Below are 138,956 nucleotides of genomic sequence, written 5' to 3'. Positions count from 1 at the left end.
TGTATCCATCTGGCTAAGGTTGGCCTCTCCCAGTGTAAAATAGTTCTGTAGACTGTTCTTGTTCATCCACCACCACAACAGGGAAGTTGTATTGCCGGTTCTTTCGAGGTGTCTGGATTATGGGCATGGGTGCTCTTTGGTGCTAGCCTCCCCCAGTATACTACACTGTGCAGATGCTTCCCTTGGGTATGAGAGAAGCTCTTTTCTGCAAGGGGTGCTATGGGCCTCACTGACAATGACTTTCTCCCTTATTAACAGATAATTCCATGAAGAACCCCCTGGTCATTCACCCAGGTAGCAGCAGCAGCACCATTTTGGACCTTTCCTTTGGCTCTCCCCAAATATACTGGACTTTCCTTTCTGTCTCTGGATATTGGTCTTCTTGTTTCATTTTCCATGGTGCTTGTTTGATAATGTTTTCCTTTACTTTTGGGAAAAGTGACATATATATTTGGAGAACCCAGGGAGTGATGGATCCAATGCTAATATATGGAGACAAGATAACCTTTATAGGTAACCTTTATAGGCTTTCCTCTGCAGTCTAAAACATTTAGTGTGGTGCGCTATCCCCTTTGGACATACAGTACAAGTTTCTTAGCACCTTAAAGAAACCTTTATACTGTATATTTGAATACACTATTTATGATGTGAGTCACGGTACGTTGCTTACCTTTGGTGGCGAGCTTATCACAGAAGAGTAAAGAAACCTTTTGACACCTGTCACGACTCCCTAACGTGTTAGTGGGGTACGTGTTAATTCACACCTTTTAAAAGAACACTTTGATAAGGGTTTTTTTTTTTTTTTTACTGTTTTATTATTTACAATTTGAAACAATACTACACATTGTCGCTTTATATTTTATGTTTTATTTCAAACCACATAAGAAATTTTGGACAAATATTCACATTTGAAGAATCGTTTAAAAAAGCCATATTCAATCTCAATTCAATATGGGACTACCGAACCAGTAGACTAAGGAGAGTATAATATTTGTGTCTCACGATGTTTATCCTGTTTTATATGCAAAGAATTATGAAATATTTTTCAGTTCTATATGTTTAGCACCTATAGCACCGTTGATTGTTTTTAATTAAAAATTGTGTCATCTGTAATGTATTTGCAGTTGTTTGCGAACTTAATTAGTGGTTATGCTGTAAGGATCAGCAGCCGCCACTGCAGCACAGGACACATGCTCAGCCACACACTTCGTTTTGCTTTAGATTCGATGTAAGATTCAATTTTCTATAAGATCTGGCATTAGATCTTTCCATTCGATATCGATGTACTTTTGCATTGGATATGGAATTGATACAAAAACCATTCGATTTTGTTTAGGATGCGATTCAATTTTGCTTCTATAAGCAAAATCGAATCGAAAATCGGGAAAAATCGATGCATGTGTATAGGGCTTATGATCAGCCTATTGTCAATAACCCCTCCCCCTGACTCCCTTTGGCTAGTTTTACAGGAGTAGGGGGTGGGTTTATTGACAATAGACAGGCTAAGCATTGTAAGCCTGTATCATGTACTGCTGCAGTGGTGGCGGCTTATCCCAGGTAAAGCAGCCAGCACATATCTCACATACATGTAAGTTGATATGGGCTGACTGGCTCCGCCTCCAGTCTTTGGTCAGTGCTGCAGTCCAGGGGCAGAGGCCGCTGTTTATTTGTTTTTCTCAGTGATCTTAAGGTGTTTAAGCTTGGTTTGGTTGATAATACTGCAGCACAAAATTTTGAGTTTAGATTACAAATGATTTATATAGCTGAAATGTAGCAATGGGAGCAGAATGAATACGCACATATTCAGAAATTAGAGGACCCTATCCTCCCGTACATTCCACATTCACAAATGATTTTGTAATCTGTAGGAAATTGTGTCTTGAAATATTTTTGTCTCATGTAATGCTGCCCGTGCAATGTGCATATATTTACACAATACTTGTACGTTATACATCCACGTGTTCTATAGGGTAAATCAACGGCGGCTCTTACCTCTGTGGAGGAGGGGGCCTGCAGCTATGTGGGCCCTCCTCCGCTGCCTCTGTGCTTGTGGTCCCCGCTGCACCACGGGGCAGGCACATGCGCAGTAGCATCATTGGTACTGTGCATGCGCTGGCCCCAGACTCTGGGCCAGATTCTCTAAGCTTCAAAAGTGATCAAATGGAGAGTGATAAACAGCCAGCCAATCAGCTCCTGCCTGACATTTTTCAAACACAGTCTGTGACATGGCAGGTAGGAGCTGATTGGCTGGCTGTTTATCACTCTCCATTTTATCACTTTTGAAGCTTAGAGAATCTGGCCCTCTATATGGGTTGCTTTTGCAGGAGTCCCCAGAGGCAGATTCAGGGTCCTGGGACCAATGCATGTGCAGTATCGTCCTCTTTCTGCGCATGCGCGGAACCTGGGTTTTATGGGCTGTCACTCAGCAGCCCATGTAGAGGCATCCTGCAGGGAGGTTACACCTCCTTGGGACTGCCTTGGTTGACTGGCAGTTCAGACTTCCAATAGAAAGTCTCACAGACTGCATCTGAGTTCACTTAGGCAGGGAACAGGGGCAGATTTTACCTGGGGGGGGGGGGGGGGGGTGTAAAATAGGTAAGAACCGCCACTGGTGTAAATGCTGCAGCAGCCATAGGAGTGTAATGTCATTGCTATCCATCTGCCTCTACATGCAGCCATTGTTTTTAACTAAGATACACACCTACAGATTTATCACAGGAAACAGACAGTAGTCATTCAGGTAAATTGGTTAAATTCATATGATTTAACATAATTATCTGAACAATTTTTCCAGTGTTTGGGAGCAAATGGTTCATTGTCATTTGCTCCCATAAATTACCAGATTTTAGTTCCCACCAGACAGATTGGATAGATAAATCTTTCGGTGTGCACCTATCTTAAATATTATACTGTATAGAGGGTCGGATAAAGAGATGTATACAAATCCATTTTTTGCAATCGAATGATTATTGTTTGACTGCACATGTGTTTAAGTTGCACTGCAATTTATGCATTGATGGCATTGCAATAGTGTTTGCAGAAAGGATTTATTTGCAAGGTGATTGACAGTGGGGTGGATAGATGGAGTAAATACATAGCCATAGTCACATTTTGAAGTTGGATAATCAACTAATCTGCAACCAATCCTGAATGCTTGCACAAAACCAGGTGGCTCTGGCAGCTCTGACAAGAGCCAAAAAATATCTATAAATACACACCTGGCCATCAGACAGAGACCCCTATTATGCAATTTTCCCCATATGCAAAATTGATGATCTCTCACAAATGCTGGTTTCTAGTTACTGTGAATGTCTTATAGAGGCTTGTGAATGGGCTCAGATTATAAAAATGTAACCTCACTTTACTAGATAGGTGGTGATAGTAATGCCTCCACCCAAGCTACTCAATAGTATGGGTCATATTCCTTGCTCCTGAAGAAGCCGGATGTACAAATCTTCCGGGGAAACGCGTTGAGCTGCACAATACCTGGCCGACTGACTCCATCCCTGACCATTTGGTGACCTGTCCGAATTACCCACAGATTCTCCTCAATCAATACTGGACCTTCATATTGGGAAAACAGCACGATCCCTAATTTCATCCAGCAAAATAAGAGGCAATCAGCACCAGTGGGAACCGTGAGTCCTTGAAATTATAGGACACCTAAGGACAAAATCGATCACCCGTCTGGATTCATCCACCAACCAGACCACCCAGGATGGTAACATACTTGTCAGTCAATAAGTGCCTATACATTCAAATATCCCGGTGATATTCTTTTTAAAGAAAAAAATTGGACATCCAGTCTATTTGATTCACACCTTTTAAACATTTTTTATGCTTTATATTATTGTATATTTTTGTATTATTAAATTGTCATACTTTTGAGAACCGTCTGCTCCATTCATTTGGTATAGCCAGCGCTGACACTTTTTGCTTTTTATTCTTTAACCCCTTGGGGTCTGACAACCCCGTGTCAGCTGCTGATTGGTTGCGCACCACGCACACACCACTTTTTTCCATTTAGACGCTAAAGCGCCTGAATTTAGTAGGGTCTAGGGGTACACTATTAAACCTGTTCACAATGACACTAGTCGACGTAACAGTTGTCGACCTTGTTAATTCCGCTATCCATGCCAACCCGAAGCGTGTCGAGCGCAGCGAGCCCGCGAGGGGCGGCGGTACGCGTCCTACGACCTTTTAATACCCCCACTATCCACGTCGGTGTGGAGTTGATTTTATAAAGTGTGGGGAGCGCAGCGAACCACCGAGCCCGAAGCGTGGCGAGCGCAGCGAGCCCCGCGAGGGGACGCGGATACCTTCACAGGTATCCGCGTCCCCTCGCGGGCTTCACAGGTATCCGCGTCCCCTCGCCACGCTTCGGCTCGGTGGCTCGCTGCGCTCGCCACACTTTATAAAATCAACTCCATGCCGACGTGGATAGTGGGGGTATAAAAAGGTCGTAGGACGCGTACCGCCGCCCCTCGCGGGCTTGCTGTGCTCGCCACTCTTCGGGTTGGCATGGATAGCGGAATTAACAAGGTCGACAGCTGTTACGTCGACTAGTGTCATTGTAAACAGGTTTAATAGTGTACCCCTAGACCCTACTAAATTCAGGCGCTTTAGCGTCTAAATTTAGATGCCCCCATCTTAGCGGTATGCAGGGAGTCTGGATTTAGACGCTTTAGCGTCTAAATTGCCGGGGTGTCCAGTATACGTGCCCCCGTTGTCAGCGATGCGCAGGACTGCCTATTTCATTGTGGAACTACAAGTACCACAGTGACCTGGCAGGGCTGGGCAGCGCTGATAACGTAGCTTACATAAGGAAAGCAGCCACGCGCTGCGCTGAGAACAGCTAGAGCGGCACGCGCACAGTAAACACAGAGCGTCTGGCAGGCTGCCAAGTTTCAGACACAGACTGTGCGCGCGGTGGCGCAGTTTGTTATAATCTGCTGGGCATTGAAGGTTTTTCCTCAGTTCTAAAGGCCTCCCACTGGGATTTGGTATTGGAGCTGTATCTGCTCTTTTTCTGCCCTCTAACAGCCTCCTCACAGCCTTCGCTGCATTACGTCACCTCTGTCTGGGAAGAGGTAATAAAGGCTGGACTATCTCCTGTCAGGCCCCTGGAACCTCTCTCATAACACTGCTGTCATTCATGGATCCTCCCCTGACTCAGTGACAGCATGACTGGCTCCATCTCTCACCAAAAGAATCTAGGGACTAGGGAGGATCAATGACCATCGATGATTAGAAATCATTGATGGTTTATGGCCGATGTTGAAAAGTTTCGACATCAATTAGGGATAACCAGATGGTTTCCCACCATCGATGGCAAGCTTCAACAAATAGTTTTGTTCCACTTTTTTCCCCCAGGGGCTGGGACATGGAGCACGCCCCTGACACCTGTGAAGCCCCGTCCCCATATTTTGATTGGCTCACAGGCCAATCAATCAAAGAAAATGGATGACCATAGATATGTAAAACATCGATGGTCATCTATTGCATAGTTATACACTATCGATGGCCAGTTCTACTTTTGCCATCAATGGCTAAGGCAATGATGGCCATCCCTACTAAGGACTTCTGTCCCTCTGTCTCACTCTCCCCTGTTTTCTGACAGGACAAATCACTCTCCTCTGTATCACTCCGCCTCTCTTCACAACTTTCACCAATGTCTGAACTATACATGTATATGTCCTAATTTCCACCTAAATTCCACTGTCGCCAATGCAATTAAAATAAAGCACAGTGTACATGCATTTCTCTACATTAAAAATAAAATTTTCTTACCAGTGATGTGCAGTCAGGGGAGGCAGGGGAGTCAGTGCTTCCCCTGTCATTTTGTTTAAAATAATACAAAAAATATACCTACAGTATGACACAAATTCTATATAATAAGTGTTTTCTTTAGATTATTTTAGTAATTTTTACCATTTAAATTAGTTTGGGAGGCACCAATAAGTGTGCCTCCCAAACAAGCATAAGGGGATGCAAGACCTGGAGGCGGGGCTAAACTGTGGGCTAAAAAAGCCTATTACATTTTTTTAAAAAGAGGCAATTCTAGAAGTGCTTCATTGATTGGGGCTTCTGTGACTGAGCTGCTGTCCAATCACAGCAGCTCCATGTCAAATAAGTTTCTAGAAGTGCCTCTTTGATCCCACTCTTCTCTCCTGCCCCAGTGAGTATTTATTTTTTATCATGAGGGGGGTGTCGGCGGCGGCATTGGGGGTCTGAGGTGAGAGAAGATCATCAGCTGGGGCAAAAGCAGCAAGTGGGTGTGACAGTGCCTCTCTGCACACAGCCACCACCGCACATCACTGTTTCTTACAAATACATGTCAGCACATAGCTTTTTTTTACATAACATATGTCTTTTTACATTTTAACCATAGGTTACATAGATATCACTAACCGGACTTGGAGAACAACACTGGAGACGGACTTGGAGAACAACACTGGAGACGGACTTGGAGATCAACACTGGAGACGGACTTGAAGAACAATATTGGAGACGGACATGAAGAACAACACTGGAGACGGACATGAAGAACAACACTGGAGACGGACATGAAGAACAACACTGGAGACGGACTTGGAGAAGAACACCGGAGACGGACTTGGAGAATAACACTGGAACCGGACTTGGAGAATAACACTGAAACCAGACTTGGAGAATAACACTGAAACCAGACTTGGAGAATAACACTGGAACTGGACTTGAATAATACAGCAGAATGTAAGATGAAGCAGGTAACGGAGTATGGGTGACATGTACCAGACAATGACCAGTGGACTGGACCAAAGACACTGGAGCAATAAAGCAGACTGTGGAATAAAGCAGGTAGTGGGGTATGGGTGACTTGAACTGGAGAATTACCAGAGGACTGAACCGGAGTGGAGACAATGGTATGAACCGCAGAATGAACCGCAGACTGTAGAATGAAGCAGGTAATGGAGTCTGGACACAGCTGGGAGCAGGAACAGGTGAGACTTGCAGGCTGGTGTTAATTATTAGCAATGCACAGTCTCTTAGGAAATATGACTGCAGTCTAGCTGGCTGGAATACATAAAACTGAAGAGCAATCATGACAAGACAGGTATACAGGATTTACGCAGGATTGTGACTCCAGGTTAGGTCTAAATTCAAGCTAAAGCACCTTTCACGTGACAGGGGAGGAGATGAGTCGGAAGAAGGGACCCAAGCGGACCCACGCAGGCTCACTTCGCTTGCCACACTTCGGGAACGGTGGCTCGATTTGCATCAATAATGACCTGTATACTACCGTATTCAATATAAAACACTTCTACTTGCTTATAAAGCTATTAACCATACTGCACCAGCATATATCTCTGCACTTATCACAAAATATCTCCCATCTCGACCACTACGCTCTACACAAGATCTGCGTCTCTCTTCTGCACGGATCACTAGCTCCCATTCATTATTACAGGACTTTTATCGGGCTGCTCCCATCCTATGGAATGCCCTTCCACGCACATTAAGACTCTCCACCAGTCTCCAAACTTTCAAGTGTTCCCTGAAAACTCACCTCTTCAGGCAAGCCTATCATATTTAAGTTCTACATGCATAACCCTCCGAGGCACTTATGTATTATATAGCTTCCCTTCTGGACTTGTAACTGCTATGCTATTACTGGTGCCTGTCCTTATGTTTCCCCCCTATATCCCTATAGATTGTAAGCTTGCAGCAGGGCCCTCCTACCTCCAAGTCTGTCTGTTGTTACCCAGTTTGTCTTATCACTGTCTACTATTGTAAAGCGCAACGGAATCTGCTGCGCTATATAAGAAACTGTAAATAAATAAATAAATAAATAAAGGCGATAGTAAATGCAGATGGGGATATAAAACTCTGTGCAGGTGTCGCGGCAGGGATGGATTATCAACAAAGGGTGTTCTCCAACACTCTTAAAACAAAAAAAAACACACATTGCAGGATTCTTGATAAAGACCAGTTCCTGGTTGAAACGCGTCAGATTTCCCCTGCCTGTGGCGACACCTGTAAGCTGTTTTACCCGCTGAAGTGGAAACAGACCCTCATGCATTTGAACTGCTTCTTTTATTAGACAGTTCCAACATCTCTGGTCAAAAGCATTACAGCTGCCTTCCAGGGGGGGATACTTTTATGTTTGTGTGCTACCTCATTTGTTTGATCTGCCTATATCTGTAATATTGGGGCAGATGTATTAAGCCTGGAGAAGAGATAAACTAGAGATAAAGTGGAGATAACTTGGAAGAGTTAACGCACCAGCCAATCAGCTGTGTTTGAAATATGACAGTTTGGATCTGATTGGCTTGTGCGTTATCTCCTTCCAATTTATCTCCAGTTTATCTCTTCACCAGGCTTAATACATCTGCCCCATTGTTCTGTAAATTTTGTGTGCAATAGAGATTTGTATACATCATTAAAACTGTAATACACTATGATGTTCATCTCTTTTGCATATGGACCCCTGATGTGGATAAATGTCTGATATTCTTAAAGTGGAATCACTGTAATAAAAGTGTTACTATGGAAACACCTGAAAACTCACCTATAATATAAACAGGGAAGTACACCTGACAAGGAATGCGCTGGCGAAGGGTTTGATCAGTCTTTCTGTTTACTAAAGGCAACTGGTGGTGGTGTGATTAGTCTTCAAGGCCCCTGGCCTTGTTCCTCCCCCTGGGCGTGAAAGGTCCTTTAGCCCATTTGAATGTAGCAACTACCGCCACTGCTAACATGCAGTAACAGTGAAGAGTGGAGGGACAGATAGAGGCAAAGTCAGGCTGATTGAGGATTACAGTGCAGGCAGGTACTGTAAACCAACTATATGTATTATGCATAATGATGATTGTGAGGAGTGGACATGCCTGCCTAATATTTCAAGTATATTTTAATATGCGTCATGATCATAATATTGTAGAATACATCATGATTCATTTACCAATTATTACTACATCATTTCAGGGTGATAGTTAATGTTCCAGTTATTTAGCAACAATTTTACAAAGTGAACGAGTTCAGCTTCTACGCCATTGCAACAGAAACTTTTATCCCTCACATCTAATTAAATTGAGGTTAAGGGGTAAATGTAATAGGGTGTTAGTCACTGGAAGTCTGGAATTTCACCTGAGTATGGCCATATATTTTAACGATAATCATTTACAAGGCAAAACCAACCTGGTCATGCCTTATAAATGATTGCGTGTTTAAAAGTACATTATTCTCAGATGAATCTCTGGACTATTTGCACCTTATTAAATTTACCCTAAGGGATAAATTCAATTAGATGAGGGTGACAAGTTTCTGTTGCATTGGTGTAGAAAGTACAGAAATGGCAGCTGAAATTGCCCTACTTGTAGGCCAGTCTTGCCCCAGACTAATGGATTTTGATTTGCAGCCCTATGGGACGGCAAGCCAAAATCTGCAAACCAGACTGGCAGCCCCAGAACTGTAAACACCTGCCAATGGGACTGCCTGTCATACGGATGACTGGCAGGTAGTACTTCCAATAGGAAGTTACTGCCAGTCAAAGTGAAGCCAGTAAAGTCTCTTGGATTAACACTGAGAGGGTTGGCAGATTTTACTGGTGCTGCATACATAGTTCAAATCCACCACTGTGACTAAGTCAAATTGAATTGACCATATTCTTGTAGTCAATGCGGGATCCTCATTACATTTTAAGGTGATTAACATCATTTCAGCTAAACCAGTGTTTCCCAACTCCAGTCCTTAAGGACATCTGAAAATGCATGTTTTACGGATCTCCTCTGTATCACTTGTGATGTACAGTAATAAGAACTACATGATAATCTTTTAAAATGCCAATCATTAATGAATATCCCTGTGCACTAACTAGATAAAGGACATTATAGACCTGCCACCCACTTAGCAATGCTATGAATCAATTTGCATAGAGTGGTGCATTGCCACAATGATGTCACCACTGCTCCATGCCCCAGTCCTCCCGTCTGGGTACCTCCTCCCAAAGTAGACCATTTAAATGCAGGAATACATGTATAAGCGCTATTACCACAGCACAATATCTGTTGTACTGTATGATATTGTATCTAGCCGGTACATGTTTTGCAATTCCTTAAAAAGTTTTTTCTTTTTCATTTCCGGTTGACATTTGTCACTGTATCTTGGAGATTAATTAGCGCTAACACTCCTCTTACTTTATATCAACAATGTTCTAAGCCTTCATCCACTTTGTGATGTGTTTATAGAGGAAATAAACATAGTGTGGACTGTACATAGAAACATGACCCAGCACTTAATCTGTTTCTAAAATCTTTGACCGACGTAACTTGGTTCATTCACCAGGAATGCTGCAGAAAATAGAAAACTAGGTTTCAACCTTCTTAGTACACAGTACTTGGATTGTGGATTTACGGTATCTTCATAAATAATACAAGGAAATAGCATACTTACTAATGCTTTGTTTTCAAGTCCAAATGCAGCACATGCTGTAAACAGGACTTCCACATTTGTGAGTCAAAATCCACCAAGCTCTCGTAGGACCCCCAATAATTATTTTTACAATGAGTGTTACACAAATTTTTCCGTTAGTGCCCAGCTAAACTGGCAGCCTGTCCTATAAGAAAATTAGAATTTCCAGATAAAGATTTTGGGTGTGGAAAGGGGGGGGGGGGGGGGGGCTGATATTTAAAAACACGATCACATGGAATCACCATGGTATTTCAAGGTATCGCATGCTTAGAACAGTTAACACTAGCTGAGTAGTTAATGACAGTCTTTAAATTCTGCAACACAGTATTACTTCATAAGCTTATGTATCTATGTCCTATTATCCCTAGACCAGTTACTAAACCTTTATTTAATGGTTTTACTCAATTCTCATGCAGTACATATGGCAAGGGACCAAACCTAAATTAGCTATATCAGCCCTTTCTTTTCCTATATCTTTGGGTGGCGTGGCTCTACCTGACTTTGATAGCATTTATTCAGCTTGTCTACTTAGTCAGGTTAGAGAATGGTTTGTCCGAGAGACCCATAAGCCTTCAGTGATTGATCGCTATTTTATGCTCCCTTTGAGCCTCCCAGATCTACTCTGGTTGCCCAGCTGTTTGTACTGATCAGGATTGGGTAAAGTGGTCCAAGGTACTCTGGTAGTATGGCACAGGCTTTTTTCTTCTACCGAGGAGGTTTTTCTCCCCTCACCTATTTGTCACTGCTAGCTATTGCACACTTAACCCCATACTGTAGTTGGGTTTGAGCTTTGGAAAGAACTAGGTATCTCCTTTTTAAAAAAAAGATGTTTACCTGTCAGATAGATTAGTGCCTTTTTCTCATCTTCAATTGCATCATAGCGTTCCTAAACAGGACTTCTACACATATTTACAACTTTGTCATTGGTTAGATGGCCACACTTCTGGTTCTCCTGGTGGGGTGCCCTTCCCTACGGGGATTATTACTCAGTTATGCTGTTACTCTAGCCAGGGAAACATACAGTTGTGCTCATAAGTTTACATACCCTAGCAGAATTTGTGATTTTCTGTCCATATGTCAGAGAATATGAATTATACTTCACAAACTTTTCTCTTTTCTTTTACTCATGGTGAGTGGTTGGGTGAAGCCATTTATTGTCAACCAACTGTGTTTACTCTTTTTGGTACTTGTGTAGTATCACGGCTCCCACGATGGGCATCATATAGGAAAAAATCGCATCGCATCGTATGCCATCGCATGGCATCGCATGCGATGCCATTTTTCACAGAAGCCATTGACATGTATTAAAATCATGTTAAATGCACCCAAAAGGGCATTTGTTACTGTACCACCCCTACTATGAACGCCAACCCGAAGCGTGGCGAGCGCAGCGAGCCCGCGAGGGGCGGCGGTACGCGTCCTACGACCTTTTCATACCCCCACTATCCACGTCGGCGTGGAGTTGAGAATAGAAAGTGTGGCGAGCGCAGACAGCCACCGAGCCCGAAGCGTGGCGAGCGGACACGGATACCTGCTCGCCACACTTTCTATTCTCAACTCCACGCCGACGTGGATAGTGGGGGTATGAAAAGGTCATAGGACGCGTACCGCCGCCCCTCGCGGGCTCGCTGCGCTCGCCACGCTTCGGGTTGTCGTTGAGAGTGGGGGTGGTAAAGTGTGAAAAAAGACATTTGGGGTGCATTTAACATGTTTGCTACTAATTTAAATGCATTTGGATGCATTTGTGATCAAAATCGCATGCCATGGCATGCGATGCGTTGGCATGCGATTTTTACAACAAATGCATAAAAACCCCCAGAAAAATCGCATCGCATGCCATTGCATGCCACTACATATGGCATGCGATGGGAGCCGTGATAGTATACAAGTACCCTCTTTTTAAATCATAATGACAACAGAAACTACCCAATGTAATCTTATGAGCACAACTGTATTCTGGAGGTACCAATATGTTATCTTCGGGACCAAGGAGTGTAAATGACCACCTTAGCTCAAATGGGAGAGGGACCTTTCCAGGACCCTTACAGTGAAGGAATGGGATTCAATCTCCTCCTGCTTTAAAATATCTAAGTGTATAAGTCATTCAGAAATGTTTTATAAACTATGGCAAAGTGCTTACTTCACTCCAGAATGGCTTCTGTGTCAAGCTTCTGCTTACAAAATTGTGGATATGTCAGTTATATGTTTCATATCATTTGGACTTGTCCACTGTTGCTGCCATTGTGGATTGAAATATTCATTTTAATGAGCAATAGGGGTTGATATTTCTGCATTTCCCCTTATTGCACTAATCCATTTTTGTGAGATCCATATCACGCAAAATACTCTTTTTTATTGTGGGATACACTCGTTGGGTCGACTTATATTCGGTTGACATGCATTGGGTTGACACCCTTAGGTCACCGGATCATTGGTCAACACCTATAAAAGATTGACATGGACTATAGGTCGATGGGGACTTTAGGTTGACATGCCAAAGGTCAACATGGTTTTTAAAAGGATTTATTCCAAGGGAATTTTCATACCTTAACATCCATTATGGCGTGAAGGCAGAACACAATAGTGCGTGGAGGGCAGGGAGGCACTGTGCCCGCAGCATGGCAAATGAAGCAAGTCATGAGAGGGGACACTATACAGTTATGCAGTGTTTATTTTAACATAAATCAACATAGTCAAGTAGGCAATTTCTACTTTTAGACCAGGGGTGGGGAACCTTTTGTGTGCCAAGGGCCATTTGTATGGGGGGAAAATCCTTCGAGGGCCATATGTAAAAAATTTCTCTTACAAATTGTCCTGCTGCAGCCGTCCCACGCTCCAGCGGCTGCCGCTGAATAGGACTGACAGTCTCCTGCTGCTGTTGATTAAAAGGAATCTTGCGAGAACTACGACCTCTTGGGTGAATTCCCCTGTACTTGACTCCCGGCAAAGCCGCTGGGTGGGTAGGAGGGCCACTCAGGCCAGCTATGGGGGCCGCATACCCCCCCAGGCCTGAGGTTCCCCACCCCTTTTTTAGATATACAGTAAGGAAATCCCAAAATGATGTGCATCCCGTAGATAGATGCTTGTCTACAAGGGTGATAACTGGCCTGGCAAGAATTAAACTTTACTTCTGGCCTTGGAAAATAAACATAAAACATTATATTTAAAAATATATTAATCACTGTGCCCGGTGTGAGTAATATATTTATTTGTTTGTCTTCTACTTGGCAATCCTATATAATAAAAATCCAATGCAGTTCTTCATCGCTATGGTGGGATTTCAAGTGGTTAGCATGCTAGCAGCCACTAGATGGCAACCGATGGAGCAATTAAAGTGTTGGTCTGTTTGGGTGCACACAGCCGCTGGCTCATTATTCTGTGAATTTGATGGACTGGTAACTAGTAAAATATAATTATGTTTATACTGTCAATATTAGCATAGCATGTTTAGATATCAGACACCATAAAATAAAATAAAAATTGATATAAATAGCAAAAAATATAAAATAATAATAATAATAATAATAATAATAGTTAATAAAAAGATACTGCAAGTACAAGCAATGAATGAATACATGGTTAGATGTGCAGTAAAAGAATATTTTCAAATACTGCAACTATTATAGTAGCAAAAAGTTGCAGTTTAGCAACAGTGGAAACAAGTGAGCAAACAGTAATCATTGCAACCTCATGAATTTAGCTCATCTTGAATAGACAGTATTGTATACATACAGGCCAGATGACGGAACTTTCAGTATAGATTACAATGTAGTTCTCCAGTAATGTGCGGAATGTCACAGAGAAAGAATTAGCTTTTTGAATGCATAAGACCAAAGCAATCAAGCGGTTTGCTAATGAATCCGTTTGTAAATTCATCACAGGTTCTTATAAAACAGGGATTAATCCATTGGCATATTTTTAATGCAGTGCAAATGAGCCCTTGAGTCCAGGGGGGGGGGGGGGGTTGTTTCACACTGCACACGCTGTCCCATTTCTTGACTATTTACCCCTTCGATACCAACTGCAGAGATCACAGAAAAATGGTGCGGCTGTCATTTTCCCACAGTTTTGCGCATATATACATAGTAGTAAAATGGCTGAGAAAATGGTGCCATTGTCCCTGAGATCTATGCATGAGCATAAGAGTCTGAGCCCTCTGAGGGACACCAGTACACCTACCGAATCTGACACCGGACCCGTCCTGTAGTGGCATAAAAATACCACAGATCAAGCGCCGGCAGGGGGGGGGGGGGGGGGGGGGGGGGGGCAGGTGCTCCCAGTCTCTGCAGATTCGTACGGTCTGGCTGTCCGCATTGAATCTGCTTAAAAACTGCACGAAATTGGCCACCCCGGGAAGTACGGATTCCGGTAGCACTGTGTTCATGAAACCCCTGGCAAAGAGCAAGAAACACCCTGGCAATGAGCATGTATGTATACCCTCGCAATGAGAATGTAACCCTTGGCAATAAGCATGTAACCCTCTGGTAATGAGCATGTAACCCTCTGGTAATGAGCATGTAACCCTCTGGTAATGAGCATGTACCCCTCTGGCAAGGAGCATGTTACCCCTGGCAATGGGCATGTAAACCCCTGGCAATGAAGCATGCAACCCCTGGCAACCAGCATGAAATTGCAGCCAATGAGCATGTAGCCCCTAACAACAAGCAAGAAACCCTTGGTGACGAGCAAGACACCCCTCGCAACCAGCATGTAATCCCTGGTGACATGAAGAAACCCCTGGCAACCAGTATCTAGGAAAACAATTTTAATCAATGTTAGGTAGGGGGAACACCTCTATGTTTCTAGCTACACACTTCCCCCTGGAAAGCATACATGGAAGCTTTGCAGCTGCCCATAAGTTCTGTTTTTGTTATATTTTCTAAGGAGGGGGTCTGACCACACTTCCCAGTATTGAGAGTGCCCCTGTGTGTAGTAACTGTCCACAACCCTTACTCATGGGCCCATATCCCTGCAATCCCTTGGTGGGTCCTTCATGCCCCAGTCTTACACTGGAGAAGCAAATATGGAAACAGTAGCTGGAACTTGTATGCTGATCCTTATAGTGCCATATTGCAGGTTCTTGGGGGCCTCCAGGTGAGTTGGCTATCAATTAGGAATATATGAGACAAAGTGGCTAGTGGCTTATCATGCTGCATGAATGTTTGCAAATGTAAGGTATGTAACTCATACTTCCCTACTGTGTAACTCTCCTCACCAGGAGAAGGCCAGAGAGGAGACACTGCACAGCAATTCAGTGGGCAGGCTAATTGGCCTTGTCATTAGGAAGTGAGCAGGATGCAGGAGAGCCCTGTACTGTTCCAGAGCTGTGGGGGACTATCCCAAAAATGTAATTGAGTCCTCTTTATCTTATTATCACTGCATACCTCCTAACATTTGAAAGTGTGTGATATCGGGTCCTAAAAAGGGTGGGGCTACTGGGCAGTGGGTGTTTCCTTGGGTCCAGCACCACAACCCCTGTTTTTGTCATTTTTGAGGGCATACCCAGTGCTCCCCTAGCAGCTGGGCAGTCCCCTCCCTCCCTCACTGAAAAGATCCTCTCTGGATGGATGAGCGCTCGGTATGTAAAACACAGATAGAGAATATAGAGACGTTTAGCATCAGATAGTTTTGCTTGGATAAGCAGAGCTCAGTGTGTGGCCCAATTAGTGGTTATCCCTGATCCTGGCCTGCAGTGTATCTCCAGCCAAAATATGCAGAGAAATGTTGTCCTTGGATCTCCATCCATTCAGCAACATTCCCAATAACTAAACTCTGATGCTAAATGCAGGAACATGGACTTCTCCAGTTCGGCAATTTTTTTCTTCTTTTCAAATAAACAATCAGGGATTACACAGGGGTTGTGTGAAGACGTGTTTATTCTCAGGTCTCTTTTGCCCAGGCATCTCATTATAAACCTGAGAGGAAGAGATATGGGGGAGCCACAGTCCTCTGTGGGCATTTCATCTGTAATTAATACAAGTCCTGCATTCCACAGTATGGAGAGTTTATTACATGTGGACTGGTAAGAGGCTTCTAATCTGTCTGATGATATTTTTTTTTCCTTTATAGATGATTCATTCCTGGCTAAAAATGTACCTGGTAAACATTATAGACATCATCTACACATGACAATCTAAAATAAGGAGCACTTGACACCAGTACATCATGGATAATGCCAGATATCCGTTCATCAACATATCTGCTTGTTTGCTTTCTTTTGCCAATGCTACAGGCACTTTATGCAAATGAGGAAGGGGGAAGCATAAGGACCGAAAAGTTGACATTGGATTAATGGGTGTAAAGGTGCGTACACACATACAGATTTTCCTGTCCAATCTATCTGGTGGGACCAAAAACCTGGAAATGTATGGGAGCAAATGACAATCAAAAAATTATTCCCAAACACTTGAAAGCAGACAGTGATCAATCAGACAAATTGTTTAAATTATTCTGATATAACAAATTTATCAAAAGCGTATGTTTTTTCCTGTTTTCCTGCATTTGCAGGTTTTTGTTCCCACCAGACAGATTGGACAGAAAAATCTGTACGTGTATACGCACCTTAATATGATTAAAACTTACTCATACTATGTTCACACTGCTAGTGTGAACTACCCAGCTTTTACGCAGCATTTAAATGCTGGGGACTGCAGCACAGTACATCGTTCTCACTGCAAATTGCTGGGTGAAGCAGTTCCACCCAGTAATTTGCCATTTAACACAGGTTTTTGCAGTGTGAATGTGTCAGCCCAGGTCGGCATACCCGGGTCTCCACCCCGGGTAAAAATCAGGTTGGTACTTTAGAATTTCGACCTAGGTTGTTCCGTTCACACTGAAAATAAACCCCGTCTTAAAAGGCAAATTACCAGGTCAACATGCTTGACCCGGGAATTTGCCTAGCAGTGAGAACAGGGTATTATTTGAGAAGTCTGTAAAGTGCACCTTTATTAACTGTTGTATATGAGGCATGATCATGTCATGACAGGAGTGTGGGGATAATGGACCAGGTTTTAGGTATGGCTAATACCTAGAATAAAAGATTTCTATTCAGGATATTACTGCATGTTTTGAATGTTCTTTGTTATGTTTTATTAAGGTTTTCATTTTTATGATTTTGTTTATTAAAAAGTTGTCATTCCTGCACATTTACATAAACTGAAATACTAGGGTTCCGTATTGGGCCTGAATAAAGTGTGGTTTGAGCTGCAATCATTACTGCTTCCTTGGAAGAAGCAGTGATAGCACTGTATGGTGATGCAGCAGCAGGCATCTAGTACAAGCAGGCGCCTCCTGCTGCAGAAGTGATCTGCCTCCTATGGCCAGGGCTGGCAATAGAAATCTTGGGGCCCTGTACAATTATATTTCTGGGGCCCCCACCTAATCCCAAATCCACACAACCCTCTTCTGTACGAGCCTCATTTAACCTTTCGCTGCTCCAGATCCTGCTTTCAGGTGCAGACTTCTCTTGTTCTCAGTCCTGTTGGCCTGGCTCCTGGCTGCTGCCTTCTGCTGGCCTGTCACTTTCACAAAAGACGGCGAGCACTACAAGCAGGCACGGAACAGACAACCCGTGCATGTGCTATAAAGTACAGGAGCCAGAGACTGAGGCTACAGTGCCAGCGGCCTATGATGGGGCATGGAAGCTCTGGGGCCCTTGAGATTGCTGGGGCCCGTCACACTTGTCCCCCTTGACCCCCCCTGTCGCCTGCCCTGCCTATGGCACAGCATTGGATCACTGGTCTCACCTTTGGCTGGCTTGCCCCACTTATGGTGATGCACAAGTCACCCATCGCCGAGGCCAGAAAATATCTGTGCAACCACAAAAACAGTGAATGGCTGTCAGCATACTGACTGGAGGATGCCTGGAGAAATGCGCCAAACAGTGCCGACAGCCATTTAATGTATAAATCAAGTGGAGAGATGGCACAGGACCACAGGAGGGGCATGTTATGATTTTATTTTGTTTCTTGTGCCCCGGACCTACAATGCTTCTAAGATGGCCCTGACTTAGGGCCTTATTCTGGTTCACTCTCAGAGGCAAATTCCTTCTCAAATGGACAAAACCATGTGTACTGCAGGCGGGGCAGATACATACCTCCCAACTTCTGATGAAATAGGGACACTCGCGAGCGCCCGAAAAGGGGCGTATGCAAATGAGGGTGTGGTTTATGCTAATTAGCCGCGACCTCATTTTCATACGAGAATAGACGCTGTGCGCATGCACACAGCGTCTATTCTATTAGATTGGGGGGTCTCCCAACTGCCACCCCCCGCAGCGGGACAATGCCTGCCTCGGGTGGGACAGGACTCGAAAATTGGGACTGTCCCGCTGTAATCGTGACAGTTGGGAGGTATGCAGATATACAGGGCCGCCGAGAGGGGTGGGAACAGAACGGATACTAATTACCCAGTCCTAGGCTTGTTGGAGGGGTCCAGTGGGGGCCCTGGTACTACCCCCCATACCTTCCCCTTCCGTTCCTCACGGGAAGCAGCACACACCTACAGCATGTGCTGTGCTGACAGCAGGCTCAACATGAGCTTCTCACTGACAGTGTGAGAGCTCATGCTCAGCCTGCTGTCAGCACAGCAAATGCTGTAGGTGTGTGCTGCTGCTGAGGTGGGAGGGAGGGTTTCACCCACCGTAAACATTTTGGGGGCATGGTCTAATCAAGGGAGGTGGTCACGCCTCCCGTGATTAGGCCACACCCCCAAAATTTTACCGGGACCCAGCATACCTCTCGGCTGCCCTGCAGATATAACACGTGCATATAGAATTAGATTTGGGTGGGGTTTTTCTTTGCAGTGGGATATATATTGCAGTGTTGAAATAAAGCAGTCAGTATTTTCCCTGCACAGAAGAAAAATAACTCACCCAAATCTAACTCTCTCTGCACAGGTTACATCTGCCCCCCTGCAGTGCACATGGTTTTGTCCATTTGAGAAGGAATTTGCCTCTGAGAGTGAACCAGAATACGGCCCTAAAGTCCAAGGCCTTAATGTAATAGCCTGCAAGAAGCAGGGTTGTGCGGGATTTTGTTTGTCGAACAATAACCTATCCATAAGGGGTGGAGCTTTAAGTTCAGTGGGCATGGGCTCTGGTAGAGGTGGCACGGCCTAGGGCCGCGACCCTTGCTTTGGTCAATTTAGGCGTGTTCCTAGTACTCTCCCAGCAGCTGGGCAGCCCCTGGCTCCCATCCTGCAATGCAGAGATGCTGTGCGCATGCGCACGGCATCTATACACAAATCAGCTGCTGCTCTATAGAGCAGAGCTCCCCCATCCGCTGGTCACTGGGACCCATGGGAGGGACAACTATCGGGACTGTCTTACTGTAATTGCTGTTATTGGGACAGTTGGGTATGCTATACACAGTAGAACCTAAGTGAAGCTGCATCTAACAGATTTTTGGGGGGAGAAAATTGCAAAATGTAGTAATTAAAGGAAGATGATGTCAGACATGACTTGAGTTTTATTGTACCTTTAGTTAATGGACTATAAACCTACAATATGTCCACATAAAATCAAATAACAGATTGACAGCCCTGGTTTATAGTTACATGGTGAGCTTCACATTTTAATGTGTTACAAGCTGTTGAACTTAAAATGAACTTCACTTGCCTGGTGTGGTCACATCTAATGCTTTCAGTCAAAAATGCCCACTGGGTGGCTGTTGGCAATTATCTCCCAGTTACCAGTCTCAGTGGGACATCCTTGCCCCTCTGGAGAAGATGCCATGGGTGCAGTGTGTGCCGATCACGTAGATCAGGTAGCCCGATGACAGCCCACACTGCAGAGTGAGGCAGCCGCCAGGAAAATGCATTAAAAATAGATGCTGTGATGGCTCTGTATATAACTTGCATCTGAGAGCAGCAGATACTGGGTAATCAAAGCAGCTCTCTGCTCCAGTGTATGTCCGGGGGTATCCAATTAGCCCAGAAGAATATAGTTTATTTTGGGCAATACAATTAGGTCGCTAAAAAAAAACACCATTTACTCCTGAAAACTCACAGGTGCAGTGAAGCCTGTGTGTTTTTGGCTGTCGCAGCCCCATTTTCACAGGAAAACTGAGCTGCTCTCATGGATTTGGTTTTGCCCACTGTGGCACATGCCATCATTGTAAGGAAATATGGAAGGAGTTGGTTATCTTCAGATAGTGAGGTAATTTGACTTTGTAAGCAACAGGGTTCATTTTCTGAATGACTGAATACGGGCCAATGAATCTTGGAGCGAACTTCATGGAGGGAGCTCGCAACCTCAAGTTGCGGGTGGACAGCCAGACTTTGTCACTTTGGGGGTTATTCTAGTCCATTCTTTCTGACAAAATCCTTCTTAGATGGACAAAACCATGTGCACTGCGGGTGGGGCAGATGTAACTTGTGCAGAGAGAATTAGATTTGGGTGGGGATTTCTTCAAAGTGAGATCTATATTGAAGTGTAAAATCATGCAGTCAGTATTTTCCCTGCACAGAAACAAAATAACTCACCCAAATCTAATTCTCTCTGCACATGTTACATCTGCCCCCCTGCAGAGCACATGGTTTTGTCCATCTAAGAAGGATTTTGTCAGAAAGAATGAACTAGAATAAACCCCTTGGTTTGAACTCGGTACCATTCTCCTCTTGCGATCTGCAAAGAATTTGTACCTCTTGGGACGCTTTCTTGAGAGAAAAATGTACATTCTTCCAGATTTGAGAGAAATGAGTATATGCAGACTTGGCAGCAGGAGGCAATTCTTCAAAGACTGGAGGACGGGGATGTTGTCCATACACTATGAAGAATGGAGTGTGACCTGTAGAAGTGTGATACCTGAAATTGTGAGCAAATACTGCTCAGGGCAGCAGGGCAACCCAGTCATCTTGGGAGGACAAGACATATAAGCGGAGGAAGTTTTCAAGGTCTTGGTTAACCATCTCCATTTCACTGTGGGTGGTATGCTGACTAGAATTTGAGCTCTATTTTGATCACCTTACCCAGTGTTCTCCAGAATCTGGCGAAGAATTGAACACCCTGGTCAGACACTATCTTCTTGGGAAGGCCATGTAGCCTAAAGATGTGCTGGACAAACAATTGTGCCAATTGTGGTGCTGAAGGTAGACCTTTCAATGGGATGAAATGTGCCATCTTTGAAAACCGATCCACCTCGACCCATATTGTATTGAACTCCTGGGACTTGGATAGTTCAGATGAAGTCCATTGATGTATGGGTCCATGGATGATTAGGGATCGAGAGTGGCATTATCGTGCCAGCAGCAGCCTGATGGAAGGTTTTATGTTGCGCACATATTGGAGAGGAAGCAACAAAGTCTTTGACGTCCAAAGCTGTGGCCACCAATAGGACCGATGGATGATCTCCCAGGTTTTTTGGATACCCAAATGTCAAAAGGATTGGGACGAGTGTGACCAGGAGAGTAGCTTGGGACGAAGCTCAGGAGGCATAAAGACTTTTCCTCTGGGTGGCACAGGGGACAAGACGGTCGTGGCAAAGGCTGTGGGACTAATAATCGGATTGGACTCAGGGAGACTGATGTCCTCATCCATGGAACGAGACAAGACTTTGGCATTCTGGGAACCAGGGCGAAACAGAATATTGAAATTGAATCTTGAGAAAAACAGGGACCAACGGTACTGGTGAGGATTAACACACTGTGCAGTCTGAATATACAGGAGATTTTCCTTCCAGGAGGTAATGCTGGATAATTAGTAGCAGTTCTTGATCTCCGATTGCATAATTCTTCTTCGCCGGTAGGAACTTGCGAGAGAAGAATCCACAGGGATACAACTTCCCATCTTCGGCTGCCTGTAAGAGAACTGCTCCTATGCAGACATGGGAGGCGTCGACCTCCAGCACGAATGGTCTATTAAGGTCTGGCTGCTGAAGGATTGGAGTAGTCACGAAGGCTTGTTTTAGAAGCTGGAGAGCTCTGGAAGCTACTTCAGGCCATTGAGCCGGATTTGCACCTTTCATGGGTTAGTGCTGTGGAGCAATGAGTGTAGAGAACCCTTTGATAAACTTTCAATAGTAGTTTGCGAACCCGATGAAGCGCTGGATGGATCTGAGAGTGGAAGGCTGATTCCAACCAGTGATGGCTTCCAATTTTTCTGGGTCCATTCGGAGTTCTGTATCAGAGATTATGTACCCCAGGAAAGGGATAGATGGGATTTCGAAGGTACACTTGGAGATTTTGGCATATAACTTGTTTAGACAGAGGCGAGATAAGAACTCCCTCACGTGATCACGATGGGACTGGAGACTCTGGTAGAATATGAGGATATCATCCAGGTAGACTACTAGGTACTCATATAAGACATCACGCAAAATCTCATTGACAAAGTTCTGGAACACCGTGGGAGCATTGCTGAGACCGAAAGGCATTACCAGATACTCATAATGCCCGTCTCTGGTGTTAAATGCGGTCTTCTACTCATCCCCCTTCCAGATCCTAATGAGGTTGTAATCTCCTTTGAGGTCCAACTTGGTGAAGACTTTGGCACATCTGACCTGGTCGAAGAGTTCCGTTATGAGTGGAAGCGGATAACTATTTTTTACCATGATCTCATTTAAGCCTCTTTAGTCTATGCAAGGGCGCAGACTGCCATTTTTCGTTTTGACGAAGAAGAATTCAGCACCTGCCGGGAGCATATGAACCCCTTCTGGAGGTTTTCCTGGATGTACTTGGACATGGCCATACATATCCACTGTCGGGAACAGACAGTGGATATGTATGGCCCCTGGGAGGGGTCTTACCGGGAAGTAAGTCTATGGGACAGTCCCACTAACAATGAGGGGGTAACTGATCGGCAGCTTTCTCACTGAAGACATCCAGAAAAGTCTTTATATTGCTGTGGTAACCCTGGAAGGGTTAGAACTTTGGAAGAATGGAGTGGAACCACCTTGGTCACACAATGGTCTTGGCATAAGTCACTCCATTCCTCAATCTGGAGTGTTACCCAGTTGAACCTTGGATTATGTACACGGAGCCAAGGCATACCCAATACAATGCTGTAGGTCTTGGGCACAACCAGGAACTCCAAAAGTTCTTTGTGAAGAACCCCAACATGAAGGGACAGGGGACAGGTACGGGGAGTCACATCACTGCCGATCATTTTATTTCCATCCACCACTGTTAATTGGAAATGAGAGTCCAGGGGAACCATGGGTAACTTGAATTTTTTTATCGCCTCCAGGGCGATAAAGTTACCAGCTGCTCCTTAGTCTATCAGAGCAGAGAAGACCTGGGGATCGGACTGGATGGTCACGGACAGGACCAAACCATGTACTGGAGAAGATTTGACAAATTTACCTAACCTGACTCCTCCTTGACAGGTTAGGCTTTGGTGTTTCCCGGCCTCTCGGGACAGGACTGACGGTAATGGCTAGGAGTGGCACAGTAGAGACAGAGATTATTTTGTTGTCTCCTGGCACATTCTTTGGGTGTTAGTCGGAATCTACTTACATTCTGTCACAATTCTGTTGAACTGCCTGCCTACCAGCTCGGGAATTGGCTTGACCTAACACAGAGGCGCGGAGTCTAACCGTGCCGAGGGTTTTCTGCCAGTGACCCCTCCAATTGGGATTTGGGCTTCTGCGGCACTCGACACGTCGGTCGCGGTCCTCTGGTTAGGTTTCCCTTTAGAGCTGGTGACAGGGGTAAGGTATATGGAGGAGCGGTCGTCTAGCCGGGTCGGTATCAGTGCGGTCAGTTAGGTACCCAGGGAAGAGGCAAAGAGAATCCAAGAGCAGGCCGGGTCATACACGGGAGACACAGTTCGCGGGACACTAGGATGAGACGGAGGGATGGTCAGAGAGCACGCTGAGGTCATACACGGAGAGATCAATGAAGTACAGAAGGGTCAAGCGGAATAGTCGTCAGGAACTAGCCGGGTCAAATAACATCAATGAGTAATACAGTACTGGAAGCACGAGGACGCTGGAGTAGGTGTGAGCCTATACTCTGGCAGGGATTGCCTGCCAGAGACCTCCTTTTATGCTGCAGGCTGACTACGTCAGATCCTGCCTTTTCCCTTTAAATCTCTGAGCGTGCAGCGCGCGCGCCCCTAGTGAGCGCGCGCCCGCATACCCGGAAGCCGCGCACCACGCTGTCGGAGCTCCGACAGGGAACACGCCGCCCAGCCTGCCCTCGCCCAGCCTGCTGCCCAGCCTGCTGCCCAGCCTGCCGCCCGCACCAGCCTGCCGCCCGCACCAGCCATGTCCCCGGACCCGGTAAGAGACTCCCGTGGTCCGGGAGACTGACACATGCATAGGTTCTTCCAGGGCAGGTTACATCGGACATGGCAGGGACTGGGGCATGGGGGGCGAAGAGACATTCGGAGGCCCTTTTTTAGTCTTTTCTAGGTTACAGTATGTTCTTGGAGACGCAGATCCATTTTGATACACAGAGAGATCAAGTCTTCCAGCTTGTCAGGTAAGTCGCGAGTTACTAGGGCATCCTTAATGGAATCGATGGAACCAGAAGCTGCTGATAATGCTTCATTTTTCCACTGGAGGTCAGATGCCAGGGTCTGGAACTGAATATAGCTTTATATGGAGGATTTCCGTAGCGGCAGAAGCAGGACGCCCTGGTTCATCAAAATTTTTTCGGAAGTAAGCAATGAAGAGGAGATCATAATTGTCCAGAAGTGTATCAGACCTCCCCCACAAGAGAAACCCATTCTAGGGCAGGACCGGTCAGCAACGAGATGATGTATGCCCCCTTGGTTTGGGATGTAGGAAAGTTCAAAGACAGTAACTCAAACTGGACTTCACACTGGTTGATGAAACCCCAGCAATACTTAGGATTTCCATCGTACTTCTGGAGAGTAGCTGAAGATGGGAGTGGATGGGTGGCAGAATGGGAGGTACTGCCACTGCAGGAGCAGATTGGATCAGAGCAGAGCCAGATTAAGGTCTAAATGGGCCTGGAGCAGTGTTCCCTCTAAGCTGTGCGCACGTGCGCGCGCACACAACTCGACAAGCGTGCGCACAGACATTACAACAGAGCGCACAAAGTTGCACAGCCAAAATCTTTTGCCGCACACAGCCTTAATAAAATTAGAGGGAACATTGGCCTGGAGCTGAATGATCAAGGGCCTACTATGTGCAATAATAGGGGTTGTGGCCAGCACCTAAGAATGTGGGGGGAGTGACCAGTGTTCTGTTTAGGTGGTCTCCTCATGGGTGTGTCTCTATTTGTGTAAATACTTTCAACTAATTATATATGCCTGGAAAAGGCAGGGGGCTGGCATAAGAAAAATGCAGGGAGATATATTGGCGGGTGCACTCCAAAGGTGCACCCGCAGGACACCGATGTCCTAAGATACTTGCGGGGTGAGGCGGCACTCCAGTCATAAAAAAAATACTGAAAGCTGAAACTTGGTAGACAACATTTCAGCACCTTTTATGCGGTCACCTAAGTTACCACACCATATACCCCTTATACAAATCATGCAACACAATAGTAACCCCCTTATACTGCACTTGCCTCTTACACTTAATGCCACATGGAATGAGCCAAAATTCACACCGAGTGAGCCAAAATTCACACTATGGCACACAGATTGAGTTATGCCACACAGATTAAGGCAAAATTCACATTGTGCCACATGGATTGAGCCAAAATACACACTACACCAGGCATATCCAAAGTGTGGCCCTTCAGCTGTTGTGAAACTACACATCCCAGCATGCCTTGACATAGTTTTAGCATTCCCTAATAGCAAAACTGTGGCAATGCATGATGGGACTTGTAGTTTCACAACAGCTAGAGGGCCATAGTTTGGACATGCCTGCACTATACCAAACAGATTGAGCAATAATGCACAATATGCTTCATATATAGGGGCATTGGCATGCATTAAAAATTTACACCATAATGCCCATTATATGTTAAGACACACACCATAATCTCCATATCAGGTATCAGATTAAAGGCCCAGCGATTTGAGCTCGACTGAGATCAACCTCAAGCTTCTGTGATGCCGGAGGGAGAACTGGCAGCCGTTGGAATTAGCGGGTCCCATGTTATCCTATGGGGAAAACGTTCCAGTTTTGCCTGGCGGTATCTCCAGTTTCCTGGGGGTTAGCGACACGAGGCTGGGCTCATTGGAAAGCCCTGGCCCTCAGCTACAAAATGGGCCTATTTGGAGAGTGGGCCTGGAGCTATAGCTCCATCAGGCCCATTGTTAATCCGTCTCTGGATCAGAGACTGCTGTAGACTGTCCAGGCAGGTTGACACTTTCTAGAGATAAGTAATCACCCATTGTTGTGTAGCCTCTTGGGTCTCCATCCGGGACGTGACATCTTGTAAAGCCGCTGACCCCACATTCTGATCACGTGCTGGGTCCATGAGCCTTGAACAAACTGTCAGGGCTCGGGTCTCTGGTGTTCCCAGCTGTGGCAGCAGTGTCCAAGTCGTAGATGCTGGAATGCGGGAGGCAGGGCCGGAGCCACCACTAGGCAGCTTTAGGCATTTGCCTAGGGTGCGGAGCAGGTGTTCCCCCTCCTTGATGATATGGAGGTGAGCGGTCACTCTCTCCCCCGCCACTGCATCGCCCATCCCCCCCCGCCCCCAGTGGAGTGACTCATCACTCACCAGGCTGGTGTGGCACCCGCACACCACGTGCCCTGTCTCCCTCCCTGCTTATCTCACCACGAACCTGTTCCAGAAGCCTCCTTTCTGTAAGGTAATGGCTCCCATGTCACAGCAGCAGCTGCAGTAGCAGAGACTCTCCAAGGCGCCGCATCGCCCAGTCCCCGCCCCCCCCCCCAGCCGAGCCACTAACTCTCTCCCCCCACCTCCCGAGACGCGCCGCTTCCTCTCCTCCCCGCCTGGGACGCTCTGACGCCTTGCACCGGCCCTGGCGGGAGGCTTTAGATATGGACAGTTCATATGAGTAACACTGCGAGCACAGCTAGGTTGGGGGGGAGTTGATGAGACTCTGGTCAGAAGTGAGGAGTCTAACACCACCAATGGTTTTCACCAGGGACCCCCGCAAGGAGGTTTGGACTCCGCTGCATTCGTTGGTGAGGAAGTGGCTCTCTCACCTGAGTTCCCCACAGCTAACTGGCCAGCCATGGGAGATGGACGGTGACTAGTGGCAGTGAGCTTGGAGCTTGGAACTGAGGAACTTGGTACTGGATACTTGGTCTGCGCTGACCTGGGAGGCCGGAGAGATAATGGTGGCTTGGGAGCTGATCGGTAGTTGACGGCCTGGGAGCTGACTTGGAGGGTTGACAGTCTGGGAGCTGACACGGCACTGTAGACGGCCTGGGAGCCGGAGGGAGTGTTAACAACCTGGGAGTTCACACGGTACTGTAGACAGCCTGGGAGCCGGAGGGAAGTCGACAGCCTGGGCGCCGGAGGGAAGTTGACAACCTGGGAGTCGACACGGGAGTTGATGGCCTGGAAGCCGACACGGGAGTTGATGGCCTGGGAGCCGACACGGGAGTTGATGGCCTGGGAGCCGACACAGGAGTTAACAGGAAACTGGAGAGTTGACGCTTGTGTTGACTTGGGAGTCAAAAGGTGGTATGGCCCTTTTAGGGCAATAGCAAACTCTGCTGGAAGATGCTGGAGTGCTCTATCTTCTTCCCTTGGGAGCTGGTGATGGGAGACAGCAAGAAAGGTAACCTGGCAGGTGAGAAGAGCCAGGAAGATTTAAATACCAGCAGCAGGTTGCTCAGGGTTCTGCACAGGGTCTCTGGACAGGATCCTGGAGCCTTTGAATGCTGAGGACTGGATACACACAGGGATCAGACAAGTTGTTCAAGGCAGGGAAAATGGGCCAGAGGCCTCAGCTACATGCCCCCTGCTGGTCTGTGATTGGCTGCAAGCTGCAGCAGCAATTAAGTCAAGGAAGTACCTGTGCACACCTTTGGCCACATGGGTCTGTGCAAAGGTCAGAGTACCAAGGTCACAGGGAAACCATTGGACAACAGAGTCATGTGATTGCAGGTGTCATGGCGGTGCCCATGTGGCGTGGGCCCGGCCCATGACCAGAGTGGGACGCTGGCAAGAATTAAGGGTAATGACACTCAGATCCTGCAGTGGAGAGTACCCGGGGATGACACAGGACAGAAGCCTGCGCCACAAGACACACCAGCGAGCGGGTAAGGAACACAGATGTGTGTGCAGATGCAAACATTCACCCCGGTTTCTGACATAGATCTATTAAAAAACCCAACAGTTGGGTAAAATAAACCTGACAGTTGGGAGGGCGGAGTAGTGGGATAATTATATTTGTGTGATTGACAGTTGGGAGCTACTGTATGTTATAATGGGGCAGATGTATTAAGCCTGGAGAATAGATAAAGTGGAGATAAAGTGGAGATAACTTCGAAGAGTTAACGCGCCAGCCAATCAGCTGTGTTTGAAATATGACAGTTGGGATCTGATTGGCTGGTGCGTTATCTCCTTCCACTTTATCTCCAGTTTATCTCTTCACCAGGCTTAATACATTTGCCCCAATGCCCCTTTTCCAGGCTTATGCACCCAGTGTTTATGCAGACACCAAAGACACCCGAGGCCTCTTCATTACGCTCAACAGAGCACAAGCAGTATTCCGTCTCCAACTTAACCTCCGTACTGAGTCAGGTTTAACATCTGGAACTTATTGTGAATTCTTCCTCTAATGGCCAATAAAACTTTTCTTTAAAAACATTGTAGTGAAATATTTATGATTTATAAAATAATCTCCAAGTGTTCTAGTGTTGTTGGTGTAAAATGTCAAGAAACACTTATACATGTATTTACTTTATAGGAAGAATTTGCAAGAAGGCAGTAGCGTAACCCCTCCAATGATCACAATGTGCACTGCTGAGCGCCCTTTTCAGGATCACTATGGTTGGCAATAGCCTCCTTGGTTGCACCCTGATGATGGAATAGGAGCTATTTCAAGGGAAGTATTCACAGCAGAAGAACAGCTGTAATGTAGGTGGATGGCTATTCCAGTTTACTAAGGCTGCTTGTAGTGTAGTTTACCTGTTTTTCTAAATTTCTTGTCAGAAATAAACCTGTTTCTTCTACATTCTTGAATGTCCTGTGAGCGCTGCGGTTTTCTGCATTGTCAGTAATTGTAAACAATGCACATAATACAGAGGATGTTGGTAGTACATTAACAGACAAGTCACAGACAAAAGAAACCCTTGAGCACACAGTAAGCATAATGCACCATTTTGGATAACTTCCATGGGTTGTGTACTCCACCCTGACAAGGTGTGGCAGCCATTTTAGGCGCTCTGCATAGGATTACCCTGGGTGGAATAGATTACCCCAAAAAGAAATTACCCAAAATGGGTGATTTCAGTGTATACTCAGGTCCATGTATTCATCCCATGCACAAGTGCACTAGATGAGGCAGCCATGGTGGGTGCACTATAAAGGTTACACAGTAGGAGGCGAGCCATACAAGGACCCAATGCATATAATGGAAAGCAAATACTTGTGTGGTAGTATGATAAACCCTGCACAGAAACAATCCATGTGACCCACATCCTGCCCGCATCTGAGGCAACCATCTGGGTGCACTGCATAGGTCTGCACTGGCAATCTGCGGAGGTACACATTACATGAATGGCACATGGTGGGGTAGATGTATGCTGCAGGGGGGCACAAACTACATAAACACACCTTTGCAGGGGACTGACGAAAGGGAAATATTTAGAAATCAATTTCATAGAATCATCAATGTCCTGGTCTCATGAGAGCAGTACAGTGCTCTCGCACTGCTGAGCGCTTCTGGAAGAAATCACGCTCCCTTGCGGATTATCTCCATTTCAAATTCATTCTTTCCTCCTTCAGCTCTGCCCTTGCTCTGGCCAAGGAATCCTACTTTAAGTCCCTCATCCTTTCCCAATCATCCAATCCCCGCAGGCTCTTCGCCACCTTCAACTCCTTGCTCTCCCCCCCTCCTCCAGCTCTTCCGTCCTCCATCGTAGCCGCTGATTTTGCTACCTACTTTTCAACCAAAATCTCCTCTCTCAGGACTGCCATCACTGCTGCCATGACCTCACCCTCTCCCTCCTCCCCTCCTACATCTCCACTCCCCTCCTTCCAACCCCTGTCCTCATTTTACCCCACCACTGCTGCTGAAGTCCACTCTATCCTTCAATCCGCTTCTCCCTCCACCTGCCCGCTTGATCCTATCCCCTCCAATATTATCCGTCGTCTCAGTCCATCAGTCTGCTCTCACCTGGCTCACCTCTTTAATCTTTCCCTATCCTCTGGGATCTTCCCTTCCTCCTTCAAACACGCTCTTGTCTCCCCAATTCTCAAAAAAACAAATCTGGACCCCAACTCTCCATCCAACTACAGGCCCATCTCCCTCCTCCCTTTTGCCTCCAAACTCCTAGAACGTCTGACCTATAATCGTCTCCTAAGCCACCTTACTGCTAACTCCATTCTAGACCCCCTCCAATCCGGGTTCCGCCCTTTACATTCCACTGAAACTGCCCTGACCAAAGTCACTAACGATCTACTATCGGCTAAATCCAAAGGCCTCTTCTCTATCCTCATCCAGCTTGATCTGTCGGCTGCCTTTGACACTGTTGACCACCCTCTCCTGCTCAACACCCTCCGCTCCTTTGGCATCACTGGCACGGTCTTCTCCTGGTTCACCTCATACCTCTCCGATCGCTCCTTCTCCGTCTCCACTCCGAGCTCCTCCTCTCCTACTACCCCCCAGCCAGTCGGTGTTCCCCAAGGGTCAGTCCTTGGCCCTCTCCTCTTCTCCCTCTACACCACCTCTCTGGGCACCCTCATCAGCTCCTATGGTTTTCATTACCACCTTTATGCTGATGATACCCTAATCTATCTCTCCTCCCCCGACTTATCCCCATCACTTCTGTCCAAGGTCTCCGAATGCCTCACGGCCATCTCAGCCTGGATGACCCAACGCTTCCTGAAACTAAACATGGCTAAAACTGAACTTCTAATCTTCCATCCCCCGAACATCCCCTCTTCTCCCACTATCTCCATCAGCATTGGTGAAACCGAGATCACGTCCACCGACCAAACGCGCTGCCTCGGTGTCATCATTGACTCCTCCCTCTCTTTCACCCCCCACATTCGTGCTCTCTCACAGTCTTGCCGCTTTCACCTACGCAACATCTCACGCATCAGACCATTCCTCTCCACTGACGCGACCAAAATTCTCATTCACTCCCGCCTTGACTACTGCAACATCCTTCTCTCTGGGCTACCTCTCACCCGCCTCGCACCTCTCCAATCCATTCTTAACGCTGCTGCTAGGCTCATCTTCCTCTCCCGCCGCTCTACCTCCGCCTCCCCCCTCTGTTTATCTCTTCACTGGCTCCCCATTCCTTTCCGAGTTCTCTTTAAACTCCTCACCACCACCTACAAGGCTCTCTCCTCCTCCACAGCTCCCTACCTCTCTTCACTGATCTCTATCCACACTCCCTCCCGTCCTCTTCGCTCCATCGCTGACCGCCGACTGACCTCTCACCTAATCACCTCCTCCCACTCCCGTGTCCAAGATTTCTCTCGCGCTGCCCCCCTGCACTGGAACAACCTCCCGCCACCCATCAGGCTATCTGATTCCCTTACCTCCTTCAAGCGCTCCCTCAAAACCCACTTTTTTCGACTAGCCTATCCCTCCTCCTAACCTCTTTTGATCCTCCTATCCTGCCTCCGTTCCCCTCCGTTCCTACTTATCCTATTGTATTTCGTTCATCCACCCACCTATTTTTAGTATGTTAACTCTTATGAGCAGGGCCCTCCTTCCTCACGTACTCACCCTACCTCATTACCTCACCTGTGCTCCTGTCCTGTTCTTCCCTTCCTCTACTTCATCTTCGGTCTCCTTGACTATTTTGACACCTACTTCTGAACTGATGCTGATTTTAGTTCTACCAGCTATACCCCTATTTATACTGTATTTTTCAACACACCCTGTACGTTACCTTGTAATTAGTTTTTTTTGTTTGCTATGTACGGCGCTGCGGACACTTTGCAGCGCCTTATAAATAAACGTACTACTACTACTACTACAGGTGGTTATGAGAAAGTGGGGAGCACATTCAAGTATGGGGGAAGTGCTACACACAGATGTGTCCACATACATCTTGGTTTTATTGTGCCATGTATGGCATAATTTGGCACACCTTGGACTCTGCAAAAGTCATGAGTTGTGATTTTTCTAAAAAAAATTATTCTCTAAACCACGGGTGTCAAACACAAGGCCCGCGGGCCAAATCCGGCCCGCCAGACCTCGTCATGTGGCCCGCGCGAGGAGATAGCACGCAGGGGCAGTGTGTCCCAGATCCTGCCTAGGCCATCTCCTCTCACCCACCCCCCTCCCAGCGCGCACTCGCTCGCTCGCCGGAGCTGCGGGGTTGGTTGCTGGGACTGGGACGTCACGCAGCTGGCGATCCGTGCTGGACTGCTGGTAGTAGCGGTAACCGTGTGTGCGAGGCGGCTGACTAAAATAGGTTAGTAGTGTATAGCTCGGGCTGGTCGCTGTACGTGGGGATCTCTGTCACTGAGGGTGACATTTACACACCAGGCCATGCACTCCTCTAGTCACTGCGTGTCTATCTTGCTAGCCCACATTAAAATGTCTTTCCCAAAATGGTGTCACCTCCTCTAGCATCCCTAAGAACGGTCTTCATAAGGTGGTGACCATTTCAAGAGAGACACTTTTAATGGACGGGTGCAACGGGACTGCAGACCAGTATCTGCAGGACCAGGCAGTGGAATGGCTGTTGGCAATGTCCTAGTTCAGGATGCTGAAGCCATGCCTCAGCTGGGGGTGCACATACTGTACACAAGCCCCCTGAATAGTTGAGCAGTGTTCAGCTAATTGTCAGTGTTAATGTGTGACTGGCCAGCTCATTTAAATCCTCTCCCCTGCAGCTCTCTACCTTCTGTCCCTGTCTACCACTGAACCCTGCACCTCAATATAATTAGTACTGGATGTGGAATTAAATTTCTGCAGCATAGCTCTGTGTTTGATTTCCCACCATTTTTGTTATCGCATTATTGTTATATGCATGTCCTGTTTCATACTGCTTTAAAGTACACCTTGTACAAGTTTTCTGTCATTTGTACTTTTTGGGGGACCGGCCCTTTGAGGGTGACCAAACTGCTGATGCGGCCCCCGATGAATTTGAGTTTGACACCCCTGCTCTAAACTATTATTTTAGACAAATTCTACTGCTGCTAAATTTGTAGGCTGGCCCTGGTGCTTCCCCTCACAGCTGCATGCTCACCATAAGGGGTAGGCCTGAGGGCAATCCTGGTGTTCTCAGCCATAGGGGTGGAAGTCTGGTCCAGGTAAGTTGAGGCCACATGATGTTCCTGAGTTCTGTTGTTTAAATGCAGTCGTTCAGAAGTAATGTTGGTGTGTTGTTTGCCTTCTGGTTTCCTTCGGTTTAACGCCGGTATAACGCTGCTATTGATTTAAAGCTGACCCTTTATATCTAGACCCCTAACGTCCTAAAGGACAGATGTTCCAAGTTATACTGAATAAATCAGCCTACGTAAACATGTGTACATCCTGAATTAACTGCCCCTCCCAACAGGGTGCCGGACGGGGTCCCGACAGTCGGGATCCCGACAGTCATTTACCCGACGTCGGGATCCCAATGGTTAAAACACTGACAGCCAGGCTCCCGACAGCCACCGGCTATTCTCCCTCGTGGGGGTCCACGGCCCCCATAGAGGGAGAATAGAATAGGTGGCGAGCGTGCCTGCAAGGGGCTTTGTTGCGCTCGCTATGCTGGCTGAGTCCAGCCAGTTGGGATCCCGACGTCGGGCTAATGACTGTCGGGATCCCGACTGTCGGAACCATATACCACACCCTCCCTACACACCTCCCTCACCAGCAAAAGGTGCTAAGGTCAGTAACACTATCCCAATATAAGTTCTTGACATAGCACAGATAAAACCACAATAACAGCTTTTTACAGTTTTAAAGCGATATTCTGCAGTACAATTACCCAGTTTTAAATCGGTGCAAGCAGCTGCGATATTCTGCAGTACAATTACCCAGTTTTAAATCAGTGCAAGCAGCTGCGATATTCTGCAGTACAATTACCTGTTGATGAAATGAGAGAGGAGTCAATTCACAATCGATATCTAATGAAATTATAAGTTATGACTAATTGAACACCGATATAACGCTGCTATTGATTTAAAGCTGACTCTAACTAGACCCTTCATATACTAGACCCTTTAACTTGTTTGATACTTATGTCAGAAGGCACTCAGGCATTTTGTATCACCACCTAGGGAGTGCTGCTAGTTTCGTAGCATAGGGTGACATGCCTTGATGGTGGGACATTTTAATGTGTCATAATCTCTATTGGGGGATGCGTACTGTGATACATGTTACACTAGCGGTGTTCCCGGCTTCTTCTTATACCTGCCTGGCTCCACCTCCTGCAATATGATGTGAGTTAGAGAGACTATGGGCCAGATGCACTAAGCTTTCAAAGTGGAGAGTGATGAACAGCCAGCCAATCAGCTCCTACCTGCCATGTCACAGAATATGTTTGAAAAATGTCAAATGCCAGGAGCTTATTGGTTGGTTGTTTATCACTCTCTATGGTGGAGTGCCCTGGGAGCAGCACTCATGCTGCCTGTGTATAACTACTGCTATTGCAGTGCCGGCCAGCCTAGCAGTGATTCAGACATGTCATACAGTAAGTCTGGGTGCAGGTTTAGGAGGGGGGGGGGGGTTGGTGGCACATGCGGATTGGCACCAATACAGTATGTGGTGCTTTTTGGGGACAATACCTGAGAGCCACCCAAAACATTTAAAAATTTCAGCTGACAGTGACATGTGATAGAAAATGTCTGGTGCAGCTAGGGATGGCCATCGGAGGGTTGCCCATCGATGGCCACCATCAATGGTACCATTAATATGTAATCTCAATGGTGTGAAACCATCTGCAATGGAACCATCAATGGTTTCACCCATCGATGGTCACCCCTGCGTTATCATTTGGTAGGCTGTGGACTGAGGCGAGTTTGGGGGCAGGGCTTCATGGGAGAATTGGGTGCGGATCTAACCTCTAAGTCCCAGCCAAGCGAGCAGCAGTGGGGAGCAGGGGAGAGCCACAGCATTGTTTGGAAAGCACTGAGGTAGCTCATTCTTGCAGTCAATGGCCCACAGATGGGCCAGGGATATCCCAGAAGATTCAGCATGGCCACGCTTTCTCCCAGCACCAGTGAGGAGAGACGGAACCAGCCAGGAAAGCAGATGCGCTTGTAGTGCAGTAGCACACTGCATAGAAACAGAACCCACTCACTGGGAATAGGTTTGCTGATTAACTGTGAGCAGGGTGAGGGCTAGGCCCTGAATTTGGCCCCGGACTTATAGCACCCCCACCCCTGCAATAACTGTAGCTTCACCTACAGTATGAGTCAATGATTATAAGCGACCCGGGAGTTATTCAGACCGGATCGCATGACTGCAACTTCACAGGCCGGGCAGTTATCAAAAGACTATGTATACGTACAGATCCTATCCTGCAAATTTTCTTATTGCTTTCTGTAAGCTAATTGATTGACAGGAAGTTAGCTTTTGTGATTGGTAACTGCCCATTATCTGGGAGTCTCGGGAAATGCAGATGTGCACAGGCGTTTAAGGGGAAGGCGTGTGACGTCAGGCCCATTTGTAGCTGCCTAGTAAGTCCTGGGCTACGCACAAGCTGCACACACTGAAAAAAAACATGACCTCAGTGCTGTGAAGCAGTAATGCTAACCATTACAACATCCATAATGCCCATATATAGGGCTATAGTGTTTGAGATAGAAAATTGTGTGTGTCTTTTGACATGTAACATGTATAATGTATGATGTTATATGTGTTATTTTGACTATTTTATAGTCCAATCATTATCCAATGTCTTTCTGCTGCTGGAAAACTGGGATGAGAATACAGACAATATTTCCCCTCCCCCTTGTTATGGAGCCCCCTCTCCCTGCACCTGGGAATAGTCTCTGTCAGTCTTATCTGCTGTTATCTTCTCTATGAGTTATGAGCTCCTCTACCTTCTGCTAATTTATAGATTCTGCAAAACCATTATAGATAAACCTCCCGTGCTGCAAGGCATTCTGTAAAGTGCACAGTATATACATTCCCGTGAAGCACTTTGTTGTGAGTGTGACCATTCTATTGGTGGGTAAGCCTCTTGCATTGCCGACGGTCTCCCACAACCCCCTGGGTCCTTGGGGATCAAATGATGGAGATCACATCATCGTAGCCCCGCCCCCTGCTGTGCAATGCCTGTAATACTGTTGTACCTCATTCTTTTGTGCAAATGTTTTCTTCTTTTTTTTATACGTTTACACTGTAATTTACATTTATGTATTGCTTCATTATGTAAACAAGCTAAGCAGCCTAAATGTGTGTACACACGGAATGATCCGGTGGCCGCCGATATAGCAGACGCTGGGGCCAAGTGGAGTGCTCGCATCGGCAGGCAGGAAGGGATGCACGGCGGAGAGGCATGCTGCAATGAGCAGCATGGCCCTCATTCAGAGGTAGTAGAAATAGACTGTGCTGCACTGCCTATTTCTACTTTAGATTCTGTTGCCGCATGGCTGCGCATGGGGATCGAATCAGGTGTGGGCAAACACGATGCTATTTGCACTAAATTGCTATCAACTTTGTCAAACGCGATAGCTCAAATTGCACCATGTGTACACACCAATAGAATAATAGTAATATCACCTGTTCTAATAACTACTGTGGGGCCATAGAGTCTTCTCATACTTCCTGTGCGGTTTGTACCACTTAATTTGTAATGAATGATTAGGGGTACATTTACTAATTTTATTTACTATGTTTCAGCCTAATTCAGGGTTATCAAACTTCAAAAAGTGATAAAATGGAGAGTGATAAACAACCAGCCAATCAGCTCCTACCTGTCATTTTTCAAACCCAGCCTGTAACATGGCAATTAGAAGCTGATTGGCTGGCTGTTTATCACTCTCCATTTTATCACCTTTAAAGCTTGATACATCTGACATGGAGAGAAAAGAGTTTGTCCTTGATGTGGTGCACCTAATGGCTTAAAAATTAACTTTCATTATTACAAGGCTGCAAAATATACCTAAAACAAGCTTGCCTACCCTCTCGGAATGGCTGGGAGCCTCCTGGAAATCAGGTCCTTCTCCCAGCCCTCCCGGAAGGTGGGCAAGTCTCCTGCATTCTACTAATTGCCCTCGATCCCCACTTGCACGCTGGTGTCATTCCTGAAATCGCGAGTCTGCAGAGAGGGGGAAGGGCCAAAATGATGTGATCGCTGCATTTCACGTCATTTAGGCCCCGCCCCCGCTCCACGGCTCCCAAATCACTGATTTTTCTGGCATGGGGGGCGGGGCCAAGTGATGTCAGACTTGCTCCCGCCCCCCTGACGTGTTGCCTCTCCGGGCTTCTCCCGGAGAGAGTTGAAATTAAAAGTAGGCAAGTATGACCCAAAAGAACACATATACCATATAGTGATATTAGGCAAAACAGAGACAATGATAGTGTTTAAAAGGGTGAGGTTGCAAGCAGGTGGCACACTTTAATTACACTTTATTTTTACAATGTCCGTTGTGAATCTTGGACCAGCATCTTTGCGGTTCATTGTCAAATGTTTAGTGTTTGAGTACTTTAATGTATTTGTCCCATAATCTCAGCTACTGTAGATAGCATAAGGTAAGTTTCTACAATTCAAAATACAATGTATCACATTTAGGGGGAAATTTACTAATATGAAAAACCTAGTTTTTCGTATTAGTATTTTCCCTACGACTGCATACGACTGTTTCAGTGTCGTGTTCCGGAGGGGGATTTACAAAGCAGTCATATACGACTGCTTTGTAACCCTCCGATGTCGTAGTAATTCATATTAGCTGGCCATATATACGGCCGCTAATACGAATTAGTACAGGCAGTCTGCACGGATCAGTCGGATCCGTGCAGACTGCAAGGTGTAAAAAAAAGGAAAAATAAATAAATAAATTAAAAAAAAACGGCGTGGGGTCCCCCCCACAGCCATAACCAGCACCAGGCTGAAGGAGCCGGGGCCGGTAATTAAAAATCAGGGAACCCGACAAATAGGGGTTCCCCGATTTTTAACAACCAGCCCCAGGCTCCAGGCCCGGGTCTGGTTCCCAAAATACGGGGGACAAAATGACTAGGGGTCCCCCGTATTTTAAGAACCAGCCCCAGGCCAAACCAGCCAGCAGGGTAATGCCACAGCCGGGGGGAGACTTTTTATACAAGTCCCCCCGGCCAAAGCATTAACCCTCTGACCAGTCAGCCTGGCCAGGGGCCCTGGGGGAGTGGGGACCCCCCCCCAATAAAGAGGTTCCCCCCCCCTCCAGGACTTACCTGACCAGGCTGAAGCCTGGTGCTGTCCTCGATGCCCCTGGGCATCGAGCTGATAGTGGTGTAAAAAAATAGATGAATAAACTATTGTTTTAAACTGTGGAACTATGAGTCCCAGCAAGCCTCCCCCGCAAGCTGGGACTTGGAGAACCACAAGTCCCAGCCTGCGGGGAATTAAAGGGCCCGCTGGGTCTTGTAGTTCCACAGTAAAAAAAATAGTTAAATAAATACACACTGACAATGAAAAATAAAAGTTTAATACATACATTACACACACACTGATACTTACCTATCTTGATCCCGTAGGTAGGTACCAGGGTCTTGATCCGGTGCCTTGTCCTGGTTCTGGATCCATGTTGTCATTCTTCAGCATGTCGATCTTCATGTCGGTGTCCGGTCCGGGTCCGAAGAAATCCATGGTGGACCTGTGGAAGGAAATCCAACTCACTCAGGTCCTCCATGGAAGTTCTTCAGGCTTGATCCGCAGTAGAAATCATACTGAGAAGAGGCGCCGAACATGAAACATCTCTGCCGCCTCTTCTCAGTATGATTTTTATTGGCCGCCTAGCGGCCAATCAGGAGCCAAGAAAGTCGGCTCCTGATTGGCCAGAAATCATTCTGAGTAGAGGCGCAGAGGAGGAAACATCTCTGCGCCTCTCAGTCCGCAGCGGGGAGATGCCGGAGTCGCCGGCAGCTTGAAGAAGATGGAAGAAAATGGAAGAAGCCCTGGATCACTGCGGATCAAGCCTGAAGAACTTCCATGGAGGACCTGGGTGAGTTGGATTTCCTTCCACAGGTCCACCATGGATTTCTTCAGACCCGGACCGGACGCCGACATGAAGATCGACATGCTGAAGAATGACGACATGGATCCGGAACCAGGACAAGGCACCTGTTCAAGACCCTGGGACCTACCTACGGGATCAAGATAGGTAAGTATCAGTGTGTGTGTGTAATGTATGTATTAAACTTATTTTTCATTGTGTCAGTGTGTATTTATTTAACTATTTTTTTTACTGTGGAACTACAAGACCCAGCGGGCCCTTTAATTCCCCGCAGGCTGGGACTTGTGGTTCTCTAAGTCCCAGCTTGCGGGGGAGGCTTGCTGGGACTCATAGTTCCACAGTTTAAAACAATAGTTTATTCATCTATTTTTTAACACCACTATCAGCTCGATGCCCACCGCCCAGGGGCATCGAGGACAGCACCAGGCTTCAGCCTGGCCAGGTAAGTCCTGGAGGGGGGGACCACTTTATTGGGGAGTCCCCACTCCCCCAGGGCCCCTGGCCAGGACGCGAGGCAGAGATCACCTTCGCTGCAGCAACTGCCGGGTATCGGGTAAGTGTCCAGGTGCACCACTGGAGGGTTAGGGTCGCCAGCCCCCGGTACCACCCAGCACTTTCCTTGACCACCAGGAACTCAAACTTGTACATCTGCACGGACTGAACTCCAGCCGGTGGACCCCTAGTCCCAGCGCCCCTCCCCACACCCACAAGTGTGCAAAAACCCCCACCACCCACCAGCAGGACCCCGGTTCTCACACCCCCACTGGTCCCCCAGCCCACCCAGGTCGACACAGGGAGGCCGACACACACACCAGAGCCTGTGGAAGACACATCAGTGAGATCCACAGTGCACCACTGGTCCAGAGACGCCCACCCCCAGGGTCACCACCCCCACCCTACCCCAACCCTTTGTTGATAGACATTTTACCTTAGTTGTACCAGCTATAATAAAGAGAACTTTTTTCACCACCGTCAGTCTCACAGTACATTTATACCCTGGTACAAATGATCACCACACACACTTTAGAAGCCACAGAGTGCGCATTTCTATCCCCAGTACAATACCCCTGGCCAGGCTGACTGGTCGGTAGGGTTAATGCTTTGGCCAGGGGGGACTTGTATAAAAAGTCTCCCCCCGACTGTGGCATTACCCTGCTGGCTGGTTTGGCCTGGGGCTGGTTCTTAAAATACGGGGGACCCCTAGTCATTTTGTCCCCCGTATTTTGGGAACCAGCCCCGGACCTGGAGCTGGTTGTTAAAAATCGGGGAACCCCTATGTGTCGGGTTCCCTGATTTTTAATTACCAGTCCCGGCTCTTTCAGCCTGGTGCTGGTTACAGCTGTGGTGGGGGGACCCCACGCCGTTTTTTTTTTTTATATTTATTTTTCTATTTTTTTACACTAAAGCCTGCACGGATCTGACTGATCCGTGCAGGCTTAAAGCAAATACGACAGGACAATCAAGGTGTATTTTCCTGTCGTATTTTCGTGCCTGTTTTACACCAATTAGCAGCAGTATTATCAGTACGGCTGCTTAGTACATCAGGAACCACCATTCTTTTGAATGGTGATTCCTGTCGTATTCTATCGATGGTGTAGACATTCGTATTTGTAAATACAAATACGAATGTCCCATCTTTAGGAATACGAATTGCTGTATTTTTGGGATAGTAAATCCCGAAAATACAAATGTGTAAAAAATAGGTGTATTTCTCCCTACGAATACACCTATTTTTTTACGAATTCATATTAGTCAATTTCCCCCTTAGTTTCAGAGGAAGGTTGAACCGAACAGGCTGCACGTCTGCATGCGCTATTACTCTTACAAATTGTTTTACGATGTGAGTAAACACACCTAATCCTATAGACAGTAAATATTTACTTTGCTATGAATAATCATGCTTGTTATAGCTAGTACTGGAAGTAACAATGTATTGTTAATGGCTACAGACAGAATACCCATATACAGTATGAGACTACAGGGTGTTTTATATTTACCATGATAGTACTTCTGATTAACTTTATTTTATTGCTATGGCAGTGAGCGAGTAATGGAAAGAATATTGAGAAGGATAACATTCACATATTTATCTGGAGCCCAGTGCTGCTGTGTTGTAAGTATGATTGGGGAACAAGGGTGGAACTGAAAGTCTCATTTGTGCAGCTACAGTATAACACAAAAACATGAATTACTGAAATGAAGAAAAGCTTCTAATTAAAAGAATAGCAGGAGATATATAACTAAACACATACCTTACATGCTCCCCAATGCCTCCCCACATGACAATAACCGTGTGCTACTTAGTAAATAAGTTTACCCTTTAGAGGAGAGGTTCCCTTCCATACCCCTTGATTTTCATGTATAAGTACCCCTCCTCTCAATTTGAAATATCCACAGTACTTATGAGTGGAGTAGAAGTAAGCGGTATGCGTATCCTTATGCGTGTCCTTATATTAAGTATTAGCGGAGGAGTAGTGTTCGGTCAGAAATCTGGTCCCGCTGTATCAGGGGTTACCGCTAATGCCTGTCGGAATAATGATGCTTCTTCCTCCACCCGCAGGGCAAATGATTGCTAATGTCTGAGGGCAACACAGGTAGCTCACAATGGTTTGCTGGTTGGGTAAAAGCGTGAGAAGATGCTGCAGACGGCTGTGTTATCGCAGATCCATGGCCTGCTTTTCAGGGATTATGTTTCAGGCGCCCGAGGCACCAAATGCATAATCCATAAGAAGTGCTGGATAATAAGTAAGTAATACGACTCCATTAGCAATGGGAAACTACTGCAGTTAATTGGCTATTGCCTATTATATGAACAATGGCATGACTATGGTTCATAAAATACAGGGGCCCCATCAAAATGTTGCTATGGGACCTACAAAATTCAGCTATGCCCCTGTATAGGGATCAATGACCCCCACCCCAATGCATATAACACTATATATCAACCTCGTTTCCCTGTAAGAATAATGCTATATACCCACCCCCCCTTCTCTCCAAAGGAGCCGGGTGAATGGTTAGTGCTCAGAAATAGGGTGTTTGCTGCAGTGAATGAGCAGAATTGGTTCTGCCCCAGGATATCCTATTTTCGGACACACCACCGGTCATCAACATACAACAGAGCTTCAGACAGACTCATACATCTTGAATCCCCTCCAAACTCTTTACGTCATGTTGAACAGAAATTATTATTAAAGTCATGTATGAGTGATCTAGTAAATATGTTGATATAATTAGTAATCAGATGATTTGCACTAGTTTAATCTCTAGAGTCATTCTGTCCATGCTTGTGACTTCCAGAAATTGGACTATGTGATACAGCATCTCTATCCTTATCTATTGGGTAAATTCAAATGTCAGTCACAAACATGCAATTAATCTGTGGAAAGCTTCCTGTGTTCTAGAACAGGGCAGGTTTCCTAACATTGTACTCTCCTGGCCTTTGCTAAGCTATCAGTCCGGGAACTGACTCTGTGATCTGAGATATGACTGGAAAGTTGCTGACTTGCTCTTTAACCATGGTACTGACAGCTATGTGCATTCCACTTGCTTTGAAGTAAACAGGTTACATTAATCTCTGTTGGTTTAGGAATGCAGATTTCTGCTAGCACCCTCCTTCAACAAGACCTTTTTTTTTTTGTGCTGTATTGTATTTTCCTTGAAATCTAGAAAAAAAATCTAAAATTGTTCACATATATATATATTGGTGATAAGTGCTCATTCCACATCCCTAGCCACTGCAAAAAATAAAAAAAATAAAAAATAAGCTGCCATCTAAAAAGGTAAAGATGCGCACCAGACATTTTTCATGTTTTGTGTTTTGGATCTGGATTTCCATTTGTGTTTTGGATCTGGATTGGTTTTGATTTTGGATCTGTATTTTATTGGAAAAAATCCTAAAAATTGCTAAAAACAGTAGTACTATTACCTAATAACATTAATTTTAAGTAAGTTCTAGGGGGAAGGGGGGTGGGGCGGGTTTGTGAGCTGGGAATTGGCATTCAGTATTACTTGTTAATAAAAAAAATACTAATAAAGTTTAAAATAACTAGAGAGGCACACAGGTTCGACCAGCATTTGGAGAGCATGCTGGTTCTTGTAGTGCTATTTAGAGGACCTAGGGTTGACTCCAGGTGTGTTGGCTCTCAATGTATTATCATTGATAAGAACAATAAGCAATTATATGACCCAAAATGGGTTCTGTTATCATGCAGCGACCACTAGTATCAGGTAAGCCTTGCCGTGGCTTGACCACATCAACTAAGATCTTTGAATGTTCTATTATGATGCAGTGTTTACAGTGGTGTAGCTAGGTGCCACGGTGCCCGGAGCAAGGGCATGTTTCGCGCCCTCCCCCCCAATTTGTAGTAGGTGAGGCTCCTGCACAGTGAAAAGTGGGCACGGACCAACATTATACCACACACCGTAATGCCCATTGCACATTTTAGTAAACTTTGTAATTCCAATTACACATAAGCCCACACATGATGCCCATTGCATACTATATAACACTGTGCAATGCCCATGACATACTATATAACACTCCGCAATGCCCATGACACTATAAAACACTCCGCAATGCCCGTGACATACTATATAACACACCGCAATGCCCATGACATACTACAGTATAGAACACTCCGCAATGCCCATTACACACTATATAACACTCCGCAATGCCCATGACATACTATAAAACACTCCGCAATGCCCATGACATACTATAAAACACTCCGCAATGCCCATGACATACTATATAACACACCGTAATGCCCATAACATACTATATAACACACCGTAATGCCCATGACATACTCTGGGGGAGATTCTCTAAACAAGAAATGCAGTAAAAACCCCGTTATCGGGGTTTTTATCGCATTTTGGGATGCTGTAAGCATCCCCCGCCGGGTTAACGCGGCGGGGGGCATCACCAGAAAAATCTGGCGATGCTCCATGGAAGCCAATGGGCTTCTACCGCATCCCACCGCCGCCCCGCAACGACCCCCCGCCGCCGCGCACGGACCCCCTGCCGCCCCGCATCGCCCCCTCACCTGTGTCCGGGCAGCACAGAGCAGTGCTGCCCGGACCTGTGACCTCCTCCCTGCACTGATCCTCTTCCGGGTGCAGGGAGGAGGAGAGCCCGGGTGTGTGAGGGAGGGGGGAGCTGCCGGGACCTCCTGGGACCCGGTGACTCTCACCGCAAAGGACAGCTGTCCTTTGCTATAATTATCGCATATGTTAGAAGATATGCGATAATTATAAATGCGATGGGCGGCGAAGGGGGGGGGCGGAGATTCTTAGAGAATCTCCCCCTCTATAACACTCCGCAATGCCCATGACATACTATATAACACACCGTAATGCCCATGACATACTATATAACACTCCGCAATGCCCATGACCTACAATAAAACACTCCGCAATGCCCATGACATACTATATAACACTCCGCAATGCCCATGACATACTATATAACACACCGTAATGCCCATGACATACTATATAACACACCGTAATGCCCATGGACATACTATATAACACACCGTAATGCCCATGACATACTATATAACACTCCACAATGCCCATGACCTACAATAAAACACTCCACAATGCCCATGACATACTATATAACACTCCGCAATGCCCATGACATACTATATAACACTCCGCAATGCCCATGACATACTATATAACACACCGCAATGCCCATGACATACTATATAACACTCCGCAATGCCCATGACATACTATATAACACCGTAATGCCCATGACATACTATATAACACCGTAATGCCCATGACATACTATATAACACCGTAATGCCCATGACATACTATATAACACCGTAATGCCCATGACATACTATATAACACCGTAATGCCCATGACATACTATATAACACCGTAATGCCCATGACATACTATATAACACCGTAATGCCCATGACATACTATATAACACCGTAATGCCCATGACATAACACCGTAATGCCCATGACATACTATATAACACACCGCAATGCCCATGACATACTATAAAACACTCCGCAATGCCCATGACCTACAATAAAACACTCCGCAATGCCCATGACATACTATAAAACACTCTGCAATGCCCATGACATACTATAAAACACTCTGCAATGCCCATTACATACAACACACCATAATGCCCATTAAACATTTGACACATAAGTGCCACTTACCTACATGCTCAATGCCAGGGGCTTCATGCTCGATGCCAAGGGGCTTCATGCTCGATGCCAAGGGGCTTCATGCTCGATGCCAAGGGGCTTCATGCTCGATGCCAAGGGGCTTCATGCTCGATGCCAAGGGGCTTCATGCTCGATGCCAAGGGGCTTCATGCTCGATGCCAAGGGGGCAGTAGGGTGCAGCAGGGTGGGTGGGTGCAGTAGGGTGCAGCAGGGTGGGTGAGTGCAGTAGGGTGCAGCAGGGTGGGTGAGTGCATTAGGATGCAGCAGGGTGGGTGGGTGGGTGCAGCAGAGTGGGTGGGTTATGTGGTTAGGAGGGTGAGTGCAGTAGTGTGCAGGAGGGTGGATTGCATTGCAGTAGTGTGCAGCAGGGTGGGCGGGTGCAGCAGGGTTGGTTCAGCAGGGTGGGTGGAGGGTGGGAGTACAGCCATCCGCCCCCCCTGCCTGTGCTGACAGTGACAGTGGAGGCAGCAGGTGTGCTGTGCACCCCTTCCCTCCCGCCTGCCAGTGTACACCGCCCGCCCGCTCACAGCTCCCCGCTGTGTCCGGGAGAGAGATGCGGCTATGTAAAATTCATATCTCCCGCTGGACCGCTAGCCAATAGGCGCTTGCGGTCCAGCAGCCATCAGTTGATTGGCTGCTGGACCGCAAGCGCCCATTGGCTAGCGGTCCAGCGGGAGCCGTGAATTTTACATAGCAGCAGTGCAGCATGTCTCTCTCCCGGACGGAGTGGGGGAGCCTGCTGGCGGCAAGCGGGAGAGCTGGCTGGCGAGCTGGCGGTGCCAGCACCGATCTGGTGCCATGCAATCTTCCAGCACCCGGAGCGTGTGCTCCGCCGGCTCCGCCCTCGCTACACCTCTGAGTGTTCATATCCAGAGCCGGATTTCCCATTAGGCATGTGCCTAGGGGCGGCACATGTTTGGGGGCGGCACTTGGATGCCTGTGATAGTACTGTCAGCCCAAAATGTACCAATAACTGCAAAATATCCACTGTACTGTACTATATTCCATCTTAAATAGAGTGTAAATGGATAGGACATGCAGATACTGCCCCTGTAAACTGTCCTACTTAGTAAATATGTATCCATAATAAAAGAACATGTCACAGTTAATGGCTTTTTTTTTTATAAATCCATTATATTGGCTATTATCAAATGAGGGCTAAGTACTCAATAAAAATAATACAATTAGGTGGGGGGGTGAACATTATTGTTTTGCCTAGGGGTGCCCTCATCCCTAAATCCGCCCCTGTTCATATCCTATTGCTGATACCCCTTGCTGGGGGAGAAACCTTTTTATTCATTTTTATTAGCATCTTAAACACTGCCATATACAGTAATACAGAGAACATCTCAGGAACTGCTATGTAATACATACAGAGAGCATCACACTGACTGCCATATAATACAGAGAGCATCACACTGACTGCCATATAATACAGAGAGCATCACACTGACTGCCATATAATACAGAGAGCATCACAGTGACTACTATAAAATACAGAGAGGTCATTACGGTGATTGGCATAAAATATAGAGAGCATCTCAGTGACTGCCATATAATGCAGAGATCATTCTAGTGACCACCACAGAACACAGAGAATATCAGTGACCACCATATAATACAGAGAATATCAGTGACCACCATATAATACAGAGAGCATTACAGTGACTACCATATAGAACAGAGAGTACTGATTTGACTGCCATTATATAACACAGAGTGTACCACAGTGACCACTATATAATACTAGTACTGCATTGACTCCCAGATTAACAGTATACACACACAGGGGCGGATCCAGAATAAAATGACAGGGGGGGCACCATGATAAAAGAGGGTTTAGGTGGGGGAGGGACGGTGTTAGTGGGGCCAGTGTACATGCTAAGAGAGCGGCAGAGAGGGTGGGAATGGGATTAAAAATAGGCCCTGGCATTTGAAGTACGCAGGCCCACCATGGCGACAAAAGTGAAGGATGTAGAAGGCGCGCTCCGGAAAATGGGGTGTGGCCACTCAACAGGGGGCGTGTCCTTGAGTGTAGTGTACCACACCATATACAACGTCTACACATTATGCAAAAAACTAGACCCCATTATACTTGCCCCTTACACATGATGCCAAATGGTATGAGCCAAAATTCACATAATGCCACATGGATTGAGCCAAAATTCACATAATGCCAAATGGATTGAGCCAAAATTCACATAATGCCACACGGATTAAGCCAAAATTCACAATACGCTTCATAAAACAGGGACATTGTCTGCCAAAGGCACATATTAAACATTTACACCATAATGTCCATTACACGTTAAGTTACATGCCATTATGTCCATTATGTATTATGCCAAACACCATAATGCCTATTAAAATTATGCTACATAAGAGCTGCTTATCTACATGCTCATTGCCAAGGGTTCCATGCTCATTGCCATGTGGGATTACATGCTCATTGCCAAGTGGGAATACATGCTCGTGGTAAATGGGGGACAGCCGCCGCCAGGCAGAAGTGATAGCCACTGACAGTGGCAGAGCCTGGCTGTATTTAGGTCCTGGCTATTTGAAATAATAACCCTTTCACACCAGAAAATGCATTCCCAGGTTGGCCCCTTTTACAACAGCCTAGTCCCTGCATTTTCTGGTGTTAGGGGTAGATAAAACCACCCCTCCCCCCTTTAACCAGTTCTCATTTAACCGGTTATATCTTCGGAACCAACTGACCCATTTACATGAGACAAGTATCATATTGAAGAACTTTTGAGTGGGCTTTGAATGATGTTGGTCCAGTGAAACTGAAACGTTTGGTTCCAGAGTAATCTGCCCTCAAAGGACATGAACAGCCATGAAATTACATTTAAAAAAAAAAAAAATCAGTTTATCCGCAATATCTCTGGAACCGATTGACCGATATGAACCAGTTTGGTATCATTTTGAAGGCCCAGCGATTTGGAATTGAATGAGATCAACCACAAGCCAGGTTGATGCCAGAGGAGGAACTGGCAGCCATCGGAACCGGGTGTGGGGGTGGAATTAACTGGTCCCATATTATCCTATGGGGAAAAATGTTACAGCTTTGCCAGGCGATATCACCGGTTCCCAGGGGGCTAGAGACACGGGCCTGGGCTCGTTGGAAAGCCCTGGTCCTCAGCTACAATAAAATGTGCCTGGGTGCCCCCCCCCCTGAATCCAATGTAACAGGAAACAAGGCAGTGCAGACAGTATTGACAGAAAATAAATGGTTAAGATGCAATTCATGCCTAATGTTACTACTCAATGCCTGGGTATCCGGACTATTTGTCTACAACAAGAAGATAGACAGCCATTAGGTCGACAGTCAAAAGGTCGACATTTTTTTTTTTCACGGTTTTTTGAGCCGACAGGCGGTATTTCATGCCCTACCATCCACTACGGCGTGGAGTTAGATTATAATAGTGTGCCGAGCTCAGCGAGGCACCGCGCCCGAAGCATTGCGAGCGAAGCGAGTGATGCGGTTCACTTCAAACTGTGTCCATGTTGACTGTGTCGACATTTGGGTAAAAAAAAAAGTGAAAAAAACCATGACTGTCGACCTAGACATTGTCGACCTAATGGCACGTCGACCTTCTTGTTGTAGACAAATGGCCCCGCATCCGAAATATATGTGTTCTTTCTCACGCACATGAGGAGAGAGGGCCCTGCTCGTGAGAGCTTACATTCTAAAGGGGAGGGTTAGACAGACAGGGGTGACACAGAAGGGAAAGAAGTGGGCATAAACAGTAGGTTAGGATAAGCGATGGTCAGGTTTTATGCAGGAGGGTGGGAAGATGACAGCTTAGTCTTTGATATTTTAAGTCTAAAAATGCGCTGGGTCATCCAAGAGTAGACAGCAGAGACACAGTTGGAGATATGAGTGAGGATAGAGGGAGAGAGATCAGGAGAGGAGAGGTAGATTTCAGTGTTATCAGCATAGATGTGATAGTGGAAGTGAGTGAGCACATAAGCTCACCCAGAGAGGATGTATAGAGAAAGAGGACACCTACTATCAATGGAAGAGCAGGAGAGGTGAGGTCATTAGAGGTACAGCTGGTAATTTTCAAAACAGACAGTGCAAGTCAGGGCCGGCAACAGAAATCTTGGGGCCCCATACACTGACATTTCTGGGGGCCCTCACCCCCTCAAGCACTAGTAGTTGTGTGGAGCAGGGAGGAATGGTGGGCATATTGGTGGCAAGGAGTCCCGTATAATTGCTGCCCCCAGCGCAGATAGTCTCACTTCTGAATTGACAACTAATACACATTATGCCACAAATCGTGATGCCTACTACATATTATACCACACACCTTAATGCCCATTAGACAATTGATGTTACGCACCATGGCAACCGCCGCACGATGATGATGCTAACCAGGGTTGCATCACCTTTCAAGTGGCGTGAGTTAAGGTGCTTGGTGTTACACGCGTTTTCATAGTAACTGACAGGGTAGGATGACGTCATCAGCGGGCGCATCCACTCTGTACGGATGATGCGGGGGCGGTGTTCTCACTGGTGCTGGTATGATAAAGGTATGTGATTTTCACCCGTGTATTATCCTGATGACGATGTGGTAAAATACATCGAAAACATTTGAACTTCAACTGCATGATTTCCTTCTTTCTTTCTTATCCATGTGCGGCCTTTGTGGAGAGTGTGTGTGTGTATATATATATATATATACACATACACACACACGTGTGTGACCAAATTCAGATATTTACTGCCAGTTTGAAGCCATACGTCCTTAGAGACCAATTCAAGTGCAGTATGTTATTAAATCAAAGCATTGACAAGAGACTGCTATCCAGACCTGAGCTAACACTAGACACGGCCCCGAGAAGCAGCAGTAGAGACCCAAAGTGCACCCCACATATAAAGATTTCTCACCTTAGATGCTGATGTTTATAATGAGCACCCACAATGGTCTGGGGACATTCGCCGGGACACGCAGCTCTTGGCTGCCGCGCAAACAGCCTGTGGACGGTCCGCCGGGACACGCAGCTTCCGGCCGCTGCTTAGATACACTGACAGCACCGGCTCATGTCAGTGTGTGTAAGCGCTGGCGGCCGGAAGCTGCGTGTCCCGGCGGACCCTCCACAGGCTGTTTGCGCGGCAGCCAAGAGCTGCGTGTCCTGGCGAATGTCCCCAGGCAGCCCCCATGTACTGCAGGCTCAATTGTCTCAGCGGCACCACGGCCACGCTAACAGTCAGAGGATGAGTGGCCCGGCGGCCAAGCGGGGGCTGAACTTGGGGCCCCTCTGATACTCAGGGCCCGTAACAGCTGTACCCTTTGACCCCCCCTGTCGCCGGGCCTGGTGCAAGTACAAGCTTTAACAGTGATAGTAAAAGTTGTTTGCAGATGCAAAATGCTGATGTTATGGTTGAATTGCCAGATTAAGCAGCCAGGAGTAGTATGTTGTGTGAATGAATTTAACTCACTCAAAGCAGACTTTGGTTTTCTCCGTTGTTGTTTTGTCCTTCAGTTTCACTTCGGTGTAACGCTGTAGTTATGAATCAGTTTTCCCACTTTAATAACGGCCCACTTCAATCTAGGCCCACAGATAAACTCTGGCCACAGCCGTATGCAATGACTACTTAAGTATACAATGCATGAGTTCCCAATTCCCAATAATTGGAATCCACTCACTCAGTCCCCACCCCTTACAACACATAGCAATAAAAGTGGCTTAGAAAAACAAAACTAGCATTCCAGGATACTATATATCACCTAGAATAAAAATAAATTCCTCCCTACACACAGGCTAGGTACTGTTGTAAAGTACACAGAGGAGATGTTCAGTGTTTTACCTAGTAGTACAAATCAATCCCACACAATAGATGTAATGCTCTGCAGTACAGAAGAGATGTTCAGTGTTTTACCTAGTAGTACAAATCAATCCCACAGAATAGATGTAATGCTCTGCAGTACAGAGGAGATGTTCAGTGTTTTACCTAGTAGTACAAATCAATCCCACACAATAGATGTAATGCTCTGCAGTACAGAAGAGATGTTCAGTGTTTTACCTAGTAGTACAAATCAATCCCACACAATAGATGTAATGCTCTGCAGTACAGAGGAGATGTTCAGTGTTTTACCTAGTAGTACAAATCAATCCCACAGAATAGATGTAATGCTCTGCAGTACAGAGGAGATGTTCAGTGTTTTACCTAGTAGTACAAATCAATCCCACAGAATAGATGTAATGCTCTGCAGTACAGAGGAGATGTTCAGTGTTTTACCTAGTAGTACAAATCAAAGGTTCTTTGTGTATGTGGGGGGGCACCAATATTTATCTTGCCTCCGGACAACTGGGACGAACTTGTGCCACTGTCTCATGCTTACCTTTTTTCCTCTCCAAGAGCTAGGAGGTTTAGGAAGGACAGGCATTGGGATGCGGGACCAGAGTGAGAAAGAACACTTATATTTCATTGCCACAGAAGCAACATCATTTTAACTGATTTAAACTCACAGGTGAGGAGAGGTGCCCCCTTGGGATCAGGAGCCCGGCAGTAGGTGACTCCATTGCCTCCCAGAGTTCTGCCTCTGGTATGAGAAGCAGAGCAGCCTACAGCTATAGTTACGCTCTTGCACCATACTTGCAATTTGTAGTACTAATGAGCTGGTTTAAGGGGCAAATGAATCACATTATGAAGGGGCCTACACACAGGGAGATGCTGAGCGGCTTACTGAGCGTTGTTACTGTAGATCACTCAGAACACTCGGCAAGATTGCTCAGCACGCAGCGATGTGCGAGTGCTGTGTGCTGAGCAATCTGTCAGCGGTATACGGTCACTAGGTCAATAAGAGGAAGGTCGACATGAATTGGGTTGACCACTGAAGGTCGACACATGCATTATGGGAGGTTGACAGTCAGACGCAGTGTCATCTAGAGAAAAAGGGCTCTTACACCAATCACATACAGTTCATGACCATACAGTACGTCACTACGGCTGCGAATAAAATACAAAAACTCTGTCCGTAAAGTAAGGACAAAATCTGTAGTGTAAAGTACAGTATGATACTGTAGGTCCTCAAATAATGTTTTAAGTAGTCATCCAGCAATAGCAAAGGTTAGCATGGCTTCTGTACCAATTACATAAATGACCGTACGTAGCTGCTTCTGCGAATAAATACAAACACTCTGTCCGTAAAGTAAGGACAAGATCCGTAGTGAAAAGTGGCTGTTTAGCAAAAATCCGTAGCGTAAAGTCTTAACGTGGAGCATTAGTCACCCAGTGGTTAAACTATGTATTACATGGCGTGGTACATAACGCAGGACATAACGCAATCTGCAACTCGGGAGTCAGAGCCCTCAAAAGCGCGTTGTAAACCACGATGTACCTGGCCATAACTGTATGTTAGAATTTTATTTGTGGGTTTTAGTTCTTGCTTCAATACCATCATACCGGTGTCATTGGTTTCTAAACTTTTTAATTTAGGCTTAAATGGGTACTTGTGCAACTGGATTTAAAAAAATTTGATTGATAGACCACAAGTAGTAAAACTTGGTAAACTCATGTCTGGTGAGGCTATGGTTAGTACAGGCATGCCACAGGGGTGTGTTTTGAGTCTGCTGATATACTCTATACTCTACTCTATACTATCATACTTGCCTACCCTCCTGCATTCTGCAGGAGACTCTCTGAAATCGCAGCAATCTTCCTCTCTCACTCATTAGTCTAGCAATCTCCCTCATTTCACCTAGCCCACATTACACTGTTACATTTTTGGAGTAAAAACAGAATTAGAGACAGATATTTACATTGAATCATCAGCACCATTTCCCAGAAGCTCTTACTAACTGCTTTGGGGCTCATCTACATTTGGATATAAGTCATTTTTAAAGATTCCTCTCAGATGTAGCAGTACACACACACACGCTTCTAGGTGCCACGTTCACAATCTCTCCTTATATGGAACTAGACACACCCTTTGGGTGGAGCCTGACACGCCCCCTCAATGGGGCGCTGTGCAAAATTCTCCTGCCAACTATAATCTCCCTCAAATTAGTTTTCAAGAGTAGGCAAGTATGATCCTACACTATATGAGGGGTTAAAAGGAATGGTGTGTAATTTTTTCAAAAGTGCCCCTCCCAGCAGCCAGGCTCCAGAACTGCCTTAAGGTTCAATCAGCCAGTCAAAAATATAGTGATACAGAAAAGAATTAGGAGTCTAGAATAATAGGCGCTAAGTCCTTTTCTTATAGATAAAAATGCGCAAACACTTTATTCATCCATATACAGCAATTTCCATAAAATCGATTTGCGGCAATTTTCAGTAAAAATATAAAAAATAAAAAAAGGATTATAATCCCAACGTCAGTCTATATGCTCGAACAGACACTTCACACTAAGAGAGCGGGGCAGGAATAAGAGAATTTTATGAAATACCTCTACTCCTGTCTCTGGGGTTTTCCACTTTGTCTTGAGCTAACATGTGCCGACAGGCCGTACAGATTTAGCGCCTCTCATCCTTGGCCGGCGCTCGCCAGATCCCTTTCACTGGTGAGCGCCGGCGATAGAGACTGGGCCCGCGCGTCCCAGTATCATGGCGGCAGGGCAGCGTCTCCCTTCCCGTCTCCGCTTCAGGGAGATGCTGCCCAGTTCTGGGGGGGGGGGTGTGTCGGGTCGGCGAGGGGGACCGGTGGCGAATGGCAGGGGAAGCAGCGGGGACCCCCGCCAAGCTCCATTGCCAGGGGAGCATGGGGAGCATGGTGAGCGCAGCGAGGCAATGTAAGGGGATGCAGTGCTACGTTACGTTGCCACGTTTCGGTTCCCATGTCGACTGTGCTGACATTCGGGTCATAAAAAGGGAAAAACTCCATGTCGACTTTCCCAATGTCGATCTAATGCTTGTGTCGACTAATGGCCCTGTCGGCCTAACCCCATGTCAACCTTCAGACATGTCGATCTTGATGCATTTCGACCTTCAGGGCTCGCCCTAATGCATGTCGACATTCCTTTTGTCGAACCTATGACCCAAACCCCTGTCAGGGTCAGTATTCTCCACTGAGAACACTGGCCCTGACCCCGCCAACCAACTGATCGTGTAACTTGCCGACGGTCTGCACATGCGGAAATAGGCGCCTGTGCAGGCCCCATCCGAACATTGTAGACTCACTCCCCCAAGAGTGATAAGTGGAGAGAGATAAAGGGGTTTATTCTAGTTCATTCTTTCTGACAAAATCCTTCTTAGATGGACAAAACCATGTGCACTGCAGGGGGGCAGATGTAACATGTGCAGAGAGAATTAGATTTGGGTGAGTTATTTTGTTTCTGTGCAGGGAAAATACTGACTGCATGATTTTACACTGCAATATAGATCTCACTTTGAAGAAAAACCCCACCCAAATCTAATTCTCTCTGCACAAGTAACACCTGCCCCACCCGCAGTGCACATGGTTTTGTCCATCTAAGAAGGATTTTGTCAGAAAGAATGAACTAGAATAACCCCCAAAGTACCAGCCAATAGTTCCCAAAATGCCATGTTATATGCTGTGTTTGAAATATAGATGCTTTCCTCTCTCCACTTTATCTCTCTTTAAGGCTTAAAACATCGGCAACACTGGGGCAGATGTATCAACGGTCGGTATGGGGGAGAAGGGGTATTAGCGCACGTTATGTGCGCTAATACCGCTTCTCCCCCATGTATGAAGCAGCCAGCGTGCGGTAATGGACAGGGGCGCTATGCGCCCCTGTCCATATCGGCGCTGCTATCAAAATGATAGCAGGCCGAATGTATGAACGGTCAGCATCGCTGACCGTTCCGCACGAAGCCGGCTTTGGCTTCGCCAGCATCAGGCTGGCGAAGCCCTATCTAAACAGCAGGGACAGCGCTGTCCCTGCTGTCAGCTGTGGGCTGCGCTGGGGATCTCGCGTGAACAGCGAGATCCCGCGCATGCCCAGTGCGGCCGGCCGGGGGACAGGAGATAGTGCATCAGTATTAACTGATGCGCTATCTCCAGAAAGGGACATCGCCGAAGGGGGGAGTTAGCGCTCCCCCGCTTCGGCAGACAAGATGTTAATACATCTTGTCGATGTCCCTTCCTGCTTCGCCTCGCTATTGAGGCGAAGCAGGAAGTATCATAGCGGCGCGATAAGCGCTGCTATGATACATCTGCCCCACTGTTACATACAGAGATTTATGCATAGTTTCAAACTTTTGTACAACTTATATACCTAGAAGGTCACAGACATAATTACATGCAGCATTACAAACATGCCTACACATACACAGATCTACATCAGCGTTGCCGACTTTTGGGCTGCCCTCTCCGGGAGAGGGCAGCCAGCAGCAGGAGGTAGGGGCGGGGCCGAGCGCTATGACGAAAAAGGGGGCGGAGCCAGAGGCGGATCTCATCAACAACAACAAAAAAAAAACATGTCATTTTAGCAAAATACGCTCACCGCTGCTTGCGCCACTTCTCGCGCTGCCGCTGCTCCTGCTCTCCATACTTCAGGCCACTGTGTAATAAATAGCTGCTGTGTAATGAGTATCCAGCGCTACTCACAGAGCCCGCTGTGGCTTTCATTTACATAATCGGGCAGGACATCGCGCTAGTAGGACCCAGCGCATCATGACTTGCGCATGCGCAGTCCGACTTTCAGCTTGCAGGCTGAATACCCGGGAGGATCCTGGGTATTTCCGTGAGACCGGGGGAATGGGGCAAAAACCGGGAGACTCCCGCAAATTCCGGGAGGGTAGGCAACCATGATCTACATACAGTATATTGTTACATACTCAGGGTTCTATGTGTATGGAGATAAAGTATCTGCCCCTAACTGCCATGTTACAGGGTGTTTTTGAGGAGAACAAATACAGTTGGGGGCTAGCTGGTTGGTACTTTATATCCATACACTTTATCTCTCTCCAACGTTTAGTACATAGACCTTATAATCACATCTGTATGTACTAAAATATATAAAATAAATATAGATTTATACAGGGGTAATACGTACAATTATACAGTATACAGTACAGTTATATATACTTACATGTGTAACTACATGCAACATAACATATACGCTACATAGACGCTACGTCTCTCATTGCCTGTTGTGTTTGCTGATACGGAGAAACAATGTTTAAAACATCTGGCTGGTTGATTTGTAGACATTTTCATTAAAACCTACGCAGTAAATCAATATTTGTCTTACTGTAAACTGGCAAATCTTGTCACAGGAAAACTATTCAGTTTCCTGAACAGTGGGAAAATAGTGAGTTTAAGCTGGCCATACACTTATGCTATTTGGGCCCTTTTGACATGATATTGATGGATTGGGCCAGGAAATTGGGTCAAAAGTGTCAAATCGCATGTGTTTTGACTCTCTGATTCCGATTTGATTCACGGTCCCAAGGGTATCGGACCGGAGCTGGAGATCTCAAGTGTCGCACTAAAGATTTTTCAAATTCAGCAGCCTTGACTGGGATCACTTGCGATATATCATATGCAACAGGCCAACATATGATACAGTATATCGCATGTGATCCAGGAGCTGGGGAGCTGCCGGGTCACTTGCCTGGGTATCGCATGTGATGCTAGCATGCAATGCCTCGGTCTAGTGTAGGGGGCCTTAAGATGTATTAGATTTACTAATATGGTAATAGCTTTGGTGCCTCCTAGTGCTGGTTACATTGATAATGTCCATGTACCCTCTCACTGGGAAAAGGATCTCATTACTGTTCTCGCAACCAGAGACTATAAGGCCAAGAAGACACTAGGCGATATATTGGCCATTTAGCAAATGGCCGATATATCAGGAGCACAACGACAGGTGTGTACCCCTGATATGTCAGTGAACAATGTTGTTCAAAGGCATATTACGTTGGCTGCGCAATGGAATATGCTGCACTATATAAGAAACTGTAAATAAATAATAATACATGGACTGTCTGACATGCCTACTTGGATGTTGTCACTGAAATACTCCTCCTTTCTTTCAATGTTGACAGCTTCATATGCAGTGACAGTAAACATGTGAGTACTTGCAGCAGGTGTGTTTGGAAAATCTAGTTTTCTCCGGCAGTTGCCAGAGAAGATAAAGAAGGAGATGTTGCCATGTCACGTTCCGCTTAAGCTGACAATTTTCTCACCAACAGCTCTTTGCACCTTTGCAGATTTGTGTCCAACCATAATCACCCACTAAGTACGGTGGCCAAAATATATTGATCTGATTTCAACAAATTGACCACCCTTTTTGGGTCACCAACAGCATCTCCTGCACATCCCTTAAATTGTATCAGAAAAATATGGGACTTGTTGGAATTTGCCCAGATGTAATTTTCTCACAACACTGGTGGCATTGTCAGATAGGGCAGCAAGGACTGTGTAATGGTTAGCATTACTGCCTCAGAGCACTGGGGTCATGGGTTCGATTCCCACCATGGCCGTCACTGTGCAGAGTTTTTATATTCTCTCCGGCTTGCGAGGGGTTTCCTCCTGGTACTCTGGTTTTCTCCACTGAAAAAAAAGTGGTGAATGGTGCTGGGATCAATGTTCTAAATTTGCCTACAACCAGGTGCAAGGACTTGTATGGATTGTTTTTCTTTCCTCCAGCGAAGTAGATCTCCAGTTTTCTCCCACAATCCAAAAATATACTGGGCAGTTACAAAAATTAGTGACTGATGTGAATGTATAACTTTTCTTTGTAAAGCGCTGCGGAATATGTGCGCGCTATATAAATAACTGGTGATGAATAAAAATAAATAAATATCACATATCCTCAGGAAAGTCCAAGTGGTGTAAGCCATTGTGCAATGAAGTCCCTCTGTTTTTCTAAGAGTTTGTCAGCTTTCTCCTCTTACTGAAACTGGTGAAACCCAGAGCAGCCTGTCTAGGAATGAGTTGGTGTTTTTGAGATGTTGCTGCTGTTGGGCCATCACAGTCATGTAGTCCTTAGTTTTTCCTGTTCCACTTGTCCACGTGTCGGTGGTTAAGTGGACAGTGGGTACAAGGGCATTTCTGAATGATAATTTATGACACTTTTTAAAATGTCCTTGTACAGTCTGGAAATTACTTGTCTAATGAAGTGGAATCTACAGTGGGGACATAGTATGTCAATCAACTGTGTAAATCCCACTGGACTAATTGCGTATTTTGGCTGCATGTCTAACACCAGCATAGTTATTATGGCCTCACTAATCTGCTTAAACTGGGTGACTGCTGTCACCTCTTTGGGCCTTATTCTAGTTCACTCTTTCTGACAAAATCCTTCTTAGATGGACAAAACCATGTGCACTGCAGGTGGGGCAGATGTTACTTGTGCAGAGAGAATTAGATTTGGGTGGGGTTTTACTTCAAAGTGAGATCTATATTGCAGTGTAAAAATAAAGCAGTCAGTATTTACCCTGCACAGAAACAAAATAACTCACCCAAATCTAATTCTCTCTGCACATTTTACATCCCCCCCCCCTGCAGTGCACATGGTTTTGTCCATCTACAGTAAGAAGGATTTTGTCAGAAAGAGTGAACTAGAATAAGGCCCTATGTCACTATGAGTCAGTCATGCATGTGACATTGCCTACACAACTACTTCCAATCCTGATTAAGGAGACAATTGATGATGAGGGTGTTGGTGGTCTGGATAGCAGGTGCTTGGATACAACAGAGAAAAGTGAGCTAGGTGTCGCTTGCCGCCGGGTCTGTGCTGGGAGTCTGTGCTCACCCCTCCACTTGGCGCCGGGGGTCTGCGGGGGCTATCGCTGCAGGAATTTTCAGATCTACTTGTTTGCAGTCCCGGCGCTCCTCCTGCTGCTAATGAAAAATGCCCCATACAAAATGGGGCATTTTTGCCCCTAACAGCAGACAGTTTTTAAAGTTGCTAGAGGAGTCCTTCTTCCTCCTCTAGCATCCTCAAAAACTGTCTGCTGTAAGGCAGCGGTAATTTTTTGAGGGCCATTCTTCATTAGCAGCAGGAGGAGCCCGAGGACCACAGACAAGTAGATCTGCAGGTCCCGGCAGCGATAGTCCCCACAGACCCCACACTTCTGCAGGGGCTATTGTTATGTCACCGGCTTTATGCCAAAGTTTCTGACTTTGACAATAACTTTTGAGTTTTGATGTACTTCTACAGTGACATCCTCAATCTCAATGTCAGCACGTTGACTGGCGCTGCTCCTCCCATCAATTGTGCAAATGGTGGAAGGGGACTTCTCGTCCCATACAGCATTGGTAAGGTCAGGCCTAGACATCGCAACACTTTGGACTCTCCTTGGGGACTGTGATATCTCTGAACACACAGTGGGTCCTGTGGATTAACTAGCTTTACTTTTTACCTTTTTCGAGAGGGAGGAGGGCTTTCATCTTCATTCAAAACTGAACCACCAGTCATGAACATAGGCCTTTCCTTGTCACTTTGTGTCGTAAATGACATATTGCAATTTTTGTTTTTTCTCAAATAATGTTATTTTTTGTTTATTAATGTAAAATGTAGATTTTTGTTTTTTTTTATGCCCTCTACGACATTGGGCATCGCCCCTAGCAGACAACGATAATGGACTTGCCTCGTCAGTGTCATGATCTTTTAATTGTTTGTCCTTCATTTCTATCAATACAAAGCACCCCTAGACTTATACAGCAGACTTAGCAGAAACCCTGGACTTACTGTATGCAGCAGACAGAGCACCTCTTTTTTGTGGGGCCCAAACGAGCCAATCACTGAAATGATTGGTTTTGTCAAACTGCATTTCCTGTTAATACAACATAAGGGTGGGTGGGAGTACAATTCCATCTTGCACCTCTTTTCTTTGCATTACTGTATGTGTTCTTTGGGGCCTTGTTTTTAATGCTGCCATCGTGTCTGCCACTTCAGTGCCAGTCCTAGATGTGCCACTTGTTTGTGCCGCCCACTTGTGTCGCTTAGCTGAGTCATCGAGCTAGCTCGGTGCAACCTTTTGGCCTAAAAACAATATTTTGAGGTGTAAGGTGTTCAATAAACATAAAAATAACTAAATAAAGAAAAAACAATCCAGATCCAAAACAGGAACTGAGATCCATATTCAAAGCCAAAACACGAAAAGTGTCAGGTAGATATATATTTTACATTTGCATAAATCTTTGGAAAATTAACTAATAAAATTCTAAAAGTGGACATGTAGTCTAGTGTGGTTAGGGGCCCCTGTGCTGGATCATGCTCTCATGTTATATAAAAATTGTCAGACAGAGCTAAAATTATTATCCGTATCAAACTTAGCATATTAGGGTTCAATAGTAACAACCCGCGTGCAGCTCTGCATCAATTATCAGTTATTACACATGCCAGACTGTGCTTGACAAATAGACAACCACGTTCAAGACTTAACAGATATAAGGTCTATTATTAGTTACCGTATTCCTGCCTACTGTGGTGTGGTGCCTAAGTGCCCATTCCCTTAAGTATTATTACATAAATGTGTAACTGCACCAGTTAACTGAGACAGCCAATGATTACTTTACAAAAAGGCAACATTGAAGCCATATTGCCTTACTTCAGTATTGTCACACAAGACCAAAAGTGAGTTTTGTGTCATGAATTGTCAAGCTACATAGCTACTACTGTTAAAATCACACACACACATTTAAACTGAAAAAAAGTCCACTTTTAATAAATTCATCAAGACGATGTTTCAAACTCTTTATTAATTATTTAAAGTGTAACCGAATGTGCCACCTGCTCGCCATCTCATTATTTAAAAAAACACTGTCATTGTCTTGGTTTATATCACTACATGTTGTGTGTTTCTTATAAAATATTTCGCAGGATTGTATATATTTTTCAATAAAAGTTCATTTTTAACTAATCTCAGGTGCACATCAATTAGGACAGACCTTTTTTTCTCTCCAGCTTGTGTTCATATTTTGTGTGGTAGCACACCCTCATTCAATATGCCTTTTCTAGGTATGTCAACTATGCCTTGAGGGTCCACAATTTTGAAATATGTCCTGTGCGATTGGCACCATATTTCTCTGTAATCCTAACACCCTGACCCCATGTATCCTGACCCTAAATCTCCCAATGAGTGCCCAAACCTAACAGCTGAACCTTGCCACCTAACTCTAACCCCCCTCCCCACATATGTCAGCTATCCGTATTCCAGCATTGGCATCCTGAATCTTTCGAAGTTCCAGCACCTGTGTTTTGAAAGCAGTTTGGATCCTGGCATCGGTATACTGAACACCGGCATCCAGAACACTGGCAACCTGACTGCAAGCTGAGCCAACCAATTAGAAGAACACCTTGCCTCAGGCTACAATTAGGGAAGCCAAGGGTGGCCACTGGTCTGGGTACCGAGGGGAGCGTGGGCAATTCATGGTAGACATGGCCACACAAGGAGTGTATCTATATATTTCTAGGCCACATAGGTAAATTTTGTAAGGACCCCCATGTACTAACCAATGGTAATAATTATATAACAAATGTAACTTACTGTACAAAGTGAAGATGGGCCCTCATCAGCTCTGGGCCCCACAGCAGTTGCACCCTCCACACCTAATTATGCCCTTGGGCGACACCACCTGAAAACAAATGTAGAAATATTCATGCCAATACTGCGAAGTAGCTCCGGCAACCGCAAAAGCTGCGCTGGCGAATGCACAGAGGGTATTGTACCCTTTAGCAGATTATCCAAGCCCCTGTCAGGGCCCTTCAACAAGTCTGGTTCCCAGTAAGTATTCCTACACCTTCCTACACAAACTATCTGTATTAGGACTCAAGGTATAACTGTACTCCTTTACAGCAATTTCTGCTATCACCAGCTCATTCCGTTCACTGGCATAAGACCAGGAAGAGTACAGGAGCCCATGCACTACCTGAGGTCACAAATCCCAGTAACTCTTCTGTCCAGCAGATATATGTTCCACTGTCAGTAATATATATAAAAAAAGAGAAACTACATTATATCATACTTACCTACTTTTGAAAACTAGTTTCAGGGAGATTATAGTTGGAAATATAATTTTTCAAAGCTCCCCATTGAGGGGGCATGTCATGCTCCACCCAAAGGGCGTGTCTAGTTCCATATATCGAGAGATTGAGAAAAGAGATTGTGAATGTGGCACCTAGAAGTGTGGGTGTGTACTGCTACATCTGAGAGTAATCTATGCATTATATACTTGTCTGGTTTCCATGTGTATGATATCAAAAGAAGGGAGGTAGACAGCTTTAGATAACAGAAACTTCCTTAGCAAGATCAGATACAGTAATACAATACTAACCAATCAGCTCTCAACTGTCATTTTTCAAACACAGCTAGACAAAAACACACACTAGACGATGTGTTCAGTGAAAGATATTGTTGAATATTTTTCCTTGAACTTTCCAGTGTCCAAGACGAAAGATATTGCGCATAAATCCTGATCGATATAATGAACGACGAACAATCTGTTTAGTGTTTACCAAACTTGGGGTCAAAGCATCCTAATAATACAGATTTTAATAATATCCATGGTTATATAGAAAAACGTTGCAAAACTGCCGGCGCTAGGCTTAAGGAAACTAAGACTTCCACCCAGCAGAAGTTTTTGTGTACATAACTGTAGATTCAAAATCTGAACCATTAATCTGAATAGGAGGAAAAAAAAGTAAGATTCCCCACTTCACTTGTGACCAGGGTTGCCAACCCTCCCGGAATGGCCCCCCACAGTGCAATGACTGAAATACCGACATTGCACTGCGGGGGGCGGGGCTACAATGACGTGTTTGCTATAGCCACGCCCCCGATAGAGCAGCCCGCACGTGGCTCCACCCCCGAACCGCCCTTTCCCCTACCGGTGATGACCCCACCCCCCTACTTCAGTGAGCTGACTGGCTGCCCTCTCCCGGAGAGGCAGCGTAAAAGTCGGCAACTATGCTTGTGACCGCAGGGTGCATTCATCATAAGTAGTACAGGTTGAGTATCCCTTATCCAAAATGCTCGGGACCAGGAGAATTTTGGATAACGGATTATTCCGTATTTCGGAATATTTTAATATTTCAATGATGTATTTTGAAGTATCTTGCATTTATGCTGTATAAACACATAATATACACACAAATTTATTTTATTACCACATAAAATACACACAAATATATTTTATTTGTTCAAAAAACAAGGTTTCAAAACATGAAACAAAATGTGTGTACTATCTCAGCACTGAATTTGAATGCCAAGCAATCATTGTCTTGCACATATATAGTGCCAGTTACATATCATGTCACCAGTAGTGCTGTTACAAATGTCCCCAGTGAGTTTTTAGCAAAAAAAATATTTTTTTTCACTTTCTGGAATGTCCGTATTTTGGAATAATTCGGATAACGGATATTCGGATACGGGATACTCGACCTGTATTGTGAAACAACAATTGTAAAGACCCTAATTCATATTTGTACACGCTGCTGCGATTTTCTAGTTTATGGATCTGTGAATCATCGAAAGTGAAGCTGCCGCCCGCCCAGGAAAGAAGACAGACACCCACCAGATCGCAAAGTACAGTACTCCGCAATTGTGTAGTCATATGCAGCACTGATGCAATAGTGAGGAACATTAACACTTAAGCTGGCTAAACATTTAAAGATTTATCTGTTTAATCGGTCTGGCAGGAACAAAAATCTGGAAATGTATGCAAGTGACGATCAACCATTTGAATCCAAACTGTGGAAATGGTCAAAAACGATTGTTTGGCTTATCAAAGTTTTAACCATAGTTGCCTACCCTCCTGCATTCTGCAGGAGACTCCCTGAAATAGCAGCAATCTCCCTCTCTCCCTCATTAGTCTAGCACAGGGTTCCTCAAACTATTTTGCCCTGGGACCCCATTAGACAATAAAAATAATTACGGGACCCCAGCAAGTTACTGCAGAAGGTCATCAAATCACATGTGTATGTAAGCAGACAGCACATGTATGGCAGCATTGTGGTGGCACAAAATGATGGGAGGAGTCTAAAATAACAGACAATTCAACAGATGTTTCAGACTCCTTGAATCAGTGACTGAGATTAGAAAAGTCATCAACCTGATGGTCAGCAACATGGAGTCGCGACCCCATGCTGAGAAGGTCGGGACCACTTTGGGGTCAAGACCCACAGTTTGAGAACAGCTGGTCTAGCAATCTCCCTCATTTCACCTAGCCCACATTACACTGTTGTTTTTTTTTTTAGGGAAACTACTCGTCTACTGTACATTTGGATATAAGTCATTTTAAAAGATCCCTCTCAGATGTAGCAGTACAAACCCACGCTTCTAGGTGCCACGTTTCCAATCTTTTTTCACAATCTCTCCATATATGGAACTAGACACGCCCTTTGGGTGGAGCATGATGGGCGCTGTGCAAAATTCTACTATCAACTATAATCTCCCTGAAACTAGTTTTTAAAAGTAGGCAAGTATGGTTTTAACCAATTTGTCAACTACACTACCATTTCCTGTTTTCCAGTGTTTGGGAGCAGGTGTGGATCGTTTGGTCTACAACAACTTGGTTGACAAGCATTGGGTCGACACCAATAGGTCGACATGGGTCAAGGTCGACATGGGTCTAGGTCGACATGACATTAAGTTGACACAAGCATTAGGTCGACATGGGCTAGGCTGACAGTGAAAAGGTCGACATGGGGTTTTTCACTGTTTTTTTTACCCCGAATGTCAACACCGTCGACATGGACAGAGTTTGAAGTGCACCGCATCCCCTCGCTTCGCTCGCAAAGCTTCGGGCACGGTGCCTCACTATGCTCGGCACACTATTTTATTCTCCCACAGCGCCCTAGTGGATGGTAGGGCCTGAAATACTGCCTGTCGGCACATGTTGGCTCCAAAAACAGTGAAAAACCCCATGTCGACCTTTTGACTTTTGACCTAGCCTATGTCGCCCTAATGCTTGTGTCGACCTAATGTCATGTCGACCAAGACCCATGTCGACCAAGACCCATGTCGACCTTGCTGCATGTCGACCTAGTGGTGTCGACCTAATGCTTGTCACCTTACTTGTTGTAGACCTAATGACCGTATCCCTTGGGAGCAAATGGTTAATTGTCATTAGCAATACTTTCGCCATGTTTCCCTGTGTTCATGATCGCAGCTGAAGACAAATACTTGCCTTGTAAACTGATCCCTTCTTTTCAATCTCTGTGCAAATAATCAGTGGGAGTGCAACTGCAAAGGTAACTTGGCACATGCTCAGTCTGCATTTGGTACAAAAATGAATTCGACACAAAGTCCTGTAACAACAGCCAAGAATTAATTTTGTGTATGTAATACCCCTTTTACACCGCCAAAAAATCCGGGTCAGCGGCGGGTCAGACACGGATCTTTGGCGGTGTAAAAGGGGTATATCCGTGTTACTTTACACGGGTCCTCTACCCAGGTCAGGACCTGGGTAGAACCCGCTGCGGACCCGTGTAAAGTTTGGTGTAAATGGGGAGCTGCGGGTTGGGACATCGGCACCCGTTAATCCAGGAAGTCGGCGGCAGCGGGGAGCGATTTTAGCCGCACACCCAGGAAGTCTGCAGCGGAAGTCAGCAGCAGCGGGGACAGAAAAGCGTGCCGGACAGAGCACTCCTCCATGCTTTCTGGGGCGGCAGCGCACACATCACTGGCGTGCTACAAGCGTCCCCGCCGCCCGACTCAACAGGAGGAGGCACACATCACTGGCGTGCTACAAGCGCCACGCCGCCCGATATCCTCCGATCTCTCATGCTGCTCAGTCTCATAATGGATGTGACGCTGGATGTTATCAGCGCCCTTCTTCTGCGCAAATATTGGTGTAGAGATCTGTTCCTCTCAGCCAAGAACTGGGATCTCCTCCTTGCACTACTGAGAAGGTGACACAGCATGAGGTGCTGTGTCAAGCTCTCCATAGCTGTATAAAACAGCAAAAAGTTTAAAACAAAAATGAAATCAGGATCACACACATGTGCTCTCTCTGCCATCATTGCTGCAATGCTGAGAGCTGTCCCCACCCCTCCCTTTTGTTAACTTTTGTGACCTCATCTTTATCAGACCTTAAATGGCCTTTTTTAATGACATCCACAAGGAAAGGCAGGGTTGACCCAGGTCCAATGTAAATGGTGCAGACCCAGGTCCATTTGCTGTATAAATGGGGTATAAAGCAGGGTAACATCCTGGAAACTCCAGGATTCAAAGATCAGTGTCCGACCAGGGTTTTTGGTGTAAAAGGGGTATAAGTTTCCTTTGGTACCTTTCACAGATTATATTACATAAGGAGTTTTTGAATTAATTCACAATGAAGTAATCAGCTCTAGAATTCTGAGGGTTGCAGGGCCGCCAATAGGGGGGGGGGGGGGGGGTTCTGTGGGTACAACTGCCCTGGGCCTCTGGAAGGGCCCGGGCAGCTCATTTTGACCACTGCAACCCCCCTGCATGCTTCCGCTGTGCAGAGCTCAGTGCACTGAACAAAGCAGATCCAGTAGCGCAGGCTTATTCAACCCAGGATGCCGCACCAGCTTTTGAGCCAATCAGAGCTTGTGTACTGGCAGCCAATCAGAGCAGCTGCCGGTATGTGAGCTCTGATTGGCTCACCAACCGGTGCTGAATTTTAATTGGCCGCTGGCATCCTGAGTTGAAGAAGCCTGTGCTCCTGGACCTCCGGGCTGCAGCACAGCAGTAGAGGAGATGGGGGAGCAGGAGCCGGGTTACGGTAAGTCAAGTAAGGAGGGGGAGGGGGCAGGGCCTCGACTGGAAATAAGTCCTGGGCCCCAAAATTCCTGATGGAAGCCCTGGAGTGTTGTGTCATTCCTAAACCTTTTATAACAGATTTAGGTGGTGATTCTGGTTGACACGCTCCAGGACCTCCAGGCTGCAGCTCAGTGGAAGAGGAGATGGGGGAACAGGAGCCGGGTTACGGTAAGTCAAGTGAGGAGGGAGGGGCCTGGAGCCTGGACTGGAAATGAGTCCGGGTCCCAAAATTCCTGATGGAAGCCTGGAGGGTTATGTCATTCTTAAACCTCTAGAACAGATATAAGGGGAGATTTTGGTTGACACGCAGCGCTGCGAACATCGCAGCACTGCATGTCTTTTAAATCCGCCCCTCGCACGCAGGTATCCCCACGCTGTTGCGTATGTATGTTTTGCATAAACATCCATTCGCAGCCTAGGGGGCCAAACCTACATCATTCGATGGTCACGACCATTGAATGGTGAGAAGGTACACGCAAAACTAAGATACTCTCAGGTGTCTTAGCTTTGTTGTGTTCTGGAGGGAACATGGTGGGCAGCTGACATCCGGTGATGGGAACGCCCAGTGATTTCATGGGAACGCCCAGGAAACGCTGGGTGTTAGCCATGGCCGCATCTCGACCATACGCATACAGCGCATGTGCAAATTCGCATGGGTGCACGTGGACCAGAATAAGGTCCTTAATTTGTAGAGATCAAAGGGTCCTGCAAACTTTTTTTTTTCCATAATACCTGCACCCTAGCAACTGCTTTGGGTATAATACACACACCGGACAGTCTCTCTGAGAAATATGACCTTACAGAAAACTTCTCATAATATTTGTAGTAAAGGTCCCAGTTGCAGATAAATGTGCTGCCAGAGACATAGCAGTGCAATATTCTGCACTGTGACAGGCCCACCCCTGAAAATATGATGCCCATTGCACAAGATTGCTGGTCCCTTGTTATCATCACTGTACTGTATAGCAGGGGCGTCACCATGATGATGCAATTACGTAACCACCCCCCCCCCCCCCACCCAGTGCCGATTCCTGCTCGCCATGCCCCCATGCGCTGGCCAGGGGCAACATACAGCAGGTGCAATATATCCAGTTTCCAAGTGATGACATTTATGAAGTTGACCTTTACCCCCGTCAATATCATAACTCTTGACATTCTGGTGTCAACATACTGATGGCATACCCTTATAATAAAAGCGTTAGATATAATGTTACGCTTACACACTACATATATTCAATATATAATTTTTCTAGATTTTTGGAAACAATCCGTGTCATTTTCCACGTAAGCAAATTCGGCTTTTCAAAGAGCCGCATCTGTAGGTGCGAATCCCGGCCATTTCTCTGGTAAAAATGGCCGGGATTGAATACTTAAATCCTGTTATTTCCGAAAATCGTCAATAACAGGAAACATTGAATACCCCTGATAATCCCATTTTTTAAAATTAAAGCACTACCGCCATCTACTGTTTAAACTCAATATTGGATTGTAATGATCTCTTACTGTACATGAGAAGGTACATATTGGAGTTTACTGCAATCTCTCTTCAGGACAAAAGGCTCCATCCCCAAATGTCCTTAGACTAAGAGCCTGATTTAGGGTGCGATGTACTAAGGGAAAAATGCAGTAAACCCCCTGTTTTCAGGGGTTCTACCGCATTTTCAAATGTACTAATACCCGGCCGCCATGTCTTCGCTGGGCCTATGGGCTTCTATTGGTGCCCACCACTGACCGCAGACGACTACCCCCCTCCCTGTCCTCAATCAAACTTCTCCCCCCAAGCAGTATGTCACAGACAGATGTCCTTCCTGCTGCAGGGGTGAACAAGGGGGTGCCGGGGACAGCTGCTGAGCCGGGGATGTAACAGAGACCCCTGCACCCCACATCACGGGGACCAGGTGAGCGCGGCAGTGGGAGCTGAGACGGAGCTGATTTCACCCGGCCCAGCGGCAGGTGGGTAGGGGAGTCGGCTAGTGGGTACAGTAGATGGCAGGAGGGTGCAGGCGGCAGGGGACAGGATGACAGCTGTGTAAGCTACTGCTGCTCACCGGCACCTTCCTCCCTGTCTCAACCTGGCATTTTTTATATCGGATTGAGATTGATGGAAACACAGCCCAAACCTTTCAGTTTGGGCTGTGTTTCCGTCAAAAGCAGGTGGATTAGCAGCTATTACGTCAATCCGCCTGGTTTTCGTCAGGTCAGAACATTTCGATCTGCCGGAAAAAAAAAACAGCCAGCACTGAATAGGTCATAACCCCTTCTGATCTATTCATTTTGAAAACTGTCGTCTTTTTGGCAAGACAGCAGTTTCGACATCAATTGAACATAGCCCTTAAAGTTTAAAGTAAAAAAAGGGGCATTTCTGAAATGTTCATTTTTAGCAATATATAGGGTCCAAGGCCGATGCAATGTTTTATACATCACAATCACATTGGGGCCAATTCAGACCTGTTCGCACATGGTTCAGACCTGTTCGCACATGGTTCAGACCTGTTCGCACATGGTTCAGACCTGTTTGCACATAGTTCAGACCTGTTCGCACATCCCGATGGTGGGGATGTGCACATGCCCATAGACGCTCACTCGCATGCACAAACCCCCGAAGCGAACCCCTTTGGTGAGTTTTATCACTTTTCAACCTTATATACTGATCAATGGCTAAATGTAAACAACTTAGGGGACCAAACCAGATAATATTATATTCCATTCTTTAATTGATCAGTTTTTCACCTGCCTTTTAAGTGTATTCATGGATTACATTTAACATCTACCTATATGTCCACATACATCTAGTCTTAAACAGCCCCACTAGCTGGGTTTTGCTGTGGCATGACTCGGGGCATCTTTTTATTATTATTTTAAATAAAGCAATGTGATTAGGATACACAAGCAACTTTTGCTGATTAAAATATGTGTTATTTATTATTTAAGATTATGTATGCACTGACTGCGGGGTGAGTCGGTTCCTCCATTGTAATACCAGTGGAGAATTGTGCTGTCAGGGTGCTTTTTTATTTTTAACTTTTGCACATTTTTTAATACAGAACCATGTACAGATCTCGATGATCTGTGCATGGTTCTGTGAAATTTGCCGGTCAGAACCTGGTCGATTTATTTTTGCGATTTTGGTAACATTTACCAAAAATCGCAACCTTATTAAATTTGGGAGTTGTATACTTTATAATGAGAAAACATCTGGATGCGAATTGAAGTGTGAGAAAAACCGACAGGTCAAAATGTTCGATTTTTGCAGGAAACAGTATGATTTTTTTTGTGCAATTTGCATCATAGTAAATGTGCAATTTTTGGAAAATGTGCGAATTCAGCTTTTTTTTTGTGCCGAAAAAAAACGCAAAAGTCTAAAAATTACACTCTATTAAATCTCGCCCAGAGAGTAGTACATTTAATAGATGCCAGAATCTGCACCATAGACATCAGAAATTGAACCAGCATCTGTCTCTAATTTGTTTTTGATTTTTTTAAAGGGTGTAATATACAGGGGAGTAACTAGTCCTTTATGGGCCCCATAGCAAAATATGGAAAGGGACCCCCACCAGTGCCAGGACAGACACACACTATATTACACAATGTGCACGCACCCACTGTCACACACACAACACGCACACTGTCATACACACAGCACGCACACACTGTCACACACACACACAGCAAGCACACACTGTCACACACACAGCACACACACACAGTTACACACAGGGCTGCCAAGAGAAATCCTGGGCCCCGGTACAACAGCGTCACGGGGCCCCCCTGGAGTGGCAAGCGACAGAAAAGAGGTGTGGCCATTAAAGGATATAGGGGTGTGTACCACACCATATACCCTTTATGCAACACAATAGTAGACCCCTTATACTTGCCCCTTACACATTATGCTACACAGAATGAGCCAAAATTCACATGGAATGTCTTAAAATTCACATTATGCCACATGGAATGACACAAAATTCAAATGATTCCACACAGATTGAGGCAAAATTCAGGGAGAGTGAGAGGAATGGTGGGGATGCAGGGAGAGAGATGGCGGGGACAAAGGTGCATAGAGCGGGATGGCGGGATGCAGGGACAGAGACGGTGGTGACGAAGGCCCAGACGGTGGGGACAGAGATGGTGGGGACGCAGGGACAGAGACAAAGTAGGTCTAGAAGGTCATTTCTATGTAAGGGATCCAGGGATTGGCATCCCTAAAAGCAAATTGCCCCCTGTGCCCCGACACTGAGTTGCTGTGGAGGGGGGGCAGGCAGCCGCAGTGCATAGGCAGGCGTCGGGTAGACATGTGCAACATGGGAGGTCCGGCGGCGAGCAGGTTCCGGTGTCGGGTATGATGTGGGAGGCCCGGCGGCAAACAGCTTTCGGCACTGGTGGTCAGCGCTGCGTCCTGCGCAGCGTGACCTATGACCGAATCACACAGCGCAGGCCGCACGCCAGGTCGGGAACAGCCGGGCAGTGTCTAAGCGAGTGCTCAGACGCTGCCCGGCATTAGACTGCACATGCAAATGCGTGAGTTGGTGCGTGGACACAGCTAACCCCATGCCCGCTCTCCTAGTCCAGTGGTCTCCAACCTTAATTGAGCGAGAGCTACTTGTGACAAAAAAAGACAAAAAAAAGTCCCAGAGAGCTACTAAAATTTGAACAATGCCCCTAATACCATGCCGCACACCGTAATGCCCCAGCGCAATATGCTGCACACTGTAATGCCCGATACATTATGCCACACACCGCCATTTCTCTGAAACATGATGCAGCACACCATAATGCCTGATACTATGCTGCACACTGTAAAGACTGCAGAGGACAGCTAGTCTGGCCAAATGCAGCATAAACTCACCAGGTTGATGCAGGAATCCTTAGCTTGCCAAATCGGAGCTGGGGGAGTGACGGCTTGTTTGGAGAGGCGGGCGGTTGATTTGCATGCTGGAATCTGGTTGGCCCTGGGGAGGTTAGGAGGAGCTTGAAGGGTTTGAATGCTCTGGTTCTGGAAGATTCTGCCTCTTTCTGCTTGAAGACTTGCCCACCCACCCATCCCTTTGTTTTGATGTTCAGGATTGTTGTTTGTTACGAGGAGAATTTTGGCGGCTTATTGGTGGCCGGAGAACGGTGAATTGTTTTAAGCGGTCTCAAGTTGTGGTTTAATAGTAATGGCGAGACGTGGGCATCACCGATCCAGGTGGGTCCACGTTTTGTCCTTAGCAGTATGTTACAGTTAATGACAGACCGTTGGTAGGTGAAGCTGTTATATGAGGGCAGGTGGCCCAATTTTTGAAGTGTAAGGGTGGAGTTTAGCTTTGCCTTTATGTGGTAGTTAGGGTCAGGGGCAAAGGCAGATGGTCAACCCCTGACCTTAGGGGCAGGTGGCCCCTCTTTGGCATTCAGAATGTTGAGGAGTGCAGTTGTCGAGGACGCTGGCCGGTCCTCGAAAAAAGGGCAGTTGGCCCTTATCCTCACCGTTTGTTATTTTCGGTACTTATGTAGTATCTGGGCTGCCGATTTCTAAATCGGGTCGGATCGGGAGATCGCATCGCATCGCATGCGACCATGCGATTCGATGCGATGCGATGCGATGACCCGATTTTTCCATAGGAATCAATGTTAAAATGGACTGAGTCCATTTTAACATGGAATTCAATGGGAAAAATGGGTCCTTTTCATACCCCTACTATCCAAGTGGGCATGGAGTTGGATATAAACCTGTGGCGAGCGTAGCGAGCCACCGAGCCCGAAGCGTGGCGAGCGAAGCGAGCCCCGCGAGGGGACGAATACCGTCCCCTCGCGGGGCTCGCTTCGCTCGCCACGCTTCGGGCTCGGTGGCTCGCTACGCTCGCCACAGGTTTATATCCAACTCCATGCCCACTTGGATAGTAGGGGTATGAAAAGGACCCATTTTTCCATAGGAATCATTTTAACATTGATTCCTATGGAAAAATCGGGTCATCGCATCCGATATCGGATGCGATATCGGATGCGATGCGATGCGATATCGCATCGCATCGCATCTGATTGTATGCCTTAACTTAAGGCATACAATCAAAAAATCGGCAGCCCAGATACTACATAAGTACCTTATTTTCATTATTTTGTTATTTTATAGTATAAATTGCTGATCACCGTTCTTACCCGCCACCTTAGTTTAGAGCAGGGAGGTAAATAATTTAGTTAGATGCAAATAGGCCGCCCTGCTTTAGATAAATAAGCCGTCCCATTTAAGCCCAGCTATGGTGTCCGTGTCTTTATTTTAGATAAGTGGTGAAGTGTGGATGAATGCACTGACTATGCCACACCACGTTGCCCCCCACAGTAAGGCTTCTAATACATTATAAATTACCTGCTTGTTGCCAAGGGAGTTAATGTCCGTTGCCAAGGGGTTAATATGCATTGCCAGGGGTTATTGCTTGTTGTCAAGGGGAGTTAATGTCCATTGCCAGGGGTTCTTGCTCGTTGCCAAGAGGGGGGTTAATGTCCATTGCCAGGGGTTCTTGCTCGTTGCCAAGTGGGTTAATATACATTGCGAGGGGTTATTGCTTGTTACCAATGGGTTTATATTTGTTCCCAGGGGTTAATGCTCATTGCCAAGGGGGTTAATGTACGTTGCCAGGGGTTCTTGCTCGTTGCCAAGGGGGGGGGGGGGGGGGTTAATGTCCATTGCCAAGGGTTTTTTAAATGTTGCCAAGGGGTTAATATTTTTTGCCAGGGGTTCTTGCTCGTTGCCAAGGGGGGTTTATTTCCATTGCCAGGGGTTCTAGATCGTTGCCAAGGGGTTAATACGTGCCCGGCCAACTGCTCGTCAGCTGCTGCTGCCTCTGCTTTACCCTGCCTTCCCCTGCGCACAGAGAGCCAGACGCTAAAAGTCATTTTTCACTTTCAGCGTCTCTGACAGGGAGCACAGCCCGGCAGCGTTACCAGGAAGTGCAGAGCTGTGCTTCCTGTCAGACGCTAGAGGTGAACTATGACTTCTAGCGTCTGTCTCACCGTGTGCAGGGGAAGGACAGACAGGGGAAGCCGCAGCTGACGGGCGGGTGGCCGGACACATGGGCGGGTGGCCGGACACATGGGCGGGCGGGCGGACAGGTCCTTGTCCTCCCTACGCACCCGCAGCCCAAAAAAATGTATTTTAAAGTGTGTGTCCGGACCCGGGCCCCCCTGGCAGGCCCGGGCCCAGGTAAAATGTACCCGCCCCTCCTGCCTCTCGGCGGCCCTGGTTACACACACATCACCCACACACACAACATGCACACACTGTTACACATAGAAGTTACTTACTGTCACTCACTGACTGCACCCACTGCCCCATACACACAATTCACTCAATGCGGGTCCCGGCGTTGTATCCAGATATCTCCTCCAGACAACCACTGGGCGGACGGGGCCTCTGAGTGGGGGGGGGGGGGTGTCAGTATGCCCCGCCCCTCTTCCAGCGCTGCTTTCGGATCCAGCGCAGCGCACAGCCGCACAGGACTGAAACATTTAAGAGGGTGCTGGACCCGGGCCCCCCTAAGATGCCGGTCAGGCGGGCCCCATAGCAGTTGCATCCCCTGCACCCTCTGACGCCACTGGTAATATAGTAATGATAAATGAGGCCTTAGATTTAAATAAGATTTTAAGAGCCACCATAGTAAGATTATCTCCCCAAATAAAAGGAAAGAATGCTCTCAATCGCATATAAAAACATGTATTAAGAATACTGGAGAATGTTGGAGGAGATACAAATATTTAGGCCAGAGTATCATTTTAACTCTTTATCGATATTGTTGCCAAATGTCTACAACTCTGTCATCTCACTGTAAGTCTGTTGAAATTCAGATGTTTTGGCCATTTGGCAAGTTCACAATATACCAAGAGGCATAGTTACCTACCCTCCGGCATTCTGCAGGAGACTCCCTGAAATAGCAGCAATCTCCCTCTCTCCCTCATTAGTCTAGCAATCTCCCTCATTTCACCTAGCCCACATTACACTGTTACATTTTGGGGGAATAAGGAATGAGATATATATAGATACATTTAGGGCGGGATGTATTAATATACATCGCCGCCCAGCCGCCGCGATGCTACCACATATGTACTAATATATGCGGCTAGCATCGGGGTGCGGTGACGGAGACCCCCGCGATACCTGTAATGTGGTGTGCGGGGGTCTCCGTCACATCCCGGCGGCTGTCAGTGTCCCCGGCGTCTCCTCCTCCCCCCTGCAGCTGGATGTCCTCCCGGCTGTGACACCTGCTGGGGGAGGAGGAGATCGATGGAGGACGGGAGGGGGGGTCGCGCAGACGGCGGGTGGTGATAGAAGCCCATAGGCTTCTCCAGAGGTGGCGATACCCTGCCCGGCGGACGGGTAATGGTACATAGGAAAATGCGGTAAAACCCCTGTTTTACCGCATTTTCCCTTTAGTACATCCCGCCCTTACACTGAACCATCAGCGCCATTTCCCAGCACGTTACCAAGTATAGTAGCTCTTTCTAACTGCTTTGGGGCTCATCTACATTTGGATATAAGTCATTTTAAAAGATTCCCCTTAGATATAGCAGTACACACCCACGCTTCTAGGGGCCATGTTCACAATCTCTTGCACAATCTCTCAATATATGGAACTAGCCACGCCCTTTGGGATGAGCATGACAAGCCCCCTTAATGGGGCAGTTTGCTAAATTCTATTACCATCTATAATCTCCCTAAAACTAGTTTTCAAAAGTGGGCAAGTATGCTTTATTCCCTGATATTTTATATTGTGATATAAAGTATATGTTTTATATTTACAATCCATTCTGCACTTATACACGAGTGCCCAAAACAGAATCCCCCATTGTGTATTAGTTTAGGCTGATTTGTTGACCAGCTGTACCGGTGTTTCCCAGGTTTAAATCTACAAGTTAATAAGTTACCAGTGAGTTGGATGTCACTGTTATCATTAAGAATAATTATCAGCTAGCAGCTCTTCCAACACACCCGTGGGGTGGCTGCCCAGTGTCGTTGTTTTGGGGGGGTATCGCCAGTAGCCCTAATCCCCACTTTTCTTTCCTGTTCAGTCTGAGCAGATGTTATCACAGACAAGGAGAAGTCCCAGCATCAGAAGCAGCCGCAGGAGCCAGGCTATGGTACCAGCTTGCTGAGATGGACCACAGCAGGTGACCAGTCCCATGAATCCCAGCTCTAGGAAGCGGCATCAGCAGCAGCAAGAATCGGATAGAAACCAGCAGTAGATCTTCAAGATGGCAGCGGACCTGGGCACACAGCAGATGTTAGTGGTGGCAGACGGGTGTACACGGCAGTGGCACAGACCCCAAGATATTACAAAGGGGCTGAGGGGTAGATGTATGAAGCAGTGATAAGGGAGGAGAAGTTACAAAGTACCAGGCACTTTATTACTTCTCCTGAATTATCACTGCTTCATACATCTACCCCTGATTGTTCTTATGGCCTATTGGTTCTTTAATGCCTGAATTTTTTCATGACTTTAGGTGTTTTTTTAGTCGCTGGTTTCTTGGGTGCTGCATTTATGAAGCTTTGCTTTTTGGTGAGCTTCAGCTTTTCCATGGGCTTCTTTATTAGCTGACAAATCACTGGCTTCTTTTCTTTCTTCACCGGCTTTGAGTCTTCTTTGCCGCGCTGTGTGTGTGTTGCTCAGCCTCGTGTTCTCTGTGATGGTGTTCTTTATAACGGTGTGCCTCATCATGTCCGCGGTGGTAGCGCTCCCCTTTATATTCCAAGTGGTATATAGATTCATGGTGTCCGGGGTGATGGCACTCCATTCCTGCCTCAATATCTATACCTGTATCTATATCTGTACCTGCGCCTGTCACCATCTGCTTTAGAGCCTGGTATTTGTTTTCCAGATATTCACGTGCACTTTGGTAGCTGAAATATAACAATAATGAGAAGCGGTCAGTTGATAATAGTGCACACAGCACAGAGACATAAAATAGCCCATTTCTCCCTATAACGTCCCAGATAAGGTGATACAGTAATTAGATGTGTCCTCCTGTACTAGTCCAGGCAGCCATTTTGTGGGTTAAACCAATATGCATGTATCACTGGGTACCATTGACCTCCCTGAGGCCAATCCTCACAAGGCAATGGCTCCTACTGAGGTGTTAGGCTGCAATCTAATGAGTTTTGGTTACATCCACAAAATGGCTTCCTCCGTCGTGTGTCCATACCAAGCAGGGGCAAACGCAGGATTTTCAGAAGGGGGTTTCCAGAGGGGCGGAGCAAAGCACGGAGATGGACACTTAGGTGACCCAGTATATGCTTTGATGTCCCGCGGGTGGTAGGGGGTATTATATCAACCGCTCAGCATGTAGGGCCTGGATCAGTAATTTCCACTAATTACCCCTTTACTGCACAGATGGTGGGAGATGAGGTGGGAGAAGGGGGCATTGGGCTGAATGAAGGGGCCCTGATACATAACTTCCGGGGTGGTAGAGGATCTTTAATACGCAGAGGAGGGGTGTATAGTGGAGTGGGCTCATTATTCATAATTTTCTGGTGGGAGGACAACTTGCTTGACTGCAGATATCTAAAGTTTCCGGAAATAGATTTTTTAGATTTTAATGGAATTAAAAACTAGAGAATCCCACCTACCAAATGGTATTGGGGAGTAGGGGATCGGAGTTCAGAAGGCAGAGCAATCTACCAACAAGTATATAAAACTACATACCAGGTGTGTGGAGCTGGAGCAGTAACCAGCTGCTGAAAGGCTGATATCTATGGTTCTGGGAACAGTAGAGACAAGCATCTAGTATCCTTCAAAGGGAGAGAGTCCCAGCTTTTGGAATATACCCTCAGAAAAACTCTATGTCAGAAAGAACCTGAAATATCTGACTGGGAAGAGCAATTAACAGGCTTGGATGGGGACCACTGCTTTGAAGTCAGATATCTCCGGTTCCCAAGGTCCGATTTTAAAAATTCTTGTACTCATGGAAAGAGGGGACCCTCAGCTTTCAGCCTCAGGCCCTTAGACTCCTGTGGGGGTTTCTGGGTACTTGGAAACCCCCCCTGCGTGCGCTACTGACTACTCCTTCCCTGATTCCCCTCTGCCTGTTCTCCCAGCACTGCCCCCTCTACTCCTTCACTGACTCCCCTCTGCCTGGTCTCCCAGCACTGTCCCCACTAGCAATCTGGCTACATGCTTATCAAAATACTTTAGGGAACCCTGGCGACGCACTGCCTGCCCCCTAGCGATGCACTGCCCGCCCCCTAGCGACGCACTGCTCGCCCCCTAGCGCCGCAAGGCCGGCCCCCTAGCGCCACAAGGCCCACCCCCTAGTGCCACAAGGCCCACCCCCCTAGTAACACAAGGCCCGCCCCTTGGATTTTATATTTCTCCCTGAAATGATTTTTCAAAAGTAGGCAACCCTGTGTTAACCTTTTTCCAATGCCGACCTTTTCACAATGCCCCTGTCTTCGCCGCTGTGGGGGCATGTCCAGCAGTTCTGTGAGCTGCTGGCTGAGCCCCCAGCCCCTCTGGCTGCAGGAGTCTATTCATGTGTGACAGAGGGGTGGACTCCCAACTGCCCCTCCTGCCGAGCGACACTGCCGGCCACGGGAGGGACGTGGGAACATCCCAAAATTACACAGGACATTCCCGCAATAAGCGGGACAGTTGGGAGTAGGGTGGCCAATCCCGGGATCGGGATCAGCGGGATCCCGGGATTTGGCCCCCAAAACACCGGGATTTCAATCCCGGGATTGGAGTTTCCAATCCCGGGATTTCGGGATTAGACTGCGCATGCGTGCAGTCTAATGCCGGGCAGCGTCTGAGCATCGCTCAGACGCTGCCCGACTTCTCCCGGCAGCACTGCGCAGCGTGACCTCTCAGCGTGAGATCAGAGGTCATGCTGCGCAGAAAGAGGTCGCGCCCGGCATTGTGATGCCGCACCGCCCGGCCAGCCAGTGCGCCCACCCAGCCAGCCAGTGCGCCCACCCAGCCAGTGTGCCCGCCCAGCCAGCGTGCCTACCTGCCCGCCCAGCCAGTGTGCCTACCCGCCCGCCCAGCCAGTACGCACCCAGCGTCATTGACGACCCGTCCCCCCACCCAGCAACCCCTCAAAATGTAAGTGATTGTGGGGCAGTGTTTTTATTAGGAAAGCCAATCCCGGGATCCCGGGAATCCCGGGATTGAGCATTTTTCAATCCCGAATCCCTGGATTGAAAAAATGCCCTGGGATTGGCTTCCCTAGTTGGGAGGTATGATTACACTGTTACATTTTTTGGGGGCAAAATGGAATGAGAGACAGATAGATTTACATTGAATCATCAGCACCATTTCCCAGCACTTTAGCAAGTATAGTGTCTCTTACTAACTGCTTTGGGGCTCATCTACATTTAGAGTAGATGAAAGTACATTTAGCAGTACGCACCCACACTTCTAGGTGCCACGTTCCCAATCTCTTTTCACAATCTCTCCATATATGGAACTAGCCACGCCCTTTAGGTGGAGCATGACACACCCCCTCAATGGGGCACGTTGCAAAATTCTATTACCAACTATAATCTCCCTGAAACTAGTTTTCAAAAGTAGGCAAGTATGCCAGGGGTCACCAGACACTTCTTGTATGTTGGTAATTGGTTGTGTTGTACCACAATTGCTTACCCGATGGTTATACAATCATCATACGAGATCCCAGAAAAAAAGGTGAAAAAAAAATACCATAATAGTGTAATATTGCATAAAATGTACAATATAGCATCTTATCCTATTGCGTTTAAATTGATAGCAAAGTACCATAAGAGGTCTTCTCAGGTGATGATCACATAAGGGGGGGGGGGGGTCAATGTCAACTGAAAGGTTTCCCAGAAGATGTGATTCTGTACCCTCCAGCGGAGGCGGAGTCACCATATAATAAAAAGTACTCCAAATAGTGTAATGCAGTATTTGTTAAAATAAAACAAATGAACAAATGTAAAAGCACAATGGTCCTCCTCATGACTTGAGGAAGATACTTCAGTATTCAAACGCATTGGCCAGGACAACTTTTGGATCTTCTGCCTGCTTCTTTTTTCTGCTCTTTATGTGGAGTCAGCATAATGCATTATACAGTTAATCCCGCCTCCCAGCCAATAGGAGTCCAGGCTTAAGTGTGTAATGCATTATACTGATTCCCAGGCTGCCACAATCAGCTCTGCGGTCCCCAGGGGAGCGTAAAGTGGTGTAGTTCGTAAATCTTCCAGCCTAGCCCTCGCCAGCAGCACAGCTCAGCCATGAATATTTCCAGGTGTACCAAATAAGGGGTTAATTAATGATACATGTAGATGTGTAAATAAAAGGGAATACGTACAGATGGCTGGGGGCAGGATGCTAGCGGCCAGAAGACCAACAGCTGTCTGGTAAGTATACTTACCCCCCCCCCCCCCCCCGCAACCATCCCTACCCAATGCCTAACCCTAACCTTCCACACCCTGCATGCAGCCTAACCCTAACACTCCACGTCAATGCCTAACTTTAACCCTACACCCTAAACCTAACCATCCCTCCTTCCCCTGTAGCCTGGCCCCACTTTTTAGTGCCTAGCCTTGATTAAAAATCATTGTCAAGAAATAATGAAAAATCCTTCTAACTTCTATGTAAATGAATGCAAGATATTTAGTTTACCATATTGTGAACACAAGCTTGGGAGCATGTGCAGTGCGGCAAAACACGTTTTTCTGTTGTGTAACAAAATTGTTAGAGAGTGCAGGCCCATGGGCAGATAGACCCAGAACATTAATAAACAAATATACTGGTACTGTAACAGTCAGTCTGCTAATGCATAAATGTAACATATAAATTATTATTAAAAATCATCCAAAATGGTTGCTTGGCCGTACGGGTGAGCGGCTCCTTGGGGACTCAGCTCCACAAACAATCCTGCTAAATATCCTGTCCCAGCGCAGAACAGCGCTTTTTGTGCAGGCTTACCCTCCTCTGTCAGCCGGATGGACTGTCCTGGTCAGCGGGAGCTGGTGATCGGCGGGTGTAGATGCGGCGGTAGGGTACGCAGCCTGCTTCTTCTCCTTGCTCTGTCCTCTGCTCCCAGCTGCGCCATCTTGGAGGGCTCTGATGGCACTAGATCTGTGCAACCTGTGCCACAGTCTCCTTCTCTCCGGTGCCCCTGCAAGTGGCTTCATAAATCTCATATAGTGGGAATCTGGAGACGCAGAGGGGGCTGGTGTGGACTGAGCTCCTCAGTGGGTCTGCTGATAGCCGACTCTCTATGGCAGGGGGCCATCTTAAACCATCCTGTGACATAAATTCTATTGGAGCTTTTTCTCTCCTTGGAAGGGTGAGTGTGGCAATACAGCCTGTGTTCTGACTCCTGCATATCTGCCTCCTCTCCCTATCTGGCTACCCTTACAGCAATTTACAGGATCTGAAACAGCATGGGTTTACTGGAGGAAGATCATGTCAAACAAATTTTATTGACTTTTTTGACTGGGTGACTAAAGTAATAGATCAAGGTGGGGCTGTAGATGTAGCTTATCTAGACTTTAGTAAAGCTTTTGACACTGTCCCACATCGCAGACTGTTAAATAAACGTGAAAGCTTGGGATTGGATTCTAAAGGCCCCCATACATTAGGCCGACTTGTCCTAGGGACAAGTCGGACCCAATTTACCTGCGAGCCGCCCGGCAGCTCCCCGGGAGGCTCACATACAATTTGGCACTTGATGTGCCATTTTTTACATGGGATAAATCGCATGCGATTTATCCCATGTTAAAAAAAACCCGGGGAGCTGCAGGGCGGTGAGGAGTAGTGGGGGCGGGCAGCGGCAGTAGTGGGGGCGGGCAGCGGCGGCGGGGGCGGCCAGCGGTGGTTGTGGGGGCGGGCGGCGGGTGCGGTGAGCGCTGCTGACCTGGCCGGGCAGTGTACTTACTTACATAGCAGCAGCGGGGACGGGCAGCGCAGTGGCGGCTATTATATTTTGAAAATACTTGTCAAATGACCGGCCGCTCTCTGATTGGCCGGAGAGCTCTCAGCCAATCAGAGAGCGGCCGGTCATTTGACAAGTATTTTAAAAATATAATAGCCGCCACTGCGCTGCCCGTCCCCGCTGCTGCTATGTAAGTAAGTAGACTGCCCGGCCAGGTCAGCAGCGCTCACCGCACCCGCCGCCCGCCCCCACCACCGCTGGCCGCTGCCCGCACGCACCACCGCCCGCCCAGGTCAGTCAGCCGGTGCTCAGGGACCCGCTGCCCGCCCGGTGTCTGCATGCATATGCCTGTCAGGTGGCAGGCATATGCATACAGGGAGGTCGGACGTGATCGTATGTACAGACCGTCCGACCTCCCTGATCCGGTCCGATGCGCACGGGACCACGCATCGGATCGGATCAGATATCACACACATACGATTTTGGGACGATTTCAGCCGATTATCGGCACCAAGTGCCGAAATCGGATGAAATCGGACCAAAATCGCATAGTGTATGGGGGCCTTAAGATAGTTGAATGGATAAGAGCATGGTTGCAGGACAGAAAACAGAGAGTTGTAGTGAACGGAGTACAGTCAAAGGAAGGAAAGGTTACAAGTGGAGTACCCCAGGGATCTGTACTTGGACCAGTGCTTTTTAATATCTTTATTGGTGATATTGCAAATGGAATTGAGGGTAAAATGTGCCTTTTTGCAGATGACACAAAGGTATGCAACAGGGTAGACACACCAGGAGGGGTAAAACAAATGATTGAGGATCTAGGTAGATTAGAGGAATGGTCAAGAGCATGGCAACTACAGTTTAATGCCCAAAAATGCAAAATCATGCACTTGGGTTGCAAAAATCCAAAGACTAAATATAGTATAAATGGCACTATAATGGAAACTACTGAGGAAGAGAGGGATCTAGGTGTCACTATTTCAGAGGACTTAAAGGCAGGGAGGCAATGTAACAAAGCAATGAAAAGGCAAGTCAGATGCTTGGTTGCATAGGGAGATATATCTGCAGTAGAAAGAAAGAAGTAATAATGTATAGGTCATTGGTACGACCTCATCTAGAGTATTGTGTTCAGTTCTGGAGGCCATATCTCCAGAAGTATATAAATACATTAGAGACTGTACAAACAAGGGCAACTAAAATGGTGCATGGCCTACATCACAAAAAATACCAGGAAAGACTAAAATATCTTAATATGTATACTTTAGAGCAGAGAAGGGAAAGGGGGGACATGATAGAAACTTTCAAATATATCAAGGGTTTTAACAAGGTACAGGTGGGAGACATTCTTCACAGGAAGAGGAGCAGCAGAACACGAGGACATGCACTGAAACTAGAGGGAGGAAGATTCAGGGGAAATTGGAGGAAGAATTACTTTACAGAAAGAGTAGTAGATAAGTGGAATAGCCTCCCATCAGAGGTGGTAGAGGCAAATACAGTAGTACAATTTAAACATGCTTGGGATAGGCATATTGATATCCTTACAAAAAAATAAGGATCAAATATGGTTTGAGGTAACATGTTTAAAAAAGGAGCAGACTCGATGGGCCAAGTGGTTCTTATCTGCCATCAAATTCTATGTTACCTCTTCTACCTCCTGAATCATCTGGATCGGCTCTGTATCATATTGCTTATTCTAGACATAACCCCAGGACTCATTACCCCTGCAATATAACACTCTGTTTATCTGCTTAATCAATCCCCCTTGCTTACTACTTGGCGGGCTTGGTGTGCTAGCCACCACCTTGCTCATTTTGACCTATGCTGGGGTGCTATTTAAATACCACTATTAACATGGCCGATCATATACAACTGCTGCTTAAGGCGATTGATGCTTCTACACAGAAGATTGTTTATGGCTAAACTTGAAAATGTGCTCGCTATGATCCCACATCCTGTGACAATGCCCTGTACACTATTTGAGTCCACGAATCTCATGGATGTCTGTGATGTCTTCTGTAGCTCTGGATGTTGGTGTTGTTACTCCTTTGATTTCATCCTACCATATTGAGATGTATCCTTCTGTACCTGATCAAAGTTTGCCTCCTATTAGAGGGTGCTGTCCAGATTTTCTCTATATGACTTTGGCGGACTGTTCTGCTCTCCAGGATTCCTTTATTCCCTGGTTCCGGATCCTATTTACATCTCCTCAGCTTCATGACATGTTTTGGCTCTCCTTGACTTTCCATATGTATACCCTTGGATGTGTGCTAAAGAAACGATTATTTTTCTGGTTCAGCTGTTCCTGAGGGCCTGGCCGGATTAATTCACCTGTACTTTATTATTATAATTTTTATTTTGGGTACTTGTGAGTTATCCGGGCTGCCGATTTCTAAATCGGGTCGGATCGGGCACATCGCATCGCATCGCATGCGACCATCGGATGCGATGCGATGCGATGCGATGACCCGATTTTTCCATAGGAATCAATGTTAAAATGGACTGAGTCCATTTTAACATGGAATTCAATGGGAAAAAGGGGTCCTTTTCATACCCCTACTATCCAAGTGGGCATGGAGTTGGATATAAACCTGTGGCGAGCGTAGCGAGCCACCGAGCCCAAAGCGTGGCGAGCGTAGCGAGCCCCGCGAGGGGACACAGAATACCGTCCCCTCGCGGGGCTCGCTTCGCTCGCCACGCTTCGGGCTCGGTGGCTCGCTACGCTCGCCACAGGTTTATATCCAACTCCATGCCCACTTGGATAGTAGGGGTATGAAAAGGACCCCTTTTTCCCATTGAATTCCATGTTAAAATGGACTCAGTCCATTTTAACATTGATTCCTATGGAAAAATCGGGTCATCGCATCCGATGGTCGCATGCGATGCGATGCGATATCGCATCGCATCTGATTGTATGCCTTAACTTAAGGCATACAATCAAAAAATCGGCAGCCCAGATAACTCACAAGTACCTTATTTTGTTCTTGTACATTTTGTTTTATTAGGGAACTATTTTACTATGCTGTGGATCTGCTACCATATTGTTCCATCTCCTCAGCAAGATGTTGTTGTTGTCTTTTGTACAAGACATGTTTAGTATATTTTATCCTGTAAGCCATATGAGAGTTAGGTTTGTCCTAACTAGGTCCACAAGTTCACTGCCCCACTCGGTCCATATTGGTGCTATCCTTTAATTGGGTGGGTGGGAGGAAAAGGGTCAATTAGATTGGTATAGATTAGCTTTGATGTAGTCTAGCTAAAGACCACTAGTTTACTCTGGGTGTTTGGGAGGGATGGGTAAATTGGATTAGTTTATTATAGTTTTAGCTGGTAGATAGTAAGTGGAGTAGGCGTTAGATGATTAAGGGCTCCAGGTATGCCTAAATTGGGTGTAGGTTATACAGGGTGGGGGGTTTTGGGGTAGGTTTGCTTTGGGAATCAGTTTATGTTTTATTTTGGGTAGATAGGCATATTTTTTTTTATTTTTTATCCTAGATTAACTTGGTCACTGCGAAATATAATAAGCAATCCCTACTAAGCGGGATGCTGCTGTTTACCCCAGTCTACAATCAATATTTCACTATACTGTACATTCTATAATATTTTTGCCTGGTCATGCCTGAATGGCGCCTTCGGGGAATGGTACCTTAAATGTTTTCTGGAGATATTCTGTATCCATGTGATGCCCATACTTTGCTTATCCACATATGACCATATATTTATGCTGTATTTCCTCCTGACTATTTTGCACGTTTACATTGTTTCCCTATATACCCTCCTATATGTTGTTTTTGTTTTATAAAAAAAATTCAAATAAAAATTAGTGAATAAAAAAAAAAAAAAAATCATCCAAAATAAACACGCATGCTGCATATTGTAAATGTAGTTTTTTACTGAAAAATCATTCATACATTAATAAATATAAAAATTGTACAAACACATAAGACAACAATGCAATGACATTTTTCTGGTATTTTACATTTTTTACATCAGCACACACTATGAGAGCAGCATCAATAAGCGGAACACCGTCTTCTCCGGACAGTCACCGGTGGAAATAAATGTTCTTTGTTCTATACCTAGCACAGAAAAGGACCTGCACCTAATCAGTAGAAATATGCACAGTTCTGCCTATCAACTTAGGACACGTAATCTATGGCTTGTTTCAGGATTGCAGGGTATCCTGGACAGGACCAAGAGTACTGGGGGTTTTGTGACTCGGGTAGTTCTGTATCTATTGTACCTTCAACTGCTTGCCTCATTCATTTACCATGTTCCAGAGGGGTGTCATCGCTGCAAGACTGGTCACTGATACAGAAGACAGTACTAGTAGAATACATAGGGGCTGATGCAGAGGTGACAGTGTGCCTCTTCATGGAACATATTTTCACACAGCAAATATGTCATAACTGCAAAGAAGGGGCATTCTAATTACATCTGCACTTATAACATCATATAGATCATGGGTCTTCAACCTGTGGCCCTCCAGATGTTGTGAAACTACATGTTCCAACATGCATTGCCACATTTTTTCCTATGATAGCATGCCAAAACTGTCAGGGCATGCTGGAACATGTAGTTCTACAACATCTGGAGGGCCACAGGTTGAAGACATGTGATATAGATAAAGGTCAGTGAGGGCATGGTAACACAACTGCGGCCTAGGCAGAGTTGGGCAAAAGCTAACATATACATGTCTGGAGGCATATTTGCAGCACCTTATATAGGCTAGGTGCAAGTACACACTCATAATGAGCAGCGGCAAACCAGGTGATCATATACAGTAGCTGCTTCATAAGATCTGTATCTGAACATATGGGCATGTACACTTATTTTTCCATACTCTTGCTTTACCGTCACCAACAGTTCTTCAATAGGTATCAGAACTTTGATATCACTGGCCTGATTGCACTAGGTCACTGAAAGCTTTTAAATGATTGTTGTTATGGGTTACAGCACGTCATTGCATTTTGTGCCAGTTTATTCAAACTAATTTTGTATGCAGTGCCCGGTAATTCTGCCAACGACTTCCGTTTGAATGTACATGTACCACTAGGAGAATATAGGTTTCACAGTATAGTCATTATTTCAACAGATTATAAAGTCAAACAAAAAAGTTACAGAGAACCAATAATGGTCCGTCAAGAATAAGGGGTTCATTTACTATAACAGGAGTTCTATTGAAGATGGCATATTGCTATGGGCAACCAATCAGATTCTATTATTTTCTAGAAGGTGCTATATAAATAAGAAGTAGATTCTGATTGGTTGCCCATAGCAACATCCCATCTTCAATAGAACTCCCATCTTAGTAAATTTACCCCTTAGGGGGGTATGCAATGTGCCACCTCTATTTCCGACGTGGGAAATAGCGGCGGATTCCTATACAGTGCTGTCATTAACAACAGCATTGATGCGGGATCACCGCAGAACGGGCCCGACTTCAGAAGCTGTCGGGCCCGTTCTGCCAATAACGGCTGTGGATTGTATTGATCCAGGCCGCAGATCGACAATCCATGGCTGTTTTCGCGGCCACGCCCCCTTTGTGCCCATCGGCAGGCGGGACATTGAATCCCTTCTGTCGTTATGCGGTCGATCTGACCACAAACGGCCTGGATCACAGCTGTCGGCGGGGATCGACAGCCGTGATCCCAGATTGCATACCACCCTAAATCTTAAGAATTAGCCAGTTACAGTGCCAATGCGTCCCCCTCCCCATTCACAGCAATTAGATGAAGAATGTTTTGGAAAATGTCTAAAATACATTATTCAAACAGCATGTGATTTAGTGTAGGATGTAGATACACACTTACCAATTAAGTTAATAATAATGCAGCTCTTTCACAGAAATCATTTGTAATGTTAAAGACTGACAAAATACAAAATGAAAGTTCATGTGAACAAATGTTCTGTATGTAACAATATGAAATCTGGCAGAACCAATTCAGTATTTACTTCAACCCTTTGAGTGTCAACATCTGTGAGATGAACAGAATATGTGCTAAAATTGCCAGCGTCGCTCACATTTGTTATATAAATTCAAATTAAAAAAAAGTTGTGTAAAGATTGTTTCCTACATAAGGTAAACATTACAGGTCATTATGATGAATAAAAAGGTTTGCTTGGCAATTTTCACACCTATTTTTAAGAATTTACTTGGCACTCAAAGGTTTAAAGCTATATTATTATACAGCTGGTATAAACTGCTGTTATTTAGGACATTTTGTTTACATCTTAACAGGTGGACAAAAATACTGATAGTTTTTTTTTTGAGGTTTGTTCATAATCGTAAATAACCTCCACGCTATAAAGATCTTGCATTAATGTTACATTCTAATACATTCTTTGTAGGAATCTGAAGATTCCAAATTTAGAAGAAAAGGCAACAATGAAAAATGTGACAAATCGTTACCACTAATTGTATATGGTCATTCAATTTATATTCACAGCAAAGATTGGCCATCTTTTTCTTTGATACCCTACAGATGGACTTTACAAAAATACATTTACATCTGAATTGGGCCTTCTGTCAGCTGTTAAACTTAGTGCCTGACTCAGAAGTATTGTATGTTTTAGGGGGGTATTCAGTCCCGGATTCTGACTGTCGGAATACGGGCCGTTCCCGATGGCTTCCGAAAGTACATCGACAGCTGGTATTCAATGTACCGACTGTTGAGTGTCGGAAAGTCCGTAAATTGTCAGAAAGTCCGGGAATTGTCAGAAACGGCCGTGGATCGTCTTAAAACGGACGTGAATTTGACAAACAACGGCTGTTTCCGACAAAACAGATCCAACTTTAAAAAAAGTCAGATTTCATAGCCTTTAATGCTGTTGGTAATGGCAGCATTGAATAGATGAGTGCTGATATTTTCCCTGTCGGAGATATTATCTTTTAAAGGCTAATCGTCAGTGCAAAAGAGAAAACAAAACAAATACAGTATATTCTCAGTATTATATATATATATATAAACACACATACATATGAAGACACAATATGAACTAAAGCATACCAACTTTATCAAGGTTCATTCCTTTCATCTTAGCTGATAAAATAAACTGAGGCCTATCACGCTTGCTACAGAAGGATCATTTGCCAAAGTAAATTTAAAAAAATGTAGACATTAAAATAAAATAGAACATAGCTATACTGTAAGGCAAAACAATGGCGTGTCTTTTAATAAAACACACACATTTCCCATAAATCCCTGGTTCTAAAGGCTGATTCAGGCAACAAGTAGTACTGTTACGCTGGGTATACTATACACTAAACGATATTTCTAGCAATTTTACAGATTCTGATGGATCAGAACTTCAAAATCTAAATATCTATATCTATTATGTGTACACTATGTAGCTGATGAGTACTCAGATGCATCATGAGCTGCATCCAGTACTTTGATGGCTGACAGAAGACATTGGGGCAGATGTATTAAGCCTTACCAAGCCTTACATGGGAGGGGGGGTAGAGATTTGAGCAGAGGCCAGACAACATTCCACAGCATGCCCCCCGCTAACATTGGGGCAGATGTATTAAGCCTTACCAAGAGATAAATGCAAGAGTGTTAAGAGAGATAAACGTCCAGCCAATCAGCTCCTTACTGACTTTTTTCAAACGCAGCCTGTAACATGGCAGTTAGGATGTGATTGGCTGGACATCTATCTCTCTTTATCCCTCTTGCATTTATCTCTTGTTAAGGCTTAATACATCTGCCCCATTGTTAGTGGGGGGCATGCTGTGGAATGTTGACTGGCCTCTGCTCAAATCTCTACCCCCCCTCCCATGTCTGGCATCGGCAAGTGTTTATACAACCTCAATGTTGTGCTGGTTACACACCATTTAGTGTATTAGGCTGAAGAGAGACATGACTATGCATCCTTTGCTTACCAACATCGAGAACCATCTATAAAACCATTGTTTCCACAATATGACCTTTTAGGAAGTATGGCTTCAGTTAAATAGCAATCTGATTTCTGTAGATTGGAGCCTGGACAAAATACTATGGTATTGGCACAAGTATTGATAACAAAGATAGATAAAATACGCACAACGCCATTTATATAATGTCCGCAAGTCAGTCTAAAGAACAGTAATTCAGTCTGTAGAGCCTGCTAGGCTGTGTAGTGTGCAGCTTGATTAAAGTCAGCAGTTGAACAGTAAGGAGAAAAGTCTCATCGTGTCAATGTACAGGAGATATAAATATTACATTGTTAAGCAAAATTGGTTTCATTTCCACTATAAAAGGCAACATATGAAAAGCAACCAGGGAAATAACTGCAGGAAGGGTCAACCAGGTCCCCTTCTCCTCTATGACATAACTGTGGTATAGTATAAATGCATTTTACCCATACAAAATGTAAAATATGCTCTTTAGCCCATGTTTAATAGACAATTATTGGGTCCCATTTATCTTTAGTATTAATATTTACCAATAACAATTGGATATTGAACGCCTCATGTCTGGGGGTAAAGGTGGCCTTATACGATATGACACTTTTCTACATGATACATTGAGCCGATAAATCATGTGAAAAGGGTCAAATCATACGTCATTCACTTCCGCTCACATCGGATACAGAGATTGTAACTGCTACAATATAGATAAATTGTATACTGTGCGCATGCGATACATCTTATACAAAATGACCGCACATGACGTATCGCATGTGATCTAGCAGCCCGGTGCGGAGTTACTGAGGTATCGCATGCAAAGCTGCATCGGATACCTTGGCCTAGTGTACGGGGGAGGGGGGTTTAAGATTTTATCCTTCGAGTCCCTGAAAAAACATATCCCCTACCAGATGATATTCTAGAGAGGACTCAGTTAATGGGATGCACATTACAAATGGGAAATATCTGCACACAATACTGTCTTCTGTCTCCAGGGATCGGAGTACATGAGTACCACACAAATCCGGATCCAGTATTTCATAACCGGGCAAGTAAACAGGAAATTAAGATTATTTACACCAGCACTTCTGTAAGAAGTGATAAATATCTGTGCATATTATATCAATACATATATATATATTTTTTATACTTCAAGCAGAAAATAATATTTCAAGAAAAGTCTTTGATCTCGATAAAAGACAGCTGCCTTGTGGGTCTCATAGATTGTCACTGAATGTCCTGTTAATGGCGTTGGAGTGGAAGCAGCAAGGAATGTACTGAAATCTTCACCATGTCAGGTATCAACATATTACCAGATCCAAAGACCTTTTTTTTCTACTGTTCTGGACTGATGTGAATGTCCTGTGGATTTGCTCTCTTGGCTCGATAGATACAAAGGCAGCAAGATCTGTACTGGATTCAGTAATCACTCACCAGAGCCAGCTCGGGAGTCAGATCTACAGTGATGTTTTTATACAACGCATCGTAAGTGATATTCGGGGAGTAGTTCAGGTTATTTAGGCCGTCCATGCTTTGACGCTCTTTTGATCTTCTGAGCAACACATAGCTGAGGGGTAAAACAGATTAGACAAATATTATAAAACATAGGCTTTAATTACCAATCTTAGATTACTGCCAATTATCACTGATAAATAATGGTGTCTTCTATGTGAACCATTAAGGTGGGTAACTGCTATATTTTCTCAAACTACTTTGCTGCCTTACAGCACTGTGCAATACAGTTCCTGACATGAATGGTGTATAATTCAATGAACTGGATAGTATTTCAAAAAGTAAGTAACATTATGGCTTCTTCAGCATCTGCGTGCATACGCAATGTACATCTGCATGTGCTTTGGTGGCGTACTACAGTAGTACAGAGTGTACTACTCTCTCTGCACATGTTACATCTGCCCCACCTGCAGTGCAGCATGGTTTTGTCCGTTACAGAGAGAATTTGCTTTTGCGGGTGAACCAGAATCAGTCTGTACTTCATTTAATTTATTTTCAAATAATTTAAAATGTAATAAAATGACATACCTATAATGTTTTAAATATACCCACTTGTCATGGAGAACAATCTCACCTTGCAAGCTAAATGATTTGCAGGAGGCTGTTTTAGTGCAGGCATGATAAGGGGAACCACATTTTTAGGTATATAAAGTTCAGCAGAAGCATTTGGACTTTTACACATACATAATGTAATTCAATAATGTTTCTATAAAATCAAAATGAATACCACACATACCGTCCAAGAAACTGGGCTTCACCTCGATGATGGTGCGGAATAGACTTATACTTTCCAATATCTCCTTCTGGCCGCGTTACATTGTAACCTGCATACTGCACCCTAGTGGTAGAGAATAACAACATGTTAGAGAAGTTAAACCATTGTAGTCCTGTTGTCAGATTTATGCTATATACAAATGTGTATACACAGTAAGTTTGCACATTTACTTCAGCCTCCCATGGCCAGTATAAAAGTTGCAGACACTGGACATTTCCCATTCCTTACCTATTCCAGAGATCATCGTCTTCACCACCCCATCCCCAGAATGCATTGGGGAAGCCATTAATTTTCTGAAACTGTTCCACTGTTAGGCCACTAACTCCTCCAAAAAAGTCTTTGTATGGCAGGCTGGGGATAAAAAGGGAAAAGCGTAAATATCCTCATCATCATACATGGGAATGGGAAAGCACATCCAGTGAGATGCACCAGATGTGACTCCAACTTACAGGTACATGTATTTGTCCAGCTTGACAGCGAAATGCCGTGGCATATTGTGACAGCCATAATAGTTCCGGTCATTCTCCGGAATGTGATCAATGTCATGAAATATCAAACAGTCCCAATCCAGATCCTTCATTGCTTCCATAAAGCCGACATTAAAGAGCATTGCTCGGTTAAATGGCTGACTCCCGGCCTATAAACAGAACACAATATGATACAGACTTTGGCAAAGTCTACAATTAGGAACATACATACAGTAGTGTGATGGATTTTAACAGCTTCAGCTACTACTCAACTCATTGCTCTCCATCTACTGCTACACACATAACCCATTATCCTCTTCCAGACGCTCCTGAACATGCAATCCCATAATAGTCTGCTAAATGTCGCTTGATTGCCTGCCATAGGTGAAAACATCAATTACAGCGGAACCAACAGACCAATGTACTGACAGCTGCATAAAGAAATATTTCCAACATCAAACACCACCCATAAGGCACCATAAAATAACAAAAAGGCCAATTAGTAAGTGGACAGAAAATCTTGAACCTAAGAGCTGCTTGCTGTCCTCTGTTTGATTCCCATTCACTGCACATGTCCAACATAGGAGAACTGACCACACACTTTTCTGTAGTTTCAATGACTGATCCTTCAGATGGACGCTGGTGGAACTGTCTGCTTCACCGTCAAAGCCGAGGACATGACAGTGGGATCTTGTTCAAAAGATCTACAGTATATGCTTCATTCAGAGGCAGAACTACCATTGGTGCAGCAGCACGTGCACAGGGGCTCCTAAAGTTTAAGGGGCCCACTGCTGCCCCTGTCACCCTCTTCCTGTCACCCACTGTGTTTTCCTGTTACACTCTGCTTCTCCCTGTTACCCAATGCCAGATTGTATATTGTGAACTTGGTTTGCGGTGGAGGACGGGAGGGCCCAAATGATGTTTTTGCACCTTGGCTCACCACCCACAAGTTTCACCACTGGCTTTATCTAAAGAAAAAACTGACCACACTCAGAGATCACTACTGTGATTTCCAGGAGAGTTACAGCATTGGCATTACTAAACACTAGGTGGCAGTATGATACAGTATTCCACTTTACCAATAGCCCATGCAAAGCCATGGGTAGGTGAATATCTTGATTTTCCTAACACCTACAGCCATGGTTTTCCTAATGAACAGATAGCTAAAGTATAAAAGCAACCAGTTCCAGAAAAGATGATCTGCCTAGCTAATCTGGTGACACTAGCAGGTAGAGTAATTAATGGGATAACCACCAAAGGTGGCAACTTTGTCCCGTGCCAATGGGGCCCTATGAAATGTGTCTCTGCAGACATAAGATAGAATATTTCTCTCATGTTCCAAACTAAAACCCCAGTTCTTGAGTATTGCTTGTAAAGTACTTAAAGTGTTATATTTTCTTGGTGCCTTTTCCTTACACGTTTCAAAATTATATTGAGCTGCATTGATTGGTTCAGCTTGGCAGTTCCTTGGCCAGAGTTGTAACTGGCTAGAACTTTAGCGATGGCTATAGCAAGGGGGTGGTAATAGTATATATAAGGTCGACAGGGGATTTTTCACTGTTTTTTGACCCGAATGTCGACATGGACATTTAAGATGAACCGCATCCCCTCGCATCGCTAGCCATGCTTCAGGCACACTATTTTATTCTCCCACCACGCCCTAGTGGATGGTAGGGCATGAAATACCACCTGTCGGCACATGTTGGCTCAAAAAACAGTGAAAAACCCCATGTTGGCCTTTTGACTGTCGATCTTGCCCATGTCGACCTAATGATTGTGTCGACCTAATGACCTGTCGAGCCAAACCCATGTCTACCTTGACCCATGTCGACCTTGCTGCTAGTCGACCTTGTTGCTGTAGACCCAATGGCCGTATTCCCTTCAGACTTATGTCATCTTGCTGTGAATTTGTGACATGAGGTTTGGGAATAAAAAACCAGTTGTGTAAGTAAGCTGCCAGCAGGTGGCACTGTTGTGCTATACCAGTTAAAAAGGTTATTACAATCTTTGGATAATTAACATCAATTTATACCCCCAACCAGGATTCCCCCCTCCTCATGTACCTGTAGCTTAGCCACACCATTTATGCGTAGGCAGGGACTGCAGCTTACAGTGCAGGAAAATCCTCTTTCCTATTTAGCTATAACTCTGCTTTAACAAAGACCGGATGGATAGAGGGGGTGATTCTGGTTGGTTTGCAAAAAGCAAACTCCTTCTTTAATGGAGAAAACCATTAATGTAACATGAGCAGATAGATTTACATTTGGGTGAGTTATTTTGTTTCTGTACAGGGTAAAAACTGGCTACGTTATTCTTACACTGCAATTTAGATTTCAGTTTGAACACACCCCACCCAAATCTAACACATGGTTTTGTCCGTTAAATAAGGAGTTTGCTTTTGAAAACCAATCAAATTCAACCCCAGGGTGTGCACGACGAGCCGTAGCACACCGCCCCTTAAAGGCCGGCGACTAGGGGTGTGGATTATTAGGGTCAACAGTGTCTAGGTCGACCACTATTGGTCGACAGAGGAAAAAGGCTGACATGCAATAGGTCAACATAGACAAAGGGCCGACACAAGCAAAATGTCGACACATACATTTCACATGTTTTTGTTGTCTATGTCGGCATATGTTGACATGAACCCCCAATTACTGTAAAGCTTTGATCGCCATGCTTCGGGCTCAGCCCACTATTTTAATTTCCTTCTATGCCGACATGGATGGAGAAGTAAGAACAAGTCAATTTAAACAAAATTTAAAAAAAGCAAGAAAAACTCATGTCAGCCTTTTCAACGTCGACATAGTTCCTGTAGACCAATAGCGGAGTGTGAACTCTTTAATAATCCTCATCATACATTCCACTGTAAAGTATTTTCAGCTACCTTTATGATAATACTCATATAACATAACAGCACAATATTGCAGAGACTTTAATACTGTAGTAAAAGCTAAGTACAGTCACACAACACACTAAAGTGAACAATGACAGTATGGAAACAAATATTGGTTCAGGTATAATATTTGATCAGCATATATGAGATGAAATCTAGAAGTTATAATGAGCAGCATTTCAAATTATTGTGGACTCCAGAATCATGGCTGCTATAAGTGAGACAGGGAGACCCACAACTGAATGAAAGTATGAGAACCCTGATGCAAGCAGTGGCGTAGCTAAGTTTTGGGCACAACCCCCCCCCCCCCCCCCGCCACCCATGCAAACCCCCCAATCCCCCGCAGCCTTACCTATCTCGCTGGTCCCGGCAGCTCCGTTCTTCTGCTGAGGACCACCACAAAATGGCCGCCCCCATTCAGCAGACAGTTTCAGAGAAATGTGTGCTATATGGGGGCGGCCATTTTGTGGTGGTCCTCAGCAGAAGAACGGAGCCGCCGGGACCAGCGACATAGGTAAGTCTGCGGGGGATTGGGGGGGGGGGGGTGTAACTATAGCACCGCAGCCCCCGGCGCCCCCACATGCACAGCGCCCCCCCCCCGTGCGGTGGCGGGGGCTGCGGTGCTATAGTTACGCCGCTGAATGCAAGTAAATGTATGGATCCTCACAAAGCTCCTGCTTGTATCATGCAGAAAGAATACCAGGTAGAGGAGGCATTGTATACATACAGTATGCCCTGATTAAGCCATCAGCTTTGGGTCACTCACCTGTTCAATAACGTAGAATGCAAACTGCAATCGCTGTCTCTGGAGCATTGGGATAAGGTGCTTGAACAGAAGAGGGAGATGCTCGTGCCGATTCCGGAACGGGATGAGAACAGCCACCTGGACAGGCAGGTACAAGACAAGCATGGAAACAGTTGCACATACACTTTTCCAACTTCTATATTATTTTACAGTTTCTGGTTCTGTTATGTTTACGGTGGAAAGAAGCTGTAATATTTCTTACATTTTCCATGAAAGATGGAAAATAGATGATAACATACAGATGTAGTCATGCTCATACTTGCCGTGCCAATCGCCACGTGCGACTCCTGTGGCAATTGGTATGATCCAATCACCGTGTGCGCGTCAAATTCGCTCCCATGGCTCACAGAAACACATTGAGGAGGAATATCGCAGCATGGGGATTCCGTGCCGCAGGTGTGAATTTGGCACGAGAAACGTGAGCAAGTGGTGGCAACCCGGCAAGGATGAGTGTGGCTACATCTGTATAGGGAAAACTTGTGTTTCTAGTAAGTAGAGCAGACAAAGAAATCATAATACTTTCTATTATTGAAACAATTCAGTGTTAGAATATCAGTTTGTCAGGCACGGCCATACACAATCTTTACCTTCCACCGTGGTCTGCAATCAGATGGCTTCCAGTGACCTCCCATTCTGATGCCGTCTTTAGCAAACAGTTGGTGGACGTCACTCATTTGCACTTCGCTCATGTTCACATCTATAGGGCCTTCTAAATATGAAAATAAAAGAATATGAGAAGCAGACTTTCAGCAACATCATCTGCCCGGACATCCCATCTTCAGAGGAAGCCCCCAAAATTAAGTCATGAGAGATAAAAGTCATTTATCAAGGGAGGCTCCTGGAGCCCCGCTTGTGTGTTGCAGTTTGAGAGATGCACCTGTAGATAGGAGACCTATATAAAGGCCCATACACACTGGGCGAGCGGCTTTTAGTTTAAAAGTCGCCCAGTGCGTATGGGCCAGCGATGATCAGTGAGTATTACCAGCACATGAGCAACGGGGTGGACGGCTTTCCATAGTGTCCTGCTATGGAAAACCGTCCACCCCCAGGAAAAACATTCAGAAGGGCAAAAATAGCTCAGTGTGTATGCACTGAGCGATTTTCATCCCAGCGATTTTCCCCATCATCGTTGCCATACACGCTGGGCAAAGTCACCCAGTGTGTATGGACCTTTAGACCCACAGTTGTATCTTTGTTATGTAGCACTGACAAACAAAATCACATCTTCCAGTAGAATGAACAACCCTTGTATGTGCACATGACTTACTCATAGAGGGTAGACGCTCTGGGCATTGGAGGTGGGGAAGATAGGTGAAGTCTTCTGGAAGGAAAGTGGTTGTCTGAAGATAAGACTCATTGTGGTTAAAATAAATAGGATATTCTGGAAGGAAAAAAGGAAAAGAGACACTCGTAACAGAACTATAGACTGTATATTTAGTGTATAACCCAGAGATGGAAAAGTCCTAACCCCCCACCTCTTCCTTTTATACTGTACACATTGATTTCCTGTATTGGGAACGTGTTAGCAGGAGAATGGAAAAAACAGACAGTCTGGGTCAGATGTGGGTGCTATGCTAAAATTAACGCAGTGGAGCGATTATCGTCCGACTGTGCAGGTATTGCAATCCCACTCCCACTCGCCAAGGTACTTTGGGCCTTATTTTAGTTCACTCTTTCTGACAAAATCCTTCTTAGATGGACAAAACCATGTGCACTGCAGGTGGGGCAGATGTTACTTGTGCAGAGAGAATTCGATTTGAGTGGGGTTTTACTTCAAAGTGAGATCTATATTGCAGTGTAAAAATAATGCAGCCAGTATTTACCATGCATAGAAACAAAATAACTCACCCAAATCTAATTATCTCTGCACATGTTACATCTGCCCCCCTGCAGTGCACATGGTTTTGTCCATCTAAGAAGGATTTTGTCAGAAAGAGTGAACTAGAATAAGGCCCATTGAGAGGAATTATTTGCAAAAGACTGATAAGAGCAAACCATTTTTGTGGGGTATGTTTCTGCCTACATCTGCATCTGTGATTTTGTGCATAGAAAATATGCAAAAGCCATGGTGCCAGCATGCCAATTCCAGCAGCCATTCTCAGAGGGTTTTTAAAGGATCTGTGACCACTACTGTGTGTATGAAGTTTCTGATGTTTATTACCCTGACACCAGGAGAAAGCTCAATTAAAATTAACCCATTTTTTGATCACAGATTTCTCATGCACCCCAGATAAGCTTATTTATCTTAGGTGCCCACACACTAGAACGATTTTTGGGCCGATTGGCCGATAAATCGGCCGATATATCGCCCGATGTTTACCGATAATCGGTGGAAATCGGGCGATTTTGGTCCGATGAGAGCTCCCGTGGATCTTTAGCTGAATCTTCTGATCTTACGTTCTGCACAAAAGATCAGAAGGTTTAACAAAAGATCCATAGGAACGCACACGGGATCTTGAGAAAAATCTTTGGTAAAGATGTGCGCTTGCCTGAAATCTTTTGTCCAGGACAGGCAAAAGATTTGAAGGCTAATGTGCACATCTTACAATCGCAGATCTTTCTAGTGTGTGGGCACCTAACCTGTGACAGCTGCTTCCTAGTGGCAATTCAGGAGGTGTGTTGGTGATTGTCTCAACCTTAAAAGGCTTTTAATGTTCAAAATGCATCTGAAAATCACACCGTGTGGGTGTTAAGGTGCCCACACACTAGAAAGATCTGCGATCATAAGATGTGCGCATAAATTAGCCTTCAAATCTTTTGCCTGTCCTGGACAAAAGATTTCAGGCAAGCGCACATCTTTACCAAAGATTTTTCTTAAGATCCCGTTTGAGTTCCTATGGATCTTTTGTTAGATCTTCTGATCTTTCATGCAGCACGTAAGATCAGAAGATTTAGCAAAAGATCCACGGGAGCGCGGATTTTCGACCGATTATCGGTAAACATCGGACGATATATCGGCCAATTTATCGGAAATCGGCCAATCTGCCAAAAAATCGTTCTAGTGCGTGGGCACCTTAAAAGTAGGTCTTGCAGTGAAATCAGGTCCCTTGGCGGTGGGCTGTAAGCTTAAATGTTCCATGAACTAAACTTCATAATTTATTTAATTATTTGTGTATTAAGGACTTGGGGCAGGATGTACTAAGCTTCAAAAGCAATAAAATGGAGAGTGATAAACAACCAACCAATCAGCTCCTGTCTGACATTTTTCAAACACAGTCTGTGACATGGCAAGTAGGAGCTGATTGGCTGGCTGTTTATCACTCTCCATTTTATCACTTTTGAAGCTAAGTGCTTCTGTCCCAAGGTGAGTGAGTTTACTGTGGTGAGTGCTGAGTTCTCTGTTTATTAATTTATGCAATGTGGTCAAAGGCCACTGCACCCCAACCTGGGAAGGGCGAGTGCAGTTTGTACCCCATTCCTAGGAATGGTGAAGGCGGTGGTACCCTATATGCATGTATATGTGTGCTAATTAGGCATGTGCAGATCCGGATGTTGGCTCCAAAACATGTGACAGCCAATAACATCCCTTTTTGAGATCCGGGTAAATCCGCATCTGCACATTCCTAGTGCTAATATGTATAATAACAGTTGCTAACCTATCTGCTTGTGAGAAGAAGAACCCATTAAACAAGCCAGCCTGAAAAACACCAGTTTGGGATTTCACCCTGCTCCAATTTCCTTCTAAATCACAGGACCAGGCAGTCAGCCAGAATAGTCCTGCCACCTTTCATCCTGTCTTCCCGTTTTATAGCAGATTAACATCAGTACTGCAAATAAGTACTGCATCACTACAGAACAACCTCCATTATAAATCATCTTATTAAAATGATGGATTATATTTTCACATCTGCCTTGTGTTTGGATTGGGTTCATTACAGTATAGGTGAGGCATTTCCACGAAGGAAAATATTTAGGGAGCAGCATACCCTGAGTAATAGCCTGCCACTATGAACATACCTGTGTCATTAATACTGCTATTTCTCCGTACATAGGCTCCACGCACCACCTGTTCATATACTTGTGCTCCTATTGCCCGCATGTTCTCCCGGATGAGCATACCATGAGCTTGCATCATGAAGAGGTAAGTGTTTACTGCAGACACACAACAAAGAGAGACAATTTACCGGCATGGCAGCTGTATGGGTGCACTGGAAAATGGAGCAATGCATTATCTGCTAGAAGTTGCAACAATGGGGCCGATTCAGTAGCCGGAATAAAAGTCAGTCTAGACTGACTTTTATTACCGAAGGAGAGAAAAATCATTCGATGGTGTGTGACCATCGAATGATTTCTGCATGGGGATGTGCTAGCGAACACACTCTCATAGAGGAAGCAGAAGGTGCAGGATTGGCGAAGTATAAATGTACAGCATCCCAATGCAAACAGTAATTGGTCAACCTATTGATTGTCGACCTTAGTAGTGTCAACCTGCCAACCGCATCTGGGGAACAATGGTACAAACGGGATCTACTGTAGGCCAGTTGTTCCCAAAATTTTTAATCCCAGCGCCCTAGAGTATCATCCTTTTTTTGTTTATGGCACCACTGGGCCAAAAGTTTCTACCTGAGAAATGTAAAACAATATATATATAAAATGAAGTAAAGGTACTTATGTAGTAGCCGGGCGCCTAATTAAAAAAACGTACGCTTGCGCAAGGAAATCGCATCGCATGTCCCGATTTAGTACCGTGCGATCCATGCGATGCGATGGGACCTCAGTAGTTTATATGGATGGAGTATGGATGGACGTTTGTCAGTTACCGCAGCTGTGCTTTCAGAATAAGCTTAAGCTACAGAAATAGCGTAGTCAGTCAGAACTTGCGTAAGTGCTCCTGGTCACTGTCAGAATCATTCTGAGGTGATTAGCTGACAGTGATGGCTGCTTCAGTGAGCGCTCAGAATGTGACAGAGGTGACAGGTGTGGCAGGTGAACAACTGACCATGTTCACCTTGCCTAATTCTGAGGAGGATGCTGTGATGTTTTTTTCAGCGACACCGGTTGCTGCCCGTCACGCAGAATTGCATGAACGGCCATCCATTGCGTCTGTCCATGAAGGAAATCAGGTGGTGCTGCCACATAAAGTCATGCAGGAAAAAAGGTCAGTCTTCGAGCGGCCCACTGGTTCCCGGGGTGCCGGTTCCCCTTCGTGACCCTGGTCCGGTTCATATACTCGTGGGCAGAGGAGATGACCAGTGTGCTGTTCTGCGAAAGGGAACATGTCCATAAAAACAACTGTGCAGTACAACAGTTTGATGAGGGAGGCATGTGCCATGGATTTGCTGTCACAGCCGCAGAGGCAAATTGGCGGCCCTGGCATGGTGGTAGAGGTTAACGAAAGCCTCTTCGTCAAGAGAAAAACCCATGTGGGGAGGATGCTGCCTCAGCAATGGGTTTTCGTCGGGATCTGCAGGGAGACAGGTGACAGGTGCCTGCTTTCTAACTGCAGTGGAAAGGAGAGACGCCACTACGCTGATGGCTGCGATCAACTCACATGTCGTTCCCGGATCTATAATATACTCTGATTGCTGGAGGGCATACAATACAGACCAACTACAGCATAGAGTAGTGAATAAATTACTTAGTAAGATCGCATCGCACGCATCATATGGCACTAAAACGGGTCATGTGATGCGATGCGATTTCCTTACGCAGAATAGCTCACTAAGCAAATTGCTTAGTGGGCACCCGGGTACTACATAAGTACCTAAGTAAATTGTATTTATATATCATCCTTAGCTTCAATTATATAGTGATGGACATGATTCACATATTTTATGATTTGCAGCTACAAGCAGGCATCGAGGGGCCTGGCTAACCCTCCCACGATTAGGCCATGCCCCCACAATTTTACCAGGGCCTGGGACACCTGGCAGCCCTGGCCTTATGCTCTGTTTTTGCCTGTTATACATAGGCAAATCTAAGGGGTGGTCCGGGGGTGCACCGGACCACCCTTCAGACCACCGGTCACCGCACACACAATTAATGACAGCAGGGCAGAGCCACTAAACTAGAGCCAGGGCTTCACAATACTGAGGCCACAGAATTACTGATAGGTATACAGAGCTACAGAGCAGGGGCGGAATTAAAAAAAACAGGCCGCCGCACACAGTAATACTCACTGCCACTCTGGGGGGTGGTGACAGGCTACAGGCATAACACAGGTATCACAGCAGGAGGGCGGCTAGAACCGCGCTGACATCCGCGGCTTCCCGGCAACTGAGGCCGCGGCATGTGGCAGGCCCCAGTTTTCAGAGAGTGGAGCGGTGATGCGGGGGTCCGGATCTCCAACATGCTGCAGGGGGAGTCACACGGCCGCCAAAACCGAACTGCGCCCGCCCCGAACAGGATTACTGGGAGTGTGGGCAGGGATGAGGTCATGCGGTGGCCGCACTAACCAATGGCGGGTAGGAGGCTGCCGCGTCACCGCGTCCCGTCCCACGCTCCCAGTAATGCTGTGCGCGGCAGGCACAGTCGGACATTGACAGCGGCGGCAGCAGTAGTAATGCAAAAACATAAGTGCCAGTTAAATGACAAGCGGCTATAGTTGGGCCGCTTGTCATAGTAATAGATGTCAGTGCGGCGGGCCAGACCTAAGCCGCCTGTTGCCCACCTCTGATCTAAGCAAACAAGCAGCTCCCGCAGCGGTCAATGCTCCCGCAGCGGTCCGGTAGCCAATCAGGAGTGGCCACCATTAAAGGAGGTGTGGCCATGTCCCCTTTTCATATCTTTTCAATAGATTATACATGAAAACACTTTGTGATCAGAGATGCCCCGGTCCCATCCTGTAGAATGGGGTGCTAGATGCAGAAGGGGCAATTATCTTGGGTAGTAGTACAATGTCAAGCAGCAGTTAGATGGGGTAGTAGTAGAAGGAGGGGCAGTTACCCGAAGATAGAAGTTCAACAGGATCCCTAGGTTACAGCAACAGTTGGGATCCAGGCTCGGAGGCCATATTGTACACCCTCTGCTATTTGCAGGACACTGCTCAGCCCTGCATTACCTGCCCATCACCATGTAAGGAGCGGGGTATTCCGGGAGATTCCGGCTTGCAGTATGCAGGAAGTATATGCCCTCTTGGCAACAAGCATGTATTTCCCCTTAGCAACGAGCAATCCCCACTCCCCCTTTGATATGAGCATTTAACAACTCCCTCTTGGCAACAAGCATGTATTCCCCCTTGGCAACGAGCATGAAGCCCCCTTGGCATCAAGCAAGAACCCCCTAGCAATGAGCATGTAGGTAAGCGGCACTTATGTGTCAAATATGTAATGGGCATTACGGTTTGTTATATAGTATGTAATGGGCATCATGATGTGTGGCACAATGTGTATTGGGCATTACGGCGTGTGGCTTTATGTGTAATTGGCATTACAGAGTTTGCTAAAACGTGTAATGGGCATTATGGTTTGTTATATAGTATGTAATGGGCATCATGATGTGTGGCACAATGTGTAATGGGCATTATGGTGTGTGGCCTTATGTGTAATTGACATTACGGCGTGCGGTTTTATTTGTAATGGGTATTACGGAGTTTGATAAAATGTATAATGGGCATTACGGTGTGTTGTCTAATGTGTAATACCACTCCCCTTTTTGTGATGACATGCCTCCTTTCCATGAGGTCACATCCCGTTTTCGCTGTGCGGCTTCGCAGCGCAAAGGTCCGTCCTGCTTCAATATTTGGATCTGGGACCACCCATTACCATATTTCTAGATTCACCTATGCTGTTAGATTGAACATAAATAGATTCAAGGCACCCCTGCAAGTGTTTTGAGGCACCCCAGGATGCCAGGGCACACAGTTTGCGAACTGACCTAGGCACAAGGTCTGGAAGGTAATTCTGCAGGGTTATGAAGACTATGGTCTGAGGGAAATGTCACAGGAGGGCAGTTGGGAAATTCAAGATTGTGGGCACAAATTTATTAATAATTACTATTATACTAAAATAAAGTGAAAAGGGTATTTTCACACCCTTTTTGCATTATTTTAGTAACACCTGTGTGCAAAAAACTGCTCCAAACACTTTAACCCTTTGCAATCCAATTTTTTTTTTTTTTTTGCAATTCGAACAGTGTGTTTAAAGGGGATGCGGTCATTTGGTCGAATGCATTATAGTCGAATGTCATTACATCGAATCCATTAGGTCGAATTGCTAAAAGGTCGACATGATTCTAGGTCGACATGGGAAAAGGTCGAAATGATTCTAGGTCGAAAGGTCATTAGTTCGACAGGTCATTAGGTCGACAAGGTCATTAGTTCGACATTGTCTAGGTCGACATTCACAAAGTCGACATGGGGTTTTTCACTGTTTTTTGAGCCGACATGTGCTGACAGGCGGTATTTCATGCCCTACCATCCACTAGGGCGTGGTGGGAGAATAAAATAGTGTGCCGAGCGTAGCGAGGCACCGTGCCCGACGCATTGCGAGCGCAGCGAGCGATGCGAGGGGATGCAGTGCACTTTAAACTGTGTCCATGTCGACTGTGTTGACATTCAGGTAAAAAAACAGTGAAAAACCCCATGTCGACTTTGTGAATGTCGACCTAGACAATGTCGAACTAATGACCTTGTCGACCTAATGACCTGTCGAACTAATGACCTTTCGACCTAGAATCATTTCGACCTTTTCCCATGTCGACCTAGAATCATGTCGACCTTTTAGCAATTCGACCTAATGGATTCGATGTAATGACATTCGACCATAATGCATTCGACCAAACGATCCCAACCCGTTTAAAGGTTTCAATTAATTGTCATTTTTTTTTTTTAATTCATAAATGGTCTACAGTGAATGTTGAACGATGTTAATGCAGGGTTGCCAACCCTCCCGGAATGGCCGGGAGGATCCCGAAAATCGGGTCCCCCTCCCGGTACCCCGGAAAGGGGGGCAACCCTCCCGGATTCCGGCTGTCCCCTTCCCCCCCCCCTCATTTACCTTGTGGTGGCAGTAGCCCGTAGCGTTAAATTGCCGCGATTCGCGGCATTTCGTCGGAAGGGGGCGGGGCTAAATATGCAAATCGAGCAATTTTGGCCCCGCCCCCTCATCGGAGACCCGCGTATTGCGGTATTTGCATTACTGGGGGCAGGGACTGATGATGCTCCATCAGGCCCCGCCCCCAGAAGTGATGTAGACAGTCTCCTCTCCGGGGTTCTCCCAGAGAGGAGATTGTAAAAGTCGGCAACCCTGTGTTAATGTCCTTATTTTAAAGTGGTTCACCATTGGATCTGCTAGGGCTGTTGAACCTGACTAGACGTTGGACCTGAAAGGGTTAATTCCAATTTTTTTAGTGCAATCTGGTCAAATTTAGAAATAAATAAAATACAGCAGTGAGCCCTGTAATAATAATGCATGGCATGCTATAATTGGTACATCCGTGCAATATAATCAGTTATTGCATTGCAAAATGGACCGATATTATCACATACGCATCCTTAGATCCGGATGGAGTTAAATCAGCCCCTTAAACTTGCTAGAGGGCTCATAATTGTTATGGGTGGCCCTGTTCATGCACAACATAGTTTGTCGATGTCTTGACAGTTTTATTAATAAATGGAAAGTAAAATTGACCATGTAAAACACAAATGGGAATCTGCTTTTATGCTGCAGAACGATTTAATTTATCAATTTTCAAACAGACTGCAGCAAGCAGAGTATCAGATGCACTCAGTTAATCATAAACATCTACCGATCATCAATTCATATTTTGCAGCTGGGTTCCAGTATCCCCAAGTGACCTTTCTCCTGACAGACACACATGTGTATTTCCTGAGGTCAGCGTGACGGTATCCGGACTGGTCATAGACAGACTCAGTATAGACAGTCATATGGTCAACCTCTAATGGTCGACAGTCAAAAGATCGACAGTCAAAAGGTCGACAGGATTTAAAGGTCAACACACAATAGGTCGACAGCGTCTAAAGGTCGACATGTAAAAGGTCGATAGGGTTTAAAGATCGACAGGCAATAGGTCGACATGGTCAAAAGGTCGACATGAAACAGGTCGACATGCATTTTTTGACAAAATTTTCAGACAACATGTGCCTACCATCCACTAGGGTGTGGAGGGAGAATAAAATAGTGTGCCGAGGCACCAAGCCCGAAGCATGGCGAGTGTGAGCCATGCGAGGGGAAGCGGTACACTTAGACAGTGTCCATGTCGACCTCTGTCGACATAGACAACCGAAAAACATTAAAAACTCATGTCGACTTTTTTCATGTCAACCTTTTTCCTGTCGACCTTTTAACCATGGTGCCCTTTTACCTCTCGACCATGGTGGCCTTTTTCATGTCGACCATGTAACCATGTCAACATTTTGCCTGTCGACCTTAAGACTCTGTCGACTTTGTGACTGTCGACCATTAGTGGTCGAACATATGACTGTCTATGATGAGTCTATCTATGATTTATACCATAACCAGCGTAAAGGCCCCCTTACATTATGCGATTTGGGCACGATTTTGCCCGATTCGGATGAATCGGGCCGTGAAATCGTCCCAAATCGCATATGGTGACATCCCCTCCGACCCGATGCGCGGCCCCGTGCGCATCGGATCGGAGATGGGAGGTCGGACGGGCTGCACATAAGATTTGCTAAATCTTATGTGCTGCCCGGAGCCGTGCTCCCCCACAACAGGGGACCTACCAGAGTCAGGCGCAGGGAGCCGGGCAGCATCAGCGGGAGCAGGGGGGGCGGCGCAGAGTACCAGGGAGCCGGGCAGGAGAAGACGCTGCAGCAGCAGCACTTCAAAAAAAAAAAGGGCCATACAAACGCATAGGAAGCCATTCATTGGCTGAGACCTCTCTCAGCCAATCAGCGATTGGCTGAGACCTCTCTCAGCCAATCGCTCTCAGAGACCTCTCTCAGCCAAACCTCTCTCAGACCTCTCTCAGCCAATCGCTCATTGGCTGAGAGAGGTCTCAGCCAATCAATGGCTTCCTATTCGTTTGTATGGGGTTTTTCTTTTTTTTTGGGAAGTGCTGCTGCTGCTGCTGCTGCATCGTCTTCTCCTGCCCGGCTCCCTGGTACTCTGCACCGCCGCCCCCCCTGCTCCCTGCCCAGCGGCTTCCTGCCCGGCTCCCTGCACCCCGACCCCCCCCCCTGCCCACTCTCTGTTTGCGGGCATATTCCTGCTGCTGTCCCCCACTCCCATTGTCCCTGCAGCTCCCCGGGAGTGGCATGTGATAAATCGCATGCGATTTATCACATGCAAAACTTGGCACATGAAGTGCCATCGCATGTGATCCCTCCCGGGGAGCTGCTGGGACAATCGGGTCCGTTATGACAAGTCGGACAAATGTAAGGGGGCCTTAAGATGCTTTCAAGCTTACAAGCCTCCTACAACGTCCATTATTTCTTTTTGTAAGAGCAAAATAGAGGAAACAAATGCAATTTTGGAAACAAGCACATTAACCCCCCTGGGCAATGAGCATGTAATCCCCCCCTGGGCAATAAACTTGTAATCCCCGTGGCAACAAACATGTAATCCACTTGGCAACAAACATTTAACCCGGCAAGGCAACGAGCATGTAAACTCCCCCTGGCAACAAGGATGATATTCCCTCTGGGCAACAAGCATGTAATCTTACCTGGGCAACAAGCATATTAACTCACCCTGGGAACAAGCACGTAATCCCGTCTGGGCAACAAGCATGTGATCCCCCCTGGGCAACAAGCATATAAACTCCCCCTGGCAATGACCATGTAATCCCCACTGGACAATGAGCATGTAATCCCCCATGGCAACAAGCATGTAATCCCCTGTGGCAAGGAGCATGTAACCCCTGGAAATGAGCAAGAAACCTCTGGCAACGAGCATATAACCCTGGCATTGAGCATGCAACCCCTGGCAACAAGCATGTAAGTAAGCAGCACTTATGTGGCATAATATGTAATAGACATTATAGTATGTGGTATATTATATATGGGCATTACGGCGTGTGGTATAATATGTAATAGGCATTAAGGTGTGTGATATAATGTGTAATGAGCATTACAGCATGTGGTATAATGTGTAATGGGCATTACGGTGTGAGTTCTAATATGTGATGGGCATTACAGTGTGCGGTATAATATGTGATGGGCATTACAGTGTGCGGTATAATGTGTAATAGGCATTATGATGTATATGACATGCACTGTTCCTGTTTTTAGTATGTGTATGTCAAGGTGGATGGTTTTGTCAGATTTAGTGAGGGAGGTGGTACTCTCACTCCACGTAAGGGGGTAATCTAATTTGCTAGGAAGGGTGTAAGGATAAAGGGGTAGGTGCTGACACTCGCCGAGGTGGGGGGAGTTTTAATGAAGGGGTACTCCAATTGAAAAGAATCATTGGCTGCAGCTGTCAGGTCAGAGGTGAGGCTGTCTGCGCTCGGGGGCAGCCATTATATGGTCCTTCTTGCCACAAATACTCCCACCCTCCCTGCCTGCTCCACACCACTACTAGTGTTTAAGGGGTTGGGGGCCACGAAATATACTAGTGTATGGGGCCCCAAGATTTATGTTGCCGGCCCTGCCAATGCATGACACACAGTAATTCAATCCTTACCGAAAGATCAAAGTTCAGTTATCTCAAATTATTCCTGAATACCATAAATAGACTGTCTAAAGCTAACACACATTTGGGCAGATGTATTAAGCCTGGTCAAGTCATAAAGCGGTGATAAAGTAGGTGACAACGCACCAGCCAATCGTCTGTGTTTGAAAAATGACAGATAGGAGTTGATTGGCTGGTGCATTATCACCTTCCATTTTATCACTTTACCTATACATCTGCCCCATTGTGTGTTGATTCTGTCTGTAAGATCCATGATACCAGTTACTGACAATTTCCCAAAAGATACAATTCAAGTACTGTATAATACAGAGAAAGTAACTGGATGATGATGATAATGATAGTTTTATTTATATAACGCTCTTTCTCCACTAGTTCTCAAGGCACTTATGATAGAGGTTCTGTGATAACTATTACCCCAAAGACACAAGGCACGAGGTACTGCATAGCATAGCAATGGAAACTTACTTCGAGGACACAAAACAAGGCTGACTGTCTCCAGGGGAAACATGTTCTTTGTAGTGTAATCCCACAGCCGCGATTATCAACCTGTTTTCCAGGATTCGTATGGCACAAAAAGCTGAGCAAAACAGATTACACAAAGCTGTACAAGAGAGAGCGGAACTGTTCTACAGGTAATGGACTTGTAGAATGTCATGGCATGGATACATGCTTTCTATATAATAACGCATATCAGTTTACCACAACTACAGATTCATGTTTAGTCCCAGAGACATATTTTAACAATTTCCTTACAGTGTTAGTTAATCATTATTGACAGTTCTATAAAACATAGACTCTCTCATGTATGTTATCGTAAACGCTCAGGGGTGGTATATAACAGGTTTCTCTAACAACATTGGTATCCGGATATCTGACAGACATTGGGCCTTATTTTGGTTCATTCTTTCTGACAAAATCCTTCTTAGATGGACAAAACCATGTGCACTGCAGGGGGGCAGATGTAACATGTGCAGATAGAATTAGATTTGGGTGAGTTATTTTGTTTCTGTGCAGGGAAAATACTGACTGCTTTATTTTTACACTGCAATATAGATCTCACTTTGAAGTAAAACCCCACCCAAATCTAATTCTCTCTGCACATGTTACATCTGCCCCCCTGCAGTGCACATGGTTTTGCCCATCTAAGAAGGATTTTGTCAGAAAGAATGAACCAAAATAAGGCCCATTGTCTAATGTCGGGAATACACTAGGACCTTGATGGCTAACCTTGGCACTCCAGTTGTTGTTTAACTACACATCCCAGCATGCTCTGCTTCAGTTTTGCTATTTGGCCATGCTAAATCTGATGATGTGTCTGGGATGTGTAGTTCAACAACAGCTGGAGTGTCAAGGTTAGCCATCAAGGCACTAGGAACCACACTGTGTGTGTGTGTGTGGGGGGGAAGGGGGGGGGGGAGTAACTGTGGAGAGTGGGGGCCATGCTGCCCTAGTTAACAAGTTTCTTCCTCATCTGTACTTAACAGACGAGGAAGGGGTTTGTTAACGAGGCAATGTTAACTGCCGCACACCGTAATGCCCCTGCACAATACGCCGCACACCGTAATGCCCCTGCACAATACGCCGCACACCGTAATGCCCCTGCACAATACGCTGTACACTGTAATGCCCCTGCACAATATGCTGCACACAGTAATGCCCCTGCACAATATGCTGCACATAATCTCACTGCACATAATCTCACTGAGCACAGCAGTCAGCCTCCCAGTGATGGGAGGCTTGCTGACACTCACCGCGCGGGTCTGGCCGCTCCAGGCTTCCAGGAGCTCGAGTGCTGCGGCTGTCTGGCTGACACCCAGCCTCTGACACTCACCGCACAGGGATGGCTGCTCCAGGCTGCCGGGAGACATTGGGCTGCGGCAGTCTGGCCGATACCCAGCCACTGACACTGCGTGGAGCTGGCCGCTAGTACCTGTGGTGTGGCTGCCTGGCTGACACTCTGTGTGGGGCTGGGGCTGGCTGCTTTGTGCCCCCTTTGCCCCCCTCTGTATCTGCGCCTGAGGGAGCACAGCGCTGTGTTTCCTGTCAGACGCTAGAGGTCAAATATGACCTCCAGCGTCTGTCTCCTCCGAAGTGAGGAGTGTGTGCACTGTGCAGGGGAAGGCGGCAGGCAGCGGACACATGGGCGGGCGGCAGGCAGCGGACACACGGGAGGGCGGGCGGATGGACACACGGGAGGGGGCAGGAGGGCACAGTGGTCGAGCCACCCGTGTCGCTCAGGCGAGCTACCGGTACCTCGCGAGCGACGGGTTGGCGACCACTGGTATGGGCTTTGCATGTTTTTTTTTATAAAAAAATTTTTTTAACATAATTTACCATCCACATGGACTCCAATTGGGAATGGGTAAGTGTCCCAAAGTCCATGAAATGGAAATCAGGAAAAACTCAAGTTGACCTTTTTCTTGTGTCAATCTTTCTGACGTCAACCTTTTTCCAGTGTCATTATTTTGCATTCTTGACCTTTTGGGGTTGACCTAGGCCCACCCAACAACATACCCATCCGTCACTGTAACCCAGGCTTTCCCAACCACGGTCCTCAAGGCACACCAACAGTGCAGCTTTTACTGATATCCAGGCTTCAGCACAGATGGATTCATCACAATCATCACAATCACTCAGGTACTAATTAAGTCACCTGTGCTCAAGCCTGGATACCACTAAAACATAAACTGTTGGTGTGCCTTGAGGACCGTGGTTGTGAATGCCTGCTGTATCCATTGCTCTACTTCATGACTAGAGACAGGATTATATGCAACAAAAAAAGCTTGAAATATGCATGCAAATATGCATGAAAAATACCTAAAATATGCATGAAAAGTGTTAAAATATGCTACATTAAATAATAAAAAAAAGTAATTTTTAACTTATTTATTTAAAAATCAACATACAATTAGTTGCAAATAAACCTCAAAAATAGGCCCACAGCATCTGCAGATGTCTAGTGCTATACAGCAGACTGCAGCGTCCAAAGCTCTTCTTGCATCAACTGCACGGACCCTCATCTCCAGCGCCGATGGATCAAATGTCAGCATAGCGTGTGAGGGCAGCACAGTGGAAGGCTTCCTCCCTGCGCCGCATACTCACTGTGACACAGCATTTTCTCCGCACCGCGTGATGTCACAACCCTTCTGCCCGCCTCCTCTGCTGCAGAAGTCTGTCTCTTGGTGTAAAGTCCCAGGCCAGGGGCAGGCAAAGGTTCAGGAGCTTCATAATGGCATCTGCCCCAACTGACTTTTATCAACATGGATTAGCAGCCTAGAGCAGTGTCAGACATAGCGTATATCCAAGGTTCCCCACACTGCGCACATATTGCCCCAGCCTGCACACTCTATAACTACCTGGCCAGCAGGGCAAAGCAGTGCTGTGACTCACGGGTGGGAAGAGGGCTGGGCCTAAAATATGCACCACCACTAGATTTTAGGTAAAATATGCAATAACCAGTGAGAATGGGCAAAATATGTAAATGCATATGCAAATATGCAAATGCATATAATCCTGTCTCTATTCATGACATTGCACAAGATACAGTTAACATCCAGTGTAATCTGAACTCACAGCTGCAGCCATCCCCAGGATACACTGTCACAATGTCCTATTTACTTACTAATATACACTGTTTGTCACTGTTTGTAGTTCAAAGAACAAAGCTGAACTACATTACACTACTTTACAGTAGTAACCACACTACACTACTACTACACTACACTCCTTTACAGCTCACACCACTGCTGTTGGCACACTTTACAATTCAAATGTGGTGCTGGGCGGTTGCCAATCACAGGTCAGGTACAGGCAGCCGTGGTTAGTGATTGGATATTAGGAGGCTAGCTCCAATTGGCTCATCAGCAGGCACTATATAAACGTATATTCAAGAGGAAAAATGGGAAGATTGCGCTAATATATATACAATAAATTCCAATGCACCATGAAGGGGATCACATTTATAGCAAAAGACTGGAGACTGCTTCAAACTATTGTATCAAAAAACAATTTAATTAACATATAAAGTATACATATGTATAGCTATTTAGGGTGGCCACCTAAAAAATTAAACATGTATATTAGCATATGCTATAATAACAATGTGCACATAAAAACAAGCTAAATATTTAGCTCTGGATAAAAAAGGGGGTGATGATAATATTCACTCTGAATTTACATAAAAACTAGCAATCTTGCATATGTTGACACTGTGTCGACTGGGTTTAGTGTCAGACCATACTGGGGATGTTTTAGTAGAATGCTGGTAGTAACAATGTCCTTATCAGGAGCAATGGATCATAGCACAGTGAGCGCATACATCACCTGTGCTGCCGGATGGTAAAAAGTCCTGTGCGGTGTTTGTTTGGTGGAGTGTGCCACCTGAGGAGAATGACAGTGCGGACCTGGATGTAATGGCCGGTACGCGTGTCTCTCACCCACGCTGCCGGAGATGTTAGGGTCCTGCAGTGCACCACCGTGACTTTCACTCACGGGTGCTTGTGTCGGTTCCTGCTGGCGTTCTCCACTCTGCACAATGGACAGGGGCTGGCGGATGTACCATTCCACGCACGGCGATAAGGATGGAGTGATATATCAGATGGTATTCGCCCAGTATTCTGCTGGCAAGCAAGAAGTTGGCTATTAAGCTGGATGGCTGGCTTCTAACATGTTTCGCCCTTAAGCAGGGCTTTTTCTTTGAAAAAGCCCTGCTTAAGGGCAAAACATGTTAGAAGCCCTATTAGAAGGGATAGAAGGGATATTAGCGCCCAAGTCCACCTCCGTCTTTGCGGTGGTAAGGCACTATATAAACGGCCACCAGAGTCAGCGATGGGTGGGAGAAGCACGGTCTCCACTTTCCTCCCCTCAGAGATGGACTGAGCCTGAAGTACCAACAGAAGCAGAGGCAGGGGTGGTAAGCCTTACTGGGGTTAGTAGAGCCTGTGGGGTTAGTAGAGCCTGTGGTCGACGCGTTTCGCTGCAGGCAGCAGCTTTTTCAAGACCTTGAAAAAGCTGCTGCTTGCAGCGAAACGCATTGGCCACAGGCTCTACTAACCCCTGCTGCAAGCCAGTATTGATTCTTACACCCTTGGAGTGCCAATAAATCCCTCAAAACGTACAGTCCCGAAAAGAATCCTGACCCCCCCCCCCCCCAGGCATCTACAAACATCATTTTGGAGGAACGCCACCTCCTTAAAGCAAGCCTGTCGTGGGAGTAGTGGACTCAGATATTCCAGAGCTTCAGATATTCCAGAATCCTGAAGGTACGCCACCCCAATACAAAAATTGGAGGAAGCTTATAAGAGGACGTAACCACAAGCAATACAGGTTCAGCACTTTTGGGCCCAAAAGGAAGGGACATTGCACCAAACTGAGGTGATATAAGAACCATTCATTTTATTAACATTGTTTTCCAAATTATTACCCTGGATGCAGCTTGGTTATCTTTTTCAAATATTCCAGGCTCAACCATTTGAGCTTAAATTTTATCTGTAATGGTACCTAAAATACCTTTTTATGAAATTTTGTTTTACTATATGTATTAATAAATGTACACCTGATTATACTTATAAAGATTATTATTGTAATATTTAGCGCAACCACTCCCCCCATTCCTTTTTCTATCCGGCTATGTCAGCTGTCCGCCCCCCACACGTGCGTCACAGCCGGATTACCATATGTACGCCCAGCGTTTTCAAGGGAACGCCCATGAAATGCGGGGCGTAGGCATATGGTAATGAGCCCAAACAGCCCTTCACGCCCCTCTCCACCCCCTGCTCGGATGGTTCCGTACGATCATTTTCTGCACGGAACTCATGCCGTGTTCGCACGTGTGAGGCATTCGCACATGCGCAGATACGCCTCTACACATGCGCAAACACCAAACATCGGCTGTCTGACCGAACACACAGCCGTCCGACTCAATCAGAATAAGGGCCATAGTCACATATGTCTTAGGTGACTAGCGTAGTCGCCAAGGCATTCGCAGGGGTGGGGGGGGGGGGCAGATCGAGGTGGACAGGGAGCGTTTGCATGGGGATGCCCAGCATTTCCTGGGTGTACCCACAAAAACGCTGCGTGGCCCCAGTACGCTACCCTGTAAATGGATGTTTATGCAGTGGCTGGGATGTGGCGTCCACGGTGGGCATTGGAGCGGGCGGCATTTGTTGGCTCGCTAAGCAGCGAAGTTACACTGCATAGGGAGTCAAACAGAATCACCCCCTGTGTGTAAATGCCAATATGGGGGCATTATGTATAAGTGGCACTAAAATGCAGGCAGGCACAAATAGTTTTTTCCTGCGGTGCATACCCTAATGTAATGTGCTACCTATGGGTAGTAGTACAGTAAAGCGTACGCAGAGATGTAGAACTATACCTGGTACAGAGGACAGCGCGGTGCTGTGTAACTAGCAATGCTTACATAGCCAACAACTACTCACACCAACTTTTTTTTTTTTTACTTTCACACCAACTTTATATACAATAAAATAGGACAACAGCAATCGTTGCCTGGGAAGTATTCATGTTGGAGTGATGTGAATGAGAGGCTTGCAGCATCTGCTCACTGACTCACAGAATATTAATTCACAAAACGTCATGTTTGAAGGTCTTCCAGAAAGCTGACGTCAATCGAGCAGACAAGCCAGCAATCTGCAGTATATTAATCTGTTTAATCTGCCTCATGAAAATGTCCAAATCAATTGTGTGAAGGTCACATTACTTATTACCATATACAGCTCCGTTAGCTTAAATCAGATGTAGCCGACTAACAGAGAGCTAAAGCCCCATACACACTACACGACCCCGCCGCGGCCGACATAGTATACGATAGTGGTCGTGGGCTGGGAATTGAGTGTACACACTGAACGAAGGGTCGTTGGCTATATAGCCAAACTGACCTGCATACAGTCGAGATGGGGGTCGTTAATGAAGTGCAGGAGCGCGCATCGTTAATGACATTGAGCATACACACTAGAGCTCATTTAAATATGCAGATGGAGCAGCTCTCATTAGAGGTGCTCCTGGTGATTCTATCGCCAATCGCCACCTTTCGCCATCCGCCAGAATGGAGCGTTCGTGCACGAGATGCTTGCGCACCCTGTTCTGACGGAGCACGTCGCCGCCCTCTGCCGCCTCCATCCGTAGCCCCCCACCCCTTCCTCCCCCCTGAAGCGGAGACGAGCAGGGATAAAAGTGTGAAAGACGCTCACGCGTCTCCGTCAGGTGCAGCGCCTCTACGCCAGCTCAGGGAATATGGTGCTTCCCTGAGCTGGCAGAGAGGCGCTACATCTGTATGGCTCAGAGACCCTTTTTGAGTGATATCTAGATTTACACCAAAAGGTCGGTATGCTCTAAGTCGACATATACAAGAGGTTGACATGCACTAGGTCAGTGGTTCCCAACCTTTTTTGTCTCCCATACCCCTTGATTAGGCTTTTCATTTATGAGTACCCCCTCGTGAAATTTTTAGGGGGTGTGGCCTAAAAAGGGGTGTGGCTTTACAGGGACAAGTCATACTGGCAATGACGAGAAAAAAAAAAGTGCAACCACTTGACCACAATATAAGCTCAGCCCATTCTGCGGACAGCATATAAAATAACAGAACCTTGTCAAATCTCTATTACTAAAGCAACAGACATTCCAACGGATCACGTTAGCCTTCCAATAGTGCCAGATACACATATGTCCCCAAAAGTGCCAGATACACATATGCTCCAATGGTGCCAGGTAGGGAAGCCAATCCCGGAGCATTTTTTCAATCCCGGATTTCGGGATTGAAAAATGCCTAATCCCGGGATTCCCGGGATCCCGGGATTGGCTTCCCTAATTTAAAAAACGCACCCCGGCCGCCCCGCATATTTACTTACATGTGGGCTGGGGTGCGGTGCGGCCGGGTGTGTGGGTGGGCAGCCGGCCGGGTGTCTGTGGAGCCAGGCAGCCGGGTTGGTTGGCGGGCATCAGGGGAGCCGGCGGGTGGATGGGCGGGGAGCCGGCAGGTGGATGGGCGGGGAGCCGGCCGGATGGATGGGCGGGGAGCCGGCCTGGAGGGTGGGTGGATGGGCGGGTAGCGGCTAGCGGGGCGGGCAGCGAGCCGGGGGTGGGGGGACGGGCAGCGAGCCGGGGGTGGGGGGGGCGGGCTTCTGGGGAGCCAGCCAGGTTGGGGGGCAGGGGCAAACGCATGCTGCACAGAGCCACACTGGCTCTGTGCAGCTGCTTGGCCTGCGCAGCGTGACCTCTTTACTCATTACGCTGCAGAGGGATGTACTGCCGGGGAAGGGAGAAGCCGGGCAGTGTCTGAGCACACGCTCAGATGCTGGCCGGCATTAGACTGCGCATGCGCAGTCTAATCCCGAAATCCCGGGATTGGAAACTCCAATCCCGGGATTGAAATCCCGGCCTTTTAGGGGCCAAATCCCGGGATCCCGCCGATCCCGATCCCGGGATTGGCCACCCTAGTGCCAGGTATTCCCCCACAGTGCCAGAAACGGGAATGCCACCACGGTGCCAGGTATGACCCCATGGTACTGGGTATGCGCCCACAGTGCCAACATTTCACTTGTGCCAGCAACAAGTATGCCCCCATAGTGCCAGCAACAAGTATGCCCCACAGTGCCAGCAATGCCCCACAGTGCCAGCAACAAGTATGCCCCACAGTGCCAGCAATGCCCCACAGTGCCAGTAACTAGTATGCCCCCATAGCATTTCCCAGCAGCAGCACACTCACCATTGACGCTGCTGCTGGGGAGAGGACAGTCCAGTGTCCCTCTGCCGTGTAGCTGCTGCGGCTGCTTCTCTCAGGGAAGGAGAGTACAGCACACTGCGTATCTCTCCTTCCTTTCAATGTGACTGGGCTGCCCGCCAATCAAAGTTCGCGGGCCGGCTCCTGATTGGCTGCCGGCCCGCAAGCTCTGATTGATTGGCGGACGGGCGGCCAGTCACAGGGAAGCACGCTGAGGGGTAGGAGAGATGTGCAATGCACTCTCCTCCCCTCCAGCAACCTGTCTGACTGACGCGGCCGCCATTACAGGCCGGGCCGCCGCGTACCCCCGAGCGGGTGGACGCGTACCCCCAGGGGTACGCGTACCACAGGTTGGGAACCACTGCACTAGGTCAACAAAAAGGTCCACACAAGCAATATGTCGACATGGAAATGGTCTATATGAGTTTTTCACATTTTTTAAATATCAATATCAACACCTGAGCACGTGGACCCCCAAGTGGTGTAGCGCGTACCCGCACATGGCTGATTTTGCTCGCCATGCTTCAGGCACATGGACTTTACCGTTCCCTATTGGAGTACATGTGGATTGTAAAGCAAAGAAGACCATTGTCATGTCGACCTTTTGCTTGTGCCGTTCTTTTGTCATTGTCAACTGAGTACACCCCAACATAAAACCCCTCTGGATTCTATATCCCTGGATTGTATGTCAGGCTGTGTATGTCAGGATTCTATATCCCTGGATTGTATGTCAGGCTGTGTATGTCAGGATTCTATATCCCTGGATTGTATGTCAGGCTGTGCATTTCTGGATACAGGGAGACCTGCCACTCTGTGCTGAGCTGATGCATTTAGACAGGAGGAGGCCACAAGCTGGCAACCTGACAATTCCAGCAATATGTTTCCCGGCAGGAAGAAGAAAAGACAGCAAAGCTCTGTGTTTTGTCCTCATAAAACAGGAAAAACTAAATTACTGGGATAGCCCGAGGTCATAGACTTCCTAGCGACAGAAGGTGAAATCCGGCAACATAGTAAATGCACAGAAAAAGCAAAAGAGTTGTGTGTATATAGACTGTAATGGTATACAGTTAACAGGTTGATAATAAATAGTATGATGGTCAACAGCTCGACCACTATTGGTCTACAGGCCAAATGTCGACCCATGGAAAGGGTTGACATACCTTAGGTCAACAGGGTCAAAAGGTCGTCACATACAATAGGTTGACATGGGAAAGGTCTTATGGCCTGTCAACCATCTTAAAGTCAACCCTATGACCCATACCAGACTGTAAAAACTCCTAAACCTGACATCTGACATGAAATCTTAATATCATTTACCATTGATGGAATTCTGATGAAAAAATGTCAACACAGCCCCCCCCCCCCCCCCCCCTTCTCTTCATGGCTTCCAGCCGGCTGACAGACAGGGGGAAATTTACTAATATGAAAAACCTAGTTTTTCGTATTAGTATTTTCCCTACGACTGCATACGACTGTTTCAGTCGTATGCAAAGTCGTGTTCCGGAGGGGTATTTACAAAGCAGTCAGATACGACTGCTTTGTAACCCTCCGATGTCGTAGGAATTCGTATTAGCAGCCGTATATACGGCTGCTAATACGAATTATTTGTAGGCAGTCTGCACGGATCAGTCAGATCCGTGCAGGCTGCAAGGTGTAAAAAAAAACAAAAACAAAAAAAAAACGGCGTGGGGTCCCCCCCACAGCCGAAACCAGCACCAGGCTGACAGAGCCTGGAGCCGGTAATTAAAAAACAGGGAACCCGACAAATAGGGGTTCCCTGATTTTTAACAACCAGCCCCAGGCTCCTGCTCTGGGGCTGGTTCCCAAAATACGGGGGACAAAATGACTAGGGGTCCCCCGTATTTTAAGAACCAGCCCCAGGCAAAACCAGCCAGCAGGGTAATGCCACAGCCGGGGGGAGACTTTTTATGCAAGTCCCCCCGGCCAAAGCATTAACCCTACCGACCAGTCAGCCTGGCCAGGGGCCCTGGGGGAGTGGGGACCCCCCAATAAAGGGGTCCCCCCCCCCTCCAGGACTTACCTGACCAGGCTGAAGCCTGGTGCTGTCCTCGATGCCCCTGGGCGGTGGGCATCGAGCTGATAGCGGTGTAAAAAATAGAACAAACGATTGTTTTTTACTGTGGCACTACAAATGCCAGCAAGCCTCCCCAGCAAGCTGGGACTTGGAGAACCACAAGTCCCAGCCTGCTGGGCATTAAAGGGCCCGCTGGGTCTTGTAGTGCCACAGTAAAAAAAATAGTTAAATAAAACACACTGACACCCATTTTAAATAAAAGTTTAATACACACATTACACACATACTGATACTTACCTATCTTGATCCCGTTGGTAGGTCGCTGGCTCCGGTGTCGGCGGCTCCGTGTCGGCGGCTCCGGGGACGGCGTCCTGTCCGAGGATAATCCATGTTGGACCTGTGGAAGGAAATCCTACTCACCCAGGTCCTGCATGGATGGTCTTCTTTCTTCATCTGTCGACATCCAGGTCTTCTGACAGCTGCTGGCGACTTCCAGCAGCTGTCGGCATCTTCCGCGACGCTCCCCGGCTTTCAGAGCCGGAGAGAACCTTCCTCTTCGGTGTCTGGGCTCAGAATGAATTCTGGCCAATCAGGAGCCGCCTAGCCGCCTAGCGGCCAATCAGGAAAGGAGCCGCCGACACGGAGCCGCCGACACGGAGCCGCCGACACCAGAGCCAGCGACCTACCAACGGGATCAAGATAGGTAAGTATCAGTATGTGTGTAATGTGTGTATTAAACTTTTATTTAAAATGGGTGTCAGTGTGTTTTATTTAACTATTTTTTTTACTGTGGCACTACAAGACCCAGCGGGCCCTTTAATGCCCAGCAGGCTGGGACTTGTGGTTCTCCAAGTCCCAGCTTGCTGGGGAGGCTTGCTGGCACTTGTAGTGCCACAGTAAAAAACAATCGTTTGTTCTATTTTTTACACTGCTATCAGCTCGATGCCCACCGCCCAGGGGCATCGAGGACAGCACCAGGCTTCAGCCTGGTCAGGTAAGTCCTGGAGGGGGGGGACCCCTTTATTGGGGGGGTCCCCACTCCCCCAGGGCCCCTGGCCAGGCTGACTGGTCGGTAGGGTTAATGCTTTGGCCGGGGGGACTTGCATAAAAAGTCTCCCCCCGGCTGTGGCATTACCCTGCTGGCTGGTTTTGCCTGGGGCTGGTTCTTAAAATACGGGGGACCCCTAGTCATTTTGTCCCCCGTATTTTGGGAACCAGCCCCAGAGCAGGAGCCTGGGGCTGGTTGTTAAAAATCAGGGAACCCCTATTTGTCGGGTTCCCTGATTTTTAATTACCGGCTCCAGGCTCTGTCAGCCTGGTGCTGGTTTCGGCTGTGGGGGGGGGACCCCACGCCGTTTTTTTTTTTATTTATTTAATTTTTCTATTTTTTTACACTGAAGCCTGCACGGACCTGACTGATCCGTGCAGGCTAAAACGCAAATAGAACAGGAAAATGGTGTTCTATTTTCCTGTCGTATTTGCGTGGGTGTTTTACACCACTAAGCAGCCGTATTATCAATACGGCTGCTTAGTACATCAGGAACCACCATTCTTTTGAATGGTGATTTCTGTCGTATCCTATCGATGGTGTAGACATTCGTATTTGTAAATACAAATACGAATGTTCCATCTTTAGGACTACGAATTGTTGTATTTTTGGGATTGTAAATCCCGAAAATACAAATTCGTAAAAAAAAGGTGTATTTCTCCCTACGAATACACCTTTTTTCTACGAATCCATTTTGGTAAATGTCCCCCACAATTTCTAAAGTCCCCCTTACATTAGCACGATTTTGCCCGATTTTGGCCAATTTCGATGTTTCGGGCCATCTGAAAAGTGCCACATTGTTTGTGTTTTTCATCCAATCCGATACGATGCGCAGTCCCGTGAGAGTCAGATGGGAGCCTGCCTCTAGGTTGGTCGGACTGCACCTGTGATTTGTCGGAATAGGATGGAAAATGGAGTGCTTTTGGCGCATGCGATATATCGCAGAAAGTATAGTACACATGCAATTTGGCCAGATAAATCTCATACAATTTATTGGACCAAATTGCATGCACAAAATGACACCAAAGTACCAAATTGGATGCAATCACTCCAGGAAGGTCCAGGGGGAGTTCAAGGGAAATTGAATCCCATTTAAGCATCAGATATATCGCCGTTTAGTCAGACAGTCAATAAGTCACCTACCCTCCTGCATTCTGCAGGAGACTCCCTGAAATTGCAGCAATCTCCCTCGCCCACATTACACTGTTACATTTTTGGGGAAAAAAGGAATTAAGGTGCGTACACACAGGGGCGATTTTGTGCAAAATCGCGGGAAATATGGTCGCTGAGCGACCATATTGCCCGCAATGGGAGTGTGCACCGGCGATATATCGCCGGGTGCGCGCTCCCATTTTTGCCCCTGTGGTGATCGCTGGTCGCAGGAACATGTTCCTGTGACCAGCTGATTACCACTGCCGGGCTCCCCCCGGCAGTTTCTTTTTCATCAGCGACCGTCTCTGGTCGCTGATGTAAAGTAGAAACTGAGCAATATATTGCTCAGCCATATATTGCTCAGCCATATATGGCTGAGCAATATATCTCCCCGTGTGTACACAGCATAAGAGATAGATCAATTTACACTGAATCATCAGCACCATTTCCCAGCACTTTAGCAAGTATAGTAGCTCTTACTAACTGCTTTGGGACTCAGCTACATGTTGATATAAGTCATATTAAAAGATTCCTCTCAGATGTAGCAGTACACATCTAGGTGCCAGGTTTACAATCTCTTTTCACAATATCTCCATATATGGAACTTGACATGCCCTTTGGGAGGAGCATGACACCCCCCCCCCCCCCCCTCTCAATGGAGCACTGTGCAAAAGTCTACTACCAACTATAATCTCCCTGAAACTAGTTTTCAAAAGTAGGCAAGTATGCAATAAGTTGATATCAAAAGGTAGACATTCATTAGCTTGACATTAACAAAAGTTATACCCCTTTTACACCAAAAATCCCGGATCCGACCCGGCATTTGGAAGAAGGATCCAAGCGGGTCGGATCCGGGATTTTCTCCATTTACACTGCGGTGCTCGTCCGCAGTGTAGATGGAGGCGGCGCTTGGAGATGACATCATCTCCAAGCGCCGGGACCGCAGTCATCCACGCCAAAGGAATTTGATATTATATTCCTTATTTGATTTTATGGTACTTGTTTCCTAGCACGGCGCCCACGATTTTGATTGTATCGATCGCGACCGCAAAAATAGTGTCGACCACTGTCAACCAAATCGCATGCGATGCAATCGACGCGATCGACCCGATTTTTACATTGGAATCAATGTAAATTGGTTCCTGAGACCCAATTTTACATTGATTTCTATGTAAAAAGCCCCAAAACCCCAATTTTTAATTGAAAACCCCCCCTCATGGTTGAAATGCTCCCCCATTGTTAACGCCACCCCACTATTGATGCCAACCCGAAGCGTGGCGAGCGCAGCGAACCCGCGAAGGGCGGCGGTACGCGTCCTCCGACCTTTTCATACCCCCACTATCCACGTCGGCGTGGAGTTGACTTTATAAAGTGTGGCGAGCGCAGCGAGCCACCGAGCCCGAAGCGTGGCGAGCGGACGCGCATAACTTCACAGGTATACGCGTCCCCTGGCGGGGATCGCTGCGCTCGCCACACATTATAAAATCAACTCCACGCCGACGTGGATAGTGTGAATGGCTCTATTTCTATGGCTTGAAACGTGTCCCTTGGGGGTTAAACGGGTTGAATGTGTGAATGGTATTAAATGCTTTTTAAAACGGTTTTCATCTGCAATGTGAAAGGTCTTAAGGTTCAGACCTGTTTTAAAGTCCCATTTAAGAATACAGGGTCAATACCCGTTTCTGCAATGTGAAAGCAGTATCATATTTGTCTATTTGACTGACTCAAAAACGGCAATCCTAGCTATTACTAGCTTTTATTGTGTGTGTTTTATGTTGTGTGTCCTGTCTGTCTGATACATTGTGCACAATTGTTATAATTTGTTATATACTGTATGGAAAATAATTTTCCCTTTTCATGTGTTGTTTTAATAAATGAAATCCAATTTGGATACAATACATATGGACATTTAATTTACTGAGCAGGACTGCGCTTCTTGAAGTGCCAGACGCCATTATTGGTTTCTGACACAACTCTCTGTTACTTTCTGCTTTGAGCAGCTGCAAATGCGGCCATACAATAGGCTAATGCATTCAAAAGAGGGGGCCGCTTACTGTGCAAGCAATATTTCTGCTGCTGTCTCTCCATGATACATCCAGGGGACCCTTGCAGGCATAGGGGATTTCCTGCAATTAATATTTCATAAATAAGGCTTCAAGGGTTTAAACACAGAGTACTGATGCAATAATGAGGTTAATACTGCCATGTAATGTGAGCACTGTAATACCACTTTCACGCTGCCTAAACCTTTTAAAAAACGGTATTTTGAAACGGTATTTAAAACGGGTCTGAACCACATTGCAGTAGATTACCGTTTTAAATACCGTTTAAATAGCATTCACATCAGTCAACCCGTTTAATCCCCTGAACATGTTTCAAGGCAGAATGCAGGGGCCAGCCTATCACAGGTCTGTAATCTGTTGTTTTTACTAAATACCGTTTCAGAGCCATTCTCACTGCATAAAAAATGGCTCTGAAACATGTAGGACTCTGCTTTTTAAACGTTTTTAAATACTGGTTATGTTTAACGGTAAATCAACTCTGGTGCTTTCCCACTGCAGCCTTAAATGTTTTAAAATGAAAAAAAAAAAAAAAACGGCAATATACCGTTTAACAAGTGCGGTGTGAAAGGGGTATAATTAAAGTGATGAGTTGATAGGAAAATATGCATCATTGCTGTGCTGTACCTTCTCTTGTTATTTACTCTGCATCATACTTGCCTACCTGGCCCTCTCCATGCGGGAGAAAATGCTCTGTTCCTGTGCTTCCCTGGTAATGTATGATTTCCATCACCTGTGGTGAAACACCTTTACCTCAGTAGTGCACGCAGGAGGGGGGTTCTGAGTACCCAGAAACCCCCCCAGGAGTCTTAGGGCACTAGCCTGAAAGCTGAGGGTCCCCTCTTTCCATGGGTACAAGAATTTTAAAAATCGGCCCTTGGGAACCGGAGATATCTGACTTCAAAGCAGTGGTCCCCATCCAAGCCTGTTAATTGCTCTTCCCAGTCAGATATTTCAGGTTCTTTCTTATACTACTTTCAGACTGCAAATGCCGTGTCGCACACGGGATTAGGACACGGGTCCCATCCCCAGAGCAACACGGCAATGCGGTCTGAAAGTTCGCACACCGACACGGCACATTGCCGAGTCGGTGACGTCACATGGGGCGGTGCTGGGCTGCGGCGCGTCATCGGGGGCTCGGGAGGAGGCAGTACTTGGAGCTGACAGTGCTGCCTCCTCCATACTGTGAAAGGGACACGGGTCGCTCGACCCAGGCACCCGTTCACACCGCAGTTGACACGGGTCATAGCCGTGTTCAACCCTGGTCATTACCAGGGTTGAATAGCCGTGTTGCTCGACCCGTGGTGCCCTTTTCAGACCGCACCGTGACCCGTGTTTAGGCCCCGCAAACACGGCAATATGCCGTGTTCGGAGTGCGGTCTGAAAGCGGTATTACTTAGAGTTTTTCTGAGGGTATATTCCAGCTGGGACTCTCCCCCTTTGATGGACACTAGTAGCTTGTCTCTACTGTTCCCAGAACCAGAGATATCAGCCTTCCAGCAGCTGGTTACTGCTCCAGCTCCACACACCTGGTATGTAGTTTTATATTCTCGTTGGCAGATTGCTCTGCCTCCTGAACTCTGATCCCCTAGTCCCCAATACCATTTGGTAGGTGGGACTCTCTAGTTTTTAATTCCAGTAAAATCTAAGAAATCTATTTCCGGGAACTGGAGATATCTGCAGTCAAGCAAGCTGTCCTCCCACCAGAAAATTATGAATAATAAGTCCACTATACACCCCTCCTCTGCATATTAAACATCCTCTACCACCCTGGAAGTTATGTATCAGGGCCCCTTCATTCAGCTCAATGCCCCCATCTCCCACCATCTGTGCAGTAAAGGGGTAATTAGTGGAAATTACTGATCCAGGCCCTAAATTCTGAGCGGTTGATATAATACGATATAATACCCCCTACCACCCGGGGGACATCAAAGCTTTCCCCACCCCTACCGCTGGAGGATCGGTAGGGGCCCCAATACATTGTTATGCCCAGGGGCCTACACTGCTTTTGATGCCCCTGTATGTATATATATGTGTGTGTGTGTATATATATATATATATATATATATAATTTTTTTTATTTATTATTTATGTACATTTGGTCTATCTATAATAATTTAACTGACCAGGAATATACTGGGTCACCTAAGTGCCCATCTCCAGGCTTTGCTCCGCCCCTCTGGAAACCCCCTTCTGAAAATCCTGCGTTTGCCCCTGTACCTAGCTCCCCACAGGTGTCGGTAATCATACATTACCAGGGAAGGCCAGGAACAGAGCATGGTCTCCCTCATGGAGAGGGTCAGTTAGGCAACCATGACCTATTTACTGATATATCCATGAAGCTCTACATCTATTAATTAAGGCTCCATTTCTAATATTAAGAACCATGTGTATAATGCAAAACATGATATAGTAACATTACAGACAGTGGGCGAGATTCAGCAAGCTAAAAATGCTGTAAAAACCCAGTTTTCGGGGTTTTTACCGCATTTTCATATGCAGCAAAGCCCCATTGCTGGGGCTTCGCTGCGGGGGGGTTACGCCAGTTCCTATTTGGCATAACCCCAAGGAAGCCTATGGGCTTCCCTTCGCGTCCCCCGCCATCCCGCGCCGCACCCCCCTCACCTGTGTCCGGGCAGCCTCCAGCTGTGTTGCCCGGACCAGTGATTTCCTCCTGCTTGCACCACTTCTGAGTGCAGTGAGGAGGAACCGGAGCCCTTACAGCTGTGTAAGGGTTCCGGCAGGGAGGGGGGGACCCGTTGCACATCGCCGGGCATCGCTTTTGCGTTAATAATCGCATATGTTACTGAATATGCGATTTTTAACTATGCGAATGCCGGCGTTGTGCACTTGGGATTATTGGTGAATCTCGCCCATTATATCATGCCCAGCGCTTGCAAGCTAATAGACAGTGGGTTCGATTTACTAGAGGGAAAACTGCGGTAAAACCCCCATTTTCGGGGGTTTTACCGCATTTTCAAATGTGCTAAGACCCGGCCGCCGCATTTTCGCCACCCAGGGTATCACCACCCTATAGAAGCCTATGCGCTTATTAATGCCAGCCACCACAACCCCCCGCAGACATCAACCCTTCTCCCCGGCATACCTCCATCAAACTTCTCCTCCCCTAGCAACTCCTCCTCCCACAGCTGCAGGGGGAGGAGGAGGAGGATCCCAGGACATCTGCTTCCCAGCCAGGGAAAGCCCCGGGGATGGAGACCCCCCCCCCCCCCGCACACCACATCACAGGTATTGCGAGGGCCCCCGTCACCTTTCTTCGATGTTTATTGCATATGTTAGTACATACGTGATCAACATCAGTGCGATGGGCAGCGATGTGTTTTAATGCATCCCACCGAGTAAGAGGTAAATTTACTAAGTTGGACATTCTATTGAAATGGGATGTTGTCAATAGCAACCAGAGTTTATCTATTATCCTTTACAAGGTGCTAAATAAGTATGAAGTAGAATCTTATGGGTTGCTATGGACAATAGCCCATCTTCAATAAAACTCCCATCTTAGTAAATGTACCCCTATGTAGTACCCAAGCCTGAACACATTGTATAGAAAATATAATGGATCCTGAGGGGGTTGACCAAAGATTGTACAAGGTAGACATTAATACCCCTTTCAGACTACGGGGGAGATTCTCTAAGCAAGAAATGCGGTAAAAACCCCGTTATCGGGGTTTTTACCGCATTTTGGAATGCTGTAAGCATCCCCCGCCGGGTTAACGCGGCGGGGGGCATCACCAGAAAAATCTGGTGATGCCCCATAGAAGCCTATGGGCTTCTACCGCATCCCACCGCCGCCCCGCAACAACCCCCCGCCGCCCCGCATCGCCCCCTCACCTGTGTCCGGGCAGCACAGCGCAGTGCTGCCTGGACCTCCTCCCTGCACTGATCCTCTTCCGGGTGCAGGGAGGAGGAGAGCCCGGCGCAGCAGCAGCAGCGCCAGGTGTGTGAGGGAGGGGGGAGCCGCCGGGACCTGCTGGGACCCGGCGACTCTCACCGCAAAGGACAGCTCTTAACGCAAGAGCTGTCCTTTGCTATAATTATCGCATATGTTAGAACATATGCGATAATTATAAATGCGATGGGCGGCGAATGGGGGGCGGAGATTCTTAGAGAATCTCCCCCTAAACGTTTTACCCGTTATTTTTAAAAAGGTAATTTGTGCAGTCTGAAAGGTGCAGAGTGAATTTACCGGTTCTATTGAACTGGTATTTCTAAACGGTAGAAACCCGTTTCAGTCCGTTTTTTTTTTTTCATCCACTGTTTTCTATGGGTTAAAATGGGTTCAGGGTACTCTTTACCTAGAAGGGCGCCAGCGATTGAAATCGCGGTCGTCGGGGGTAAAAATCGCGGGCATCGCGGGTAAATCGGGATGGCCGCGATGCCCGCGATTTTCCCATAGGGAACAATGTTAAAAAGGCTGATTGACCGCGATTTGACTGTTAAATGCCTCAATGGACCCGATTTGGCCCTAGGAATCAATGTTAAATGGGCCACAGAGGCCAAATAAGCACAATTAACCCTTAAATGTCCCCCCCAATTTTTAACGCCACCCCACGATCCACGCGAACCCGAAGCGTGGCGAGCGCAGCGAGCCCGCGAGGGGCGGCGGTACGCGTCCTCCGACCTTTTCATGCCCTACTATCCACTAGGGCGTGGAGTGAGAATATAATAGTGTGGCGAGCGCAGCGAGCCACCGAGCCCGAAGCGTGGCGAGCGCAGCGAGCCCCGCGAGGGGACGCGGATACCTTCACAGGTAGACGCGTCCCCTCGCGGGCTTCACAGGTGTCGGCGTCGCCACGGACACCTGTGAAGCCCGCGAGGGGACGCGTATAACTGTGAAGGTATCCGCGTCCCCTCGCCACGCTTCGGGCTCGGTGGCTCGCTGCGCTCGCCACACTATTATATTCTCACTCCACGCCCTAGTGGATAGTAGGGCATGAAAAGGTCGGAGGACGCGTACCGCCGCCCCTCGCGGGCTCGCTGCGCTCGCCACGCTTCGGGTTCGCGTGGATCGTGGGGTGGCGTTAAAAATTGGGGGGGACATTTAAGGGTTAATGGGCTCTGTGGCCCATTTAACATTGATTTCTATGGCCAAATCGGGTCCATTGAGCCATGTAACAGTAAAATCGGGTCCATCGCGCCTTTTAACATTGATTCCTATGGGAAATCGGGAGCATCGCGTCGCGGGCATCGCGGGTACATTTATGGCCGGCCGCGACGCGACCGACACGATTTCCATGTTTAACATGGGTTTCAATGGGAAATCGTGGGCATCGCGTCGGTCGCGTCGCGGCCATACATAAATGTACCCGCGATGCCCGCGACGGGCGCCCTTCTAGGTAAAGAGTACCGGGTTCAGTGTTGTGATGGAACAAAAACTGCATTGAAATACCGTTTAAAGACATGCGGTGTGAAAGGGGTTTTAGCTGGCAGACCCGTTTTTAGAAACGTTTTAAAATACCTGGTCAAAGCCAGTTTTGCGGTCTGAAAGCAGCATAAGGATAACACACATCCATCTGCATTCCTGGCAAGCAGGGGTTACACTAATGTTCTGAGATCGCTGTAGGCATAATCGTGCATTTGAACAAAGTAAATGAAAAAAATATATAAAATAAGCCACTTTCTGAAATACACTGTCATAATGGAAAGCAACAAAAGTAAAAATAACAATGATTATGCTAATACTAGAAACAATGGTACACCCGTATGAGGCCAAAGTCCTCACCTACAGTAGCTTCTCTCTTGTTGTCATGGAAACCATGTGCACCAGCAGTTCTTTCCTGCTTGTAATGTGGGTTGATTCCAGCTGCAGCATGCATAGAGGCCAAAGGTGTGAGCTCTGGGACACTGTGACCCAGCTGTACGAAGTGGTTTATGTACTAAGGGTGAAATGTAATAGGGGGCGGGATGTATTAAAATACATCGCCGCCCTTCGCGCCCCCCCCGCCGCGATGCCGCCGCATATGTACTAACATATGCGGCTGGCATCGCGATGCGGTGACGGAGGCCCCCCGCGATACCTGTACTGTGGTCTGCGGGGGGTCTCCGTCACCTCCCAGCCGGCTTCTGCAGTTTTCACGCCGGGGACAGCTAAGCAAGCTGTCCCCGGCGCTTCCTCCTCCCCCTGCAGCCGGAAGGACGTCCGGCTGCGTTGCTAGGGGGAGGAAGGGCTTACCTTCCGGGGTCCAGGAGGACCTGCAAGAAGGTAAGCCCAAGGGAGGGAGGAAAGGGGGGGTCGGCGAGGCGGCGGGGTTGCGGCGACGCGGCGGGCGGCGAAAAGAAGCCCATAGGCTTCTATAGGGTATCGCCACCCAAAGGTGGCGATACCCTGCCCTGCGGTGACGTGGCGAACGGGTTTTAGTACATAGGAAAATGCGGTAAAACGGGGGTTTTACCGCATTTTCCCTTTAGTACATCTCGCCCAGGGTGAGAGAATCAGAAAGTGAGAGATTTGGTAAGAAATCTCCAATTTAAAAAAAAAAAAATTAAAGCGGCAATCATTTACACTGCATTACCAGTTTGATTTTGCAGTGCAAATGATTGCCGAGTTAATAAAAAACTGGAGATTTCTTACCAAATCTCTCACTTCCTTATTCTCTCACCCTATTACATTTCACCCTTAAGGTGCCCATACACGTTGCGATAAGCAGCGTGCAATGCGACGTATTATTAGGCGGATCGCACGCGTGCGTTTTGCATGCGATTTATGTGCGACGCGATCCGCGGGCAGTACAAAAAGTATGTGCAGCACATACTTTTTGTACTGTGTGATATGATGCCCGCAGGAGCGCACATCACGTCGCATTGCATGCTGCTTATTGCAACGTGTATGGGCACCTTCAGTCTTCCTGATAAAGTGGGGAGAGATAAACTGCCAACCAATCAACTCCTGTCATATATCACACCCTGAAACATTGCAGCTGAACTGTACTTAATCTTTCTCCACTTTATCAATGTCCAAGGCTTAGTAGTCTTTTCCATATGATATGTAGGAGGAGAGGTACACACCTAAATTATATTGGCATGTGTCATACTGGAATGAAAAACATGCATATCCTTTAGTGTTTATGCAGGACTGCACCCTCCCACGGGTCACATCCGAGATCTTATAATAGTAATTTTCCAGAGACACCCCTAACAGCCTGTCATGAGGTCCCTGCACACCCCTGCCCAGCACAAACAGCTGTAATCTCCCGTAACAGCAGAGATAGTCTAGAATGCCCATTGCTGCATCTGGTAACAGGATCAATACTGTATAATGGCCAGAACCGCATACCTACAACTATTATACTATAAGTAATTAAGTGCCCAAGGATACACATCTGTTAATATAGACAAAAGGTAATAATAAGTAACAGTCTACTCATAGTAATATTATAGACAGTATATGATGAGCAGGGCTCTGTGTCTACTACAGTTATAAACAGTATATAAAAAGCAGTCTAGTAATATTACAGTCCATATATAATAAGCAGCTCTGTGGGGGAGGCTCATTTTTTTTGTAGCTCTGTCTAAACTACTCCATTGTTTGCACGAATATCCCGATCATGCGTTACCCCTCCCCTGCACGTACGCACACCGTGACTACCATCACAATTCTGAAGGGCTGCTTATCATAGGAGATTCCTGCTTTTGTGACCTCCAATTCTGTAAGCATCACTTTACTGCATCGGGGGTCACAGGAGCAGCGCAGAGTGCAATGTCCGACAGCCCTCGCCAGTGCTCAGTGAGGGCCAGATGTATCAAGCTATAAAAAGCGATAAACCTACCTGTAATTTTTCAGCCTGTAACATCATCATGACAGGTAGGAGCTGATTGGCTGGTTGTTTATCACTCTCCATTTTATCACTTTCTTAAGCTTGATACTTCTGGCCCTGTGCTGATCACACTTGCAGCTTGTCACTGCCTAGGGGCAGAGAAAGCTGTAAAGAAACCAAGATTCTCAGCGGGCCCTGCGACGCTGGCGTTATTATCACAGGGCTCACTGCAGTGTTCTTATTTATTTGTTTATAAATTCATCCATATCGCATTTCCCATTAAAATTATGGAAAAGGCAAGCAGGTTACTAAAAAAAATGCTAAGGATTTGGTGCAGTTTTTCATGAAAACTGACACAAAAACCCTTTAAGGCATTCAAGGTGATACTAAAATAATGTGAAAAGGGTGAGAAAGTACCTTTTCATATTATTTTAGTAAGATTAATTTTAATAAATTGGCCCCTATAGCCCCATACTCATTACCCGATCCATGGCGATGATGATATTGCTCCTGGGGGGGGCGTCATAGGCAGGTGCACTGGCGGCGAGGGGTGTCAGAGTCATGCTGCAGCCCCAGCATGGCCATTGTGAAAGAGGATCTTTCGTTTCAACATATTCAGATGAGGGAGGGGGTCGTTAACAACATTGAGTACACACACTAGGTTATATTGTTCACAATATCACTCAGAAAGCCTAATGTGTATAGTGATTAAGACTTGCACGTTAGCCAACTGCAAGTTTGGCTGCAGTATGTGGCAGATGTGGATATTTATCTGTACGGCTAGCAGCATTTCTGCGGCCGCATTGCCCCCCATCCATCCATTTATTAAGGAGAGCATTCTGAATATTTGCCCCTGCAGCTACCGCCATCTGAAAATGATAGCCAGTAGCGGCTCTAGAGCTGGGGCTGCAGCGCAGTTCAAAATTTCAATAGGGGAGCCACACCCACTGCCATTTCAAACTGACTCACTGGCAGTTGGTTTGTTGGAGCCCCTCCTCTAAATCCGCCACTGGTTGTAGTCTATTGTACCCCATGGCCTACACAGCGCACGTGCGGTCAGGCAGAGGATTTTCATGGATCCCTCTCCCCTGAAGTGTGCTGTATGCAGAGTGGTCTGGCTGACCATACAGCGCAACAAAACACAGCAGCTAGCAGAGCAAAACACAGGGATGAGCTTCTTTCGGGGACGCTATCCATGTGTGTGCTTGCTAATGCAACCCACCAATGGGATTGCATAATGATCCTAGGCGGTAAGATCCCGTCCAGAACACAATGAAAATGTGATCCACAATAAATGGACTCCATAGTGAAATACAATGGGCGGGATTCTCTAATACCTCCCGCAGCACATCCTCGGCACTCGCAGTTTTAATAATCGCATATGTTACCGCAAAAGCGATGACCGGTGATGTGCTGCGGGTCCCCCCTCCCTCCCTGAACCCTCACACGGCTGTGTGATGGCTCCTTTTCCTTCTCCCTGCACCTGGAAGCGGTGCAGGCAGGAGGAGATCACTGGTCCGGGCAGCACAGCAGGAGGCTGCCCGGACACAGGTGAGGGAGGGCATCGCAGATCGGCGGGGGACGCAAAGGGAAGCCCATAGGCTTCCATGGGGTTACGCCATATAGATCTGGCATAACCCCCCGCAGTGAAGCCCCGGCGGTGGGGCTTTGCTGCATATGAAAATGCGGTAAAAACCCCGAAAACTTGGTTTTTACGGCATTTTCAGTTTGGTGAATCTTGCCCACTAAGCGAATATTGATAGATGTGCCCCATGGACGTATGCAGGTAATATATGGCATACAGTGGGTGGGATGTTCTAACATCTGCTGCCCCTTTTCGCACCACATCGCTGGCTACCGCATTTTTACTAATCGCAATAAGCACTAATATATGAGATTAGTAACGCAAAGGACAGCACTCCTTTGAGATGCGGAGCCGTCCCTGGACTTTTGGGTCTGAGACCCGGGAATCCCTCTGCATATGCGCAGAGTGGCAGCCCAGCTGCGGGACATGCTGGAATACCCTCCACAGCGCTGTCCCGACTGAGGGGCATTACAGCATACAAGTTTTTCATTTTAGAGCATCCCGCCCAGTATTACCAGCTGTACATAAAGAACAGTTATTTTACAAGCAGCATGGCATGTGCAAGGCCCTACACCTACTGTAGATAATGTATATTTAAGGGTAGGCTTCTATGACTAGCTGTATTAGAGGTATATACTCATGATGCAGCCAGGGCGCTGGCAACAGAAATCTTGGGGCCCAGTACACTGATATTTTTGGTGGGCTCCCCTAACCCTGCCCCATTGAGCAGAACATTTTTAGTACACTGTATATTGAACGTGTTTTTTTATTGTTACAAAAGAAACATAATTAATAATCACTAATACTGGAGGGGGGGGGGGGGTTCCAGGCAAGTACCCTTACAGGATTCCAGGCGGGTACCTTTATAAACCATTGCTAGGTACTGCACTGCCGCAGCCATGCTTACAGCTTCTCAGTACTTGGGGCCCCTCACAAGCTTGGGGCTGGTACAGGTGTCCCCCTAGACCCCCCTTGTCGCCTGCCCTGGATGCAGCATATAAAGAGCATGGCTTTGGGTCCAGTAATATTAAACTAAATAGTTAAATGTTTCATTCTCTCCAGAAGCAGTGTAGTAGGCTGCCTATACTGCATACACACACACCAGTCATGTCAGCACCATAGATGATACAGTGTACAGCATGCAGCTTTTACCTATTCCTGGAGCAGCGAAGTAGGCTACCTATATTGCACACACACACACCAGTCATGTCAGCACCATAGATGATACAGTGTATAGCATGCAGCTTTTACCTATGCCTGGAGCAGCGTAGTAGGCTGCCTATACTGCACACACACACACACCAGTCATGTCAGCACCATAGATGATACAGTGCACAGCATGCAGCTTTTACCTATGCCTGGAGCAGCGTAGATGAAATAAAGGAAGGAAGAAGACAATGAGAAGAGAAAGAGGATGGCCAGCAGGGAACGGTTTGGTATCCGGAGATGCTTCCTCATGGCAGGGAATGATATATATATGCAGTTCCTGGAAAGCCTGGGATGTCACATCCACATATCGAGGGAGATCACAGGGGATCCTGATATGGATTACGCTGGATCCACAGATCACAGGGGATCCTCATACGATGGGAGGGAATTCTGCTGCAGAGGTACCCGAAAGGTGATGCCTCAATTTACAGGAGGGTCCTGGTATGAAATAGAGGATTTCCACAGATCACATTGGGCTCCTGCTGATATAAATGATGGTAATTCCACAGATGTCAGGGTATTCCAGGTATAAAGGAGGGGAGTACCACAGATCACAGTGTACACCAGTAATGAAGGGGGGTTCCACAGATTACAGGTACACCAGGTATTGGGGCACTTCCACAGATCACAGGCTATTTCTTGTGTTGGGGCAGTTGGTTCCACAGATCGCAGGGTACTCCCGATATGAAGGGGTTGCAGTTCCAAAATTCCAAAGGGTTCTGATAGGATGCCCACAGTTCCACAGATCTTGTTACTAAATAATAATAAAAAAGGGGTAGTGGCACAGATCACAGAAGGTGCCTGATCTGAAGCATGGTGATTGCAGGGATCATACAGGAGGGTGTCTGATATTAAGGACCACAGATCACAGGAATAACCTCATTTGCAGCATGGTTCCATAGATGTCAAAATAGCGAGAGGTCCCTGAATAGCACGCAGATGGGGACAGCAGACTGCCTGCAAGAGACTGCTGCGAGACGTTTGTGCCCCTTGAGATGTGCTGTGGGAGGTGGGTGCCGGCCGGGGAGGGAGAGCTGGTTCCCCTGGCTCCGGGCAGCGTTGCTGATCATGAATGGTTACGGGAAGGCTAAGCTGCTGGGCGGGTGAGACAGGAGGTGCGGCCACATGTGCAGAGGAGGCGATAGATAGCGATGGCGGGTGTGGCTGGAGGCGAGGGGCGGCAGCGAGCGGAGAGTGTCTACTGTCCCTGCACTGAATGGCCGGAGCACCTGTGATCAGTACAGTACATACACGCCGGCCGGATGATGTGTGCAGTATCATGTATCAGCATCATGTATCATCTGTCAGGCTCCTGCATGGAGGAGGGGGGTGTAATTACAGACCTGACTCAAACCTTTCTTTACACAATGATTTATTCATAACATGGGGCAAATAGACTTTTAGACATTTTCGACCATTATAAATAGCGCCCATGTTAGCAAAATCTAGTGTACATTACTGCAAGTGTCACCTGAAAAGCAACAAGAGGTTGAGGTTGTATTGTCATTCTTTGTTTGCAGCTATTTCACCATAAATACCCGTCTATGGGGGTTAACTTATATTAGAAATATTAAGTTATTTAATTTAAGCATCTCTATAGGTCTCTTTGAAAAAGATGCTATACAGCAAAATGCATTAGTAGGAACCTAGTCTACAGGTGGAAAATTCACAGCACCACAGACATATGATCACCACAACCAGCATTTCCCCATTACCCATAGGGCTTCCACACAGGCAACCACTAAGAAAATAGTGTGCCGAGCATAGCAAGGCACCAAGCCCGAGGCATGGTAAGTGGAACGCGGTGCACTTTTTTAGTGTCTATGTCGACAGTGTCGCCATTCGTAACAAAAACTTTGAAAAACCCCATGTCGACCTGCGAGGGGCATTGGTATGCGTCCTCCGACCTTTTCATACCCCCACTATCCACGTCGGCGTGGAGTTGAATTTATAAAGTGTGGCGAGCCACCGAGCCCGAAGCGTGGTGAGCGCAGCTAGCCCCGCGAGGGGACGCACATAACTTCACAGGTATATGCGTCCTCTCGCGGGGCTCGCTACTTTTCGGGCTCGGTGGCTCGTTGCGCTCGCCACACTATATAAAATCAACTCCACGCCGACGTGAATAGTGGGGGTATGAAAAGGTCGGAGGACGCGTACCACTGCCCCTCGCTGCGCTCGCCACGCTTCGGGTTGACGTCAATAGTGGGGTGGCGTTAACAATGGGGGGGCATTAACCATACTTTATAACCATATTCAATGAGAAATTGGCCATATTGGCCCATTTTCCATCGTACCCTATGTAAAATCGCGTTGATCGCATCGCGGGCCATTATAAGGGCCCGCGACCGATGCGATCAACCCGATTTTGACTTTAGAAATAATTTAACATTATTCTCTATGGGAAAATCGCGTTGATCGCGTCGGTTGCATCGCGGCCTATTATAATGGGCCGCGATGGACACGATCAACGCAATTTTCTGTTTCACCGGCAAATTAAATGGTGATTGACAGAAAATCGGGTCCATCGCGTTGATTGCATGCCTTAAGTACCTCAAACTTAAGGCATACAATCAACGAGACGGGTGCCGTGCTAGGAAACAAGTACCAAAAAGTAAGTAACAAAAGGTAAGCAATAAAAATGCACTTCAATAAAAGGATAGTTGGATACTTAGAATGTGTCCCGCTTGTTCCTAGTATGCTCTCCTGCAAACTGGTATGATGTCCCTGATGTTACTGCGCAGACAATACTGGTTTGGTGGGTGTCCATAAACCTGGCTGGATGCCTTGTACCTTGTGTGGTGGAATGGTGGCCCTATCCAGGGCAGTCAGTATAGGCTCCAAGTTGTAAGCAGGTGGTGGTGTCTCATATATAAGTTATCCAGTAGGCGAAGAAAATATTTGGGGTTCCAATGCACAAAGGTTGTGGAGAGCTGGTGCAAGTGGGATAACAAGTGTGTCCAAATCCAGTCTAAGAGTGTGGCCTGGTGCGTTTCGTCATCCTGGGACAACTTTTTCAAAGGTGCTGACTGTCGACCTAATGACCCTATCTTTTATTAAGATAGATTGAGTCTGTGTTTTTATGGCGCTGAATTTCGAGTGTCTGCAGCACTGGTCACTAGAGTTACTCCCTTAGTAACTAAATTACGGTTTGAAAAAATAGTGATGTGACTTTGTGCGCTGTCACCCTCCCAGTGAGACTTGTGACCGTTAAATAGACAATCACCTTTCTACTTATAACCACTGAAAGTGAATTTAGATATAAAAAGTTTACTCTCCTTATCTTACGTTTCTTCACCTCTTCAGAGGCTCTCCATTAAAGTAAGTTTGTTGGAGACATGCAAAACAATAAGAATCCAAAAATAGTATAATATTGTAAAAGTAACAAATTTATTCAAAACATTGAAAAGTTGAAAAGGATTTTTTTCAAAAACACAGGGTAAAATCAGATATAAATGACCACTATAATGTGTCTTAATTTAGGATGGAGGTTTACCAGATTTTGGAGATAAAAGCGCCTGCATACCTCCCAACAGTCCCGATTTCAGCTGGACAGTCCCGATTATCAGGGCCTGTCCCGCTGTCCCTCCCGCGGCCAGCGGTGTCCCGCGGTGAGGGGGGGTTGTTGGGAGTCCCCCCTGTCGGCTGCTAAGCAGCGGGGAATAAACGCGTGGCCTCGTGGGAGAGTCGCGAGTATAGGCCACGCCCCCTAAATTAGGCCCCCCCCGAAATTTCCGCATCCAGCTCGGGCAAAGTTGGGAGGTATGCGTCTGTAGAGAGATCTTTTTCTCACAAAAGGGACACTGATCTTTCCGGATAAACCAGGCTGTCAGGTATCTCTGAAGTCCGCAATCCTGGATTCCTCCCACCTAAATTTCCAGCTTTCTGCAACGCGTGTCGGAACTTCCTTGTTCCTTCCTCAGGCAGTAGTGAGGAAGGAACAGGGAAGTTCCGACACGCGTTGCAGAAAGCTGGAAGGAGTCTGAGCTTTAGAAGGAGTGCAAAACAGGCCTTTGCCTAAAACCCTGAGTGTCTGTATTATTTTCTGACTTACTGACTTCTGAAGAATCAGTTTGTCTATTGTGAGGCGCTCTCTGGAAGGTACATCTGCTATTTTATGTATGCTGCGTTCAGGAATATCTCTCTTTCCATTCCCTAGTGCCAAATAT

General features: G+C 46.5%; 1 protein-coding gene across 5 annotated transcripts; it reads right to left on the bottom strand.

Moving 5' to 3' along the window:
• Positions 1-89,811: 89,811 nt before the first annotated feature.
• On the bottom strand, positions 89,812-136,056 carry B4GALT5 (beta-1,4-galactosyltransferase 5). 5 transcript variants are annotated; one of them, XM_083146402.1, is made up of 10 exons: positions 102,752-103,003; positions 101,586-101,834; positions 100,590-100,724; positions 97,900-98,013; positions 97,220-97,341; positions 96,594-96,710; positions 92,917-93,104; positions 92,696-92,818; positions 92,429-92,530; positions 89,812-91,747 (listed from the first exon to the last, which is right to left on the bottom strand). In XM_083146402.1, exons 3-10 carry the CDS (start codon positions 100,705-100,707, stop codon positions 91,600-91,602), a joined length of 1,032 nt encoding a protein of 343 aa, XP_083002528.1. In that variant the 5' UTR covers positions 100,708-100,724; positions 101,586-101,834; positions 102,752-103,003; the 3' UTR covers positions 89,812-91,599. The 5 variants fall into 5 exon arrangements, with proteins under 5 accessions (XP_083002528.1, XP_083002526.1, XP_083002529.1 ...); XM_083146400.1 differs by lacking the exons at positions 101,586-101,834; positions 102,752-103,003 and adding an exon at positions 134,934-136,056; XM_083146403.1 differs by lacking the exons at positions 101,586-101,834; positions 102,752-103,003 and adding an exon at positions 134,833-134,846.
• Between the last annotated feature and the right edge of the window lie 2,900 nt (positions 136,057-138,956).

This window comes from Crinia signifera, chromosome 6, assembly GCF_055691185.1.
Source record: "Crinia signifera chromosome 6, ASM5569118v1, whole genome shotgun sequence".
Classification (NCBI taxonomy): Eukaryota; Metazoa; Chordata; class Amphibia; order Anura; family Myobatrachidae; genus Crinia; species Crinia signifera.
This window is presented reverse-complemented; position numbering and strand designations above follow the sequence as displayed.

Excerpts from the sequence above, each read along its gene's own strand:
- B4GALT5 (XM_083146400.1), bottom strand. The coding sequence starts at position 135,039 with ATGAGGAAGCATCTCCGGATACCAAACCGTTCCCTGCTGGCCATCCTC. Across the intron at positions 98,014-100,589 it reads TAGCAGTATTAATGACACAG|AATATCCTATTTATTTTAAC; the intron begins GTATGTTCATAG and ends TTTTCCTTCCAG. Across the intron at positions 96,711-97,219 it reads ATTGCAGACCACGGTGGAAG|GTGGCTGTTCTCATCCCGTT; the intron begins GTAAAGATTGTG and ends CTGCCTGTCCAG.